We start from the raw sequence: 141,841 nt of genomic DNA, 5'->3' as shown, positions 1-141,841 counted from the left end.
GTATGGACAAAAGAACAAGCTCATTTTTATTTGTCAAATGGCAGCCAAGCATCGATGATCATGTCACCAGAAAAAGACTCTCGATATTTATTGGAAATAAAATAAAATCCATTTGTATTTGTCACATGTGCCGAATACAACAGGTGTAGACCTTACCATGAAATTGTAACACCCTGATCTGTTTCACCTGTCCTTGTGATTGTCTCCACCCCCCTACAGGTGTCGCCCATCTTCCCCATTATCCCTTGTGTATTTATACCTGTGTTCTCTGTTTGTCCGTTGCCAGTTCATCTTGCTTGTCATGTCAACCAGCGTTTTCGTGTCTCAGCTCCTGCTTTTCCCAGTCTCTCTTTTTCTCGCCGTCCTGGGATCCTGACTGATCCCACCTGCCTGACCACTCTGCCTGCCCCTGACCCTGAGCCTGCCTGCCGACCTGTACCTTTGCCCCACCTCTGGAATGTTGACCTCTGCCTACCCTGACCCTGAGCCTGCCTGCCGTCCGGTACCATTGCCCCACCTCTGGTTTACTGACCCCTGCCTGCCTTGACCTGTCTATTGCCTGCCCCTGTTGGAATATCAAACCATTGTCAATTCGACATGTCTGCATCTGGGTCTTACCTTGATTCCTGATAGAAATGCTTACTTACAAGCCCTTAACCAACAATGCAGTTAAGAAAATAGAGTTAAGAAAATATTGACTAAGTAAACTCAAGTAAAAAATCTAAAAAGTAACACAATAATGAGGCTGTATACAGGAGGTACCGGTACCGAGTCAATGTGTGGGAGTACAGGTTAGTCAAAGTAATTTGTACATGTATTGTAGGTAGGGGTAAGTGACAATGCATAAATAATAAACAGTGAGTAGCAGCAGTGTAAAAACAAAGGGGGGGGGGGGGTCACTACAAATAGTCCAGGTGGCCATTTGATTCATTGTTCAGCAGTCTTATGACTTGGGGGTAGTAGCTGTTAAGGAGCCTGTTGGACCTAGACTTGACACTCCGGTACCGCTTGCCGTGCAGTAGCAGAGAGAACAGTCAATGACTTGGGTGTATGGAGTCTTTGACAATTTCTAGGGCCTTTCTCTGGCACCGCCTAGTATATAAGTCCTGGATGGCAGGAACCTTGGCCCTAGTTATGTACTGGGCTGTACGCACTACCCTCTGTAGCGCCTTACGGTCAGATGTAGAGAAGTTGCCATACCTGCGAGGATGCAACCGGTCAGGATGCTTTCAATTGTGCAGCTGTAGAAGTTTTTGAGGATCTGGGGACCCATGCCAAATCCTTTCAGTCTCCTGAGGGGGAAAAGGCGTTGTCGTGCCCTTTTCACGACTTTCTTGGTGTGTTTGGACCATGATAGTTTGTTGGTGATGTAGACACCAAGGAACTTGAAACTCTTGACATGCTCGACTACAGCCCCATCGATGTGAATGGGGGCGTGTTCGGCCCTCCTTTTCCTGTAGTCCACGATCATCTCCTTTGTCTTGCTCACGTTGAGGGAGAGGTTCTTGTTATGGCACCACACTGCCAGGTCTCTGACCTCCCTATAGACTGTCTCATTGTTGTTGATGATCAGGCCTACCACTGTTGTGTCGTCAGCAAACTTAATGATGGTGTTGAAGTCGTGCCTGGCCACGCAGTCGTGGGTGAACAGGGAGTACAGGAGGCGACTAAGCACGCACCCCGAGGGGCCCCCGTGTTGAGGATCAGCGTGGCAGATGTGTTGTTGCCTACCCTTACCACCTGGGGGCGGCACGTCAGGAAGTCCAGGATCCAGTTGCAGAGGGAAGTGTTTAGTCCCAGGGTCCTTGGTTTAGTGATAAACCTTGTGGGCACTATGGTGTTGAACGCTGAGCTGTAGCATTCTCATGTTCCTTTTGTCTCATGTTCCTTTTGTCCAGGTGGGATGGGCAGTGTTGAGTGCGATTGAGATTGCGTCATCTGTGGATCTGTTGGGGTGGTATGCGAATTGGAGTGGGTCTAGTGTTTCCGGGATGATGGTGTTGATGTGAGCCATGACCAGCCTTTCAAAGCACTTCAATGTTGACCTGTTTAAAGGTCTTGCTCACATCAGAGGAGAGCGTGATCACACAGTCGTCCAGAACAACTGGTGCTCTCATGTATGCTTCAGTGTTGCTTGCATTGATGCAACCATAAAAGGCATTTAGCCCGTCTGGTAGGCTTGCGTCACTGGGCAGCTCGTGGCTTTGTTTCCCTTTGTAGTCCATAATAGTTTGCAAGCCCTGCCACATCCGACGAGCTTCAAAGCCGGTGAAGTAGGATTCGATCTTAGTCCTGTATTGATGCTTTGCCTGTTTGATGGTTCATCTGAGGGCAAAGCAGGATTTCGTATAAGCATTGGGATTAGTGTCCTGCTCCTTGAAAGCGGCAGCTGTAACCATTAGCTCGGTGCGGATGTTGCCTGTAATCTATGGCTTCTGTTTGGGATATGTACGTACGGTCACTATGGGGATGATGACGCTGATGCACTTATTGATGAAGCCGGTGACTGAGGTGCCATTGGATGAATTCCGGAACATATTCCAGTCTGTGCTAGCAAAACAGTCCTGTAGCGTAGCATCCGCGTCATCCGACCACTTCTGTATTGAGCGAGTCACTGGTACTTCCTGCTTTAGGTTTTGCTTGTAAGCAGGAATCAGGAGGATAGAATTATGGTCAGATATTTCAAATGGAGGGTGAGTGAGAGCTTTGTATGTGTCTCTGTGTGTGGAGTAAAGGTGGTCTAGAGTTTATTTTCCTCTGGTTGCACATGTGACATCCTGTTAGAAGTGAGGTAAAACTGATTTAGGTTTGCCTGCATTAAAGTCCCCGGCCACTAGGAGCGCCGCTTCTGGATGAGCATTTTCTTGTTTGCTTATGGCCTTATACAGCTCGCTGAGCACGGTCTTAGTGCAAGCGTCGGATTGTGGTGGTAAATAGACGGCTATGAAAAATTATCTTGGTAGATAGTGTGGTCTACAGCTTATCATAAGGTACTCTACATCAGGCGAGCAATACCTCAAGACTACCTTAATATTAGACATTGCTCACTAGCTGTTATTGACAAATAGGCACACACCCCCACCCATTGTCTTACCGGACGTAGCTATTCTGTCTTGTCAATGCAAGAAAAACCCAGCCAACTATATATTATCTGTGTTGTCGTTCAGCCACGACTCGGTGAAACATAAGATATTCCAGTTTTTAATGTCCGGTTGGTAGGATAGTCTCGAACGGAGCTCATCCAGTTTATTCTCCAGTGATTGCTCGTTGACCAATATAATGGATGGTAGAGGTGTGTTACCCACTCGCTGACAAATTCTCACAAGGAAATCTGATCTATCCCTGTAGTTCCTTCTTTTCTTCATGCGAATGACGGGGATTTGGTCCTTGTCCGGGAGCAACATTATATCCTTCGCGTCAGAATCATTAAAGAAAAGATCTTTGTCGAGTTCGAGATGAGTAATCACTGTTCTGATATCCAGAAGCTCTTTTTGGTCATAAGAGACGGTAGCATCAACATTATGTACAAAATAAATTAGAAACAATTTGAAAAAACACCCAAAATAGCACAATTGGTTAGGAGCCCGTAAAATGTCAGCCATTCTTGAAAGGAGCATCACCGTGCACTTTCACCTCCCTGTGAAGTTCATCATAATTTATTTAATCTGTAGCCTAATAACCCAATGTCTATTCCACGTTGGTTTGATGTACTTTCGTTGAAATTACATAGAAACCTCGTTGATTCAAGCAGTGTGTGCCCAATGGGAAACTGCATGCTTTCCCGACGTGTCGTTGTGGGAGGACCACACAGCATGTCATCATGTGACTCCAAGTTTACTTTGATATGATGGTTATTATATCAATATTTGCGCATAAAAGCTTTTCCATTGACATTTATTGCATAATTAATTTTACAGACACAAAAAGATCCCCCCCTTGTCTATCCTATTTTGTTTTATCAACATTTGGAAAGTTTACCCACAAGTTTTCAAGTTTTCCGTCAGGCCTGTCATGACATTTTTTATCCAACATGTACTTTACTCACATAAGAAGGTTAAATGGAAAGCTGGTTAATGTTAAAGCCAGACTGTATTGACATCCACTAACATATATCATCTCAACAAAACAATGGATCTGTAAATATTTGACTACACTTCAAGCCTGCTACTGTACTATTGTTAATCAATGATAGCCGAAGTGAGACATTTGAAAACGTTCCAGAAATATATGTATGAATTTCCAGTCTTGTCGTTTGTTGCTCCTGTCCTGATATTATTAGATTATCATATTACTTAGAAATATTATTGACACATAATTGGATACCATCCAGTCTCCCCTTATTAAAACAAGTCTTATCCTGTTTTTCATCTATCGGGAAAACAAAACAAGGTGATGGAATTCAGACACACCCATACACTTGCTGCAGTCAGCTAGGCCACAATACAAGACTTATCCTTTAAACTTTTCTCTCTCTTTCGCTCTCTCTGCAGAGGGATGAGGGGGTGGATTAGCTTTTTGTCTGTTGAGACACTAATGATACTTACCATGAAGCTTTTCTTTGTTCTGGGTTGAACAAACTAAAGCCTTGTAGTTGTTGGGATAAATAAGCCAAGCGTTTGAGTGATTGTTGGGAGGGAAATGTTGAGTAGATTCTAAATATACCAAATTCCTTTTAGAGACAGATTAGGCCTTTGTGTTTTGACATTTTTGCTCCAGTGCTGGCCATTAACAGTGTTTTGGTAAGGGACAGGTGGAGAGGTTAGAGGAGAGACAACACAGGGGTGAAATCCCTCCAGGGTGTGGATGGAAATGAGTGGGTGAGTACTGATAAAGCTTGTATTACTGGATAAGGATAGCCCATCCTTTTCCACCCTTTACCATACCTTCTCAGAAGCTGTGATTTGCATCAGATTTTAAGGAAGGGGATGCAATGCAATCTATATCCTACAGTAGGCTAAGTACTCATTGACCTTATAGCATTTACACACTGGGGTCACCTACATAACTTCTGAAGTCACACTGTCATCAGTATAAACCATGTAATTGCTGGGCAGATTTCTTATGATGATGTAATTGATGACTTTGCATCAAGGAATGCAGAAAGGTCAGGGTTTAGATGGCAGTTGTGCAATTTAGTTTGTGTGTTTCATTGTTTGAAGTGCAACAGTGTAATAATCAGGTTCTCTTCTATATAAGTGTGTTATTCTATTTGTGTATTTGTGTGATATAGGATTTGTGCAATTTAGTTGTATTTGTGTGTTTTTTGTTAGCAACAGGGTAATAGTGTAATAAGTAGCGCCTAAACAGGAATACTTTCCCACGTACATTATTGTGATGGGAAATCAGGCATATCCATCTTTCCCATGTCCTCATCTATCCTGTGATATTTTTTAACACGTGGAAAAACAAAAGCGCTCCACTCACTGTTGGGGACATTGTCACACGTGAGATAATGAGATGTACAAGCGAGTGTTAGAGCCAATACAAATAAGATTTTGTTCATGGTGTCCACAAGATAAAACTATTTATGCATACTGATGCGGAGTTAGCAAAAAAAATGTTTGCTTGGGATTCTTTAGACTGGGCTTTTGCGAACGGTCTTGTTGGTCTTGGATCTGAATGGGAACTTTCTCTGCAGGCTCGATACTGATCCTTTCCATGTGTTATATAATATAGACTTTTAAGAATTTGCACAGGCTCATCGCATGCTGTTTTGGACAATCTTATGCATTATTTTGAAATGTCATAACTGGGGTTCCTTTTCAGTCAGCAGATGAAGAAAAATACAAACAACATCAACCTGGGGCCTCATTAACACCTCAGAGCCAAGTACAGACCAAGGGCCATGTTCAGTCCACCTACAGTATATTAGACATTATTTTTTTTATTTCACCACTGTTGATACGTGTGCTACTACAGATGTAGAATCTTAATTTGATCACCCTGTTGCAGGAGAACTTGTAGTGTATTTGAGATTTCAAAAGGTTTCTGAAGTTTGTAATTTCCCCTTTGACATTTCAGACTTAATTTCCCCTTATGAAAAATGTATCAACCCCTACAAAAATGTTAATCAATTATAATACACATAGTAACTTCCTGATGCTGCAGGATATTTTTTCTGCTGTAGCAAACCGGCTCAAATGAAGATTTTCCATCTGTAGGCAATCACATGGCATGTTATTGTTTTGATAGCCTACAGTTACTAAATTAGTCATGTGTCGAATTCTGATGGCACATGGTAAAGGAAATTAAGACTAATTCTCCAAAGCAGAGGTTAATAATATTCAGGTTTCAGCAGTGACACATTCAACTGTTGTTTCTTCCTGCCAGTTTCATTCCATGACATCACACGGATCAGGTTGACTCAAGCATGAAAACATATATCTCACTCCATTCCCTCAGACTGTTCTATCCTGAAGAGCTCAGACAGGTCTCTCTGTTACTTTTGGCTAAATGTTGTACCATGTGGGTTTGGTTATCACTGTTACTGTTATGTAACGTTCAAGACACTTGCTTTACGGTATGAAATGGCCTGATTAAAAAATGTAAGGGGGAAGAATTGTCAGATTCACACTTCCAAATTATTCCTGGTGCTGTTTTTAATACAATGACATGAGAAAGGAAGAATAATATACAATTAGAATACAAACACACGTTTCCCGTATTTGCAGACTCAGTTGGAGCCTTTGAGCTTGCCACTCTCCAGACATGACTTATCTGAAGGGCTTGTCAGAGCTACAATGTGGGCCACTGATAAACTACACTGACGGTCAATAGAAGTTGGGGTAACATTGTAGATACTGAGAGTCTATTGAAGAAAGACCTCCTGTTATAAGAGAATTGACTTTACAGGAGAACCTGTTCGTTCACTATATTGGCGCAGGGAATTGATGGGCAACAAAGTACAAAGGTGAAGACAACGTTCTACTTTTGAATTGCATGAGCTTGTCTGGCCAGGTTGTCAGGTTTTGGCCAGGACTGTTTAGGTTTTGTTCACTAGATGTCCCCCTTGCACCTTTTTTGTACCTTTTGTTTTTCTTGCTCCAATTATTGTTTGCACCTGTAAGTCATTCCCTTGTTAGTGTTTAAACCCTGTGTGTTCCTTAGTTCCTTGCTCAGTGTTTGTAAGTTAGCACCCAGCCCCAGTCCAAGCCTTGTTTTATATAGACTTTTCTCTTGTTGGATTTTCCAGAGGTTCTCTGGTTTTGTTCTTGTTTATTATTTGAGTAGTCTTTTGAGGTTTGTTTTTCCCTGCTGTTTTTTACCACTTTGTGGATTTTTTGTTGTATTTTGGAGGATATCCATTTTTCATTAAACCACCATCTCTAGTACTGCTGTGTCTGCCTCATCTTCTGGGTTCTGCCAATTATTAAGTGACTGTTTCTCGCACCGGGTCCTGACAGAAACACTGAGCCATTAATATGAACCCAGAGGCAGCCAGTACCCAGGACTTTTTTCCCATGCTGTCCCACCACGAGGGGACTGTCCAACGTCACGAAGCTGCTCTGGTTCAGCAAGAGGCCTTACTGGCTGGACATTCTCAACTTCTGTCGGAGATGATGACTTCCATAAAGCAGATTTCTGATCGACTTTCTCCTGCAACCGCTTCTGCTCCAGTTCATCAGATTCAAGTGCCCGTGGCAGTTAACCCCCTGGCTGAACCTCGTCTGCCGCCTCCCCAACGGTTCTCAGGTGATCCGAGTGTTTGTAAGGGGTTTTTCACCCAATGTTCTCTCTCCTTCGAGCTGCAACCCTCGTCGTTTCCCACCGACCGGTCCAAGATAGCATATATCATCACCCTGCTGTCGGAAAAAGCCCTAGCCTGGGCTACTGCTGTGTGGGATGCCCAAAGTCCCTGCTGTGCCAGCTACTCTACCTTTGCTGAAGAATTCAAGCGAGTGTTTCAAGGTCCTACCAGCGGTCCTGACTCAGCCAAACAGCTCCTGACTCTCCGCCAAGGTCGGCGCAGCGTGACGGACTATGCCATCCAGTTCCACACGGTGGCAGCAGCGAGTGGCTGGAACGACGAGGCGCTCACAGTGTGCTTTTTGAAGGGTCTTTCCGACACCATCCAAGATGAACTGGCCACTCGGGAACCACCAGACAACCTCGAGTCCCTGATCAAGTTGGCTTCACGCATAGACCAGCGTCTGAGAGAGAGAGAGCTCAACCGTAGATCTCTCACCCTAGCTCCTATCGGTCCCAGCTCCGAGTCTCCACCTTTATCCTCGCTGACTCCACCGGAACCCATGCAGGTTGGACGCATCTCCCAGGCTGAGAGAGACCGCCGGATGAGGGAGCGATGCTGTCTATATTGCGGCAAACCGGGCCATTTCCTCTCCACGTGTTCCGGGCTCCAGGGAAAATGCACTCTCCCGTGCAGGCCTGGGAGGACTGTAACGGGAAACATAACCTCCTCCCATCCATCCAACTCCCGCCTGCTCATTCCAGTTACCCTTTCCTGGGACAACCACGAGCTTCCCCTTCAAGCCTTGGTAGACTCTGGAGCCGCAGGTAACTTCATGGATGGTGTCTGGGCGAAGGAGAATGGCGTTCCCTCTGAACCTCTAAGTGACCCCATAAGGGTTACTACGTTGGATGGAAGCCCTTTGGGATCTGGACTTGTCACTCATGTCACTACCCCCTTGCGACTTTCAGTTTCCCAACACCAGGAAGTGATGAACTTTCATCTGACCTCGTGTTCCGAGTTCCCTCTCGTCCTTGGATACCCCTGGCTTCACAGCCATAACCCTCACATCGACTGGTCTGTGGGCACTATCAAGCAGTGGGGTCCTACGTGCCAAGCCACTTGTATCTTCCCAAGTTCCCCGAGTTCCCCTCCCGAGTCTCTAGAATCCATCGACCTGTCCCGAGTTCCCGAGTGTTACCATGACCTCAAACCGGTATTTAGCAAACAGAGGGCCACCAAACTACCACCCCATAGACCTTACGATTGCCCCATCGACCTGTTTCCGGGCACCTGCCCCCCCAGGGGTCGGATCTTTTCCCTATCTCCTCCCGAACGAGCTGCTATGGATACCTACATCAAGGACTCTCTGGCAGCAGGCCTCATGCGTCCATCCACCTCGCCAGCGGGAGCAGGGTTTTTCTTTGTGGCCAAAAAAGACGGGGGATTACGTCCTTGCATCGACTACCGGGGACTTAATGCCATAACCGTCCGTAACCGCTACCCGCTACCCCTTATGGCCACAGCCTTTGAGCTGCTCCAGGAAGCAGTGGTCTTCACTAAGCTTGACCTGCGGAACGCATACCATCTTGTGCGGATCAAACCCGGTGACGAGTGGAAGACCGCTTTCAACACGCCTACTGGTCACTACGAATACTTGGTGATGCCCTTCGGCCTGACCAACGCCCCGGCTGTGTTCCAAGCGCTCATAAACGATGTGCTTAGGGATGTGCTTAACATTTTCGTGTTTGTTTACTTGGATGACATCCTCATCTTTTCGAGCTCCCTTCAAGAACACACCAAGCATGTCAGACAAGTGCTCAAACGCCTCCTAGACAGCCATTTGTACGTTAAGCCGGAAAAGTGTGAATTCCATTCCTCTCGAGTACAATTCCTGGGATTTATAGTGGAACCCGGTCGAGTCCAGATGGACCCCAAGAAGGTAGGGGCGGTAGCGGATTGGCCCACCCCCAAGTCCGTTAAGGAAGTTCAGCGTTTCCTGGGCTTCACCAACTTTTACCGCAAGTTCATCAAGAACTTCAGCTCGGTGGCAGCCCCTCTCTCAGCTGTAACCAAGGGTGGCAACACAAGGTTTCTGTGGGGAAGAGAAGCTGAGACGGCCTTCCAAGGACTCAAGCAGCGCATCCTCTCTGCTCCCATCCTGACACTACCAACGGCGGATGAACCTTTTGTGGTGGAGGTAGACGCATCAGAGGTTGGGGTTGGAGCTGTCCTGTCTCAGAGGGGTGAAGACAAGAAGCTTCATCCTTGCGCCTTCTTCTCTCACCGGCTTACCCCGGCCGAGAGGAATTACGATGTGGGGGATCGTGAACTCCTAGCAGTTAAGATGGCATTGAAGGAATGGAGACACTGGCTCGAGGGGGCTTCTCAACCGTTTCAAGTGCTTACGGACCACAAAAATCTGGAGTATATCCAGCAGGCGAAGCGGTTGAACTCCAGACAAGCTCGATGGTCTCTTTTCTTCAGCCGATTTCAGTTTATCCTCACCTATAGACCCGGGTCGAAGAATCTCAAACCGGACGCCTTGTCACGAATCTACTCTCCTGCCATTCGAGAAGATACTGACATGACTGTCCTTCCGGCCGCTAAGATCGTGGCTCCGATCTCGTGGCAAGTGGAGGATACCGTGAAACAAGCTCAAGCCATCGAACCGGGCCCTGGAGGAGGTCCTGCTAATCGGTTGTTTGTTCCCAAGGCAGCAAGATCCCAAGTCCTTCTGTGGGGGCACTCCTCTCGCCTCACCTGTCACCCGGGCGTAGGTCGCACCTTGGAGTTCATTCAGCGTAAGTTCTGGTGGCCCACCATAAAAGAAGACGTTGCCACTTTCGTCAAGGCCTGTCCCGTGTGCTGCCAGGGCAAATCTTCTCACCTCCGCCCTCAAGGACTCCTTCACCCTTTATCTATTCCCCACCGACCCTGGTCCCATATCTCGTTGGACTTTATTACTGGCCTTCCTCCGTCCCATGGTAATACTACTATCCTAGTCATCATCGACAGGTTTTCTAAGGCGGCCAGGTTTGTTCCCTTGACCAAATTACCTTCTGCCAAGGAAACAGCTGAGTTGGTGATTAACCATGTGTTCCGAGTCTTTGGTATCCCGCAAGATATGGTTTCCGACAGAGGTCCCCAGTTCGCCTCAAGGTTTTGGAAGGCCTTCTGCCAACTCATAGGGGCCACGGCCAGTTTATCTTCAGGGTACCATCCGGAGTCCAACGGCCAAACTGAGAGGATGAATCAGGAGCTGGAAACCACCCTCAGATGTATGGTTTCCAACAACCCGTCCACATGGTCATCCTTCATTGTTTGGGCCGAGTACGCGCACAACACCTTGTGCTCCTCCTCCACTGGTATGTCTCCGCATGAGTGTCAGTTTGGCTATGCTCCGCTATTGTTCCCGGACCAGGAGGCAGAAGTCAGAGTGCCTTCAGCCTCGAGGTTCATCAGACGCTTACGGCTGACGTGGAAGAAGGCCCGTCTTAATCTTCTGCGTTCCTCACAGCAGTACCAGCGACAAGCCAACAGACGTCGCCGTCCCGGTCCTACCCTGTACCCCGGCCAGAGAGTATGGCTCTCAACAAAAGACTTACCGCTAAGGGTGGAGTCTCGCAAGCTGTCCCAGAGATTCATCGGTCCCTTTAAGATTGCCAGGAGAGTCAATCCCGTTACTTTTCGCCTGCACTTACCCAGATCCCTTAAGATCAATCCCACATTTCACATTTCCTTATTAAAACCTGTTGTTTTTTCTCCCCTTATCCCGGCAGGCAGACCTCCCCCTCCGCCCCGTGTCATCGGAGGCCAGTCGGCTTATACCGTCCACCGGATACTGGATTCCCGCCGGGTGCAGCGGTCCTGGCAGTATCTGGTGGACTGGGAAGGCTACGGTCCCGAGGAGCGCTCCTGGGTTCCTGCCAAGGACATACTGGACCCTGACCTCATTCGTCAGTTCAGGGTCCTCCACCCTGAGAAGGCTGGTAGGAACGTCAGGAGCCGTTCCTAGGGGGGGGATTCTGTCAGGTTTTGCCCAGGACTGTTTAGGTTTTGTTCACTAGATGTCCCCCTTGCACCTTTTTTGTACCTTTTGTTTTTCTTGCTCCAATTATTGTTTGCACCTGTAAGTCATTCCCTTGTTAGTATTTAAACCCTGTGTGTTCCTTAGTTCCTTGCTCAGTGTTTGTAAGTTAGCACCCAGCCCCAGCCCAAGCCTTGTTTTATATAGACTTTTCTCTTGTTGGATTTTCCAGAGGTTCTCTGGTTTTGTTCTTGTTTATTATTTGAGTAGTCTTTTGAGGTTTGTTTTTCCCTGCTGTTTTTTACCACTTTGTGGATTTTTCGTTGTATTTTGGAGGATATCCATTTTTCATTAAACCACCATCTCTAGTACTGCTGTGTCTGCCTCATCTTCTGGGTTCTGCCAATTATTAAGTGACTGTTTCTCGCACCGGGTCCTGACACAGGTATTCTGTAATTAGGTGTTGAACCCCGGGAACTGAAGATGTCTGAGGGGATGCAAAATGTCTGAGAGGATGCCAGATATCTGAGGGGCTCCAACAGAGATGTGATTCCAGGAAAGAGGATTTAAATGAAAGAGGAGAAGAGCGCAGCCCCAAAATGTAGGGTTTTGACGAATCACATTCTCAGAAATGCTACCATTGTGCTTATCTTCATAATGAGCCGCCAAAAATGGTGACATCTCTAAACTGTGTATCTCTATCCTTATTTTGCTGTTTTCCTCCAACTAGTCAGCTTTAACAGTCTGTCCTCTGGTAACACTAGCCCACGAATAAATAGTTTTCATTAAGGTTGGCGTGAGAGAACGACAGGGCAAAGGTAATATCTGTAATATAAGTTCTGTAATATAAATTAATCCGTACTTCTGAGAATCCTACTTCTGAGAAAACACTAGAGACACTAAAGTTTAGAAATGACTTGGAAGCTGTATATCTTGGCGTTTCTATAAAATGATTACAGTCTGAGAAGATTCTTGGATAAATAAAACCACATGGGTCTCTAAATGTGCCCTGTTCTTTTGAATTAATACTTCTTTAGCTGATGAAATAATACAGGCCCATCTGGGTCGGATCAAAAGGGATGATTTATTCAATTCGACCTGTCTCCACCTTTTTTCCAATCTTTTTGTTTCTGTGTTATCCCTGAGTTTGGTGTAGGACTCTGAAGCACACACCATGAAGAGGATACGCAGTGTTCACAGGTGGCATGGTTGAAACTTGTACACATTTAGTCCCACAAGACCCTGCCATTGTTTCACTGTGTTGCTCTTATTGTATAATTTCCCTTTTTCCTCAGATCTTTCCTACATGAGGTCAGAGCGACAGCTACTGCGGAAACGTATGGTGGACAGCACGTTCACTGTTCCAGACCCCCGGCTGCCCTTTTCATCACGAGCAGAGAGCCGTCCTCCCACCTGATCCACAGCTTTTGTCTATATTTCCTTTGATTGAAAGAGTTTGACAAAGACATCAATGGGACAGACACCAAGTGAAAGCATAAGGGCACACTCATCCACCTCCACTCCTGCAGTATGCCAGCGACATGGCCTTCACCACACACATCTAAGCCTTTCGCTTTGTCACTAACATTTTGTTTTTCCCACCCTCGTGTTTGGAGGAGGAGGGAGAGACATCATCTGTGATCATATCTGCTTGTTAGAGTCAGACTGATTTTCTTGGGAGCGCTTTTGGACAATTACTGAATGGACATAAAAGGATCTGAATGCTGACTAACCTAAGAATGACCCATTTTAGGGTAATTTGCTTCTGGTGGTCAGAGGATCAAAGAGAAGGGCCATTGAGTTGTTTTAACGAGCCCCCACCCCATCAACATTTCCACATAAACTCTGTTTATTTGAATTTACTGTCAATCCCTGATTACACTCTTGGATGTACTTTTTTTTTGGTTGTGTTGACTTAACTTACTATGTTTGGCAGAAACTTACCGGAACTGGGTCAAAGAGGGGGGGGGTTTGGGGGAGAGGGAGGGTTGGTTTTATTCCAGATCACGTTCTCTTGAGTAGGGGGATGACCTCAGTAATCTGATTATTGTCTCTGTTATCATAAGGCATTCCGACTACTTTTAATAAATCTGACTGCGTGCCTGCAATGGCTTTGCAGCTAAACAAACGTATTAGGTGTGCATGAACTCTACTAGAGGCTAAAAGCACTGGGGTGCATTGTTGGACAGTGACGCACCTTTAACCTGAAGCAATAGGATAGGGGCTTATTATTGTCAATGTCAGTCTAATATGTGACAATTCATTGTGAGGGTAATGGTATTGGCAAATCATCGCTAAAGAGGTATGACTCATATGTCAATCAAGGCAACAACCTTAATCAGATAATATACTGTGTGTTTGATTCATGATTTTATTAAAATGAGAAATGGTCAAAATAGCGCCCACATATTCTTTAGTGGAAATTAAATAGGTCTATCTTTTTGACAGCATACTTGGAATTGGACACAGTTTTGTATTTAATACCCGCTGATAAAAGTGTGTGTTGATTTGGAATTATAGCCGCCTCTGCCCAAATACCAGTTCAAGTTCTGATCCAGCCCTGTTTTGTCTTGAACTTTACACGGCATTTTGAACTGCATGTGGCCTTTATGAGATTAGGTTATGCACACATGATAAAGATTACAAATGTCAACAAAAAAATGGTTGTACTTGTTAAGGCATGTGTGACTTGTGCTGTGTCTTTCAAAGTACTTATAGTGCAGTGTTTTCCACATGCAGTATGTGGACAGTTGTAATTCATCATTGTCACTGCCATTATCATTATCACTGGGAAATAATTGGTGGTCTGACACTCAAAAAAACGAAAGGCCTCAGCTTTATCAATGAATGATAGGGCAACATTTTGATGTCTGGCCGTCTGTGACCAAGAGATCGTGGTCTTAGTTCAATTCTATGAAATGATTTAGTATTTTGTCATGTTGAGAGCTCTAGAATATCACAGCGAGATGAAACTAGTATTGCTGCATCCGTTAGATTCTGCCATTTCATGAGTTTCACAGACACAGGAAATTGTTTCTTTGTCTAGATAAGCCAGAAAATGTGACAGTGTCATTCCCTATGCAAATTTGGGGTCTGAAACCTGACACTTCAAGTCAGCCCAGCTGGGAGAGTGGGAGTGGAGAGCAGCGAGATGGGGCTTTCTTGTACTATAAGACACGGGACCCTACGATGTTCACAGAGCGCTTTGTACCAAAATGTCAGTCGGCACCGGTCCAGAACCGCTCAATGTCTCCCAAACAGGGAACATAACATCTAAGAGGTTTTAAAAGTCTTTATAAGCATAAATAATTTGACCTAGCTAAACATTTTAATGCTTTAACAGCTAGCACTCTCTTTGATACATTTATTGTTGTATTCAGATTTTGTGAGACATTAACGATATGACCTGAGAAATCCTTCAACATGACATATTTCAGGAGATATCCCATCAGAGAAACAAACAGTGACTAAGGAAGCAATTGTAATAATTTGCCAGTGTACACCAAGGTCAACCCCCATGATTCACACAGTGAGACACTGGCAAGGAGTCCTATGTAATACTGTCATGTATAGATTACAGTGTATGTACTCCTCACACATTGAATACCACATCGCCACATGAACACTCTCCCCTGTAATTTGAGCCTGCTCGACTCTCAGACAGTGTGTAAGTCTATACTTACTGTGGTTGACTCGGTGGAGGAGGCTTGCTTCTTAGCCTCTAGATTTATGATGAGAAGGGATGGCCTTGATGCGTCCACAACAAAGACACAGACAAGTCGTTTCTTGCATGTTGCTCTCTTGGTTGAGTGTACAGCGAGAAAAACAATGTCAAAATGAATGCACAATGAGCCTTTGATGAAAGTCATTGCAACATGGCGGGTTGTAGGAAACTTGGTGTTAACGACATTTGGTTATATTTTTAACAGTAAAGCGGAGAAACAGTAGCTCTATAAAGTCTCAAAGGGTATAGGAACATGTACAGGCCTTTTCTTTATAAAGCACAAAACTTCCCACACTAAGGATCAAAAAGAAAACATAGTTGAGGAGCCTTTTGCTAAACTAACAGATGGGGAGATGAAATGGAGGAAATGGGTTAATGGGTAGTTTCCATATGTTTACAGCTAGCAGAGTCTCATTGATAACCTCACAGATAACCCAGGCATATTTGTGTGGGCCTGAAGCCTACACGTGCTGACCCAAGGTCTGCTCTTTAGCGTGGAGATTGTAGTCTAAAGCTGCCAAGTCATCCTGGGGTTATAGTATTGTTTCACAGTTGACTTCTTATCCTTATCCCACACTGGCATGACTCACCCCGTGATATGAATATAGGCCAGGGTGTGATGTGGGGTATTGTGTATTTTCTGATATCTTACCAAAGGTCTATTTGTGGTTGAATGGGATGCCCATTGTGTCGATAGACCACAAACTACAGTTAATAATGCAGAGCCTGTATAACATTACTAAATATACCCTTCCTTATGTAACAGTATAACTTTAAACCGTCCCCTCGCCCCGACACGGGCGCGAACCAGGGACCCTCTGCACACATCAACAACAGTCACCCACGAAGCGTCGTTACCCATCGCTCCACAAAAGCCGCGGCCCTTGCAGAGCAAGGGGCAACACTACTTCTAGGTTTCAGAGCAAGTGACGTAACTGATTGAAACGCTAGCAGCGCGTACCCGCTAACTAGCTAGCCATTTCAAATCCGTTACACTCACCCCCCTGTCAACCTCCTCCTTTTCCGCAGCAACCAGTGATCTGGGTCAACAGCATCAATGTAACAGTATAACTTTAAACCGTCCCCTCGCCCCGACACGGGCGCGAACCAGGGACCCTCTGCACACATCAACAACAGTCACCCACAAAGCATCGTTACCCATCGCTCCACAAAAGCCGCGGCCCTTGCAGAGCAAGGGGCAACACTACTTCTAGGTTTCAGAGCAAGTGACGTAACTGATTGAAACGCTAGCAGCGCGTACCCGCTAACTAGCTAGCCATTTCAAATCCGTTACACTTATGCACTTTTCTTTCCCTTGGATATCAGATAATCTATGCTTTTTCACCTTTGAAAATCCTCTTAGATTGAGCAACATCAGGGATTGTACAAACATGGGCATACCAAACTCAAACAAAAACAGTTTTGCTCTTGAGGACCTCTTCACTACATATTTTCACAATGTTGTTAGCTAAGCCCTGGGCACAACACCCAGGAACACAGCAGCAGCTAGTTTACACCATTTACAAGTTTCCACAAATGTTCTCCCTGTCAAGTAGCCTATCACCTGAAGTCTAATTGTCAGTGATTGAACAATCAACTGATAAGGTTTACGACCAGAAATAACAATAACTGTAGCGACCCTGTGTTTATAAACGTGAATATTTACTTTGCTTTTGTGGCAGAGCCGGTGCCACCAAGGGCTACGGGCCAGAAGGCTGAGGGTTCACTGACCACCACAGAGGAGCTCACTCTCCTTGCCTGTTTCGTTAGTTCACTGATCAAAGCCGGTTGCAGACAATGATCAGTTAGGGGGAAATCAGATTTTCAACATTTTAATGCCATATTCATAATGATATAAAATATATGCAATGAGTTTTCCACCAACAGGTATCTGTGCCAATGCACCACACAACTAATAAACAAAACATACCGACATGGTTTGCATTTTTAACACCACAATAAATAGACTATGTCAATCTCGACAAACAGAAAATACATTCCTCCCTACAGCTAGCTACCTTGTAGTCTTACCCAGTATTGAAGGCTTGGCTTGACATTCTCTGAATGTCATGAAACTTTGTGGTGTTTTGTAACAGATGTCTCTTTCCATTCATCAAATTTGCCTCTGCACTGATTGATTGATTGATTTTATTTGTCAGTTAAGAAAATACTATACACAAATCATTTTTTAAGTGACCGGGATTGCACAATAAAGTCGGTATCAGGTATGAAGGTAAGACCCAGATGCAGACAACGTTGAATTAACAATGGTTTAATATTCCAACAGGGGCAGGCAAAAGACAGGACAAGGCAGGCAGGGGTCAGTAAACCAGAGGTGGGGCAACGGTACCAGATGGCAGGCAGGCTCAGGGTCAGGCAGAGTGGTCAGGCAGGCGGTCTCAGTCTTGACAGGCAAGGGTCAAAACCAGGAGGGCGAGAAAAAGAGAGACTGGGAAAAGCAGAAGCTGAGACAAAAACGCTGGTTGACTTGACAAACTGGCAACAGACAAACAGAGAACACAGGTATGAATACACAGGGGATAATGGGGAAGATGGGCTACACCTGGAGGGGGGTAGAGACAATCACAAAGACAGGTGATTAGGGTGTGACAGTCAGAGGACGTTTTGGTCCCTACATTTGCTGCAGCATATGCTACAGTAATGTAAGGACTGAATGCACATCTAATTTACACCTTATTTTTGAACATAGCTACATAGCTACATTTTGAACATCTATGGGCTTTTATGTTTTTCTGTTGTGCATAATGTGCTGTAGCCTATATCATAGGCTATGCATTGGATAACGGCACAATCATTTGGGCTTTTTTGGGCTTGGACCCATAAAATGTCTTTGATGTAGGGCTCATAAAATGTATTTAATGCATGGCTCATCAGGCTCAGGTAGCATCAGACTTGAATTTTCATGCCGTTCAAAGCTCTAATCAAATCCAGACATTAATATGTTTTTTATACTGTCTGAGTCAGTTGGAGTGCTGGGGCACACTACCTTCATAAGCTTAATAATAGCCACACCAAACCTTCACAAAGGTTTCTAAACTGTATTAGGGTAATATCAGAAGTAAGTCAAGCCGTTGTTTATAGTGAAAATAGGAGCAGACTATTATATGGCGGCAAACGCAACATTACATTTGTAACTTAATATGGCCAAAGAAAAATGGCTCAACAGAATTAAACAACAATTAAACAACTCGCGAACTGGTTCAAACCTTCACAAAGCATTTGAACAGCCTATATTGCAGAAATTGCCTGCCATTCCCAACAAATGACAGAAGTAGGGTAATGTTATTTATTTTATAACAAACCTACTTATATATGTATATAAATAAGTAGCACACAAATAAAAAGACAGATCAAATTTAATTTTGCCAATGGAAATGCCTTAACAGAATTAAACAAAACAGGTTTTGTATATTTAAAGAACTGGTTTTGACTAATAAGTAGACTTACAATAGTAACAATGATATAAAATAATAATAATAATGATCTAACAAATTACTATAAATGTAAGTTCCAAAATAGCAAACCTACCTGAATAGGGAGAAGCACAGTAGCCTGCATTCTTCTCATCTTAGTCCACTACAATATTACAACTTATATTAAATTCCCCTTGTAGGCTTTTCAATTTAGGCATACTCTTTTTCCTCTAACTTTTGTTTTACTTCAATGAAAAAGGCCTCCATCTTCTCAATCAACAGTAGCCTAGGCCAAGGCTCCTCTGTTGCTCTCTCTGTCCCCAGCAGCAGGCGTACGTGAGCGCAAGGCGTGAGAGAATTGTGCTGAAGCGCGAATTCAGGTTGTAGGTTATGATAGACAGCCTCTCCTGGACAATTTGGCCTGCTGCAATTTCAGTTATTGGCTTTTAATTTTTTTTTGGGCCAAATGTAGGCAATTACCAGCTAAGGAAAGCTCGGCATGTGTTAAGCTTTCCTGAATAATTGGGCCTGCCTGGAGCATATGTGGCCACATTATTATAGGACGACTTGGGAGAATGATGATCTGCAACAGACAGTGCATTCAGTATCAGAAAGAATATACAGCCCGACTGCCTTTTTAGACCTTCTAAACTGTTGAGAGTAGACCCACAACTGATCAAAATCGAATGAAACATTCAAATCACAGGGCTTTTGCGCAGTTATTCAAATGACATGTTCACTGCAGCCTAGTAGGCTAGAATGTTGTCCTCACTTGAAAACAATCATGCAGTTATTCCTTGCATTGTGGTGTTGTAGGTTATTCATTGTATTGTACAATAACACAATCAATAGGGGAGATTTTTGAGTTGTGTGTCTCATGTCTTCACTGTTCTTTTATGCGCAACGATGCACCTGGCCTCTCTGGTGCCTATCAGCTATTTTTATTTTTATTTTACCTTTATTTAACTAGGCAAGTCAGTTAAGAACAAATTCTTATTTTCAATGACGGCCTAGGAACAGTGGGTTAACTGCCTGTTCAGGGGCAGAACGACAGATTTGTACCTTGTCAGCTCAGGGATTTGAACTTGCAACCTTGCGGTTACTAGTCCAACGCTCTAACCACTAGGCTACCCTGCCGCCCTATTCCAATTTGTTCTTGTTGATTCATATAAAAAATAAAAAAAAATGTTTTTATGCTTGGTATGATTGCTAGTTAGCCTATTACAGAACTGGACAAATGATCAACCTACCACTATTGTCACTATGAATGGTGGATGCAGGGCAGAATAGTCCATTAGACTGGTAGACTATACTCACCTCTGGTATAGTAAAAGTTAGCACGTGGAAAAGCGTAGTTCATAAGGGATGTGCCAAAACACCTTGATATATGGGAGGCGCATGCAGGCAGATGGGGAAATTTGGCTAGGATAGAATAAATTAGTAAAACCTGCAAAAGAGCGAATGTACACTACCGTTCATAAGTTTGGGGTCACTTAGAAATGTCCTTGTTTTTGAAAGAAAAGCAAATGTTTTTGTCCATAAAAATAACATCAAATTGATCAGAAATACAGTGTAGACATTGTTGATGTTGTAAATGACTATTGTAGCGGGAAACGGCAGATTTTTAATGGAATATCTACATAGGCGTACAGAGGCCCATTATCAGCAACCATCACTCCTGTGTTCCAATGGCACGTTGTGTTAGCTAATCCAAGTTTATAATTTTAAAAGGCTAATTGATCATTAGAAAACCCTTTTGCAATTATGTTAGCACAGCTGAAAACTGTTGTTCTGATTAAATAAGCAATAAAACTGGCCTTCTTTAGACTAGTTGAGTATCTGGAGCATCAGCATTTGTGGGTTTGATTACAGGCTCAAAATGGCTAGAAACAAATAACTTTCTTCTGAAACTCGTTAGTCTATTATTGTTCTGAGAAATGAAGGCTATTCCATGCGAAAAATTGCCAAGAAACTGAAGATCTCTTACAACACTATGTACTACTCCCTTCACAGAACAGCACAAACTGTCTCTAACCAGAATAGAAAGAGGAGTGGGAGGCCCCGGTGCACAACTGAGCAAGAGGACAAGTACATTAGACTGTATAGTTTGAGAAACAGACATCTCACAAGTCCTCAACTGGCAGCTTCATTAAATAGTACCCGCAAAACACCAGTCTCAACGTCAACAGTGAAGAGGTGACTCTGGCCTTCTAGGCAGAGTTGCAAAGAAAAATCCATATCTCAGACTGACCAATACAAAGAAAAGATGAAGATGGGCAAAAGAACACAGACACTGGACAGAGGAACTCAACGTTGTCTAACATTCTCCAAAAACAAAGAAAATTACATATTTGACACACATGATTACATTGAGCATGTTCATTGTTCCACATGTTCTCATCTGGGATTTGTACAACCTCGTGGTTCACGGTACTCCAATCTTCCCGCTATGCCACCATCTCTGTCTCAGGTGTCAGTTAATACAATAGTTTTTCCTGAGTGTACTTTTAAAATAGGTGATATTTACTTAAAAGTGCATTTACCCTTCTACTTACATCTATCAAGTTGTTTCATCTACATGCCTAAGGAGGAGGGGTTAGGGTTTCTTATGGCCCAAAAAGCACACTCCCTAGATATATCCCTTATTGGGAGAGTGGTTAGAGTGTTTGTCATTGTTGCTGGTAGCCTGGGTTCAAGACCTACTAGTAGAATAACAATACACTTACATTCTTAGCAATATATGTTCCTTTCTTTATTTGGCAACAGTTACATCACACCTATCTGACAACACACCAGAAGAACATGGTGCCACAGAAGAAAATGGCGCTGACGGACAGGGCTGCCATGCTTCTGGCTCTTAGGAAACTTTGCAGTATTTTTTTTTAATGTGTTTTTTAATGTGTGTTTATTTTAAATTTCTTACATTATCAGCCCAGGAAATGTTTGTGTTATTACATACAACCGAGAAGAACTTCTGGATATCAGAGCAGTGGTAACTCACCAGCATTATGACCAGGAATACAACTTTACCGAATCGAATCCTTTGTTCGTACACCTCCAGGGCAATTGAACTTATTCCAGAGGCTGTTCCAAAACACATCGTCGGAAAAGAGGTACTCGAAGTAGACTTTTAGTCCAACTCAGGAGGTGCGCACACCACCCACCACTTCCGAGTATATTACTTGCTAATGTTCAGGATACATTACTCGCTAATGCTCTGGATAATAAAGTTGACGAGCTCAGGGCAAGGATTTCCTTCCAGAGAGGGATTGTAACATACTCTGTTTCACGAAAACATGGCTCTCTCGGGAAATACTACTGAGTCCGTTCAGCCAGTTGGGTTCTCAGTTCATCGCAGACAGGAATAAATCTCTCTCCGGGAAGAAGCAGGGCGGGGGTGTATGTTTCATGATTAACTACTCATGGTGTGATTGTGATAACATACAGGAACTCAAGTCCTTTTGATCACCCAACCTAGAATACCTCACAAATACCGACCGTATTACCTCCCAAGAGAATTCCCTTCCGTGTATATTCCCCCTCAAGCCGATACCACGACGGCCCTCAAAGAACTTCACTGGACACTATGCAAACTGGAAACCACATATCCTGAGGCTGCATTTATTGTAGCTGGAGATTCAAACAAAAGCAAATTTGAGGAAAATGTTACCGAAGTTCTATCAACACATTGACTGTAGTACTCGCACTGCTAAAACACTCGAACACTCCTACTCCAACTTCCGGGATGCCTACAAGGCCCTCCCTTTGGCAAATCTGATCACGACTCCATTTTTCTCCTCCCTTCCTATAGGCAGAAACTCAAACAGGAAGTACCCATGCTAAGGACTATTCAACGCTAGTCTGACCAATCGGAATCCATGCTTCAAGATAGTTTTGATCACGCGGACTGGGATATGTTCCAGGTATCCTCCGAGAACAACAAAGACGAATACACTGATACGGTGATTGAGTTTATAAGGAAGTGTATAGGAGATGTTGTACCCACTATGACTATTAAAACCTACCTTAACCAGAAACCGTGGATAGATGGCAGCATTCGCGCAAAACTGAAAGCACGAACCATCACATTAAACCATGGCAATGTGATTGGGAATATGGCTGAATACAAACAGTGTAGTTATTCCCTCCGTAAGGCAATTAAACAGGTAAACATCAGTATAGAGACAAAGTGGAGTCGCAAATCAACGGCTCAGACATGAGACATATGTGGCAGGGTCTACAGACAACCACGGACTACAAAGAGAAAACCAGCCACGTCGACTTGCTTCCGGACCAGCTAAACACCTTCTTCGCCCAATTTGAGGATAACACAGTGCCACGAATGCGGCCCTCTACCAAAAACTGTGGGCTCTCCTTCTCCATGGCCGACGTGAGTAAGACAATTTAAGCATGTTAACCCTCGCAAGGCTGCTGGCCCAGACGGCATCCCTAGCCGCGTCCACAGAGCATTCGATCTCTCCCTATCCCTGCTTCAAGATGTCCACCATTGTTCCTGTACCCAAGAAAGCAAAGGTAACTGAACTAAATGACTATTGCCCTGTAGCACTCGCTTCTGTCATCATGAAGTGCTTTGAGAGACTAGTCAAGGATCATCACCTCAACCTTACCTGACACCCTAGATACACTTCAATTTGCTTACCGCCCAAATAGATCCACAGACAATGCAATCACCATCGCATCGCACACTGCCCTATCCCATCTGGACAAGAGGAATACGTATGTAAAAATGCTGTTCATTCACTATAGTTCAGCATTCAACACCATAGTACCCTCCAAGCTCATCATTAAGATTGAGGCCCTGGGTCTGAACCCCACCCTGTGCAACTGCGTCCTGGACTTCCTGACGGGCCGCCCCCCAGGTGGTGAAGGTAGGAAACAACACCTCCAGTTCGCTGATCCTCAACATTGGGGCCCCACAAGGATGTGTGCTCAGTCCCCTCCTGTACTCCCTGTTCCCCCTAGACTGCGTGGCCACGCATGCCTCCAACGCAATCATCAAGTTCGCAGATGGCACAACAGTAGTAGGCCTGATTACCAACAATGACGAGACAGCCTACAGGGAGGAGTTGAGGGCCCTGTGAGTGTTGTGCCAGGAAAATAACCTCTCACCCAACGTCAACAAAACAAAGGAGCTGATTGTGGACTTCAGGAAACAGCACCCCCCATCCACATCGGCGTACACATCACTGACAAACTGAAATGGTCCACCCACACAGACAGTGTGGTGAAGAAGGCGCAACATACAGAGTCAATGTGCGGGGGCACCGGTTATTTGAGGTAGTATGTACATGTAGGTAGAGTTATTAAAGTGACTATGCAAAGATGACAACAGAGATTAGCAGTGGTGTAAAGAGGGGGTGAAGGGGGGGGGACTGCAAATAGTCTGGGTAGCCATTTGACTAGATGTTCAGGAGTCTTTTGGCTTGGGGGTAGAAGCTGTTTTGAAGCATCTTGGACCTAGACTTGGTGCTCCGGTACCGCTTGCCGTGCAATAGCAGAGAGAACAGTCTATGACTAGGGTGTCTGGAGACTGACAATTTTTAGGGCCATCCTCTGACACCGCCTGGTATAGAGTTCCAGGATGGCAGGAACTTGGCCCCAGTGATGTACTGGGCCGTTCGCACTACCCTCTGTAGTGCCTTGACATCGGAGGCAGAGCAGTTGCCATACCAGACAGTGATGCAACCAGTCAGGATACTCTCAATGGTGCAGCTGTAGAACCTTTTGAGGATCTGAGGACCCATGCCAAATCTTTTCAGTCTCCTGAGGGGGAATAGGTTTTGTCATGCCCTCTTCACGACTGTCTTGGTGTGATTGGACCATGTTAGTTTGTTGGTGATGTGGACACCAAGGAACTTGAAGCTCTCAACCTGCTCTACTGTAGCCCGGTCGATGAGAATGGGGGCGTGCTCGGTCCTCTTTTTCCTGTAGTCCACAATCATATCCTTTGTCTTGATCACATTGAGGGAGAGGTTGTTGTCCTGGCACCACACGGCCAGGTCTCTGAATTCCTCCCTATAGGCTGTCTCGTCGTTGTCGGTGATCAGACCTACCACTGTTGTGACATCGGCAAATTTAAGGATGGTGTTGGAGTCGTGCCTGGCTGTGCAGTCATGAGTGAACAGGGAGTACAGGAGGGGACTGAGCACGCACCCCCGAGGGGCCCCTGTGTTGAGGATCAGCGTGGCGGATGTGTTTTTACCTATCCTTACCACCTAGGGGCAGCCCGTCAGGAAGTCCAGGATCCAGTTACAGAGGGAAGTGTTTAGTCCCAGGGTTATAGGCTTATTGATTTGAGGGCTCTATGGTGTTGAACACTGAGCTGTAGTCAGTGAATAGCATTCTCACATAGGTGTTTCTTTTGTCCAGGTGGGAAAGGGCAGTGTGGAGTGCAATTGAGATGGCGTCATCTGTGGATCTGTTGCGGCGGTATGCAAATTGGATTGGGTCTAGGGTTTCTGGGATGATGGTGTTTATGTGAGCCATGACCAGCCTTTCAAAGCACTTCATGGCTACAGACGGGAGTGCTATAGGTCGGTAGTCGTTTAGGCAGGTTACCTTAGTGTTCTTGGGCACAGGGACTATGGTGGTCTGCTTAATACATGTTAGTGTTACAGACTCGGACAGGGAGAGTTTGAAAATGTCAGTGAAGACACTTGCCAGTTGGTCAGCGCATGCTCGCAGTACACGTCCTGGTAATCCATCTGGCCCTGCGGCCTTGTGAATGTTGACCTGCTTAAAGGTCTTACTCACATCGGCTGCGGAGAGCGTGATCACACAGTCTTCCGGGAACAGCTGGTACTTTCATGCATGTTTCAGGGTTATTTGCCTCAAAGCGAGCATAGAAGTAGTTTAGCTCGTCTGGTAGGCTCGTGTCACTGGGCAGCTCTTGTCTGTGCTTCCCCTTGTAGTCTGTAATGGTTTGCAAGCCCTGCCACATCCAACGAGCGTCAGAGCCGGTGTAGTATGATTCGATGTTAGTCCTGTGTTGACGCTTTGCCTGTTTGATGGTTCGTCAGAGGGCATAGCGGGATTTCTTATAAGCTTCCGGGTTAGAGTCCCACTCCTTTAAAGCGGCAGCTCTTGCCTTTAGCTCAGTCCAGATGCTGCCTGTAATCCATGGCTTCTGGTTGGGGTTTGTACGTACGGTCACTGTGGGGACGTCATCGATGCACTTATTGATGAAGCCAGTGACTGATGTGGTGTACTCCTCAATTCCATCGGAAGAATCCCGGAACATATTCCAGTATGTGCTAGCAAAATAGTCCTGTAGCTTAGCATCTGCCTCATCTGCCCACTTTTTTACTGATCTAGTCACTGGTGCTTCCTGCTTTAATTTTTGCTTGTAAGCAGGAATCAGGAGGATATAATTATGGTCAGATTTGCCAAATGGAGGGCGAGAGAGAGCTTTGTGTGCATCTCTGTGTGTGGAGTATAGGTGGTTCAGAGTTCTTTTTCCTCTGGTTGCACATTTAACATTTGGTCAAACAGATTTAAGTTTCCCTGCATTCAAGTCCCCGGCTACTAGGAGCGCCGCCTGGGTGAACGTTTTCTTGTTTGCTTATGGTGGAATACAGCTCATTCAATGCTGTCTTAGTGCCAGCCTCTGACTGTGGTGGTATGTAAACAGCTACAAATAATACAGAAACTCTTTCGATAGGTAGTGTGGTCTACAGTCATCAGACGCCGCTGTTCTATCCTGCCGGAACATCGTATAACCAGCCAGCTTTATGTTGATGTTGTCGTTGTTCAACCATGACTCCTTGAAGCATAAGATGTTAAAGTTTTTAATGTCCCGTTGGTAGTTTAATCTTCCGCATAACTCGTCGATTTTATTGTCCAAAGATTGCCCGTTTGCTAGCAGAATGGAGGGAAGTGGGGGTTTATTCGATCGCCTACGAATTCTCAGAAGTTAGCTCGACCTTTGGCCCCTCTTTCTTCGCCTCCTCTTCATGCAGATCACGGGGATCAGGGCCTGTTCTCGAGGAAACAACGTATCCTTCGTGTCGGGCTCGTCAGAGTCGTGAAAGGAAGAAGAGGATTCTGCTAGTCCGTGGTAATCGAAGTCCTGATATCTAGAAGTTATTTTCGGTCATAAGAGACGATAGCGGCAACATTATGTACAAAATAAGTTTAAAGAATAAGTTACAAACAATGCAAATAAAGAAAAAAAAAGAAAAACAATCGGCTGGGGGCACGTAAAACATCTGCCATCTTCTCCGCCGCCATCTTACATTCTATCCTATTCTACTGTATCTTAGTCTATGCCGCTCTGACATTGCTCGTCCAAATAATTATATATTTTTAATTCCTTTACTTTAGATTGTGTGTATTGTTAGATATTACTTGTTAGATATTACTGCACTGTTGGAGCTAGAAACACAAGCATTTCGCTACACCCGCAATAACATCTGCTAAACACGTGTATGTGACAAATGAAATTTGATTTGATCTAACTTAAATGAGTTTCTTAATGACACATTTGCTGTAAATGGTGTATGTGCTGTATTCTTTTTATTTATTTAAAATGTTTATTTCACTGTATGAGGCTACAATAGCCCTGATCTTGAAAAAAAGATAGAGATTCCATGGAGATGTTGTCGTATCGCCCCGTGTCGTTACTCCCTATAGAAAACAAGGTGTTGACAAAGATATTGGCAAACCGATTGAAAAAATATATTTCCGACATCATACACCCTGACCAGACAGGTTTTATCCCGGGCCGACATATATACTACAATTTGAGACGCCTTTTCAACGTAATGTATCATGATCATAAGGTTGAGGCAGTGGTTATAGCTCTTGATGCAGAGAAGGCGTTTGATCGGATTGAGTGGAAGTATATGATGTCGGTTCTGGAGCATTTCGGGTTTGGAAAGGAATTTATTAATTGGATAAGAATTATTTATGCACACCCAATGGCGTCCGTGGTGACCAATCAGGAAATGTCGCAGTCATTCCGCCTGTTCAAGGGGTGCCGACAGGGGTGCCCTATTTCGCCTGCTCTCTTCGCTATAGCCATGGAACCCCTTGCTAATCGCATTCGAGCATGTGCCGATATAGCTTCTGTTAAAATAAAAGACACACAGCACAAAATTTCCCTATATGCAGACGATGTTCTTTTGTTTTTGTCCAAGCCTAAAACTTCTATTCCACCCTTACTTAACTTGATAAACACATTCGGCTCCTTCTCTGGCTACAAGATAAACTGGCAAAAAAGTGAGTTGATGCCAATATCACGGCCTGTGGATATGCAATTTCTGCAATCTACCCCGTTTAGAACAGTGAGGGACAAGTTCACAAGCCTTGGCATTGTAGTGACAAGAGACCTTGATCAGCTATTGAAAGCGAATTGGGACATGAAAATATATCAGCTTAAACAAAATATAGATTTTTGGAAAACTCTGCCTATTTCCTTGGTTGGTCGTATAAACGCTATTAAAATGGTTGTCCTACCCAGGTTTCTTTACCTCTTCCAATGTCTACCCAATTTCATACCACAAAGCTATTTTAAGAAACTGGATTCAATAGTAACTCCATTTTTATGGGATAACAAGGCAGCCAGAATTTCAAAGAAGCATTTATGCAAGTACAAGATAGAGGGGGGCTTTGGCCTTCCTCACTTCAAACTGTATTATTGGGCTGCTAATCTGAACATTGTGTCTTTCTGGAGGGAAAGTTTACCTGCGATGAGACAGAAGGATATGCCTTCATGGCTTTTGATTGAGCAGGCCTCCTGTCAACGTTCCTCACTCCCTGCACTTGTTAATAGCCCATCATATGTGAAAAAAGCCACTTATGACTCCAATCCAGTCATTTGTCATACGCTTAGGATGTGGAAACAGATTAGGGATTTTCTTAACATACCCACTGTTTACATAGACAGCCCGATTAGCCTGAATCATGCTTTCCACCCTGCATTGGATGATGTGGTGTTTTCACAGTGGAGGGAGAAGGGGCTCACAACAATTGGTAATTTATACATAGATGGTCAGTTAGCTTCATTTCAACAATTACAGGCAAAGTTCAACATGCCAACAACACATTTTTTCAGATACCTCCAAATCAGGAATTTCTTAAGGACACATATCCCACAGTATGGCATGAAGCCAAATAGTCCTACATTAGATAGCTTGATCCTTGTCAAACCCCATTCAAAAGGGTCGGTCTCTAGACTGTATGATGTGCTACAGGACCACATAGAGGTATCCACAGATACCATTAAAAGGGCTTGGGAACAAGAACTTGGTTCAGAAATCTCAAATGAGGACTGGATAGAAGCTCTCAGGAATATAAACCACAGTTCAGTGAATGCCAGACACAACCTTGTACAGTTTAAGGTGATACACAGGTTACACTACTCAAAAGTAAAACTGCATAAAATATTCCCGGACACCTCACCACTGTGTGAGAGGTGCAAGCAGGAGGAGGGGACGTTGACCCACTTATTCTGGACATGCCCTAAATTACATGCTTACTGGGCTCTCATTTTTGATTACTTATCTAAGGCCTTTGATAGAGTTCTAGCCCCAGACCCATTGATCGCTCTGTTTGGTACAGTTGATGGGAATAACCAGGAGGGAAAGCTGTCTCTCTTTGTACTCTATTAGCCAAAAGGCTCATATTGCAATTTTGGAAATTGGAGACTGTACCTACCTTTGAAATGTGGTTACGGGATTTAGGGAATGTAATCCATATGGAAAAGATTCGATACAACACCTCCAATAGAAGTCCATTGTTTTACAAAATATGGCAGCCGATACTGGATAAATGGTCTAGTCCCGCTTCATAACTGGGCTGACGATCTGCTGCTACTCTGTGCTGTACTACACTCAATATTGATTTTTGGCTTAACTACACTGCTTGTAATGACTATATGCTGTCTTCTTATACATGTACCACCTAATAGGATTTTGTTTTATTTTGTGCATGTGTGAGTTAACTTTTGTTTTGTCCTCTAAATTGGCCATCCCATTCAACAGTACAATGAATGTCATTGTTTGTATTGCTGTCTTTTTTACTTTATTTTTATTGGAAAATAATAAACATATTATAAAAATAAAAAATAAATGTTTATTTAACCTTAATTTAACTAGGCAAGTCAGTTAAGAACAAATTCTTATTTACAATGACGGCCTACGGTGGTGTAGATTTTAAAAAGACAATAGACTTCTCTTTGAGATGCTCAGCTATATAGAACTAATAACTAATAATAATATGAATAATTAAGTAGGTATTGGATATGTGGTCATAATTCGTGCTCAGGGGAAAATCCTTCAGATTCCCATCTTTCAATGAGAAACTGATTTTAATTATATCTGATAGGTGTGATGTAACTGTTGCCAAATAATTAAATTAACATATTTTGCTAAGACTGTGGTAGTAGGGTGACTGCGCTAGTGGGTCTCAAACACGGGCCACCAGTACCAATGACAAATGTCCTAACCACTGTCCCAGTAAGGGACATCTCTAGGATGTGCTTGTTGGGCCAGTCTAATGGCCCTGCTCTGTCCTGTCCAGAAAAAACCCTACCCCCTTCTCCCTAGGTACTTGTGTAACAATAGGGTGAATGTACTCTGAAATAAATCTCAGCTTATTTAAAAGTGCACTCAAGAAAACCTTCATTAATTATAGTGATTCAGGAGTATCATTAAAATAGGTTAAAATGCCCCACAAACATTAGACAACAATACTGAAAGCCCTTAAATTGTTGAAATAAGTAGACCTAAATCATGTAAATGATAAGAATATTCAGATTAACCTCTACATGACACGGACACGGTGGTGTTGCAGAAACGTCGGAGTACCGTGAACCAAGAAGTTGAGTTTAAATCTCAGGTGAGGACATGTTGAATAATAATTCCTGTATAAACGAATATGAACAATGTAATCATCTATGTCAAACTGTGTGAAATATGTGCTATATGTTGAAAACACTTTATGTTGAAAGCACTGTGTGTGAGTGTCTCTAACCTTACCAACAGACAGAGAACTAAGACTAGATAAGTGGTTCACCAATTAGGGCCTTGATTGACTTGGCAACAGTAACAAGGTGTGATGTGTAATGAAACATACCTTTTTTGGGGAGAACGTTTCTTTGGGACCATCAGGCGACGTCCTGACTGATACACAGAAATGTTCTTGCAACGTTCACATGAAACGTGTCTAGAACATTAATATCTTATTTTCTGAGAACATTACAACCATGTTCTGTGTATGTTTTGTGGGACTTTGATAGAATATTCTCCTAACCCTCAGAAAACTGGACACATGAATGTTCTTGCAACGTCCCATGAAACGTGTCTAGAGCATTAATATTCGATATTCTGAGAACATGGTAACCGCGTTCTGGGTATGTTCTGTTTGACATTAAGGGAATGTTTTCCCAACTCTAACCCCACTCTAACCCTCTAACCCCGCTAAAAAGGGTCTCAGAAGGTTTTTGCTAACATAGATAGAATGTTCCCTTAACTAACGGAATACTGTACACTCAAACATTAGTGGAACATTACAAAAATATTCTCTCTCCTTAGAATTGTTAGCTGGGGCTCCATTACAGCCCCATCGATGTGGATGGGGGAATCGTCTCCCCTCTCCTGTAGTCCACAATCAACTCCTTGGTCTTACTGACGTTGAGGGAGAGGTTGTTGTCCTGGCCTGATTGTTGTCCCGTCGGTGATCAGGCCTACTAACGTTGTGTCGTCAGCAAACTTGATGGTGTTGGAGTCATGTGTGGGAGTAGAGGGACTAAGCACGCACCCCTGAGGGGCCCCCATGTTGAGGGGTCAGTGTTACAGAATCCCCCTGCCGAGGGCGCTGTAGAACTCATTTCCAGTGTGTGTGTTGCTTGTTTACATCTGGCTGGCGCCATGTAGTCTAGCTCTCCCCCTCACGTGAGAGATATCGATCACCCCTAGCTCGTGTTTTCAGCCAATCAGACTCTCCCCAACCCACACTCTGCAGATGCAACTCAATATAAGGAAGGTGTTCTTAATGTCTTGTGCAATCAGTCCTTCCTATTGTGCTATTGTAGTTTTATGCTGTAATGTTTAGACACGACAGTCAGTCAATCACTGAACGTGTGTGTGAGCCATGCAACGCTACTTAATAAACAACCATCAACTCGATCTGTGTCTGAACATTACTTTATAATTCATATTGAACATATGGAATATTACAATGGCGAGATGGATTACAGCAAGGTTAGGTCAGGGTGTGATTAGGGTGGGCATTTTAGGTTCTCTTTCTATGTTGGTGTGTTTGATTCCCAATCGGAGGCAGCTGTCTATTGTTGTCTCTGATTGGGAATCAGATATAAGTTGTCAGTTTCCTTTTGGGTTTTGTGGGATCTTGTCTTTGTTTGTTGCTTTATGCACGACTAGCTTTATGTTCGGTTTGTGTTCATTGTTTTTTCCCGGTGTTACGTTTTCAAATAAAGACAGAATGTACGCCTACCACGCTGCACCTTGTTCCGGTCATTTATCATCCGACGACGAGCGTAACAGTACCACACCAGACTTTGCATGTTGGCAAAGAACTGTGAGTTTGCAGATGAGATCAAAGACCAAAGCACAATTGATACAGAGCTGTACCTCATCTAGTCTGCGCAGGAGAACACAGAGAGAGCCTGAAATGACTTTAATCACCCTTCTCGATCATAGGAGATCACTGGAATTATCTGAAATCCAGGCAACAGGCATAGAACAGGGCTCAGCTGCTGCAGTCAATGTAGTGCATCAGAAGCAATACAACAAGCAGCCAGCTGCCAACAAGCGCATAGAAATGGCTAAATCAAACAACCAATGCAGGGATTGTAGAGGCAAATACCCACATAATGGAGACTGTCCGTCAAAAGGAAAAGAGTGCAAAGCTTGTGGGAAACAAAATCACTTTGCAAAGCAGCGCCACTCAAAACCAAAGCAGGAGCAGCACACGGCTACAATAGACAATGCTAAACAACACAGATCACGCCAGAAAGTTAACCAATTAGGTGCAACACATAGTGAAGGTGCAAGGCCAAACTCATCAAGCGGTGATGATACCAATGTGTTTGTGGTCAACAGTGACAAAAGTGTTAAAACAGCCACAGACACACATTTAGCTAAATGATGTCAAAGTAGCAGTTCTGATAGACGCAGGGGCTGCAGTGAACATTGTCAGTGAGATGGCTTTCAATACAGTGAAGCCACAGCCGCAGCTCAGTCCAGCAAGAATCAAAATCTTCTCATATGGCTCCACAAACCCACTGCCCATCGCTGGTGCATTCACATGCAATGTAGAGGCAACAGACAAGAACACTTAGAACACTTAGAGGACATTCTATTTAATTCAAGGTGATGTCTACTCCCTGTTAAGAAATAGCTGAGGAGCTAGGCCTGATCAAGATAATCAACTCTGTGTCTCCCCCAACAGTCTCCCCCAACAGTCAAGCGCACGGTCACAGATTAACTTGTGGACAGCCATCCAGAGCTGTTCAATGGAATCAAAAGGCTGAAATATTTCCAGGTAAAACATCACATCACACCCACCATGGATGACGTCATCCACGAGCTCATCGTAGCCACAGCGTTTTCCAAGCTGAATCTAAAAGCTGGATATCACCAACTTGAACTGCACCCCAGAAGCAGGTACATCACCACGTTCACCACTTATCTAGGCCTCAGGAGGTATAAATGTTTGAACTTCGGTATCTCTTCTGCTGCAGAGGGGTTCCAGTATGCTATCTGTCAGACACTCCAAGGCATTGCAGGTGTGAAAAACCTCAGCGACAACCTCTTTGTGTATGGAGCAACACAAGCTAACCACGGTAACAGCCTGAGAGCAGTGTTCCAGAGGCTCAAGGAAAGAGGACTGACTCACAACCGCAAGAAGTGTGAATACAATAAATCCAGACTGGAGTTCTTTGGGTTCATCTTCTCTGCTGGCGGCATCTCAGCTGTCCCGAAAAAAAGTCACTGTTATTCAGCAGGCCAGCAATCTCCAAAATGCAAGTCAAATCGAGAGTCTTCTCGGCATGGACAACTCCTGCTCAGGTGTTTCATCCAGGATTATGCCACCATCACTGCACCAGTACGGGAGCTCACAAAGAAGGAAGTTCTGTGGCAGTGGGTTGAGGAGCAGGAAATAGCGCTGAAAAAGCTAAAAGACGGTTTAACCAGCAACACCACCATGTCATACTTTGATCCACAGAAAGAAACAGAGCTCATCGTGAACACCAGCCCGGTCGAACTGGGTGCCACACTCTATCAGAAACACAGGGGAGAGAGACGCGCCATAGTATACGCCAGCCGCACTTTCAGCAACGTGGAGAGATGCTACTCGCAAACACTATCCATTGAATGGAGTTGTGACCACTTCCATCTGTACATATAAGGCAACCCATTCCCTCTGGTAAGGATCACAAACCACTGGAGATGATCTGGAACAACCCGAGGTCAAAGCCACCTGCTCGGATCGAAAGGTGGGGACTACGGCTTTATCCATACAACTACAGAGTTGAGTACAGAAAAGGAGCCGACAACCCACCAGACTACATGTCCTGTCACCCACTCCGAGCAAAGACAGCTGACAGCACACAAGCAGTGAAAGTGGCAGAAGAATGTCAACTTAATGGCACAGCACGCCACACCCAAAGCAATGACACTGGACGAAATCAAAACAAAGACTCAGAAAGACCCTACAAAAGGTCAATGCCCATATCAGAGACAATACATGGCACACAATCACAAATGACACACCGCACGCTGCTATACTGACACAATACAAACAAGTCAGTAGTGAGCTCACTGTCAACCAACGATGACAGCATCCTGCGAGGCAACAGGATCGCCACAAACACAATATTATCATTTGGATAGTGTTATGATAAGGGGTCATATGTCTTGTCCAAACAAAGTACACATTAATTACATTCAGATGTCTTCAGTTACTAATAGGTTATAGTATCATGAACATAGCCTATGATGAACATTTACTATGGAATATTTACAATAATAACCAACAACCTAATATATTTTGCTCGTATATACTGCACCTCAGTAGATCAGGAATTTTTTATACAGAATGCACTCCACAAAGCTCTTTAGATTAGATATTACTTTATGGTCTGTTGTTCAGAGAAATGTGCATTACGTAGAGAAAATACAACGGCGTTAAAAAAAGGATCCATAACAAAAAGAGAGACTTAGAACTAGAACCTCAGAATGGTGAATTAGATGAATGCTGAACCAACTGGTGTTACAGTAAAACCAATATTGAACAGTGTCCACAGCAGGTGAGGTCCCTAGTGGTTCAGCCAAATCAAATGGAACTTTCAACACCCATCTTGTGGTACCATCTTGTGGTAAAGAGAAGACATTACATTTTTAAAAACTGCCTATGTGTATTCAGCACTAGTCCAATCCAATAGTGATTTTGTAAAAACAGTAGGCTACTACTTTGTTGGAATAGTTATTCTGTGTTGGAATAATTATTTCACAAACAATATGCTAATACAGAGTTGACCTGTAGCTACTACATTTTCTTTGAGCTGCAGTGGGCTACACATTATTAGCCAAGTGGTTTGATATGGTGATTGGTATCATCATTGTGGAGTTCTAAGCCCTACGGGAAGTGTGGAACTCTAATGGCTACTTGAAATACACAAATATATACAGTGCCTTCAGAAAGTATTCACACCCCTTGACTTTTTCTATATTTTGTTGTGCTACAGCCTTTAATATTTATTAAATTGAGATGTTGTATCATTGGTCGACACCTAATACCCCATAATGTCAAAGTGGAATCGTTTTTTTCTCAACCTTTTCAAAAATTTTGCAAATTAATAAAAAATTAACAGCTGAAATGTCTTGAGTCAATAAGTATTTGTTATGGCAAGCCTAAATAAGTTCAGAATTAAACAAGTCACATAATAAGTTGGAGGTTTTCCAATGCCTCGCAAAGAAAGGCACCTATTGGTAGATTGGTAAAAATGTGAAAGACAGATATTGAATATCCCTAAAGACAGATATTGAATATACCTTTGAGTATGGTAAAGTTATTCATTACAGTTTGGATGGTGAATCAATACACCCAGTCACTACAAATATACAGGCGTCCTTCCTTCCAAACTCAGTTGCCGGAGAGGAAGGAAACCACTCAGGGATTTCACCATGAGGCCAATGGTGACTTTGAAACAGTTACAGAGTTTAATGACTGTGATAAGCGAAAACTGAGGATGTATCAACAACATTGTAGTTACTCCACAATAATAACCTAAATTACAGAGTGAAAAGAAGAAAGAATATTTTATTTTGTACAAGCTAAAACATACATCCTGTTTGCAATAAAGCACTAAAGTAAAACTGCAAAAAATGTGGAAAAGAAATGAACTTTATGTCCTAAATATAAAGTGTTATGTTCGCGGCAAATCTAACACAACACATCATTGAGTACCACTCTTAATATTTTCAAGCATGGTGGTGGCTTGCTTGTCATCGGGCAAGGACTAAGGAGTTTTTTTTTTAATAACAAGAAACGGAATAGAGCTAAGCACATGTCAATGAGCAGCAGGAGGGACGGAGTCAGGCGCAGGACACCGAGAATGAGTAATAAAGGTCTTTACTCAACAAAACAACAAAATATTCCACGCAGGGAAACTAACTCAGCTCACAAATATACGCGACAGCTTAACACAGAACAAACACGCACAAAACCAATGGGGACACCAGCGGGTTAAATAGGGAACAATAATTATGAAATGGAAATCAGGTGTATACAATGAAGACAAAACAAATGGAAAAAGAAAACGTGGATCGGTGGCAACTAGAAAACCGGTGACGACGACCGTCGAACGCCGCCCGAACAAGGAGAGGGACCAACTTCGGCGGAATTCGTGACATTTACATAATGTAGGCTAGGTAGTTAAGGAATTGCCTCTGGTCTGGTCAGTAGGTCACCCTTAAAATTTTATTCAAGTTTTTTTTTAATGTGTTTATTCTTTTTCATCAGCAGTGGGTTCCATCTTTGTAGTGTTTTTGACTCTTGTGTAAGTCAATTCGGATTTGTTTGTGAACTTTATCCCCTCTTGGTACTTGTTAATTCCAAGTTTCTCGAATGAGATTCTCTTCAACTTTACAGAAGACCTGGAAAAAAACACACAAAGAGACACTCAATATTACACCTGCACTATAAACCAGACCTTATCAAGCGTATCATACTTTGTTTGACTTACCTTCTCTTCTCTGCTCCTAGAAAGATATTTCGTTTCTCTAGAGCCAAAATGAGAATGACCATGGGCCCATCCTCTTGGTTTAGAACAGCTTGGAAGTATTTCCCCCCCGTCTTCCCCTTCTTCACCTCAGAAACGTCTTTGATGGTTCCACACGCAGTGGTACTTCTCCGGTTTTTCTTTTTCACAGGAGTAGTTGGAATGTTTGAACCTAATAAAAACAACAACACATATAATTTTTTCCAGATGCAATATCGGTTTATGATTTAGCTCCATTCCACATAGCAGTTTTAAATTGCAGGTTTTGCCTCAAAGTTTTGTTGCCTGTTCTGCATATTAGGTTCACTTTAAATGGAACATTGAGTCCTCTAGTTTACATTAGGCTATTCATTACTTGATGTGTATTCTCTTCTGGTGGACAGACGCACATAACATAAAAGGTCGACAGACTGGGATGCGACGACTAACAAGCAACTTTGTTCTGCTACTGAATAGAACTTAATCAAGCATCTGACGCAATTATGTGATATTTATAGTTCTGGTTGTCTGAAATTACTTGATCTGTAACCCTTTACAAATTAAAATGAGAAGCTAAAGGTGTATGTATCCATCTTGGGGCTTCCAAGTGCAGAATATTGGTGTCAGACATTTGAACTACAATTCCACTAACGGTGGTGGGGTTGGAGCAGGAACACGAGTGGATAGATAGATAATTAGATAGGATTTATTCATAGAATACATAGACAATGATTCAATCGATCTGTGCAAAAAGAATGGAAATGTATGCTTTAAAATGGTTCTACCTGATGTGGTTGGGCGATGGGTGTGGACTGTGGAGGAGGCAGAGGTTGGGACAGCGTCTGGGGGTGCTGGGCTACTGGGTGCCGGAGCTATGTCGCTGTTGTCATTAGATTAGATTAGCAAACGTTATTATACAAAAAACAGGGCTACATTATATAAAAAGGTGCTTAATAGTGCATAATATTGTGCATAATACATGTGTTTGATTTCTTCCAGTTTGCAGAAGTTTGATCTGATGACTGGCTGCTGCAACAGGGTCAGGAATCTAGTGCATTTCTCATCTCCTCCTTTGAATATGAGTGCATCCAGCAGACTGACGATGGAATCTTCTGGATGTAATTTACTGACATTGTTCAGGTTCCTGTATTCGCGTGGAGTAACCAGGCCATCCTGGTGTACATGCTGAACGATGTAACTGGCTTCCACTGACAAGATTTCTGTCAGATCTGTCTTCATCTTTCTCAATTTATCCATGCTGGACGAGAGAGAAATAGAGAGAGAGAGAGAGAGAGTTTGTTTTAGAATCTCCTGTTTAGTCAACGAAATGGGAAGAAACTAAATTGAAAAATTTTACTTAATAAAACCAACATTTGCTATATGATTGGAATCTGTCCCTGACTGAGTCTGTAATACCAACATGTTTCAAGCAGACCACCATAGTCCCTGTGCCCAAGAACCCTAAGGTAACCTGCCTAAATGACTACCGACCCGTAGCACTCACGTCTGTAGCCATGAAGTGTTTTGAAATGATGGTCATGGTTCACAACACCATTATCCCAGAAACCCAATTTGCAAACAGATCCACAGATGATGCAATCTCTATTGCACTCCCCACTGCCCTTTCCCACCCGGACAAAAGGAACACCTATGTGAGAATGCTATTCTTTGACTACAGCTCAGTGTTCAACACCATAGTGCTCTCAAAGCTCATCACTAAGCTAAGGACCCTGGGAGTAAACACCTCCCTCTGCAACTGGATCCTGGACTTCCTGACGGGCCGCCCCCCAGGTGGTAAGGGTAGGGAACAACACATCCGCCACGCTGATCCTCAACAAGGGGGCCCCTCAGATGTGCGTGGTCAGTCCCCTCCTGTACTCCATGCATGGCCGGCAGGTAGCCTAGTTGTTAGAGCGTTAGGCCAGTTACCAAAAGGTTGCTAGATCGAATCCCGAGCTGACAAGGTAAAAATCTGTCGTTCTGCCCCTGAACAATAATAAAACCATTGTTCCTAGGCCGTCATTGTAAATAAGAATTTGTTCTTAACTGACTTGCCTAGTTAAATAAACGTTAAATAAATAAACAAAATAAAATAAATGGCCAGCCACGACTCCAACACCATCATCAAGTTTGCCGATGACACAACAGTGGTAGGCCTGATCACCGACAAAGATGAGACAGCCTATAGGGAGGAGGTCAGAGACCAGGTCGTGTGGTGCCAGTGATCAAGACAAAGGAGATGATTGTGGACTACAGGATAAGGAGGACCGAGCACGCCCCCATTCTCATCGACAGGGCTCAAGTTCCTTGGTGTCCACATCATCAACAAACTATCATGGTCCATGCACACTAAGACAGTCGTGAAGAGGGCACAACAAAGCCTATTCCCCCTCAGGAGACTGAGAAGATTTGGCATGGGTCCTCAGATCCTCATAAGGTTCTACAGCTGCACCATCGAGAGCATCTTGACTGGTTGCGTCACTGCCTGGTATGGCAACTGCTCGGCCTCCAACCACATGGCACTACAGAGGGTAGTGCGTACGGCCCAGTACATCACTGGGGCCAAGCTTCCTGCCATCCAGGACCTCTATATCAGGCGGTGGCCCTACAAATTGTCGAAGACTACAGCCACCCTAATCATAGACTGTTCTCTCTGCTACTGCACGGCAAGCAGTACCGGAGCGCCAAGTCGAGGTCCAAAAGGCTTCTTAACAGCTTCTACCCCCAAGCCATAAGACTCCTGAACAGCTAATCAAAGGGCTAATCAGACCCCTCTTTTACGCTGCTGCTTCTCTCTGTTTATAATCTATGCATAGTCACTTTAACTCTACCTACATGTACATATTACCTCAATTACCTCAACTAACCGGTGCCCCCGCACAGTCTCTGTACCGGTACCCCCTGTATATAGCCTTGCTTGTTATTTTACTGCTACTGTTAAATTATTTGTTACTTTTACTTATCTATTTTTTACTTAACACTTATTTGTATTTTTTTCTTCTTAACTTCTTAAAGCATTGTTGGTTAAGGGCTTGTAAGTAAGCATTCCACTGTAAGGTGGAACTGTTGTATTCTGCGCATGTGACAAATAAAATTTGATTGTATTTGATTTTTATTACAGCTCAGTTGTTAGCCATCTCTTCGAAAATAACTTGTGGGTGAAACAAAGTTGCATTTAAACTTTAGATCACCGGTTACTTTGTGTGCTAAACGTGAAATGTTTTTTTGCAATGGGAAGTAATAGTTGTACATTTTGATTGGGAAACGCTTTTCTTAATGGTTGTGTTTTTGTATTCTTATGACTGGGACCTACTGGCTTATTATGTCAGAGTGTCACGTTCCTGACCTATTTTTATGTTATTTTGATTATGTTTAGTTGGTCAGGGCGTGAGTTGGGGTGGGCATTGTATGTTGTGTGTGTTTTGGTTAGTCTATGGGTGTTGTATGTGTATGGGATAGAGTATTGTTAGGTTGTCTAGTTATGTCTATGGCTGCCTAGATTGGGTCTCAATCAGAGACAGCTGTCATTCATTTGTCTCTGATTGGGAGCCATATTTAAGGTAGCCATAGGCAGTAGGCTTTTGTGGGTAGTTGTCTTGTTTAACGTTTGTTGCTTGTCTGGGCACTTGCGTTATTTAGCTTCACGATCATTTGTTGTTTTGTTTGTTTGTAATAGTGTTTTCGTTTCATGTTCATCTTCGTTCGTTTAATTAAAAGAAGATGGCTTATTTTCCTCATGCTGCGTTTTGGTCCGTCTCTCCTCCACACGATCGTGACAGAACTACCCACCACAACAGGACCAAGCGGATTGAGGAAGGAGGGAAGGAACTAAAGCAATGGAGAGAAGAGGAATGGAGTTGGGAGCAAATTTTCAATGGAGAAGGACCCTGGGCTAAGGTTGGTGTGAATCGCCGCTTGAGGGAGGAGAAGAAGGCAGCCACAGCCCAGGAGCGCTGGTATGAGGAGGCAGCACGTAAGAGAGGCTGGAAGCCCGAGAGGCTCACCCCAAAATTTCTTGGGGGGGGGGGGGCTAAAGGGGAGTGTGGCGAAGCCGGGTTGGATACCTGAGCCAACTCCCCGGGCTTACCGTGGAGTAAGAGGGCGTCGTACTGGTCAGACACCGTGTTATGCGGTAAAGCGCACGGTGTCCCCAGTACGCGTGCTTAGCCCAGTGCGGGCTATTCCACCTTGCCGCACTGGGAGGGCTAGGTTGGGCATCGAGCCGGATGCCATGAAGCCGGCCCAACGTATCTGGCCTCCAGTACGTCTCCTCGGGCCGGTGTACATGGCACCAGCCTTACAGGTGGTGTCCCCGGTTCGCCTGCATAGCCCAGTGCGGGCTATTCCACCTCGCCGCACTGGCAGGGCTACGGGGACCATTCAACCTGGTAAGGTTGGGGAGGCTCGGTGCTCAAGAGCACGTGTCCTCCTTCACGGTCCGGTATATCCGGCGCCACCTTCCCACCCCAGTCCAGTACCACCAGTGCCTACACCACGCACCAGGCTTCCAGTGCATCTCCAGAGCCCTGTTCCTCTTCCACGCACTCTCCCTATGGTGCGTGTCTCCAGCCCAGTGCCTCCAGTTCCGGCACCACGCACCAAGCCTCCTGTGCGTCTCCAGAGCCCTGGACACACTGTTCCTTCTCCCCGCACTCGCCCTGAGGTGCGTGTCCTTAGCCCGGTACCTCCAGTTCCGGTACCACGCACCAGGCCTACAGTGCGTCTCAGCCGGCCAGAGTCTGCCGTCTGCCCAGCGGCGCCTGAACTGCCCGTCTGCCCAGCGGCGCCTGAACTGCCCGTCTGCCCAGCGGCGCCTGAACTGCCCGTCTGCCCAGCGGCGCCTGAACTGCCCGTCTGCCCAGCGGCGCCTGAACTGCCCGTCTGCCCAGCGGCGCCTGAACTGCCCGTCTGCCCAGCGGCGTCTGAACTGCCCGTCTGCCATACGCCGTCTGAACTGTCCGTCTGCCATGAGCCTGCAAAGCCGCCCGTCTGCCATGAGCCTGCAAAGCCGCCCGTCTGCCATGAGCCTACAGAGCCGTCCGCCAGACAGGAGCCGCTAGAGCCGTCCGCCAGACCGGATCAGCCAGAGCCTTCCGCCAGACCGGATCAGCCAGAGCCTTCCGCCAGACCGGATCAGCCAGAGCCTTCCGCCAGACCGGATCAGCCAGAGCCTTCCGCCAGACCGGATCAGCCAGAGCCTTCCGCCAGACCGGATCAGCCAGAGCCTTCAGCCAGCCATGACCAGCCAGAGCCTTCAGCCAGCCATGACCAGCCAGAGCCGTCAGCCAGCCATGACCAGCCAGAGCCAGCCAGCCAGGATCCGCCAGCCAGTCCGGAGCTGCCGTCCCTCAGCCCGGAGCTGCCGTCCCTCAGCCCGGAGCTGCCGTCCCTCAGCCCGGAGCTGTCGTCCCTCATCCCGGTGTTGCCCCTTATCCCGGTGCTGCCCCTTATCCCGATGCTGCCCCTTCAGTTAGGTGGGTTTAGTTGGAGGGTGGTCATTGGGGGGGGGGATACGGAAGCGGGGAGTGACTATGGTGGTGTGGGGACAGCGTCCAGAGCCGGAGCCACCACCGTGGACAGATGCCCACCCAGACCCTCCCCTAGACTTTTGGTGGTGCGTTCGGAGTACGCACCTTGAGGGGGGGGTTATGTCACGTTCCTGACCTATTTTTATGTTATTTTGATTATGTTTAGTTGGTCAGGGCGTGAGTTGGGGTGGGCATTGTATGTTGTGTGTGTTTTGGTTAGTCTATGGGTGTTGTATGTGTATGGGATAGAGTATTGTTAGGTTGTCTAGTTATGTCTATGGCTGCCTAGATTGGGTCTCAATCAGAGACAGCTGTCATTCATTTGTCTCTGATTGGGAGCCATATTTAAGGTAGCCATAGGCAGTAGGCTTTTGTGGGTAGTTGTCTTGTTTAACGTTTGTTGCTTGTCTGGGCACTTGCGTTATTTAGCTTCACGATCATTTGTTGTTTTGTTTGTTTGTAATAGTGTTTTCGTTTCATGTTCATCTTCGTTCGTTTAATTAAAAGAAGATGGCTTATTTTCCTCATGCTGCGTTTTGGTCCGTCTCTCCTCCACACGATCGTGACACAGAGTGAATGGAATGCTGTCTTTCCATCGGACCTATGCAGTGGTGTAGTGGTGCCTGGAGAAGTGGGTCCTGTGTAAAGAATCCTATATTTTCCTATCGATTTTTCACTCTCAAAATCACACTTTTTAAAATAAAAAGAAACGCAAAAAATGTGATGTTCTAAGTTCACAACAAAACTTAAACCACATCAGGAGACCACTTTTGAGGTTTGGGAAAAATCGTATAGTTGCCCTTTAATTCAATTAAGCAAAACAAATGCACTCCCCACTGATACAAATCAGCATTATATCATTCTGTCAGGTAGGCCTACATTGCCCTTTAGAAATGTTCATGCACACAGCACATGATGACTGGATTGCACATCGCAAAAAGCCTACTTACCAAGACTAAGGACCAAACTTTTTCAATACCTGGTTTGCAGACCCATTGTTACCTTAGTTAGCATTTACTGGTTGATATAATAAGTTGAAACGTCTTTCTTTCATACCTACCGGCTACCGATGTCATTATTCTGTGAGCTTCTCCATGCAACAACCAAATCAAATAAAATGTTATTTGGCACATGCACCGCATACAGATGTAGACCTTACATTGAAATGCTTACTTACTTACAACAATGCAGTTCAAGAAATAGAGTTAAGAAAATATTTACTAAATAAACTAAAGTTAAAAATAAAATCAAAAGTAACACAATAAAATAACAATACCAAGGCTATATACAGGGGGTACTGGTACCAAGTCAACGTGCAGGGGTACAGGTTAGTCGAGGTAATTTGTACAAGTAGGCAGGGTTGGGGAGTAACGGATTAAATGTAATCCAGTAACGGAGTAACGGATTAAATGTAATCCGTTACATATAATTGATTAGGAAAAAAACGGTAACTGTAATCCGTTACATTACCAGCAAAAGATATTGTAATCAGATCTGACCGGTTGCATCACCACCTGGTATGGCAACTGCTCGGTATCTGACCGTAAGGCGCTACAGAAGGTAGTGCGTACGGCCCAGTACATCACTGGGGTCAAGCTTCCTGCCATCCAGCACCTATATACTAGGCGGTGTCAGAGGAAAGCCCAAAAAATTGTCCGACTCCAGTCACCCAAGTCATAGACTGTTTTCTCTGCTACCGCACGGCAAGCGGTACCAGAGTGCCAAGTCTAGGACCAGAGCGCCAAGTCTAGGACACCCCCCTCCATATTTACAGTTGCTTGCGAAAGTATTCACCCCCTTGTCATTTTTCCTATTTTGCATTTGATTTACACAACATGCCTACCACTTTAGAGATGTTAAATATTTTTTATTTTGAAACGAACAAGAAATAAGACAAAAAAACAGAAAACATGAGCTCCATAACTATTCAACCCCCCCCAAAGTCAATACTTTGTAGAGGCACCTTTTGCAGCAATAACAGCTGCAAGTCTCTTGGGGCATGTCTCTATAAGCGTAGCACATCTAGCCACTGGGATTTTTGCCCATTCTTCAAGGCAAAACTACTCCAGCTCCTTCAAGTTGGATGTGTTCCGCTGGTGTCCGGCAATCTTTAAGTCATACCACAGATTCTCAATTGGATTGAGGTCTGTGCTTTCACTAGGCCTTTCCAAGACATTTAGATGTTTCCCCTTAAACCACTCGAGTGTTGCTTTAGCAGTATGCTTAGGGTCATTGTCTTGCTGGAAGGTTTTCTGGCCACTCTTCCGTAAAGCCCAGCTCTGTGGAGTGTCCTATGGACAGATACTCCAATCTCCGCTGTGGAGCTTTGCAGCTCCTTCAGGGTTATCTTTGGTCTCTTTGTTGTGTCTCTGATTAACGCCCTCCTTCCCTGGTCCGTGAGTTTTGGTGGGCGGCCCTCTCTTGGCAGGTTTGTTGTAGTGCCATATTCTTTAAATGTTTTAATAATGGATTTAATGGTGCTCCGTGGGATGTTCAAAGTTTCTGATATTGTTTTATAACCCAACCCTGATCTGTACTTCTCCACAACTTTGTCCCTGACCTGTTTGGAGAGCTCCTTGGTCTTCATGGTGCCGCTTGCTTGGTGGTGACCCTTGCTTAGTGGTGTTGCAGACTCTGGGGCCTTTCAGAACAGGTGTATGTATACTGAGATCATGTGACACTTAGATTGCACACAGGTGGACTTTATTTAACTAATTATGTGACTTCTGAAGGTAATTGTTTGCCCCAGATTAAGGGGCTTCATAGCAAAGGGGTGAATACATATGCACGCACCACTTTTCAGTTTATTTATTTTTTGAATGTTTTGAAACAAGTAATTTTTTTCATTTCACTTCACCAATTTGGAGAATGTCCATTACATGAAATCCAAATAAAAATCAATTTAAATTTAAATTAAAGATTGTAATGCAACAAAATAGGAAAGACGCCAAAGGGGATGAATACTTTTGCAAGGCACTGTACATTGACACCACCCCTCCATTTGTTTTGTACACTGCTGCTACTCGCTGTTTATTATCTATGCATAGTCACTTCACCCCTACCTAATGTACAATTTACCTCGACTAACCTGTACCCCCACACATTGACTCGGTACTGGTACCCCTTGTATATAGCCTCGTTATTGTTATTTTATTGTGTTACTTTTTATAATTTTTTACTTTAGTTTATTTGGTAAATATTTTCTTAACTCTTTCTTGAACTGCACTGTTGGTTAAGGGCTTGTAAGTAAGCATTTCATGGGCCTACAGAGTGGTGCGGTGGTCTAAGGCACTGCAGTGCTAGCTACGCCACTAGAGATCCTGGTTCGAGTCCAGGCTCTGTCGCAGCCGGCCGCGACCGGTAAACTCACGGGGCGGCGCACAATTTGCCCAGCGTCGTCCAGGTTAGGAGGGTTTGGGAGGATTTGGCCGGCAGGGATGTTCTTGCACCTGGGTTAAGCGGGCATTGTGTCAAGAAGCAGTGCGGCTCGGCTGAATTGTGTTTCGGGGGGTGCACGGCTCTCAACCTTCGCCTCTCCCGAGTCCGTACGGGAGTTGCAGCGATGGGACAAGACTGTAACTACCAATTGGATACCACGAAAAAGGGGTAAAAAATAAAATTCTAATAATAAAATGTTGGAAAGTAAGCATTTCATGGTAAGGTCTACACTTGTTGTATTCGGCGCATGTGGCAAATAAAGTTTGATTTGATTACTTCGTGGATAACTTTTAAATTCAGAAAGGATGTGTGCGAGAATTTTTTTGTTGTTGACACTTCTATGTTTTCTCAATGACATTCAAATCAGCATTGAAAAAAGCACAAGTTTAAGTTTGTTCCACCTGAGCGAATCTGACCACAAGTCAGAGACCACTATGATGACACACCAAATGTGTTTGATGGATCGTGGAAAAAGAACAGGAATAGGCTTTTGTAGGCTACAGTTCAAGCTATGGCTTCCAATCGTGCGACTGCTGTCGTTATCCAAAGATTATCCAACATGAATAAACGCTTGGAGGTAAGGATGACAGCAGTGATATCTACGGCAATACAGATATCACTTATTATTTATCAAAGCATGCCTTTATTTTCAACTCGAATCAATGAGCCCAATCAGTCATCCATAACAACAAAATCATAAACAACAGAGTAGGGATGTCTAATAAATCCTTAGTTTTGGGGTCATGCTCAGGTAAAACAATTTAGCTAATCTATACTTCCATATTTCCAAGTCCTGTTTTTGAAGATCAAGGGGTATAACATTTATTGGATTGACTGGAATTCTGATAGACTTTGGTTTTTACTGTAAAGATATAATTTAATCGTATTATTATATGTAGTAGAAAGCGAAGGATTAGAAGAAGCTTACAGTACATAACCAACCCATAAAGTAACATCCATATATGGCCAGCAATGTAAACTTTAACATTGATTTATCCTGCAATAGATGTCGTTCAATTGGTAACATACATGTTTGTCTTCTTCTAATGCCTCTTAAGGGGAAAGTAACTGAATGTAATCAGATTACATTACTGAGTTTGGGTAATCCAAAAGTTACATTACTAATTACAATTTTGGACAGGTAACTATTAACTTTAACGGATTACATTTAGAAAGTAACCTTCCCAACCCTGCATGTAGGTAGGGGTAAAAAAACAACCAGTTGAGAGCTGCGCGCTCTTGCAGCTTGCAGATGATATTCCACTAAAACTAGGCTGTATACTGCTTGCTTTGCGATTGTGTAGGATACTTTGTGCATGATTTCTCTATTGTACTACACAATTAATATGTCGTATACCTCCACCTCACTTGATACACAACAGAAGGGATTATTAAGAAGTGAGTATAGGCAATGCCCATTGAAAAAAAGTGGGCATAGGGCGTATAGCTTCCACTACACCACCGGCCCTTTGTGTTTTACAAAAAGCACTCTCCTCAATGAATGAGTGCACTGTTATTACAGTTGTTCGCCACTGCACAAACATGTCTACAATAGATATAAAGACTGTTACAATTTCCCCGTCTCCCCTTTACTAATAGTGAGCATGCAACTTTCCAACAATTTCCCTCACTCTTCCCTGCCAGCAAGTCAAGGAAATTGGGAGAAAGTTTGAGGATATTTTTCAATGAAAGTAAAGGACAATAATGTTATGACTAAAGTTGGAATCCCATGTCTCAATAAATGTTTCAAGAAAGGAGTGTAGCCTATATATTTGGCCTGACGATGTGCTTTTATGCACTGACTGAATGGAAGCTGATAATTCTGAGTTTTTTACTCTGCTGGTCTCTGGGAGAAATTACAAATCCTCACTAACGCCAAGTAAAAATATATCCGACACCGAGACAAGACCGTGACACTCAATATGTGGCCTTGAGACCGGACTCAAGGAGTACTACAACACTGCCGAGAAATGTATTATGCTATATTGGATTAGATGTTGGTTTATTGGAGAAATATTAGGGGGTCTTACCTTGAAGAAAACGTATAGCGACTGCAGAACAATATGTCGTGTAGGCTAACCTATCTAGCCTATGTGTGACAATACCCTTTCACTTTCATTATCTTTGAAAGGTAGCCTAACCGGAAATAGCCTGCTGTTTTTTTTTTCTCGTGCTCATGAGTAGAATGGTGCACCCCACAGGCTAAGCTGCCTGCCATCCAGGACCTCTACACCAGGCGGTGTCAGAGGAAGGCCCTAAAAATTGTCAAAGACCCCAGCCACCCCAGTCATAGACTGTTCTCTCTACTACCGCATGGCAAGCGGTACCGGAGTGCCAAGTCTAGGACAAAAAGGCTTCTCAACAGTATTACCCCCAAGCCATAAGACTCCTAAACAGGTAATCAAATGGCTACCCGGACTATTTGCATTGTGTTCCCCCCCCCCAACTCCTCTTTTTATGCTGCTGCTACTCTCTGTTTATCATATATGCATAGTCACTTTAACTATACATTCATGTACATACTACCTCAATTGGGCCGGCCGAATATCTGCATTGTGTCCCACCCACCACCTGCCAACCCCTCTTTTACGCTACTGCTACTCTCTGTTCATCATATATGCATAGTCACTTTAACCATATCTACATGTACATACTACCTCAATCAGCCTGACTAACCGGTGTCTGTATGTAGCCTCGCTACTTTTTTATAGCCTCGCTACTGTATATAGCCTGTCTTTATACTGTTGTTTTATTTCTTTACCTGCCTATTGTTCACCTAATACCTTTTTTGCGCTATTGGTTAGTGCCTGAAAGTAAGCATTTCACTGTAAGGTCTACACCTGTTGTATTCGGCGCACGTGACAAATACACTTTGATGTGATTTGATTTATTTAACAGTCTGATGGCCTTGAGATAGAAGCTGTTTTTCAGTCTCTCGGTCCCAGCCTTGATGCACCTGTACTGACCTCGCCTTCTGGATGATAGCGGGTTGAACAGGCAGTGGCTCGGGTTTCCTGTCCTTGATAATCTTTTTGGGCTTCCTGTGACATCGGGTGCTGTAGGTGTCCTGGAGGGCAGGTAGTTTGCCCCCGGTGATGCGTTTTGCAGACCGCACCACCCTCTGGAGAGCCCTGCGGTTGTGGGCGGTGCAGTTGCCGTACCAGGCGGTGATTCAGCCCGACAGAATGCTCTCAATTGTGTATCTGTAAAAGTTTGTGAGGGTTTTAGGTGACAAGCCAAATTTCTTCAGCCTCCTGAGGTTGAAAAGGTGCTGTTGCGCCTTCTTCACCACACTGTCCGTGTGGGTGGACCATTTCAGTTTGTAAGAGACGTGTACGCCGAGGAACTTAAAACTTCCACCTTCTCGTCTGCTGTTTCCTGACGTTCACGATCATCTCCTTTGTTTTGTTGACGTTGAGTGAGAGGTTATTTTCCTGGCATCACACTCCCAGAGCCGTCACCTCCTCCCTGTAGGCTATCCGACGTTGTTGGTAATCAAGCTTACTATTTTTGTGTCGTCTGCAAACTTGATGATTGAGTTGGAGGCGTGCTTGGCCATACAGTCATGGGTGAACAGGGAGTACAGGAGGGGGCTGAGTAGGCACCCTTCTGGGGCTCCAGTGTTGAGGATCAGCGAAGTGGAGGTGTTTCCTATCTTCACCTGGGGGCGGCCCGTCAAGAAGTCCAGGACCCAATTACACAGAGCGGGGTTCAGACCCAGGGCCTTGAGCTTAATGATGAGTTTGGAGGGTACTATGCTGTTGAATGCTGAGCTGTAGTCAATTAACAGCATTCTTACATAGGTATTCCTCTTGTCCAGATGGGATAGGGCAGTATACAGTGTGATGGCGATTGCATTGTCTGTGGACCTATTGGGGCGGTAAGCAAATTGACGTGGGTCTAGGGTGACAGGTAAGATGGAGGTGATATGATCATTGACTAGTCTCTCAAACCACTTCATGATGACAGAGGTGCGTGCTATGGGGAAATAGTCATTTAGTTCAGTTACCTTTGCTTTCTTGGGTACAGGAACAATCGTGGACATCTTGAAGCATGTGGGGACAACAGACAGGGATAGGGATAGATTGAATGCTCTGTGGACGCAGCTAGAGATGCCGTCTGGGCCGGCAGCCTTGCGAGGGTTAACATGCTTAAATTGTCTTACTCACGTCGGCCACGGAGAAGGAGAGCCCACAGTTTTTGGTAGAGGGCCGCATTCGTGGAACTGTGTTATCCTTAAATTGGGCGAAGAAGGTGTTTAGCTGGTCCGGAAGCAAGACGTCGGTGTCCGCGACGTGGCTGGTTTTCCCTTTGTAGTCCGTGATTTTCCCTTTGTAGTTTCCCTTTGTAGTCCGTGATTGTCCACATGTCTCATGTCTGAGCCGTTGATTTGCGACTCCACTTTGTCTCTATACTGATGTTTGCCTGTTTAATTGCCTTACGGAGAGAATAACTACACTGTTTGTATTCAGCCATATTCCTAGTCACATTGCCATGATATAATGGGATGATTCGTGCTTTCAGTTTTGCCCGAATGCTGCCATCTATCCACGATTTCTAGTTATGGTAGATTTTAATAGTCACAGTGGGTACAACATCTCCAATACACTTCCTGATAAACTCAGTTACCGTTTCAGTATATTCGTCAATTTTATTCTCGGAAGCTACCCGGAACATATCCCAGTCCGCGTAATCATGAAGCGTGGATTCCGATTGGTCAGATCAGCGTTGAATAGTGTTTAGCACGGGTACTTCCTTTTTGAGTTTCTGCCTATAGGAAGGGAGGAGGAAAATGGAGTTGTGGTCAGATTTGCTGAAAGGAGGGCGGGGGAGGGATGCATCACGGAAGTTGGAGTACCAGTGGTCTAGTGTTTTAGCATTGAAAATGCTTGCTAGAACTTTAATATGTTCTGCATTTTATTTGGGAGCAGCACAGAGGCACACAGGTGAAAGCGTGTTGGCTTGGCCTCACACTGCCCAAGAAAAGCAAGAGCCTCTTCAAAAAGCCCCAGCTCTTGCTGGCAATACATTCAGTCAATCAATCAAATGTATTTACAAAGCCCTTTTTACATCAGCCGATGTCACAAAGTGCGTTACAGAAACCCAGCCTAAAACCCCAAACAGCAAGCAATGCAGATATAGAAGCATGGTGACTAGGAAAAACTCCCTAGAAAGGCTGAAACCTAGGAATAAACCTAGAGAGGACCAGGCTCTGAGGGGTGGCCAGTCCTCTTCTGGCTGTGCCAGGTGGAGATTATAACATAAAGAGATGGCCAAGATGTTCAAACGTTCATAGATGATCAGCAGGTTCAAATAATTATAATCACAGTGGTTGTAGAGGGTGCAACAGGTCAGCACCTCAGGAGTAAATGTCAGTTGGCTTTTCATAGCCGATCATTCAGAGTTAGAGACAGCAGGTGCGGTAGAGAGAGAGAGTCCTTCCTAATACAAAAGGCCATTGTGTAGATCTGCCTGTATAAGGTGCCTCTCCTCCGCTGCCCTAAGGCACATGTTATGCAGCATCACTGCACACTGCTTTGCCCGGAGCAGACTGTCCCCCATGCTGTTGGACACCTGGGACCAGACTGGAACAAAAAGTGAATACTGAAACAATATTTCTAACATAAGAATGTGGGGAATGGTCAGAGACGATCTATAGAACACTAATGTCATATTGGTTGTTATTTTGTGATGTCATTAAAAACGTTATAGAGGAAATACTTTAACTTGAAAAGTATACACACTATATGTAGAAAGTTTTCATCCAATATGTTGTGCATATAATAGGAATAATTGTGAAAGTATTTTTAAGATAGGGACATCATTTTAGGAGCCATAAGAGAAAATAGTTTTACATAACTTTGTACAAGTAAGTAGCCACACCCCGAGTGAGGTCAGAGAGCATGTCAGCCTGACGGAACGAGCCCCTTTTGACCAGAGTGCATAAAGGCTTGGAAAAGAAATCAACCTCCAGACCAGAACATCGCCAGGCTGCAGCTGCCCGTGTAAAGTGGTTTGAACCCATAATACCAACACTAGGGGGAGAACAAAACTCCCCTCCCAAACAATCACTGGCACAGCTGATTAGCTGTCCTGTGCCAAGTTTTTTTTAAATATATATATACACTGCTCAAAAAAATAAAGGAAACACTTAAACAACACAATGTAACTCCAAGTCAATCACACTTCTGTGAAATCAAACTGTCCACTTAGGAAGCAACACTGATTGACAATACATTTCACATGCTGTTGTGCAAATGGAATAGACAAAAGGTGGAAATTGTAGGCAATTAGCAAGACACCCCCAATAAAGGAGTGATTCTGCAGGTGGTGACCACAGACCACTTCTCAGTTCCTTTGCTTCCTGGCTGATGTTTTGGTCACTTTTGAATGCTGGCGGTGCTCTCACTCTAGTGGTAGCATGAGACGGAGTCTACAACCCACACAAGTGGCTCAGGAAGTCCAGCTCATCCAGGATGGCACATCAATGCGAGCTGTGGCAAGAAGGTTTGCTGTGCAAAAGAGCAGAAAAGTAAATAAAAACAATGTGGGGATGAGGTAGGAAGATTGGGTGGGCTATTTACAGATGGACTATGTACAGGTGCAGCGATCGGTTAGCTGCTCAGATAGCTGATGTTTAAAGTTAGTGAGGGAAATGTAAGTCTCCAGCTTCAGCGATTTTTGCAATTCGTTCCAGTCACTGGCAGCAGAGAACTAGAAGGAAAGGCGGCCAAAGGAGGTGCTGGCTTTGGGGATGACCAGTGAGATATACCTGCTGGAGCACGTGCTACGTGCTCCAGCAGGTATATCTGCTGGGTGTTGTTATCGTGACCAGTGATCGTGACCAGTGAACTGAGGTAAGGCGGAGCTTTTACTAGCATAGATTTATAGATGACCTGGAGCCAGTGAGTCTGGCGACGAATATGTAGCGAGGGCCAGCCGACTAGAGCATACAGGTCGCAGTGGTGGGTGGTATAAGGGGCTTTGGTGACAAAATGGATGGCACTGTGATAGACTGCATCCAGTTTGCTGAGTAGAATACTGGAAGCTATTTTGTAGATGACATCGCCGAAGTCGAGGATCGGTAGGATAGTCAGTTTTACTAGGGTAAGTTTGGCGGCGTGAGTGAAGGAGGCTTTGTTGCAAAATAGAAAGCCGATTCTAGATTTGATTTTGGATTGGAGATGTTTGATATGAGTCTGGAAGGAGAGTTTACAGTCTAGCCAGACACCTAGGTATTTGTAGTTGTCCACATATTCTAAGTCAGAACCGTCCAGAGTAGTGATGCTAGTCGGGCGGGCGGGTGCGGGCAGCGAACGGTTGAAAAGCATGCATTTGGTTTTACTAGCGTTTAAGAGCAGTTGGAGGCCACGGAAGGAGTGATGTATGGCATTGAAGCTTGTTTGGAGGTTAGTTAACTTCTCCAGGGTAGGGGGCAGCATTCGGAATTTTGGATGAAATGCATGCCCAAATTAAACTGCCTGCTTCTCGGGCCCAGAAGATATGATATGCATATAACTGGTAGATTTGGATAGAAAACACTCTAAAGTTTCCAAAACTGTTAAAATAGTGTCTGTGAGTATAACAGAACTGATTTAGCAGGCGAAAACCTGAGAAAAATCCATTCAGGAAGTAGTTATTTTTTTTGGTTTTGTAGTTTTCTATTCAATGCCATTACAGTATCCATTGACTTAGGACTCAAATTGCAGTTTCTATGCCTTCCACTAGATGTCAACAGTCTTTAGAAATTGTTTCAGGCTTGTATTCTGAAAAATGGAAGTAAGAGCAGTCTGAATGAGTGGACCCTAAAGTGTCACAGAGCTTTTTCATGCGCGAGACCGAGAGAGTGTGTTTCTTGTTTACCTTTTAAATTGACGACGTTATTGTCCGGTTGAAATATTATAGATTATTTAGGCTAAAAAGAACCTGAGGATTGAATATAAACATCGTTTGACATGTTTCTATGAACTTTACGGATACAATTTGGATTTTTTTGTCTTCCTGTTTTGATTAAGAATACGGTGATTGACAGAGTCGAAAGCCTTGGCCAGGTCGAGGAAGACGGCTGCACAGTACTGTCTTTTATCGATGGCGGTTATGATATCGTTTAGTACCTTGAGCGTGGCTGAGGTGCACCCATGACCAGCTCGGAAACTGGATTGCACAGCAGAGAAGGTACGTGGGATTTGAAATGGTCAGTGATCTGTTTATTGACTTGGCTTTCGAAGACTTTAGAAAGGCAGAGCATGATGGATATAGGTCTATAACAGTTTGGGTCTAGAGTGTCACCCCCTTTGAAGAGGGGGATGACCGCTGCAGCATTCCAATCTTTAGGGATCTCGGACCATACGAAAGAGAGGTTGAACAGACTGATCATAGAGGTTGCAACAATGGCGGCGGATCATTTTAGAAAGAGAGGGTCCAGATTGTCTAGCCCAGCTGATTTGTTCAGGTCCAGGTTTTGCAGCTCTTTCAGAACATCTGCTATCTGGATTTGGGTGAAGGAGAAGCTGGGGGGGCTCGGGCAAGTAGCTACGGGGGGTGCGGAGCTGTTGGCCGGGGTAGGGGTAGCCAGGAGGAAAGCATGGCCAGCCATAGAGAAATGCTTATTGAAATTTTTGATTATCATGGATTTATCGGTGGTGACCGTGTTACCTAGCCTCAGTGCAGTGGGCAGCTGGGAGGAGGTGCTCTTGTTCTCCATGGACTTTACAGTGTCCAAATTCTTTGGGGAGTTAGAGCTACAGGATGCAAATTTCTGTTTGAAAAAGCTAGCCTTTGCTTTCCTGACTGACTGTGTGTATTGGTTCCTGACTCCCCTGGAGAGTTGCATATCGCGGGAACTATTCGATGCTATTGCAGTCTGCCACAGGATGTTTTTGTGCTGGTCAAGGGCAGTCAGGTCTGGAGTGAACCAAGGGCTATATCTGTTCTTAGTTCTACATTTTCTGAAAGGGGCATGTTTTTTTAAGATGGTGAAGAAATTACTTTTAAAGAACGACCAGGCATCCTCGGCTGACGGGGTGAGGTCAATATCCTTCCAGGATACCCAGGCCAGGTCGATTAGAAAGGCCTGCTCGCAGAAGTGTTTTAGGGAGCGTTTGACAGTGATGAGTGGAGGTCGTTTGACCGCGGACCCATAGCGGATGCAGGCAATGAGTCAGTGATCGCTGAGATCCTGATTGAAAACAGCAGAGGTATATTTGGAGGGCAAGTTGGTCAGGATAATGTCTATGAGGGTGCCCATGTTTACAGATTTAGGGTTGTAACTGGTGGTTTCCTTGATAATTTGTGTGAGATTGAGGGCATCTAGCTTAGATTGTAGGACTGCTGGGGTGTTCAGCATATCCCAGTTTAGGTCACCTAACAAAACAAACTCTGAAGATAGATGGGGGGCAATTAATTCACATATGGTGTCCATGGCACAGCTGGGAGCTGAGGGGGGTCTATAACAGGCGGCAACAGTGAGAGACTTACTTCTGGAGAGATTAATTTTTTAAATTAGAAGCTCGAACTGTTTGGGCATAGACCTGGAAAGTATGACAGAACTTTGCAAGCTATCTCTGCAGTAGATTGCAACTCCTCCCCCTTTGGCAGTTTTATCTTGACGGAAAATTATGTAGTTGGGTATGGAAATCTCAGAATTTTTGGTGGCCTTCCTAAGCCAGGATTCAGACACGGCAAGGACATCAGGGCTGGCAGAGTGTGCTAAAGCAGTGAGTAAAACAAACTTAGGGAGGAAGCTTCTGATGTTAACAAGTATATAGAAAAGCAAATTTATGAGCGATGGGAAGAATAATCTATTCTGTAGTTCTGTTCAAGACTACATGACAAGTCATTGTAGCCACGGGCAACTAAGGAAATGTGACCTCTTGTGGACAATCAGAGCCATACAAGTGGGCCGCGGAAAGGCCCAGCCAACCCCCTTTCCAAGAAGCCTTGGTTCCGACAAGTAAACGGAGAACCAAGGTATTCTCACGTAAATACATTCACGATTTCTTACTCCATGTGGGCAGCGGTTTGTGTACAAAACATATGGTTACTGTGAGAGTAGTTTCTAAATGTACCAAAGTATTGTGTCTCTGTCCCTCTCTGCCCCCCCCCCCCCCTCGCCATATATTTTGTGACAAGCCGTCATATTGTGTTTCTATCATATTAAGTTTCTAGTCAATAACCTATACAGTGTCTCTGTGTTTATCCTGTGTTATTATTGAGTTAGCTAGTAAATAAATAATTTTTACCAATTTGTGTAGTACTGAATCATAAGTAAGGCTGGGGTTTTTGCAGATGCAAGGAGGATACAGCATTCATTGGCGCCGCCAGGGGGAGCCACAGCCATCCTGATACAATCGCTGGCACCCCCTCGCCAGTCGCATATGCATACTATGCTTCTATCTGATATTTTACAAGAGGTACTATTAATTTAAATCAATAATGTATATTTTTCATAATAGTCCAGATGGCAGTCTGCCTCATGGACAGCAGCAGCTGAGCTCAGCTTCGTGTCTCTGGTGGCATCATCGGAAGCTAGCCTAGCTGGCAGCTGCCTGAAGAGTTGAGTTGAGACCGCTAACGGGTAAGTAAGTCATACAATACTACTTATAGTTAAAAAAACGTATGTATTCAGTAAACTGTTTGTTTTTTGACGATGTCGAATTACCTAGCTAGCTAGTATACGTTAGTTAGCTAGTTAGTTTATGCCTGGCTTAAGGTTACTCTGCAGCGTAGTGAGTGTTAGCTAACTATTGTTAGAGTTATCATAGCTTTCTAGAACGATTTTCAAACCACTTGATGAATTTAGGACTGGCAGATCATCTAGCTAGGTGACGTTATGGGCTATAGTGTTGCTATATGTATAGTGTTACTAGCTACGATTAGTCACTGTGGCTATGTCAATTTCCAGACAATGAAGAGAAAGTCCACGGATATCTCTTATTTCTTTTAAGAAGAAAAGTAGTACAGTGGAGACGCAGCAGCAGAGGGTTAACGTTAGTAAGGATGCAGTTGAAGATGATGTGCGGAACAGGCAGCAACAACAGTCACAGAGGTTGACAACCATGTGTAACAGTATAACTTTATGGCGTCCCCTCGCCCCGAGCCGGGCACGAACCAGGGACCCTTTGCACACATCAACAACAGTCACCCACGAAGCGTCGTTACCCATCGCTCCACAAAGGCCACGGCCCTTGCAGAGCAAGGGGAACCACTACTTCAATTCAAGGTCTCAAAGCGAGTGACGTAACCGATTGAAACGCTATTAGCGCGCACCACCGCTAACTAGCTAGCCATTTCACATCCGTTACACATGCGAGGAAGGACTCAGCTTTAGCTATTCAACCCGTTCCTGGACCAACAGGTGACAGTGCCCCTGATAATGAAATGGATGGCTAGAGAATAACGTTATCTGGATAAATGTATGGTTATAGCATGTCTACATTGAGTTATGAGTCATGACATAATCACATAAAGCCTTCTGATTCATGTTTATTAGTAGTTGAGTTTGAATAGTCTGAATAGAATTGTCTATAGGCCGATATTACAAATGTAATCAGTAATTACTATGGAGAGGGGCTAGCTACTCATGTTATTATTATTATTATTATTGTTATAAAATCAGAATAACTGATTTTACCTCTTCTTTCATCCTAGATATATCCCAGTCAAGAGCAGAGGGGCCCAAACAGCCACATCTGAAGTTTTTCCCGCAGACGGTACAGTACGCATAAATGGCTGGAATACTCTCAGAGTAAAGACTCTGTCTACTGCTATGCCTGCTGGCACTTCAGTCTCCCCTCCTCAGGTGATTCTGTGTTTACATCTGAAGAGGGGTTCAAAAATGGGAAAAAAGCAACTTACAAAGATGGGGGATTTGTAGGCCATGCCAAATCAGAATCACATACTAATGCTATGTTAAGTGTAGAGTGAAGACGGGCTAGGGCCATAAATCTTTATGATTTTGTGGATGTGTTTGCCAAAAGACACAGCAACAGGCGAATAAAGCTGTATTGAAAAGAATGTAGCCTAATAAAGCAGGGATATGAGTAGGTTGTGAGTAGGCTATAGTAAAATGTAAATTGTCCATGATAATGCTTTTCTTTTTTTCTTTTTTGGACATAGCCTACAACATATTTGTTTACAAAAAGACACAGCAACAGGTTAATAAAGCTGTATTGAAAAAAATGTAGCCTAATAAAGCAGGGATGTGAATAGGTTGTGAGTAGGCCATAGTCAAATGTATATTGTTGTCCATGATTATGCTTTTTTGCTTTGTTTTTCATTTTTGGACATATATGATATTTTTGTTTACTAAACACCTGAATAAAGCTGTATTGAAAATAATTGGAGGCCTCTGTGTGGTGTTTTTAAACTTTTTAAACATTAACTGTAAAATAAGAAACCAAAGTATATCAGTATGCGATTCCTTAACTCTCATATTGACATAGTTTTCAACTAGCCTATATACTACAACAGCATAATAGAATTGCTGAAATTCATTAATGGCTTTTGGTTTTGGTGTGCCACCCCAAGATTTTCAGTGGCCCCATCTAGCCACCCCTATGAAACATTTCTGGGGGCGCCACTGCAGATAGAACAATGGGTTAGTTATTTAAAAAAAACTTTGACCGTACTCTGCGGAACCGGTATCTTTGGTAAATCGTGTCAGAGTTCGCGGGAAATATTAATGCATTGTATTTTAGATATATGATCCTACGGGGTAGATGTTTCATGAAGCGATTTCATATCTCAATTCTGAACAATTTTATTGCGAGTGAAAATGTAATATGATCTTACTCATGATCATATAATCAAGTCTTCTCTCTTTCGATGTTCTGCAAACCAAAAATAGAAATACTGTTGGGTTTTGCAATATATCAGATCCCCCTGTCTTTAACATTAGTTGAATCCTTTTTGGCGCGAAATCATGAAGCCCCGCCTCCTTAATTCTACAGTCAGTCATCACACACAGACAGACTGCTGCATGCTTGTGTAACTTGTTTGCATAACTTGCTATATCTAGCGAGTTCTTCCTAAAATAAATATCCCAGGGAAATAGTTTATTTTGCTACATATCTAGTTTTCCTGTTTTTCCAATATGAGTTGGTAAGTCCTGTTTTGTTTCAAAACGGTCTTTGTGCAAGCAACTACCGTTAGATTTAACCTAGGGCTAGGTTAAGCCCTAGCTAGCTAAAGTTAAATCGCTATGACGTTGGTAACGTTAGTGTAGCTTCAAGGCTAGCTAGCTGAACTGCTTACTTGCCATACAGTTTACACATGCACGGTTATTTGTCTCACTCTCATTAATTTAATATTTACTCAACAGCGTAAAGGGAGAAACCCGAAGCATGTCTCCTCATTGCCCGAAGCCTAACGAATCTGAAGAACCGCTGGGTACAGCTATGGAGGAGACTTTGCCTGAAAGTGGTAAGTGAAGACACTCATTCATTGGCCATCGGTGGCTTACTAACTTGTAGTAACTACTACCCTTAGAGGTTGCCTCCTAATGACAATTCTTCCCTTCATTTAAATTATCACCATATACGATTTATATAGAAAAGTAAGTGGACACCCCTTCAAATTAGCCAATACGGCTATTTCAGCCGCACCCGTTGCTAACAGGTGTATTAAATCGAGCACACAGCCATGCAATCTCCAGAGACCAACATTGGCAGTAGAATGGCCTTTGTGAATAGCTGTGACTTTCAATGTGGCACCATCATAGGATGTCACCAAGTCAGTTCATCAAATGTTTTGCCCTGGTCAACTGTAAGTGCTGTTATTGGGAAGTGGGAAAGTGTAGGAGCAACAACGTCTCAGCTGTGAAGTGGTAGGCCACACAAGCTTGCAGAACGGAACCACAGAGTGCTGAAGCGTGTAAAAATCACCTGTATTCGGTTGCAACACTCACAACCGAGTTCCAAACTGCCTCTGGAAGCAACGTCAGCATAAGAACTGTTTGTCGGGAGCTTGTCAAAGGAGGCGTTTCCATGGCGAAGGAGGCATGCACAAGCCTAAGATCACCATGCGCAATGCCAAGCTTCGGCTCGAGTGGTGTAAAGCATGCCGCCATTGGACTCTGGAGCAGTGGAGTGATGAATCACTCTTCATCTGGCGGTCTGCCATTCGAATCTGGGTTTGGAAGATGCCAGGAAAATGCTACCTGCCCCAATGGGTAGTGCCAACTGAAGTTTGATGGTGGAGGAATAATGGTCTGGGGCTGTTTTTCATGGTTCGGCCTAGGATCCTTAGTTGCAGTGAAGGGAAATCTGAATGCTATAGCGTAGAATGACATTCCAAATCAAATTTTATTTTCGCACGTGCCGAATACAGTAGGTGTAGACTTTACCGTGAAATGCTTACATACAAGCCCTTAACCAACAATGCAGTTCAAGACAAGAGTTAAGAAAATATTTACTAAATAAAGGTAAAAAGTAATGCAATAAAATAACAAGGCTATATACAGGGGGTACCGGTGCGGTGGGACATTCTAGAAGATTCTGTATTTTGTGCCAACGGTTTGGGAAGGCCCTTTCCTGTTTCAGCATGACAATGCCCCGTGCACAAAGCGAGGTCCATACAGAAATGGTTTATCGATCATGTGGAAGAACTTGACTGGCCTGCACAGAGCCCTGACCTCAACCCCATCGAACACCTTTTGGATTAATTGGAACGCTGACTGCATGCCAGGCTTAATGGGCCAACATCATTGCCAACCTCACTAATGCTCTTGTGGCTGAATGGAAGCAAGTCCCTGCAATTTTACAACATCTAGTGGAAAGTTTTCCCAGGAGAGTGGAGGCTGTTATAACAGCAAAGGGGGGACCAACTCCATATTAATGCCCATGATTTTGGAATGAGATGTTTGACGAGCGGGTGTCCACATACTTTTGGTCATGTAGTGTACGTTAACCATATCACCACTCAGCAGCTGCAAGTGTGAAAGCTGAAGATGTAGTGTCTGCAGTTGTCATCACAAAAGAGATGGAGGAAGAGGAGAAGCAGTTGATGGAGAAAGGAGAGAAACAAGAAGAGGAGATGATGAAAAAGGTTAGTTTTTGTTGTTGTTGATAAACAATGTCTGAATAACTGTAGTGATGTTGGGGGTAATGTTTTCAATGGCCAACATTTGCCCCTTTTTTCCCCAAGGCTCGAGAAGCTCGGGAGAAGGAATCTCATGACATCCGCTTCAAGAGACTGCAACACTTGCTGGAGAAAAGTAACATCTATTCCAAATTCCTTCTTACCAAGATGGAGCAACAGCAGCAGGAGGTAAGTCCTAATACCGGTGGAATATTAGAAGTACCTCTTGCACAGCTTTTATACGACTACTACCTATCCATAGATGTGATTTGATCATGTTACAGCTAATGAGTGACAGGTGAACAAATACGAATGAGAACAGGAATCTAGGCTGTCACTACCTAAGCTCCTTAGCTTTGCTGTTTCCAGGCCTTCTTTGGGGTCCTGTTCATGCATAACTCTGCTGTATCTATCCTTAATTGTGGATAATTGCTTTCCAACTCGTGATTGTCTGAACATGCATAGAAACACATACAGTGCCAGTTAAAAGTTTGAACACACCCACTCATTCAAAGGTTTTTCTTTATTCTTACTATTTTCTACACTGTAGAATAATAGTGAAGACATCAAAACTATGAACTAACACATGGAATCATGTAGTAGCCAAAAAAGTGTTAAACCAAAATATATTTTAAGTCTGAGATTCTTCAAATTAGCCTTGACAGCGTTGCACATTCTCTCAACCAGCTTCACCTGGAATGCTTTTCCAACAGTCTTGAAGGAATTGCTGAGCACTTGTTGGCTGCTTTTCCTTCACTCTGCGGTCCAACTCATCCCAACCCATCTCAATTGGGTTGAGGTCGGGTGATTGTGGAGGCCAGGTCATCTTATGCAGCACTCCATCACTCTCCTTGGTCAAATATCCCTTACACAGCCTGGAGGTGTGTTGGGTCATTGTCCTGTTGAAAAACAAATGATAGTCCCACTAGGCGCAAACCAGATGGGATGGCGTATCGCTGCAGAATGCTGTGGTAGCCATGCTGGTTAAGTGTGCCTTGAATTCTAAATAAATTACTGACAGTGTCACCAGCAAAGCACCATCACACCTCCTCCTACATGCTTCATGGTGGGAACCACACATGTGGAGATCATCCGTTCACCTACACAGCGGTTGGAACCAAAAATCTCATATTTGGGCTCATCAGAACAAAGAACAGATTTCCACCAGTCAAATGTCCACTGCCTGTGTTTTTTGGCCCAAGCCAGTCTCTTCTTCTTATTAGTGTCCTATAGTGGTTTGCAGCAATTTGACCATGAAGGCCTGATTCACCCAGTCTCTGAACAGTTGATGTTGAGATGTGTCTGTTACTTTAACTCTGAAGCATTTATTTGGGCTGCAATCTGAGGTGCAGTTAACTCTAATGAACTTGTCCTCTGCAGCAGAGGTAACTCTGGGTCTTCCTTTCCTGTGGCGGTCCCCGCGAGAGTCAACATAGCGCTTGATGGTTTTTGCGACTGCACTTGAAGAAACTTTCAAAATTCTTGAAATGTTCCGTATTGACTGAATTTCATGTCTTAAAGTAATGATGGACTGTCGTTTCTCTTTGCTTATTTGAGCTGTTCTTGTCATATGTTATTTCATAGTGTTGATGTCTTCACTATTCTACAGTGTAAAAAACAGTAAAAATAAAGAAACCCTGCAATGAGTAGGTGTGTCCAAACTTTTGACTGGTACTATATATCTACCCAAGTAGTCTGAATAGTATTTGAAAAAGCAGTGTTTAACAGTACATTTTCCCTATAAACCCAGGAAATGCTGAAGAAAGAGAGACTGGAAAAGAAGACACAAAAGGTGAGTGAGTTTTCCATTCCAATGAGTGTTTTTTGTTATGTTTCTGTGATTTATTGCTGCCAGCAGCTCCTTAATCATTAAACATATACAATTTTCTTGTCACAGGGCACTGGCAAAAAGACTGGAAGAGGTAGGCAGCACTTGTGTCCTGTTACGTTGCATCATGAACACTGAAATCCTCTAGTTGATGTTGAAACACAATTTTATATTGACGATATCCAACTCCTGAATTTGTCTGTTTTTTTCAGTTGGAAGAAAGAAAAGGGAGAGGGAGGAAGATTACAAAATTGCTGATGTCATGTCTAAAGAGGTAAGGGTGTCCGTCTCTTTTTGAAGTGTAGAAATGCCTATTTCGCGCTTTTTTTTGCATATGTCATAATTTTTTTGCTTTTTGTTTCAGGAAATTATGTCCAAGGCCAAGAAACCTAAAGTGGAGGACGAGGTAAAGGACTTTTGTTTATACACCGCAAGGAGCATTTTTGAACTGATTGTTATTCTTAGACTCAAGAACTTGGGAGAGTGTTGATGAGTCCTAGATGTTCCAGATGCTCTAATGTCAATATATCTGTCTGTGAATAACAGGAGGTCCTTGGGAAGAAGAAGCTAGAAGCGGAGGACATTGAAAAGATGAGTGACTCAAATGCTGACATCAAGGGCCGTCTGTCGGAGGCTGTGAGAGACCATGCCAAACAACTGCTGGACCCAGACAGGAAAGTGAACGGGCAGGCCGTGCTCGCCCAGCAGCCCCTGCTCTTCACTGGGGGAGTCATGAGGTCGTACCAGATAGAGGGCGTGGAGTGGCTCAGGGTAAGTGGGCTGCTGATTATGCCCATTTTGTTTGATCATAGAGATATTTCGTTATAACCTTGATGTGTATTTTGTTTTCTCCAGATGTTGTGGGAGAATGGTATCAATGGGATCCTGGCAGATGAGATGGGTCTGGGGAAGACCATCCAGTGCATTGCCCATGTGGCCATGATGCTGGAGAGAAAGGTGCTGGGACCCTTCTTGGTGGTGGCCCCCCTGTCCACTCTGCCCAACTGGATCAATGAGTTCAAGCGCTTCACTCCAGAGGTTAAAAAAAAAACTATTCAAAGTATTACAGAAGTTGTGCAATTGATACCATTTGAAAGTGAATATGTCATATGCATCACCAATGCCAATCAATTAATGTTGTTTTTTTCCCACTGTTCAATTCCTTGTTCATGTTGAATTGTAAGGTGTCAGTACAGCTGTACCATGGGCCTGCTAAGGAGAGGATGTTGTTGTTAAAGCAGATTCGTAAGCCCCAGGGGCCTCACAACATGTGCCCTGTGGTGGTCACTTCCTTTGAGATTGCTATGATAGACAGGAAGTTTCTGCAGGTAAGCCCAACTCCTCTACTCATATCATGTAAGCTGTAAAAGTTGCATGTATTAAATTTGCCTTCCTCAAGTTGTGCAACCTATTTAACCCATTCAGCATCTCACTGATAACCCCCTCTTGCTGTTCCTCCCCAGCGCTTCCAGTGGAAGTACCTGATCGTGGACGAGGGCCACAGGATCAAGAACCTGAACTGCCGACTGGTGAGGGAGCTGAAGATGCTGCCCACGGACAACAAGCTGCTCCTGACAGGCACACCGCTGCAGAACAACCTGGCTGAGCTCTGGTCACTGCTCAACTTCCTCCTGCCTGAGGTGTTTGATGACCTCAAGAGGTAAGGGACATGTCTGTATGTTTGCCTCTACTGTTGGAATGGGACTACAGAATGTTTTTATTTTGCCTTGTAAACTTAATTGCACTTTACTTATCTCTACAGCTTTGAGTCGTGGTTTGACATCGACACCATCGGATCGAATGCAAAAAAGGTTGTGGCTATCGAACGAGAGCAGAACATCCTGCACATGCTCCACCAGGTAAGCCCTCTGACTGACTAGCTCTGCAATTCACTGGGAAAGGTAAAACGGTTAAACCAGTAGGGAGATTGTCCATAAACTCTCTTTCATCTGCAGATTCTGACGCCGTTCCTGCTAAGAAGACTGAAGTCTGACGTGACGTTGGAGGTGCCGCCCAAGAAAGAGATTGTTGTGTACGCCCCACTCACTGCCAAACAGGAGTCTTTTTACACTGCTGTGGTCAACAAGACCATTGCCAAAATGCTGGGCCAGGAGAAGGTAAGAGCTTCAGTTCACTGCTACACTGTCATATGGGTTAAACTATAGAAAAACAAGGGTATAGAATGGGAATAAAATATTGGCGACTTCTTCTGAGGCCATACTTTGTTTTAAAAGATGTTTGTAAGAGACGTGTCCCCTTTCAGGGGGAGGCCCCAGTGGTGCTGACGACCGACGGCAGGCCTAAGCGCAGGACCAGGAGGCCTGTGGACTACAAAGAGACTGATGGTGACACGTCCTACGACCTGGAGAAGTACCTGGAGAGGGTTCAGAAAGAGGCAGAGCTGAGGTCAGAATCTCCTCTACTATGGTAGTGTTCTGTGTGACGCAAACAATGCTGTGCCCATAAATAGGATGATTCTATTGTTATGGCTGTGCCTTTACATAATAGGTCATATCAATTGTAGTTTATCAAGTCTGTATAATTTCTATGTTTTTGTGAATGTCAACCGCATTTTAATGTCACCTCTTAATATAAATGAACCATAAAGACTAGAGTTTGATATTTGCCCCAGCACTGGTGTAACGTGTGACCGATCTCTCCTCTCCAGCCCCGCGCCGGTGGTGGACGTGCAGATGCCCCTGGACTCCCAGATTAACCTGAAACTGCAGAACATCCTCATGCTGCTGAAGAGGTGCTGTAACCACCCCTACCTCATAGAGTACCCACTGGACCCGGCCACTCAGGAGTTCAAGGTAAAGGCCCGCTGGATTTCAATGGCTACTGCCACAAAATGATGTAGAAATGACACGGCCAATGAATGTTGTGGGTGCATTCATGACTTCTCATCGCAGCTAAGTAGAGGCTTTTGTCAGAGCGTTTAGGGTGTTGGACTGCCATCTGGTGTAGCTCATTTGTAAATGCATTGTCTTGTGTTTCACCCTCAATCTCTTTCCCCTGCAGATTGATGAGCAGCTAGTGCACACCTCTGGGAAGTTCCTTATTCTAGACAGAATGCTGCCAGAGCTGAAGAAGAGGGGACACAAGGTAAACTGACATTCTTTGTCAAGTGTTGGATTTTAATACCCCAGCCTTTTTGCTTGAATATGTATTTATTGAGAGTTGCTTGTGACCACTTCTGACTCGACATTGCGGACAAAAAGGTGCTGATTTTCAGCCAGATGACGTCCATCTTGGATATCCTAATGGACTACTGCTACCTGCGTGGTTACCAGTACAGCCGACTGGACGGGACAATGGCTTATGCCGAGAGAGAGGAGAACGTGAGTAGCGGCAGGGTCTACTCCCCACAAAGGAATTACCCTTAAAGCACTCTGCCATGAAGCAGTCATACAGCTCTTATAATCATGTGGCAGTCTCTCCTTTCTTGTGCTGTGCAATTATCCCTCCATATTTTCTTTGCAGATGACAAAGTTCTCGTCTGACCCAGAGGTGTTCCTCTTCCTACTGAGCACCAGAGCAGGTGGCCTGGGCATCAACCTGACTGCTGCTGACACCGTCATCATCTTTGACAGTGACTGGGTAGGTGTATAACTCTTGCTCTCTGGATGAGTGCAACAAACGTTGCCTACTACTATTTGTTTGGTACTGACTGGTATTGTGCTATACGATAATGAATGGACTCTTCTTCTGTCAGAACCCCCAGGCAGACCTGCAGGCCCAGGATAGGTGCCACCGTATCGGGCAGACCAAACCCGTGGTGGTGTATCGCCTGGTCACGGCCAACACCATCGACCAGAAGATCCTGGAGAGAGCCTCAGCCAAGAGGAAACTGGAGAAGATGGTCATTCACAAGAGTGTGTAGAGTACCACATCCAGGACACCACTATTACATTGAGGGAAATCTAAAACCCACATGAATGGAAGATGTATTAAAGCAGGGATGGGCAACTGGTGGCCTGGCCCATCTTTTGTAGGCCCATGGACCAAGTTAAAATGGTAGAATACACATGGTGCAATTTAGAAATTTGGTTTTGAATCAGCAGTTTCTCTTGTCAGTCACTCACCCTTGTCAGCCAACAGTTTTTAGCTGGCTAGACTAATTTACCAACCTATCTAAACTTATATTAATCATGGTCGAATACCGACTAGGTAGCCCCCGTTGATTTGGTTAGTCACACTCACTCAGATGTCATATTAAAAACTGCAGACAATTCTCCACCCTATGGCAAAATTGCTGCTGTCAAGAGGGACCGCTAAAATGTTTTGCTAACAAGGGGTGGGCGGGCAACAATTTTGCTTTGGGCACCGAAAATGCAAGGGCCGGCTGACTGCACATGTGGGTATGCAGACCCGCGAGCCACTGCTGCCGCTCATGAGGAGTTTCAGATTTTTATTGGCGGCCCCCACCCCCATCAGTTGCCCCTCCCTGCATTAGAGATGCTAAATATTTCAGAACTGAGTATTGTAGCTGGGATTTAAAATTTAAAAAAATAGGTGCATGTGTTCATATTTTGGTACCTTTTTTTATCTTCAGACAAATTCAAAGGAGGAAAAGCTGAGCTCAAACAGACCAAGAGCTGCGTTGACGTGTCCGAGCTGATGGATCTTCTCAACGCAAGAGATTACGAGAAGTACGAGATTGTCGATCAATGTTCATTATGAAACTCACTAGAGGAAATGTCAAATGTATAGTAAGTTGGTCGAAGTCTCTTGTTATTTAATGACGGTCTTTCTCAGGGAGGTGAAAAGCACCACGGGGAAGGTCATTAGTGACAAGGACCTGGAGTTTCTGCTGGACCGCAGTGACCTACTAGGTGAGTTCTATTAAACACCTACTGTCATGGAATGGGATGTCGTGGTGCTTTCTAGAATGTAACGTTGACATACATGCTTCACAATATACTCAGATCCTTTGTCAGCATGCGTTACCACTGTAGAGCTCCGGTGCCGTCCCCTGTAGAATGGCCCCCTGACGAAACCTCAACATCTATTGTCATAAACCTAGCTTTTGTTTGGGCTCCATTGTATGAAATGTAATCATTTGGCTCCTTCCAGACAAGGCCAAGAGGAGCTCAAAACCGGAGAAGGTTGGAGTCTTCAAGGTTATCGAAGCCAAGGAATCATCTGAGATCAACTTGACCAGAGTTTGAAAGAAGACGAGCTACTCCTAAAGGCATAACCAAAAAGATCTTGAGCTAGTTCCTAAGGGTCCACGACGCTGGTTATAATACTGAGACTGAAACCCGAGGACTTAGTCAAGCCGTCCTCCTAAAACAACTGTTTTTATACTAGAAGAAAGTGTATTTCATTGTAAAGTTTATGCGTCTGTTATTAACTGCCTTTGTATTAAAGTTTATTTTTGTCGTAGAGTTTGTCAAATACTGTTGGTTATAGTGGAGACTGAAACCAGTCTTCCAGAAGCTGTTTATATATAACAAAGTATTCTTAAAGCTTTGACATCTTTCTTACCTGCCATTGTTATTATTTTTGTTGTAGAGTTGGATACTGTTTGGACTTTTAAAACCACTTTAGGTGCAGTGATTCATTCACTTGGAAGTCATTTTTTTTGTAAAAGCCCCATTTTTGTGTTGGAACCAATTTACTTTTTCACAATACATGTTAAAGTAAATGCTGTACTCATATCTTGTTCAGTTCACTAAATGGGTTAATTGATACTGTATGTTGTTGGACCAGAACTCCAAGCACTTTTATGTAAGGAAAGGTATTTCTTTACAAGCTGAGACATTCCCTTTTAATTGTTTTGTATGCAAACCCTCTTCTAAAAAATAAACAGTATCTCCTGAATGTGTTATGGTCGTGTGAGTTCTATTCCTTATAATAGTGGAATGTGGTGCTGCTTACATACAGACGAGACGGTCTGTCAGTAGGCATGTGCCAAAAAAGATGAATGTGCCTTTTGAAAAGGTTATGCATGTTTTCACATACACATATAAAACAATGTTTGATACATATGTCATGGTTGGGGATCAATAAGTGACCCACCAAACAGTTCACATACTTAATCAGAGTAAAACAGCTGTAGAAAAGACCAGTGATGGAAAAAGTACTCACTTTTCATACTTGAGTAAAAGTAAACATACCTTAATTGAAAGTGACTCAAGTAAAAGTGATTCATCCATTAAAATGCTACTTTAATAAAAGTATTTGGTTTTAAATATACTTAAGTATCAAAAGTATACATTACAAATTCCTTATATTATCCAAACCAGATGGCATAATTTTCTTATGCCATCGGGTCCACTCCAACACTCAGTCATCTTTACAAATGAAGCATTTGTGTTTAGTGAGGCTGCCAGATCAGACCAGGGATGTTCTCTTGATAAGTGCATGAGTAAAAAGTACATTATTTTCATTAGGAAAGTAGTGAAGTAAACGTCAAATATAAATAGTAAAGTACAGATTTGACTTATAAATAGTGAAATACAGATATGACTTAAGTACTACTTTAAAGTATTTTTACTTAAGTACTTTACAACCCTGGAAAATACTGGACCTGACAAGAGTACAGCAGTCATTAAAAGCACGTTCTGTCATTCAAAGGTCAGTCATTGTTAAACAGTGTTGAATTCGCTTGCACCTGCTCAGTAGGAGCTAGTGAACACACCCTCCATTCTCTCCTAAAGCCTCTGGTGTCAGGGTGCTCAGCCTTGCACACACATTACTGGGGTGTGGTCAAAGAGGACACTAACCTGGCTGGTGCATTTTCAACCTCTCTGCTCGGACTCTTTAGACTACCTCTAAAAAAGCACCAAAAAATACTAGTACGGAAGTGACATTTTGATTCAACACTGGAATTCAGTTGATTCTTTAGTAAGGACTATTTTGTGGTAGGGCAAATCTTACCTACTTGTTTTTAAAATATGGTGTTTACGGTTACTTTCGTACAGTATCTCTGTTCTAGTATCTATTTTGACAGTGTTAACCTAGTTGGACCACTTTACCGGGTCATTGTCATATGTGTCCCATAAGCCTTCGGTCTAACTAAACCATGGAACGTCTGAAGTTAGTTCTGCAGTATTTTCAGTCCAGCTCTGCATCTTACTGGCCCTCATCTGCATCGTACTGGCCCTGATCTGCATCGTACTGGCCCTAATCAGTGTGAACCTCTAAACCAGCTTTGACTTCAACTGCCCCTGTATTCCACAATATAACAAACTCTACGCACTGGGGGTGATGTTTGTCCCACCTTTAATATTCTTCTTCCTGGGAATCTTGGGCAATCGACACACAGGAATCATGATGGAAGAATGGTTGAGACCCATTGGGAAGAGAAGCAAAGATCATGCCATTGTCAAGTGAGTTTTCAAGTGCTGCTGTCAAACCACCTCATGTTCCTGTGTTTACTACCACCATTACCACTACCATCACAGCTTTTAGTCCAACAACTACAACTACTTCCTGTAATTATTGGGATGTTTTAACCCTCTGCAGGTACATGTTCTCTGCCATGATGCATAGGGCTCTACTGGCGCCAATGGTGTGGATTCTGGTCACTCTGCTGGATGGGAAAATCTTCATCTGTGCTTTCAGCATGAGTGTAGACCCCAAACCGTTCTCTGGTAGCTATAACCACAACACCTTTTAATGACAGTATAACCTTAACTAATAGCACTGACTGTATCTCTAACTCTGACTTTGACCCAAGCCCTCACCCAGAGTTAAACTAGTCTTGTCCAGTCTAGTCTTGTAACATTCTAACTTGGACTCAAACACTAACTTTACATTAGTTGTGCTCTATTTTTCCACAGGCATGCCCGACAACACTGGCCTGGACCTGGTCTAGCTCATGGCCAAGGTGCCTTGCGAGGAGGACATGGTCTTCAGGAATATCACATTCCGTAAAGCTGTTTCACACTACGTGCGCTGCTACTCTCAAGTGAGTGTACTCCCATTTTTAAATAACCCTGAAACTCATGTCTTTACTTTGCGTATTTGAGTTGATGTGTTTAATATTCAAATCGGCAAAAATGTGGTTGCACTGTTCAGGTAGGTAGGCTTTTGTTAGTCCCTTGTACACTCAAATCCTACTCCTAAATGCGGGGGTGTCCAAAACAATCGTACTGATGACTAATGTCCTCCATTCTCTATTCCGAATGCCAACGCTTTATACTATACTTCCCTGACAGGCGATTGGATGGTCTATCCTCCTCTTCTTCATTCTTTTGAGTGCACTGGGCCGTCTCATCAAGCCCTGCTTCAATGACCATGCCACCATCCTTCAGACACGCTTACTGGAGCAACTACCTGGACATCGAGCAGAAGCCCTTCGACTAGACGTGCGTGCTGCGGTTTTGCCCGCAAGTGCGTGGTGCAGTTCTTCAAGTGCGTGGTGCAGTTCTTCAAGTGCGTGGTGCAGTTCTTCAAGTGCGTGGTGCAGTTCTTCAAGTGCGTGGTGCAGTTCTTCAAGTGCGTGGTGCAGTTCTTCAAGTGCGTGGTGCAGTTCTTCAAGTGCGTGGGCATGCGGGAAGACGCAGTGCTAAGACTGCCTCTCTCACCCGAAGTCAGGTACAGGAGGAACGAAGATATGTTGGAAGAGGAGGAGGAGAGACTCCATGGGATTACCAAGCAGGAACAGATGGATCAGCTGCTTCAAACATGGTTCCAGTGTAAGCCTGAGCTGGATGTCACTAGAATGACCAACAGGCCTAGTGTGTGTCACCTGGGAGGACGACAATGGAAAAACCCTCTACTCAGACATTTAGATATGTGTGTGTGTGTGTGTGTGTGTGTGTGTGTGTGTGTGTGTGTGTGTGTGTGTGTGTGTGTGCGTGTGCGTGTGCGTGTGAGTGTGAGTGTGAGTGTGTGTGTGTGTGTGTGTGTGTGTGATTGTGTAAATAGTACTTATTCGATTATTACTGTTTTCCATGGGCTGCATACTATACATTCAACACAATTATGTTTAAACTATTCATTAGAGAGTGGACCTAGAAACTATGTGCCTGGGGGTATTGGAATGTGCTGGGATTTAGACTGACTTGTTCTGCATAGTTCATTTTACATACTGCTCAACTCCATGGATATCAGACAGATGCAAATTAGAGATGGACTGAGTTATTCAACACTTTACATTATGCTATTTATTCTTCAAAAGGTACCTGGTACTAATGGTGATAGATTTAATGAAAGTGGGCAACTGTAATTAAAAGTAATTAATTGGTTACTACTGTGTAATTACCATTTTACCATACATGTGTTTTGGTAAACAACTGGTAATTTCTGTACTGTAAAATAAAGTGCAATTTGAATATTGTTTATATTTTATGTGTAGTTCCTTACATGTAGTCAGTTGCTCTGAGATAGTAGTCAGCTTGCAGCCACCATGTTGCTCTGTGATCATTCAACACATGTTTTCAGTTAAAAAAATAAACTTTTTTTCCACTGAGAGAGGAAACCGGAGGGCAGTTCCTGACGATGAGTCACTGAACATGCCCAGACCCCAGACAACACACACGAAGAGGAATGTTTCTCCCCCCGAACCTACCAGCATGGACTCTTTGGTACTTTAGGAAATCATATACCCATTTTTGCTTTTACTCACAGATTTTGTTTTTCAACCGTTCTACACAAAGAATGTACCTCAAATATCCTATCTCCCGGCTATAGAATGTAAGTTTGCATGACTTCATTGATTCCAGATTTTCTTCCCTGTTCTTTTCCTGTGGAATCACATGGCTTGTTTTAAGGCTTTAGCTCTACACAGAATGTGCTAGTATGAACCAATGCTAAAGTTATGCAGTTGATCTGCGTCAGTTTACCAGGAAATACATGTATAAACATAATTTTATGTTCTTCGATAAAATCAAATCCATTAGTCAATGAAGTAGGCATTCCCAGTTGTTGCAGCCTCAATTACCAATGCATAGAATGCTCTCATCACCAGATTATTTTACCGGGCAGCTCAGATTACAAAGATCTCATGTATCTCCCTCACTTTCTATAGCGTGACTCCCCAGTGTGCAAGCTCCAAAATAGGAAAACCCTCCATTGCTCTCCAGTGTCAGACAACACACCAAACATTTCAAAATGGCTGCTCTCATCACAGAGAACTTCAAGTTTGTCTCGCTCTTCTTCAAGAGCAAGGACGTAATGATCTTCAATGGCCTGATAGCCCTGGGCACGGTGGCCAGTCAGACCATGTACAACATATTTGCCTTCGACTGCCCGTGCTCCTCCGGGCGGAACTATCTCTATGGCCTGGCAGCCATCGGGGTGCCCGCCCTGGCATTCTACCTCGTTGGCATCATGCTGAATAAGAGTACCTGGGATCTGGTGTCTGAGTGCCGCCTCAGGAGGTGCCGGAAACTATCGGGGGCAGCTGCCTTCGCCGTCCTGGGCACTATCATTGGCAGAGCGGCCGTGGCTCCCGTGACGTGGGCTGTCATCTCACTGTTACGTGGGGAGGCCTATGTCTGTGCCCTCAGTGAGTTTGTGGACCCTTCAACCTTGGAGGGTTTTCCCTCTGGGCAGGGGTTAGAGGTCATGGCCAGGTTTCCCTGTAAGGCCACGGTCCCACAGGAGATGCAGGGATTTTGGGCGGAGATTGAACGCCGGCTGAAGTATGAGTCTCAGGTATTTAATTTGATCTAAATCCACTATTCCATTTTCTTTTCCTGTGTGTTTGATAACACTATGTTTGTGGCATTATAGTTGGTGGAAAGAGGAAGTACAAATTCAAATGATTTATCCCGGTGTCATTACATTAAAAGGCTTATCATTGCCCTTATGTTTCCTGAATTCGTTTCTTGGCTGTTCGGCTTCTCTTCCTGTGGTGACTTGTCATGGTGTTGTTCCTTTCAGCTGCTAGGGTGGCTGATGGTGGCGGGGATGGCAGTGGTTCTGTTCCTCCTGCTGTGCATGAAGCGCTGCTGCTCTCCCCTGGGCTACCAACAGGAGGCGTACTGGTCCCAGTTCCGCTCCAACGAGCACGACCTCTTCCAGCGCACGGCCGACGTGCACACCCGTATCCTGGCTGTTGAGAGTGTGAAGAGCTACTTTGGCTTCGTGGCCCTGGAAAAAGAGGAGAAACAGCAGCTGGAGGAGCACCAGAGTGCCAACCCCATCTCTAGTACAGAGTGGAACCGGATCACTGGGATCTGCTTGTACAGAGAGAAAAAGGGATTGCCCCTCTATAGCCGCCTCAACAAGTGGGCTCAGTACAGTGTGGAGAACAACATAGACGCCATGGAGAAAGAGATGGACACTCTGAGCTGACTGGCACTGGACACCCCAGTGTTCTTCAGCCATGATCCTGGGAACCCACTGGGAGTGCAGGCTTTTGTTCCAGCCCAGCACTGACACATTCAACTAATTAACTTAATAGTCAAGTCCTTGATTAGTTGAAAGAATCAGGTGTGTAAGCACAGGGCTGGAGCAAAAGCATGCCCACCTGATGTGTCCCCGGGACCAGGGTTGAAGAACACTGACCTAGGTAGATTCCTCTTTTACTTGTATTATCCCACATTTATATTTATAACACCCTTCGGCTAGTGATGGCACATGATAACTATTGGAAGTAAATTGGAATGGACTCAAGTATGGATTGAACTAATGTTCCCAACGTTACACTGTCATTGTTCCCCATTTACTTCTGTTCTCTTCCACTTTTCAAATGGTTGTAATGGTTGATAAAGGACGATAGTATTTTTTCTGAGTTTGTGTTTACATGCTTATTGTGTCTAGTTCAGGGTCCATGTTTAACAGAACATTTTATGCAGGTGTTTTACCCTCCCTCTCAATAAGAGACAAGCTCTCAGACTAGATGGCCTGTTACTGTAAAATCCTGCACTTCCAAACACCAGCTTGTAGACAGAGCACCGTTTTCTCTGTCAGGATTCAGTTCTGTTGCTTTTTATTTCGTAATTTTCCATAAAAACGACCTATTATTCCTGTCGTCCTGAGTATCTCTAAGATGGTCGCTAAATTTGTCTGTCTCTGTCTGTCTGTGTGTGTGTGTTTATCTGCTTGTCTGTCTGACTATCAGATTCACTGGCTGCCTGATTGTCCGACTGTCAAACCTATCTGAATGTCTGCTTATCTGTATAGGACAGTTATCTGAACTCATCATGAGAGGCCTCAGTTGCTCACGGGCTGAGTACCCACATGCCCTCCCCACCCCCCGGCCCATCCCTGGTCTAGAAGCTGTTCATGTGTACCTATCTGTTTGCCTGTTTGTCCTCATGTCTATCTGTCTGTTTATGTTACCATGGTCGAGTTCCTGCCCAACTGCATTGCATCAACCAAAAGTTGCGTGCCACCACTGCCACGTCATTGACTGTGCAGTCAAGCATCAGATTGCTATATCGTATGATGTGGTTAGCTGATATGTTGAATATGTATCCATGCGTTGTAAGCTCTGGCATGGCGTCTGCAATGTAGTCGGCCAGGAACTCAACCCATTTGTCTGCCTGCTGTCTGCCTGCTTGCCTTTCTGCCTGTCTGCCTATATGGCTCCTGCTCTGTTGTCGCCTAGTAATAGCTTATAGCTGGAAAGAGGGCGGGGGGGGGGGGGGGGGGGGGGGGGGGGATGGAGTAAAATGAGAGGGAAAGTGAGCAAGGCAGAGAGAAAGGAGGGGGCGGGTGAAAGCAGAGCTGTGATGCAGACAGCGAATCACATGGGCAGGGATATGTTTACAAACTGAGCTGAGGCGTGCTCACTAGCTCCATTATGAGGAAGCAGGACTGAGAGCCAAGAGAGAAAAAGAGAGACTGGGACCAGAGGAGAGTTGCTGCCTGGGTTAAACTTAGCAGTGTTAGGCTCATTTTCTCTCTCTCTTTTTTTCACCTCCTCTTTGTCTGTTTTGAAGGAGGGGGGGAGCAGATGGCTGGGGCTGACAGAGCAGAGAGCACAACGCCAGTGCGGGCATGAGGAGCTGCTTTCACAGGAACACTGGGCGCTGCAGGGAGCCATTCACGTCTTTCCTTTGTTTCCCATAATTGGCAGAGGCAGGTTTTAACAGCAAGAGAGGAAATCTATGTCGAGAGGAAGGAGGAAGGAGGAGGCAGAGAGAAAGAGAGAGAAGCAGAGTAAAACCGAGGACTTCAGAGGAGCAGGGGAGGTAGGGGTAAGCCTTGTGACAATGTTTCTCTCCTTTTGGACTATTAACAATGACATTGATGTGTCTTTAACCTGCCAGGTTTGGATGTTTATATCCTAATATAAACAACGCTATGATCCGGATATCTTGTTGTTTATTTGAAGAGTGGAGCCATTGCAATACGGCTATATTTGATTCCACAATACCTTTTCACACTTGTTTTGAGCTTGATTTTTGATTGAAAAAAGTAGCTATCAATTCCTGATGACATTGTTGCTTGATTATTCGCATCATGCTTACCTAAATCATCACAAAGGAGAGTGGATTTCAACAATGAGTGACTTGTTTTTGTAATGTTTTACTGGAAAACAGACCATCATCCAGAATAGAGCTTCTTGAGGAACTGAGAGTTTTATCCCAAAGGGATTGACTCATAGTCTACAAACACAACAAGGTTTGAGTAATCAGTCCTTTTCATTGGGGACAGAAGAGTTTGGACTCACGTCATTGTCTGGAAGACAGTGACTTATCTGGGGACAATCTCCTCGATCGGTCTGCACCCCAACAAACAAAGACCTAGGACTGGTTGTGACTGCAGACACAGTGACCCTAGTGGCCGTGAGTGACTTCAGACATTTTGACCCCAATCCACTGATTCCCTGGGTCTCTGGCCATCTGGAAGCTGGTTTCATGCACCCTGTCCGGTGGTGTAACGGTGAGTATGCCCTTCCAATGTTTAGTCGCGTAACAATGACCTTTGTGTTTGTGGTGTAACAATGCATTGTCACATTACAATTGGTTTACATCTGAGTGGATACGACTCTTATGGTCCTGCCTGTTTTGTGTGCCTTTCTTTTAACGCTGAGCCCTAAACACTCTCCCAGATATTATGTGTTCACAGAGTGGCCTACCTCTTAGAGCTTGACTATCAATGATTTACTAACTTCCTCCTAAGATTACAAATGCCCCCCACCCCTCTAACCCAAACCCAGCACTCCACCCCCCTCAGAGACAGAGCCGGTGGAATGGCCCTTCTGGCCTGACCTTCACACAGGCAAAGAGGGACCTTTGACCCAGAAAGTACTCTTCTCATTGTGGGACTATGGGTGGCATTAGACCTTAGGGTTGCTTAACATTCTCTCCCTAGATAGTTCTGATGATGACGGTCTGAAATGGCTGCATGGACTGAAAGTACCCAATTCCCCATCTCCCCTCAGACCCACACAGCACATACACACACACACACACACACGCACGCACGCACGCACGCACGCACGCACGCACGCACGCACGCACACACACACACACACACACGTCTAAACGTCTGAGTAGAGGGTTTTTCCATTGTGGTCCTCCCAGGTGACACACACTCTAGGCCTGTAGGCCATTCTAGTGACATCCAGCTCTCTCTCTCTCACACACACACACACACACACACACACACACACACACACACACACACACACACACACACACACACACACACACACACACACACACACACACACACACACACACACACACACACACACACACACACACACACACACAGACACACACAGACACACACAGACACACACAGGCAGACAGTAAAATGATTCATGCCAAGTGTTGACCAGCATGCACCTGTAAAGAAACTAACTGTGAGAACTGTTAGAACCCCCTGGATTGATGATGAATTGAAGCATTTTATGGTTCAAATAAATTATGCAAAGGAGGTGGCAAACAAATCAGACTGCTCAGTGGATTGGTTGACATACTCTAAATTGAGAAAAGTTGTGACTAAACTTAACAAAAAGAATAATAAATGATATTACCGAACAAAGATAAATGACATAAAACACAATGTAAAAAAACTTTGGAGTACCTTAAATGATATCATGGGCAGAAAACCGAATTCATCTCCATCGTTCATTGAAGTTGATGGGTCATTTATAACAAAACCTTTCGATTTTGCCAATCATTTCGATGCCTATTTTACTAGTAAAGTGGAAAAACTTAGAAGTGAAATGACAACATTGAATAGTGAACTATCATATTAAGATCTAATAATGAAATAGAAGGAATGCTGGTCAAGTTATTGTGGGAGAGGTGGAAAAACTATTGTTATCCATCAATAATGATAAGCCACCAGGTATAGACAACCTTGTTGGGAAACTATTGAGAATGCTAGCAGACTATATTGCCACGCATATTTGCTATGTCTTTAACCAAAGCCTAAAAGGAGTGTGTCTGTCCACAGGCATGGAAGGAAGCTAAATTAATTCCTTTGTCTAAAAATAGTAAAGCACCCTTTGCTGGTGCTAACAGCCACACAATCAGTGTGCTGCCTGATCTGAACTTGTACTGCACTAACTTAGATGTTAGATGATTGATGGATAGTTGGAGCTGTATTGTTAGATTTCAGTGCAACCTTTGATGTTATTGATCATAAACTGTTATTGAAAAAACTCACTTGCTAACAGGAAGTCCCATTGAGACCAAGGTCTCCTTTACAAGGGTGCCCTGCATTTTACAATTTACACATTTTATAGAATACAAGCAACAGTTAAAATACACAAAAATACACAAAAATCTCAAATACAATCATAGATATCATCTACATCTCTCAGCTACCAGGTCTTCAATAACTACCCTAAACTGCCTGAGCTACAAAACATTTAATTTCAACAAGATCTGCAGATTGTTCCAGCAGTGGGGTGCATCAAAACGAAAAGCGGATCTACATCACCTGCCGTCACATGGTTGGAGAGTTATTTATCCAATAGAACCCAGCGAGTGTTCTTCAATGGAAGCTTCTCTAACATCAGATATGTACAGTGAGGTGTCCTTCAGGGCAGTTGCCTTGGGCCATTACTCTTCTCTATTTTTACAAATTATTCCACACTACATGTCAGCAGAACCTCAACTGGAGTTGTATATTAAAGGGTGTGACTATTGAGCAAGTTGAGGAAGCTAAACTCCTAGATATAACATTGGATGGTCAATTATCATGGTCAATGTCAGGTTTTGGCCAGGACTGTTCAGGTTTTGTTCACTAGATGTCCCCCTTGCACCTTTTTTGTACCTTTTGTTTTTTCTTGCCCTAATTATTGTTTGCACCTGTAAGTCATTCCCTTGTTAGTATTTAACCCTGTGTGTTCCTCAGTTCCTTGCTCAGTGTTTGTATGTTAGCACCCAGCCCCAGCCTTTGTGAACATTTTTCTCTTGTTGGATTTTCCAGAGGTTCTCTGGTTTTGTTCTCGTGTATTTTTGGATTGGTCTTTTGAGGTTTGTTTTTTCCCTTGCTGTTTTTACCACTTTGTGGATTTTCTTTTGTATTTTGGAAGATATCTATTTTTTATTAAACCACCATCTCTAGTACTGCTGTGTCTGCCTCATCTTCTGGGTTCTGCCAATTATTAGTGACTGTTTCTCGCACCGGGTCCTGACAGAAACACTGAGCCATTATTATGAACCCAGAGGCAGCCAGTACCCAGGACTTTTTTCCCATGCTGTCCCACCACGAGGGGACTGTCCAACGTCACGAAGCTGCTCTGGTTCAGCAAGAGGCCTTACTGGCTGGACATTCTCAACTTCTGTCGGAGATGATGACTTCCATAAAGCAGATTTCTGATCAACTTTCTCCTGCAACCGCTTCTGCTCCAGTTCATCAGATTCAAGTGCCCGTGGCAGTTAACCCCCTGGCTGAACCTCGTCTGCCGCCTCCCCAACGGTTCTCAGGTGATCCGAGGGTTTGTAAGGGGTTTTTCACCCAATGTTCTCTCTCCTTCGAGCTGCAACCCTCGTCGTTTCCCACCGACCGGTCCAAGATAGCATATATCATCACCCTGCTGTCGGAAAAAGCCCTAGCCTGGGCTACTGCTGTGTGGGATGCCCAAAGTCCCTGCTGTGCCAGCTACTCTACCTTTGCTGAAGAATTCAAGCGAGTGTTTCAAGGTCCTACCAGCGGTCCTGACTCAGCCAAACAGCTCCTGACTCTCCGCCAAGGTCGGCGCAGCGTGACGGACTATGCCATCCAGTTCCACACGGTGGCAGCAGCGAGTGGCTGGAACGACGAGGCGCTCACAGTGTGCTTTTTGAAGGGTCTTTCCGACACCATCCAAGATGAACTGGCCACTCGGGAACCACCAGACAACCTCGAGTCCCTGATCAAGTTGGCTTCACGCATAGACCTGCGTCTGAGAGAGAGAGAGCTCAACCGTAGATCTCTCACCCTAGCTCCTATCGGTCCCAGCTCCGAGTCTCCACCTTTATCCTCGCTGACTCCACCGGAACCCATGCAGGTTGGACGCATCTCCCAGGCTGAGAGAGACCGCCGGATGAGGGAGCGATGCTGTCTATATTGCGGCAAACCGGGCCATTTCCTCTCCACGTGTCCCGGGCTCCAGGGAAAACGCACTCTCCCGTGCAGGCCTGGGAGGACTGTAACGGGAAACATAACCTCCTCCCATCCATCCAACTCCCGCCTGCTCATTCCAGTTACCCTTTCCTGGGACAACCACGAGCTTCCCCTTCAAGCCTTAGTAGACTCTGGAGCCGCAGGTAACTTCATGGATGGTGTCTGGGCGAAGGAAAATGGCGTTCCCTCTGAACCTCTAAGTGATCCCATAAGGGTTACTACGTTGGATGGAAGCCCTTTGGGATCTGGACTTGTCACTCGTGTCACTACCCCCTTGCGACTTTCAGTTTCCCAACACCAGGAAGTGATGAACTTTCATCTGACCTCGTGTTCCGAGTTCCCTCTCGTCCTTGGATACCCCTGGCTTCACAGCCATAACCCTCACATCGACTGGTCTGTGGGCACTATCAAGCAGTGGGGTCCTACGTGCCAAGCCACTTGTATCTTCCCAAGTTCCCCGAGTTCCCCTCCCGAGTCTCTAGAATCCATCGACCTGTCCCGAGTTCCCGAGTGTTACCATGACCTCAAACCGGTATTTAGCAAACAGAGGGCCACCAAACTACCACCCCATAGACCTTACGATTGCCCCATCGACCTGTTTCCGGGCACATGCCCCCCCAGGGGTCGGATCTTTTCCCTATCTCCTCCCGAACGAGCTGCTATGGATACCTACATCAAGGACTCTCTGGCAGCAGGCCTCATGCGTCCATCCACCTCGCCGGCGGGAGCAGGGTTTTTCTTTGTGGCCAAAAAAGACGGGGGATTACGTCCTTGCATCGACTACCGGGGACTTAATGCCATAACCGTCCGTAACCGCTACCCGCTACCCCTTATGGCCACAGCCTTTGAGCTGCTCCAGGAAGCAGTGGTCTTCACTAAGCTTGACCTGCGGAACGCATACCATCTTGTGCGGATCAAACCCGGTGACGAGTGGAAGACCGCTTTCAACACGCCTACTGGTCACTACGAATACTTGGTGATGCCCTTCGGCCTGACCAACGCTCCGGCTGTGTTCCAAGCGCTCATAAACGATGTGCTTAGGGATATGCTTAACATCTTCGTGTTTGTTTACTTGGATGACATCCTCATCTTTTCGAGCTCCCTTCAAGAACACACTAAGCATGTCAGACAAGTACTCAAACGCCTCCTAGACAGCCATTTGTACATTAAGCCGGAAAAATGTGAATTCCATTCCTCCCGAGTACAATTCCTGGGATTTGTAGTGGAACCCGGTCGAGTCCAGATGGACCCCACGAAGGTAGGGGCGGTAGCGGATTGGCCCACCCCCAAGTCCGTTAAGGAAGTTCAGTGTTTCCTGGGCTTCACCAACTTTTACCGCAAGTTCATCAAGAACTTCAGCTCGGTGGCAGCCCCTCTCTCAGCTGTAACCAAGGGTGGCAACACAAGGTTTTTGTGGGGAAGAGAAGCTGAGACGGCCTTCCAAGGACTCAAGCAGCGCATCCTCTCTGCTCCCATTCTGACACTACCAACGGCGGATGAACCTTTTGTGGTGGAGGTAGACGCATCAGAGGTTGGGGTTGGAGCTGTCCTGTCTCAGAGGGGTGAAGACAAGAAGCTTCATCCTTGCGCCTTCTTCTCTCACCGGCTTACCCCGGCCGAGAGGAATTACGATGTGGGGGATCGTGAACTCCTAGCGGTTAAGATGGCATTGAAGGAATGGAGACACTGGCTCGAGGGGGCTTCTCAACCGTTTCAAGTGCTTACGGACCACAAAAATCTGGAGTATATCCAGCAGGCGAAGCGGTTGAACTCCAGACAAGCTCGATGGTCTCTTTTCTTCAGCCGATTTCAGTTTATCCTCACCTATAGACCCGGGTCGAAGAATCTCAAACCGGACGCCTTGTCACGAATCTACTCTCCTGCCATTCGAGAAGATACTGACATGACTGTCCTTCCGGCCGCTAAGATCGTGGCTCCGATCTCGTGGCAAGTGGAGGATACCGTGAAACAAGCCCAAGCCATCGAACCGGGCCCTGGAGGAGGTCCTGCCAATCGGTTGTTTGTTCCCAAGGCAGCAAGGTCCCAAGTCCTTCTGTGGGGGCACTCCTCTCGCCTCACCTGTCACCCGGGCGTAGGTCGCACCTTGGAGTTCATCCAGCGTAAGTTCTGGTGGCCCACCATAAAAGAAGACGTTGCCACTTTCGTCAAGGCCTGTTCCGTGTGCTGCCAGGGCAAATCTTCTCACCTCCGCCCTCAAGGACTCCTTCACCCTCTATCTATTCCCCACCGACCCTGGTCCCATATCTCATTGGACTTTATTACTGGCCTTCCTCCGTCCCATGGTAATACAACTATCCTAGTCATCATCGACAGGTTTTCTAAGGCGGCCAGGTTCGTTCCCTTGACTAAGTTACCTTCTGCCAAGGAAACGGCTGAGTTGGTGATTAACCATGTGTTCCGAGTCTTCGGCATTCCGCAAGATATGGTTTCCGACAGAGGTCCCCAGTTCGCCTCAAGGTTTTGGAAGGCCTTCTGCCAACTCATAGGGGCCACTGCCAGTCTATCTTCAGGGTACCATCCGGAGTCCAATGGCCAAACCGAGAGGATGAATCAAGAGCTGGAAACCACCCTCAGATGTATGGTCTCCAACAACCCGTCCACATGGTCGTCCTTCATGGTTTGGGCCGAGTACGCGCACAACACCTTGTGCTCCTCCTCCACTGGTATGTCCCCGCACGAGTGTCAGTTTGGCTATGCTCCTCCATTGTTCCCGGACCAGGAGGCAGAAGTCAGTGTGCCTTCAGCCTCGAGGTTCATCAGACGCTGTCGGCTTACGTGGAAGAAGGCCCGTCTTAATCTTCTGCGTTCCTCACAGAGGTACCAACAACAAGCCAACAGACGTCGCCGTCCCGGGCCTACCCTGCGCCTCGGCCAGAGAGTATGGCTCTCAACCAAGAATTTACCGCTACGGGTGGAGTCTCGCAAACTGTCCCAGAAATTCATCGGTCCCTTTAAGGTTGCCAGAAAAGTGAACCCCGTTACTTTTCGCCTGCACTTACCCAGATCCCTTAAAATTAATCCCACGTTTCACATTTCTTTATTAAAACCTGTTGTTTTTTCTCCCCTTATCCCGGCAGGCAGACCTCCCCCTCCGCCCCGTATCATCGGAGGCCAGTCGGCTTATACCGTCCATCGGATACTGGATTCCCGCCGGGTGCAGCGGTCCTGGCAGTATCTGGTGGACTGGGAAGGCTACGGTCCCGAGGAGCGCTCCTGGGTTCCTGCCAAGGACATACTGGACCCTGACCTCATTCGTCAGTTCAGGGTCCTCCACCCTGAGAAGGCTGGTAGGAACGTCAGGAGCCGTTCCTAGGGGGGGGGTTCTGTCAGGTTTTGGCCAGGACTGTTCAGGTTTTGTTCACTAGATGTCCCCCTTGCACCTTTTTTGTACCTTTTGTTTTTTCTTGCCCTAATTATTGTTTGCACCTGTAAGTCATTCCCTTGTTAGTATTTAACCCTGTGTGTTCCTCAGTTCCTTGCTCAGTGTTTGTATGTTAGCACCCAGCCCCAGCCTTTGTGAACATTTTTCTCTTGTTGGATTTTCCAGAGGTTCTCTGGTTTTGTTCTCGTGTATTTTTGGATTGGTCTTTTGAGGTTTGTTTTTTCCCTTGCTGTTTTTACCACTTTGTGGATTTTCTTTTGTATTTTGGGAGATATCTATTTTTTATTAAACCACCATCTCTAGTACTGCTGTGTCTGCCTCATCTTCTGGGTTCTGCCAATTATTAGTGACTGTTTCTCGCACCGGGTCCTGACAGTCAAGACATATTGACATACAGTTCTAGTCAGAAGTTTACATACACTTAGGTTGGAGTCATTACGACTAGTTTTTCAACCACTCGACACATTTCTTGTTAACAAACTATAGCTTTGGCAAACTATAGTTTTGGCAAATCTACTTTGTGCATGACACAAGTAATTTTTCCAACAATCGTTTACAGACAGATTATTTCACGTATAATTCACTGTATCACAATTTCAGTGGGTCAGAAGTTTACATACACTAAGTTGACTGTGCCTTTAAACAGCCTGGAAAATTCCAGAATATGATGTCATGGCTTTCGAAGCTTCTGATATGCTATTTGACATAATGTGAGTCAATTGGAGGTGTACCTGTGGATGTATTTCAAGGCCTACCTTCAAACTCAGTGCCTCTTTGCTTGACATCATGGGAAAATCAAAAGATATCAGCAATTTCCAAACGCCTGAAGGTACCACATTCATCTGTACAAACAATAGTACGCAAGTATAAACACCATTGGACCACGCAGCCGCCATACCGCTCAGGAAGGAGACGCTTTCTGTCTCCCTTTCTGTCTCCCAAAGTGCAAATCAATCCCAGAACAACAGCAAAAGACCTTGTGAAGATGCTGGAGGAAACATGTACAAAAGAATCTATATCCACAGTAAAACGAGTCCTATATCGACATAACCTGAAAGGCCGCTCAGCAAAGAAGAAGCCACTGCTCCAAAACCGCCACAAAGATCATACTTTTTGGAGAAATGTCCTTCGGTCTGATGAAACAAAAATAGAACTGTTTGGCCATAATGTCCATTGTTATGTTTGGAAGAAAAAGGGGGATGCTTGCAAGCCGAAGAACACCATCCCAACCATAAGGCATGGGGTTGGCAGCATCATGTTGTGAGGGTGCTTTGTTGCAGGAGGGACTGGTGCACTTCACAAAATAGATGTCATCATGAGGATGGACAATTATGTGGATATATTTAAGCAACATCTCCAGACATCAGTCAGGAAGTTAAAGCTTGGGCAGAAATGGGTCTTCCAAATGGACAATGAACCCAAGCATACTTCCAAAGTTGTGGCAAAATGGCTTAAGGACAACAAAGTCAAGGTATTGGAGTGGCCATCACAAAGCCCTGACCTCAATCCTATAATAATTTCTGGGCAGAACTGAAAAAGCGTGTGCGAGCAAGGAGGCCTACAAACCTGACTCAGTTACACCAGCTCTGCCAGGAGGAATGGGCCAAAATTCACCCAACTTATTGTGGGAAGCTTGTGGAAGGCTACCCGAAACGTTTGAACCAAGTTCAACAATTTAAAAGCAATGCTACCAATTACTAATTGAGTGTATGTAAACTTCAGACCCACTGGGAATGTGATGAAAGAAATAAAAGCTGAAATAAATCATTCTCTCTACTATTATTCTGACATTTCACATTCTTAAAATAAAGTGGTGATCCTAACTGACCTAAGACAGGGAATTTTTACTAGGATTAAATGTCAGGGATTGTGAAAAACTGAGTTTAAATGTATTTGGCTAAGGTGTATGTAAACTTCCAACTTCAACTGTAGTTGTTGTGAAGATGGGGGAGAGGTATGTACTGTATGTTATAAAAAATATGTTATGTGTTTTTGACACAAACATCAACTTTACTAGTTGTTCAGGCTCTGGTCTTGTCCCATCTTGATTACTGTCCAGTAATATGGTCAAGTGCAGCACAGACAGACCTAGCAAAGCTGCAGCTGGCTCAAAACAGAGCAGCACGCCTTGCTCTTAAAGGAAAACTCCACCCAAAAACGATATTTTGGTATTTGTTTCATTAGTCCATTGTTGATATATTCCCAAACTGTTTTGCATGTCAGCAATGAAGCATTCAAGATGCATAGCCCACAAGACATGCCACCAGGGGTCTCCTCAAAGTTCCCAAGCAAAAATTTCTAAAAACATGTTTTTACTTTTCATTATGGGGTATTGTGCGTTGAAGGGTTAGAGAAAAAAAATCTATTTAATCCATTTTGAATTCAGACTGTAACAACAAAATGTGGATTAAGGAAAGAGGTATGAATACTTTCTGAATGCACTATACACACACTCACATCCCTTGGCCAACGAACAATCCACATGAAAAAAGACTATAGTATAATATGGTATAAAGACTGTAGTGTTGCTATCTTTATATATGATAATATTCACTGTAGTGTTTTGGTGGACTTTACTGCACTGTAGTGTTTTTACAGACGTGACTGTAGTATTTACTATAGTGTTTTCGCAGACATGACTGTAGTATACTGTAGTATTTACTATAGTGTTTCTGTTTTACTATATTTGACATAGAAGTGGGGGCTTTCTCCTTAATGAAACCTACTGGACAAATACTACAAGAGCAAATGTACCATAACCTGTTGGGAACATAATTTATGGTCTATACTTGGCATGTAGGTTTCTTACTAATGGGTGGCACAAATTGGGATATGGGGGCGGGGATTGGGAGCGGTATATGCAAATCAAATACTGTAGTATTACTATAATTTAAACATTTTTGTGTTTTTGTGGACACTAGTGCTTTTGCAGACATTACTGTAGTATTTACTATAGTATTCTACAGTATACTATAAAATGAGTTAGTAAGTACTACACATGATCTATGGATACTATAGTGTGTAGTATAGTATTCTACAGTATACTACAAAATTATATAGTAAGTACTACACATGATTGAGGGATACTACAGTGTGGAGTATAGTATTCTACAGTATACTACAGTTTACAAACATCAACTGTACTAGTAAGTTCTATAGTATTCTATAATAAACTGTAGTATTTTTGTTTGTGGGATGTGTATCACATTCCAGTCCAACAAAAAGAAGGTTGTTATTCCTATGTAATTGCTTTTAGATGTTTAATTATAGGGATAGAGTTTGTGTTTAAAGGACCATGAAGGGAGAGAATATGTGCTTGTGTAATATTTCTGTGCTGGAGACATTGGTTATGGAAATGTTTCGTAACAGATTAGCCTCCAAGGAATGTTACTAAAGTGTTTTTCTTGTTGTCATTATGGAGTGCCTGGCTGCTGGGGTGGCCTTCAGACATGGGACACACACACACACATCACACACACAGGCCTTAATGGGGGAGCTGGTCCAACACACACCCCACTCCCACTGACAGTGCACTTTTCAGTTGAAGTAACTTAGTACTTTGTGTAAAGTTTGTGCAACTCAATGAAGTTCAACAATGGAAGTAGTGTTACATTGATATTTGAAACAAGAAGCTGCTGAGTGGCTAACAGTATGCAATATGCATGCCCAGCCTTGGGAGCACACATGCAATGAGATTAACCAGGAGTCCAATGCTGGCCAGACAGACAATGTGCAGCTTACTTCACAGTATAAAATAATACAAAACATTTATGCTAATAAGACATTCCAAATTCCACATTTCATTTGATTCAGTCTGTTTCAGATGTAAAACATCCTCTGTGCACTTAGTAGATGAACACACCAACACACACACACCACTTACTGTTTTGAAATGCCACATGTAAAACATACTAATTCCTCCAATGTAAAACCTCCTCTCTACATTTGAAATGAAACACACAAGTCACTGAAACGTGCTTCAGAATCCATTATTGAGAATGACGCACGCACTGAACTCCTCTTGTCTTTTGTGTGTGAGGACAGAGGGGCCTGTAGAGTTTGGTCAAGTAGACTCAAGGCTCTCTGTCTTCTTCCTCTCTCTGTCTTCCTCCTCTCAGGATGTCTGTGCGGTTTAAGATCGCAGATCTCAGACCCTTACGGCAAGATGCCATCGGAAGACATCTACAACCTGCCCCTCAACGTGTACGTCATCATCCTGGGCATCGGCCTCTTCATCTTCATGCTCAGCCTGATCTTCTGCTGCTACATGTTCAGGTGAGGCTTACTGCACGGCAGTGATCACCTACACTCTTGGGAAAAAAGGGTTCAATAAAGGTTCTACGGTTGTCCCCAGATGAGAACCGCTTTTGTTTCCAGGTAAAACCCCTTTTTGGTTCCAGGTAGAACCATTTGGGTTCCATGTAGACCCTCTGTGGAAAGGGCTCTACAGGGAACCCAAACAGTTCTACCTGGAACCAAAATAGTTCCAGCTGGAGCCAACAAGGGTTCTCCTATGGGGACAGCCGGAGAACCCGTGTAGGTTTTAGATAACACCTTTTTTCTAAGACTGTAGGGGCAATATCATTAAGCAAGGTCAATGACTTATGGGTTTGGTACTCTCATTTTACATTTACATTTAAGTCATTTAGCAGACGCTCTTATCCAGAGCAACTTACAAATTGGAAAGTTCATACATATTCATCCTGGTCCCCCCGTGGGGAATGAACCCACAACCCTGGTGTTGCAAGCGCCATGCTCTACCAACTGAGCCACACAGGACCTCTCAGTAACCCATAGTCAGCTGTAGCTTTCTTTATAGACCACAACGTAAAATAACTTCTTTGGGAAGTACAACCCTGAGGCTGACACAATTATTATTATTTTATTTTACCTTTATTTAACTAGGCAAGTCAGTTAAGAACAAATTCTTATTTTCAATGACGGCCTAGGAACAGTGGGTTAACTGCCTTGTTCAGGGGCAGAACGACAGATTTTTACCTTGTCCGCTCGGGGATTCAATTTTGCAACCTTTCGGTTACTAGTCCAACGCTCAAACTACTAGGCTACCTGCCGCCCCAATCAGGTAGTACAATAGGTTTTAAACGACAATGTGATCAATACTAGGTGTTGAACAACCTCATGACATCATCAGCTGCCAGGATTTTTGCTAAGACTGTGTTTCCACCTGGAGCAAAATGTGTTTTTTGGCCAAATCTGAGGCAATGTTTTCTACACTTTCTTGTTGTCCAGATAAAGAACCAAGAAGACATACGGAAATTTGCTCCTGATCAAGTGCTTTGCAGCTGTAGCACAGCTAAGTGTAGACACATTGTGACTTGCATTTGACATTCATGTGAATACTATAGGGAAAACTGGTCTCCATGCTGACACATTGGGCAAGATGAGACATGATATGATAGAGAGATGAGATACCCTGAAGAAAAATATAAAAGCAACATGCAACAATTTCTAATATTTTACTGAGTTACAGTTTATAGAAGGAAATCAATCAATTGAAATCTAATTTATGGATGTCACAACTATGAATACAGATATGCATCTGTTGGTCACAGATACGTTAAAAAAGGTAGGAGCGTGGATCAGAAAACCAGTCAGTATCTGGTGTGACCACCATTTGCATCATGCAGAGCGACACATCTCCTTCACACAGGCTGTCGATTGTGGCCTGTGGAATATTGTCCCACTCCTCTTCAATATTGGTGGAAACTGGAATATACTGTCGTACACGTCGATCCAGAGCATTCCTAACATGCTCAATGGGTGACATGTCTGGTGAGTATGCAGGCCATGGAAGAACTGGGATATTTTCAGATCCTTGCGATATGGGGCTGTGCATTATCATGTTGAAACATGAGGTGATGGTGGCGGATGAAAGGCACGACAATGGTCTTCAGGATCTCCTCACAGTATCTCTGTGCATTCAAATTGGCATTGGTAAAATACAATTGTGTTCATTGTCCGTAGCTTATGCCTGCCCATACCATAACCCCACCACCACCATGGGGCACTGTTCACAACGTTGACATCAGCAAACTGCTCACCCCCACGACGCCATACACGTGGTCTGCAGTTGTGAGGCCAGTTGGACGTACTGCCAAACTCTCTAAAACGATGCTGCATGTGGCTTATGGTAGAGAAATAAATGTAAAATTATCTCGTAACAGCTCTGTTAGACATTCCTGCAGTCAGCATGCCAATTGCACACTCCCTCAACTTGAGACATCTATAGCATTGTGTTGTGTGACAAAAGTGCACATTTTAGAGTGGCCTTTTATTGTCCCCAGCACAAGCTGCACCTGTTTAATGATCATCCTGTTTAATCAGCTTCTTGATATGCCACACCTGTCAGGTAGATGGATTATATTGGCAAAGGAGAAATGCTCACTAACAGGGATGTAAACAAATTTGTGCACAAAATTGGATGGAACATATGGAACATTTCAGCTCATGTAACATGGGACCTACGCTTTACATGTTGCATTTATATTTTCATACCAGATCAATCTAATATGGAATTATGTCAAAAATAATTTTAGAAAATCCCTTTTTATAATTATGTTTCAGGTTAAGGCGACAAGGCACAAGGGAGCAATACGGATATAATGAGGTAATTTCATCTTGTTACAATAAAAACCTTTTTTGTAAAAATGTTTTTTATTTAACCTTTATTTAACTAGGCAAGTCAGTTAAGAACAAATTCTTATTTACAATGACGGCCTAACCCGGCCAAACCCGGACGACTCTGGGCTAATTGTGCGCCACCCTATGGGACTCCCAAACACGGCTGGATGTGATACAGCCTGGATTTGTTTTGTAGTGTCAGACATACAGACACTAAATAAAACTTTTCAAAAAACATGGCTTTGATCTTTTGCTTCTTGGCATCTTTGGATCGGCAGATGTTGTATTTATATTCATTTATAAAGCTGTTCTTTTGTTTTTCTTTTATTGTATAAAATAGTTTCCTCTGACATATATATGCATCTTTGTTTCTAGGTTGTTTTGAAAGGAGCAGGAAAGAAACTGAGTCTTCTTGGAGTAAGTTGATTTCATTGGTCCAGCTATGCACTTTACAAATAAGAACATTTTGTTTCAGCAGGGGGATAGAATATTGGCCTTGGCATTAGAGGGTTATGGTGGGGAGTGAAGAGAGTTGTTTTTTGAAGGAGTGTTGACGTGATCTCTTTCCCATCCCACAGCAGACATGTGCAGTGTGCTTAGAAGAGTTCAAAAGCAGAGACGAACTTGGAGTGTGTCCCTGCTCACATGCCTTCCACAAGAAGTAAGTCCCTTCCCACAGTCTTGGCTTTGATGGCATGAAGTGAACAGCTGAATGTATACTCAGAAGGAAGACATCAAAAGCAATGAAACAATAAAATTGTAATGTAAAAAAACAGAGATGAAAACCATGATAAAGTGTCAAAGTGACAGGCATTTACTGTCTGTGTGACTTTGTCATTTGAATATATAAGCCTGTTTACCCCTAACGCAAGCCATCTGCCTCTCCTGAGTCCAGGGGTGTCAAACATAAGCAAGCCCATTCAATTTGGCCCGCGTGTGTTTTGAGATTAACATTTTTTATTGAGTGTGTAACAATTGCCCGAAATGAGCATAAAAAAATCCCAAAACAATTTCTTTCAAATTTCGACGCTGATCAAATCAAATCAAATTTATTTATATAGCCCTTCTTACATCAGCTGATATCTCAAAGTGCTGTACAGAAACCCAGCCTAAAACCCCAAACAGCAAGCAATGCAGGTGTAGAAGCACGGTGGCTAGGAAAAACTCCCTAGAAAGGCCAAAACCTAGGAAGAAACCTAGAGAGGAACCAGGCTATGAGGGGTGGCCAGTCCTCTTCTGGCTGTGCCGGGTGGAGATTATAACAGAACATGGCCAAGATGTTCAAATGTTCATAAATGACCAGCATGGTCAAATAATAATAATCACAGTAGTTGTCGAGGGTGCAGCAAGTCAGCACCTCGGGAGTAAATGTCAGTTGGCTTTTCATAGCCGATCATTAAGAGTATCTCTACCGCTCCTGCGGTCTCGAGAGAGAGTTGAAAACAGCAGGTCTGGGACAGGTAGCACATCCGGTGAACAGGTCAGGGTTCCATAGCCGCAGGCAGAACAGTTGAAACTGGAGCAGCAGCACGGCCAGGTGGACTGGGGACAGCAAGGAGTCATCATGCCAGGTAGTCCTGAGGCATGGTCCTAGGGCTCAAGTCCTCCGAGAGAGAGAAAGAAAGAGAGAAAGAGAGAATTAGAGAGAGCATACTTAAATTCACACAGGACACCGGATAAGACAGGAGAAGTACTCCAGATATAACAAACTGACCCTAGCCCCCCGACACATAAACTACTGCAGCATAAATACTGGAGGCTGAGACAGGAGGGGTCAGGAGACACTGTGGCCCCATCCGATGATACCTCCGGACAGGGCCAAACAGGAAGGATATAACCCCACCCACTTTGCCAAAGCACAGCCCCCACACCACTAGAGGGATATCTTCAACCACCAACTTACCATCCTGAGACAAGGCCGAGTATAGCCCGATGAAATATAACAAATTTTCAGTGCCGCCTCATTGAAAAATGAATGTGGCCCCCGGGGCAAAATGAGTTTGACACCCCTGCCCTAGTCTAATGACTTCTCTCAGAGGATTGTTTGACATGTTAGTAGCCAATGGCCTATATAGTAATTTGCAGGGTGGTGTGTACAGTTTAACCTTCACTGAATTGTTATATTATTAACTGTCTACAGTGTTGTTACAATGTGCAAATAGTAGAAGTACAGATGGCAAGGGGAAATAAGTAACCAGATAAATATAGGTTTTATTTACTTTGGTGTTTGTGCTCCATCGGTTGCCCTTTTCTTATCGCAACAGGTCACAGGTCACACATATTGCTGCGATGATCGCACACTGCGGTATTTCACCCAACAGATAAGGGAGCTTATCAATATTTGATTTGTTTTCAAATTCTTTTTGGATCCTAGAAATCTGAGGGAAATATGTGTGTCTCATATCCTCATACATTTGTCCGAAGGTGCAGCTCAGTTTCCACCACGTTTTGTGGGCATTGGGCACACATTTCTTCTCTTGAGAACCAGGTCTGCCGATGGCGGCCTCTCCCAATAGCAAGGCTATGCTCACTGTTTGTACATTGTAAATATTTTCCTCTGTTTTCTGTCAGTCTCTTTCTCTTTCTCTCTCTCTCTGTATGTCTATAATATAATACCTTCCCCGCTCTGCCCCCACGCAGGTGTCTGTTAAAATGGCTGGAGATCCGCAGTGTCTGCCCTATGTGCAACAAACCTATCTGCCGTTTACAGCCAGACCCCCCACAGGGCACAGAGGGGCCCCAGAGCCCAATGGAGGTGTGAGAGGAGAGAAGGACCCCACCACAGCACCTCAACACCACTAACTACAGTCCCAACCTGCCTCTCCCAGACCGCCCGACCCCTAAAAATCACACCCTGGTCCAGGTGAAGGGAATCAGGCATTCCATCCTGACCTCTCCCATATATCCCTATCCTAGTTCTGACAGACTATTTAAATCAACTCCACTCTTTAAAGGTGTTAGAGCCCTGCATGTGTGTGTGAGATAAGACTTTAAAGTGGAACTCATAGAACAATATTGGGGGACAAACTGACAAACTGTGAATACCCTCCATCCCATGTTGCCAATTGAAGATAGGGTGTCCACTCTGATTGGTCGATGAGTAACATAGGACCTGGATGGAGGTGACACCCACATACTACGCCCATAGCTGCCAATATGGGCCTATGAAGTATCCAGCTATGACATAGGGTACAGTGACCCTGTCTCGAAATAACACATCAGGGTCATTCTTGATTTGCAGTGCCTTTTGGGCATGGCATTTTGGAAGACATTTGCTTAATTTTTGTTTAATTGTTTTTATTTAAATGTATTTGGGTACATCCCATTCTAAATAAATGAATATGGCCGATTAATGACTTTAAATAATTTTGACGATAACCTTGTGCCACCACTAGGAGTAGTAACACCAATGATGCCATTATCGTATGTCAGAAAGTGCAACCATTCTGCCTGCACTGTCGGTTGAGGGATGAGCATCGCGTAGGAGTGACCCACCTGTCGGAAGACAATGCAATGTTGGTAATACAAATGACACATTTTTTGTAATTGAGGATTTTCTTAAATGGAGACCACAGCTGCTCAAATCTAATGTCATTAACCCTTAATTTACTCAAGTTATATGATTAATCGCTCATAATGTAATTTCTCTTCATTTAAATTGATTAGCCTAACACTAATGCCACTTTATTTAGACACACCATATTATAACACTCTAAAAGGGTGTGAATAGCTAACAACTTTCTTTAATATAGACTACTCCTCAGAGAAGAGTTTTTCCTGGAGGGAATGCTCAAGGTCCTTGTATATCTTTTGTGTAATGAGTAATCTCAGAAACCCAGAACTAAAATCTTACGTAATTGCGTCAGATGCTCGATTAGATTCTGGAGGAGAGGTATGAGGAAAGATACTAACACGACTAGCGAAGTCTCTTTAAACAATGCATTAAAGATACAGTTTTGCAGTAGAAAGGACTGGCATTATGTTTTATCATTAATAAACAGTTCAATGTAAACAAAAAATGTGTATGATGTGTAACTACTTGTCATAAAGTGTTTTTCATGGTTGAAAAGCCGAGGGACGCAAATGCCATCGCAATTCAATTAAATATATAGTCTTTAAGTTATTTCTAAGGAATTGTTTTGTATTATAACTGACTTTCAATAAAGTGTAGTGTTTCCGTGATATTGAGAACTCTGATGTCATTCATTCTTTAGCATTAAGCATGCAAATGTTGTATATTCAGCTGACCCTGCATGGCCTTAGCTGTGCTCCACTGAATCCACTGAACTACACTGAACAAAAATATAAATGCAACATAAAGTGTTGGTCCCATGTTTCATGAGCTGAAATAAAAGATGCCAGAAATGTCCCATACTCACAAAAAGTATTATTTCTAAAAACAATCTATGCACAAATGTTTTTTTACCTCCCTGTTAGTGAGCATGTTATCCTTTGTCAAGATAATCCATCCATCTGACAGGTGTAGCACATCAAGAAGCTGATTAAACAGCATGATCATTACACAGACACAGCTTGTGCGGGGGACAATAAAGGCCACTCTAAAATGTGCTGTTTTGTCACACAACACAATGCCACAGATGTCTCAAGTTTTGAGGGAGCATGAAATTGGCATTTTGACTGCAGGAATGTCCACCAGAGCTGGTGCCAGAAAATGTTATGTTAATTTCTCTACCATAAGCCGCCTCCAACATCGTTTTAGAGAATTTGCAAGTATGTCCAATAAAGCCCTTTTGTAGGGAAAATCGAATTCTGATTGGCTGGGCCTGGTTCCCCAGTGGGTGGACCTGGCTCCCAAGTGGGTAGGCCTATGCCCTCCCAGGCCCACCCATGGCTGCGCCCCTGCCCAGTCATGTGAAATCCATAGATTAGGGCCTAATGACTTTATTTCAGTTGACTGATTTTGCTTATATGAACTGTAATCTTTGAATTTGTTGCATGTTGCGTTTATATTTTTGTTCAGTATAAGTACTGCTTGACTATCGTGAACTACTGTGAACAGAAAATAGATTAATGCTAAATATCCACAGCCAAGATGGGCTGGATTTATAATATTTTGTCCTTGTCTTCAAGTTTGTCTTCACCTTCATCTTCAAATATTCAGTGTAATGGTCAGTGGATACAAACTCTGACCCAAGATTGAACCATGATTTTGTAGTGAATTCAATTTTTGAATATTTTTTCCTTCCTGACTTGACTGTTCTAAGCGTTTTCCAGTATCCAATCATACATAATCAGTGCAGCTGGATCCTAACCTACTCCAACCAATTATTATTTAATTTTTTATTTCACCTTTATTTAACCAGGTAAGCCATTTGAGAACAAGGTCTCATTTACAACTGCGACCTGGCTAAGATAAAGCAAAGCAGTGTGACAAAAACAACACAGAGTTACACATGGGATAAACAATCGTACAGTCAATAACACAATAGAAAAATCGGTATACATTGTGTGCAAATGACATAAGGAGGTAAGGCAGTAAATAGGCCAATAGTGGCGAAGTAATTACAATTTACACTGGAGTGATATATGTGCAGATAAGGATGTGCAGGTAGATATACTGGTGTGCAAAGGAACAGAAAAACAAAAACAAATATGGGGATGAGGTAGGTAGTTGGTTGGATGGGCTATTTACAGATGGGCTGTGTGCAGCTGCAGCGATCGGTAAGCTGCTCTAACAGCTGACGCTTAAAGATAGTGAGGGAGATATAAGTCTCCAATTTCAGTGATTTTTGCAATTCGTTCCAGTCATTAGCAGCAGACAACTGGAATATACCTGCTGGAGCATGTGCTACGGGTGGGTATTGCTATGGTGACCAGTGAGCTGAGATAAGGCAGAGCTTTATCTAGCAAAGACTTATAGATGACCTGGAGCCAGTGGGTTTGGCGACGAATAGGTTGCAAGGACCAGCCAACGAGAGCATACAGGTCGCAGTGGTGGGTAGTATATGGGGCTTTGGTGACAAAACGGATGGCACTGTGATAGACTGTATCCAATTTGCTGAGTAGAGTGTTGGAGGCTATTTTGTAAATTACATCGCCGAAGTCAAGGATCGGTAGGATATTCAGTTTTAAAAGGGTATGTTTAGCAGCATGAGTGAAGGAGGCTTTGTTGCGAAATAGGAAGCCAATTCTAGATTTAACTTTGGATTGGAGATGCTTAATGTGAGTCTGGAAGGATAGTTTACGGTCTAGCCAGACACCTAGGTATTTATAGTTGTCCACATATTCTAAGTCAGAACCGTCCAGTGTAGTGATGCTAGTCGGGCGGGCGGGTGCGGGCAGCGATCGGTTGAAGAGCAGGCATTTCGTTTTGCTAGCATTTAAGAGCAGTTGGAGGCCACGGAAGGAGTGTTGTATGGCGTTGAAGCTTGTTTGTAGATTTATTAACACAGTGTCCAAAGAAGGGCCAGAAGTATACAGAGTGGTGTCATCTGGGTAGAGGTGGATCAAAGAATCATCCGCAGCAAGAGCGACATCATTGATATATACAGAGAAAAGAGTCGGCCCGAGAATTGAACCCTGTGACACCCCCATAGAGACTGCCGGACAGCAGGCCCTTCGATTTGACACACTGAACTCTATCTGAGAAGTAGTTAGTGAACCAGGCAGGGCAAGTAATTAGAGATACGAAGGCTGTTGAGTCTGCCGATAAGAATACGGTGATTGACAAATCAGGAGCGCCAAGGGGTGATGGATGATAATTAAATATGGTACTTGAATAGTGGACAGGAATGCAGAATTGAGAAGGCAGGAATGAGAAGGGAGATGAATGCCTGTGCTGCTCAGACTTGCTGCTGTCAGATTCAGAGATGTCCCACTCAACATGCTCCAGCACAACGCTCCCTGAACACTCACACAGTAACTGTGATCTCAAAGCAGACAAGGTAGAGGTAGGAGTTGACACACAGTATGTTAAGTGTACATAAACCAGTTTGCATATGATTTGAAGGCTTTAATTGTTGAACCACAATCCAAATGGTACCACACACCATAAGGAATAATTACTGTATACATTGAGTCACTGAATCCCTGTTTTAAAATATGAGAGATGCAACAACCAAGTGAAATACTGAATAACTTCTATCTGATGGCATATGATATGAAACCATGAGGACTTTTCTGCTTGCAGGGCTGGGTTCTGTGCTCCCTGCTGGTCAGGGTATATTACTGCCATGCAACCATTCCTCATGTTTCCCTGTATCTTGCATGGCCAAATTAATAGTTAGAGATTTTAAAGACCATTGCCTGACGGCACCCGATCCATACATTTAGATCCATGTATAGCTACCAATAGTAAACCTATAGGAGATTACGTTTGATAAAACTTAAATAAACCAAAAATTAAAAAATAAACATATTATTAAGTATGTTCTAATCCAGGGCTCTCCAACTCTATTCCTAGAGAGCTACCCTCCTGTAGGTTTTCACTCCAACCATAATCTAGCACACCTAATACTAATAGCTAGTTGATAAACTGAACCAGGTTAGTTACAACTGGGGTTGGAGCGAAAATATACAGGAACAGGGTTGGAGACCTCTGTTCTAATGATGAATTTATGTAATATTCATGAATATTCCTTAATTTGATGCACGATAAGAGAAAGCAACTGTGCTCCAATCTATACGTTCTATTTCTAGGGGACTCTGCTCAGCTTGGATTTCATTGGCTAGTTTCACCACCATGGCGCCAACCCGGAAGTTGCTGAAAGTCGAAGGACAACAAAAGTAGCTAGCTAGCTAGCAACTGTTACATTTGGTTTCGTTAGTTTAATTTGTGCAAACGTTAATGGTTAAAATACGTATGTGGTTAGTAGGTAGTCCGTTAAGGTAAAGATAGGACTGTTATCGTTGTGTATTCATTGAACTTGCAACCGTAGCCAGCACGCTTGCTAACGTTAGCAACACTGCCCCTCAACGGACAGACCAGGGTCAGGTGAATATCAATTTATTGATTAATTGAAACATTTATTGGCGTAGAAATCAACCCAAATTGCAGTAACATGGAGGACAGGACCAAGGAACTCGAAAGACCAGGTTGCTTGAATGTCGGTCAGAATTCAGAAGAGGCGACACCAACCGATGGTAGCCGCCAGAACAGTGTCGACAACGATGGCTCGGAAGACCACGATGGGACATCCAATAATGTTGACTCCGAGGATGAGGTACAGTACTGGAGACTTGGGCAATATCTAACGTTAGCGTTTCTTATATTGCTAGAGTGGCGAGTCATAATATACTGTTATGAATATGGTAACGTTAGTTACATGGCAGTTACAATGGTTTGTACTCTGTAAATGTGATGCACTGTAATGTAGAATGACATTATGCATGTTTTTGCATCTTTTCACAGCCCGAACTTCCTCTTAATCAATTCTACCCATATATCCGCTGTGCTCTCTGCTGTGGATTCCTCATCGATGCCACCACCATAACAGAGTGTCTGCACACTTGTGAGATACAATGATTGAGATGAAAATTCCTGAAATATGAATTCAGTCTCATCACATTAGTCATAACTGCTTTGTTATGCGTTTTCCCTTTCCCAGTTTGTAAAAGCTGCATCGTGAAGCACTTCTTCTACAGCAACAGGTGTCCCAATTGCAGCATTGTGGTCCACCAGACACAACCACTGTACAATATAAGGTAAGCGTGCCTGCCTCTGATGTCTAAGAGCACACATGCTCTTGTTTTGTTCAATTGTATCAGAGGTTTTGAATTTGAAGACATCGGTTCATGTTGTTTATGAGAGTTGTTCAAAAAGAGCGATCAAAGGTTGTTTTTTCTGCTTGTCCTCATTAGTGTTCTTTTTAAGGTGACGTTTCTATGGTTACCCTCCCTGCAGGGGAGTTACCTGGTACACAATGTCCTGGTGTGACGCACAGGTACTGATGTGTCTATCAGTAGATGCCACTTTTATCCATTCCAAGCACACACGCTTATCTACTGAACCGCTCTGCACAACTCTGCCTTCTGCACAGTCCAAAGGGACACAAATGTACAGATGACTAACTAGCCAAGAATCGTCTGTTCTTTCAACCAATCGATTGGTGGAAATTTTAAAACATGTATTTTTACATATATAGACATACCCTATGTTTGAATAAAATCAGCTATATCTAGGCTACTGAGCTTGTCTGATGCTTTAAGCACTGTGATTTAAAAATGAAGACACAAATTACTAAAGAGGGAGCCAGAGATCAATCATGTTGCCCCCTGCTACTGGCCTTCGCAGATTCTGCATTATGCTCCTAAGTTGCCGGTAATAGGCTACACCAGCGGTCGGCAACCTTTACCATTTGAAGTGCCATTTCTACCGATCTGCGTGCTGGTTATGATTTTCACATGCACATTTTCGTGGAACAGTTTAATTTAGTTTATAATAGTCTTCATATCTCAAAATGTAATGTGGTTAATCAAATTCTATCATAATGAAAATGATACAAATCTAAAAGTAACTTCTATTGCCATTGCCAATATGTAAAAATAGCCTACATAAGCCAACAAAACTTTGCAGCCCGCAGGTAGAAAATATCCTGATTTAAAAATAAGTATCCTATAAATCACATTGGCTACACATGGCCTGTCTGCAAGGAACTTGAAACATTGTATTAACATGGTCAGGCCTGAAGCTCCTGCTAGCAAACTTGCAACGTATAAAATTTTCTGGGCCCTCAGTTTCCCAGGCAAGTGAGCTCCAGACAGACACAGGTGTAGGCTATTTTGCACAAGGGATAAGAATTAATCAGGTAGGCCTATTTTATTATGTTTCCACCGGATCAGAGCATAACATTTTGGTATGCTGAGTGGTACTCGAAAGGGAGATAGCTGGAAAGATTTTAAAAAATAGGCTACGTTGAGGAACTATTGTCATTCTCAATGGATGTAAAAACAGACTTTGTTTACCTGCTGTTTGAGGCGAGAAAAAAAGAGGTGGTTTGAGGAGCTCTGCAGTCATGGTGAGTTAAGGCAATCAGAAATAGTATCAGATCCCCAAATGGGCACACTTTTATAGGTCTACATTACGCGCAGAACAAGTAGACTAGTCTACTTTTATATGCGGAATCAGGTGCGTGTCCACTCCTACAATGACAACGGTAGGACTGTAATAATAATAATATATTGAATGCATTAACAGAAATTACCGTAACCAAACAAACATTGTAGATTAGAAATTATGGGAATTAATGGTAAATGTACTACTGGTGATACTGGTGTGCCATCCTGCCTCCACAATGGATTAGTCCCCTCTGACAGGTGTGAATCAGACAGGTGTTTCGTGTGCCATAATTTGTTTGTATATATTTGCCACTGCTCAACTAAAAAAATCTTGGTCGACCAACAGCCTATCGACCAAACAATCGACCAGTTGACTAAATGGGTGCAGCCCTAGTGCAAACTCATTTTAAATGAAAACGTGGCCACAATAAACTGACATTTTCACTGAAACAACGTGTACAGAAGTCCGCTTTGCAGCAGATAACTATAACTCTCCCATTGGCCCATTATCAAGGAATATAGTGATCTATAGGCTAATACTCAGTTATACACAGGTATGTAAATACTTACTGTATGGTGGGTATTTTTACCTCCACAGACCTGACAGACAGTTGCAAGATATTGTTTACAAGATGCTGCCACATCTAGAAGAATGTAAGTATCCACAAGCCTTCCATTTTTCACATTTTCCCATGTCAATCTTTTGTTTGGCAGTTTAAATGAATATTGTTCTTACTCTATTTTCTTTGCAGTGGAGAGAGCAAGGATGATAGATTTTTACAAACAGAGAGGACTGGAGGTGCCTAAACCAGGTATAAAATACTTATTTGTTGTTGATGTTAATTGTTTTTGGCAGATATGTGCTGGAGCTTTGTTTATATGAAGGGTTTGCGTATTTGAAGACTGAAGACAGCCTCTACCTCTGGTGTTAGCCATGTGTCAGTCTCTGTCTGTCTCCTTGCTGTGTGTGGAACATTCCCCTAGTGCTACTGTTTCTCTGTGACCTCAGTGGTGGCGTCCCCCGCGGTCCCTGTGCTGAAGAACCAGAAACAGAGGAGGGAGTTGCTGCCCCAGTCTATCTTCACCATCCCTCCTGAACTGGATGTGTCTCTGCAGCTGGAGTTTGTGGGGTGAGTCTCTCCCTAGCATTAGTATCTTCTATTTGAGGGATGGGGGATATTCAGTAAGAGATTTTGAAACGTTATTGTTTATGTTTGTCTCTGGTCATTCTTGTCTCCCCAGTAGATGGTGCTGGTGTGCTACAGTTCTTCCATTGAGTGAATAGGCACTAGGGCGAACATTTCAAGTTATGAGATTGATGGTTAACTTTACATAATTGGTTGCAGGGATTAAAAAAATTCTATGTAATGTTGTGTTTTTGTTTTGATCCAGAGCGGAAGAAGGCATTAACAACTATAAGGTAATTACTGCTGACAAGCTCTTTTCTCGAGTTTTAATGACAGTTGTACGAGACTGTTAAAATAAATAACAGTATCAGCGATAATGCTGCTATCCACTATATAGGAATGGTCATACATAAACTAATGTTGTGAAATGTAGTTGTTTTAGTTATATTGATATAATGCTCAAATGAATAAGGGATTGAAATCTGTAACACTGGTGTACCTGGCCAGCCTTTGGAGAGGCGGTACGTGCGAGTGTCGGGAGAGGCCACTGTCCGCCATGTGGAACTTTTCATCAGGAGGAAGATGGAGCTGAGTCCCACCTGCCAGGTCAGTGGGAGGAGTTTCACATTGACTTTACCAGGATGTCTGATGAGGTTATGAACTATTTCTGAAAGGGAAACCTGGCAAGATGCCAGAAAGAGAAAGGCATAAATATGTCCATGCGGTATATCTGCTCGTTATGTGAGAGGGCTCTCTGCTTCAAGAAAGAGGCATGTTTAAATGTCATTGTGTGTATACCTGTGTGTGAGGAACCCATATCAATCGCATCCCCTGAAATATACCTTAGTGGCCTGCATTGTTGCAATTCCCAGGCAATCTAGGGCATCCGGGCTAAGCAGCTAAGTGAGAGGTCAATGCACTTTAAGCTCACCCAAGGACAGAGAGAGAAGAGTGTTATTTTGTCTAATATGAAAGTGCAGAGTGTAACAACACAACCAGGGAGCAGAGCTACCTGTACATAGCGTGTTCAGCAGTAACACACTTGGACAGGGATTATAGGCTTAGGGTGATTTCTTGGCACTCACTGGCCTCGTCTGGGGAAACATGGGGAGTAAGAGTTGCAGAGGACAGAGGAAGGGTAACTAACCCAGAGCTCAGCAGTGGTCCGAGTAGCAGGAGAACAGATTGTAAGCACTGTCACAAAAGCATTGACGTTGTCCAGAGTTCTGTTCATTTTTATTGAGGTCAGTTCTAAACCAGGGTGGAAATGTGATTATTCAGAAATACTATTTCTATGTCTTATTGAAATTGATCAGTAGCCTTTTTTCTGTTTTCATTTGCACATCCCAAACTGCAGCTACCAGTTTCCCCTCAGATATGCCCCCCATTACATTGGAGTCATTTAGCAGATGCAGTGTTCTAGAGTGACTTACAGGAGCAATTAGGGTTACTTGCCTTGCTCGAGGGCACATCGGAGGATTGTTCACATAGTCTGCTCGGGGATTCGAAACAGTAACATTTCGGTTACTGGTCCAACGCTCGTAACTGCTAGGCTACCTGCTGACGACTCCCATGTACAGTTGAAGTCGGAAGTTTACATACACTTAGGTTGGAGTCATTAAAACTCGTTTGGCAACTACTCCAAAAATGTCTTGTTAAAAACTAACGTTTTGGCAAGTCAGTTAGGACATCTACTTTGTGCATGACACAAGTCATTTTTCCAACAATTGTTTACAGACAGATTATTTAACTTATAATTCACTGTATCACAATTCCAGTAGGTCAGAAGTTTACATACATTAAGTTGACTGTGCCTTTAAACAGCTTGGAAAATTCCAGAAAATGATGTCATTGCTTTAGAAGCTTCTGATAGGCTAATTGACATCATTTGAGTCAATTGGAGGTGTACCTGTGGATGTATTTCAAGGCCGACCTTCAAACTCTGTGTCTCTTTGCTTGACATCATGGGAAAATCAAAAGAAATCAGCCAAGACCTCCACAAGTCTGGTTCATCATTGGGAGCAATTTCCAAATGCCTGAATGTACCACGTTCATCTGTACAAACAATAGTATGCAAGTATAAACACCATGGGACCACGCAGCCGTCATACCGCTCAGGAAGGAGGCGTATTCTGTCTCCTAGAGATGAACGTACTTTGATGCGAAAAGTGCAAATCAATCCCAGAACAACAGCAAAGGACCTTGTGAAGATGCTGGAGGAAACCGGTACAAAAGTATCTATATCCACAGTAAAACAAGTCCTATATCGACATAACCTGAAAGGCCGCTCAGCAAGGAAGAAGCCACTGCTCCAAAACAGCCATAAAAAGCCAGACTACGGTTTGCAATTGCACATGGGGACAAAGATAATACTTTTTGGAGAAATGTCCTCTGGTCTGATGAAACAAGAATAGAACTGTTTGGCCATAATGACCATCGTTATGTTTGGAGGAAAAAGGGGGAGGCTTGCAAGCCGAAGAACACCATCCCAACCATGAAGCATGGGGGTGGCAGCATCATGTTGTGAGGGTGCTTTGCTGCAGGAGGGACTGGTGCACTTCACAAAATAGATGGTATCATGAGGTAGGAAAATTATGTGGATATTTTGAAGCAACATCTCAAGACATCAGTCAGGAAGTTAAAGCTTGGTCGCAAATGGGTCTTCCAAACGGACAATGACCCCAAGCATACTTCCAAAGTTGTGGCAAACTGGCTTAAGGACAAGAAAGTCAAGGTATTGGAGTGGCCATCACAAAGCCCTGACCTCAGTCCTATAGAACATTTGTGGGCAGAACTGAAAAAGCGTGTGCGAGCAAGGTGGCCTACAAACCTGACTCGGTTACACCAGCTCTGTCAGGAGGAATGGGCCAAAATTCACCCAATTTATTGTGGGAAGCTTGTGGAAGGCTACCTGAAACGTTTGACCCAAGTTCAACAATTTAAAGGCAATGCTACCAAATACTAATTGAGTGTGTGTAAACTTCTGACCCACTGGGAATGTGATGAAAGAAATAAAAGCTGAAATAAATCATTCTCTCTACTATTATTCTGACATTTCACATTCTTAAAATAAAGTGGTGATCCTATCTGACCTAAAACAGGGACTTTTTACTAGGATTAAATGTCAGGAATTGTGAAAAACTTAGTTTAAATGTATTTGGCTAAGGTGTATGTAAACCTCCGACTTCAACTGTATGTTATCGCTCAGTGTATCACTCTCATATGATGTCATGCAGTCTTTTGAAATGATATGATGTTGTGGTGCAGGTGGATGTTGTGTGTGGAGACCACCTCCTGGACCGTTATCAGTCGCTGCGAGAGGTTCAGGGCTCCGTGGGAGACGATGCTCTACAGGTGGGTCCACTCAAGACCCTATGTACTCCTAGTCACTCTCTCTGGAAGTAGCCCTCATATCGTTAGCATCCATTTATGAGTTTGTGTGCTTATTTTCTTGTATGTGTTTTTATTCCCAGGATGGTATTTTGGTTCTCCACTTTGGACTGGTGCTACCTGCTCACATGTGAGCAGGGGAAAGTGGGAAAGTGGGATGGATGTGATCCTGATATTAATGCTGACCTTCAGGGAACCACGGTCTTCATTCTTGTTACTAATGCCTTACAGAATCAAGTCTTCTCCTCTCTGCCTACTTGCCTGACTATTTTCCAGATGCCTTCTTCTGTAAATTGTTATGGTTATGTTAGGTTATAGTTTTCAGTCTGAGAGACTGAAGTGATTTCAGAGGGCTCAAAGAGAAAAAGGACCCGTCATGCTACTACTACCAAAATCTCATGTTTTTGAAACACTAGTTATGAGTTAAATGTACACTGTATCTGTAATCTGTACTGTTTCCTTATTTTACATCATACATCATTTTAGAGCTTTGAACGTTTGTACAGACTGTCTGTACACTCTTAGTGTCACTTCATGTCATTGTTTTGAATATTGATTAACCATTCAAGTTTTTCCTGACCAGAGTTTAGAGACACACAGCTGTTACTTGAAGATAATTCAAACAGGTCTTTTTGATACAACCAATACAACAAGTTGGGATTTGATACATGCCGTTTCTCAATATTAACACTAATAAAATACTATGCAATATTATATACCCATTGCTTTTTATTGGGCTACATTTTGCATTAGCTGGTGTGGATATGGTAATTATGTGATTCTGATTTCTGGTCACATGTGGATATGCTAAGGATGTTTATGTTTTGACCTGTAATGTGGCTCTGAAGAAGGAACGTGACTAGGGCTGAGGCTTGATCTGTTCAGTGCAGTGTCATACTCTTAGTCACTGAGCTAGGACTATCCCTGAGCTCATGCAGTAGCCAGACCCTTTCAGAGGGACAGGGAGGTTATGGGAAGTCTTCACTCTACAGTAACTAAAATGAGAATAACGATGTGTTTGTCTTTAGCAGGTTGTCGGCATTGAAAGGATGATTTTCAAGTTGATCCAAATGCCAAGCCAATTAGCTGTGGAGAGTTAATATCCTCTCTCAGCTCAGTGTGTGGCCTGGATCTATATCAAACCTATTTGCATCCTTCCTGCTCTACTCGACTCGGTGGGGGATCTGAGAGAGCAGTGAAAATACTTCTGTCATTTATTGACAATGTTCAATAAATAGGGACAAAATGGTTACGGTACATTTTTAATGGCTTCATCAACAGAGCCCCAACTCACAAAAGTATTAGCCATGTACTGTATTTACATGGCATGACAACGAACGACAGAAGAGTTGGCTAAAACACAAACAGATCTGGCAACCAGGCTACAAAAATATATACATTTTGTTAAAATATTCTATTTGTTTAAATTACAAAATTATCACTCCTTTCAACTACCTACCTACCTTCCATATATCATATTACTAACAAAGACGATCTCGAATTCCACTATTTAAATTGAAACTGGAGAGTGTAGCAGTGCTCAGCTGCACATAATGCATCACAGTAATAATTTAAGATATACAGTACATTTGCTCTTTGCCTGTAGATAACTGGCTCGCAAGCTCTGAATTTATGTTGTCTCTAGTTGTTTGAGTTGATATCTGCTTCATCGCTCTTCTCCACTTTTTCCTCAGTGATCTCCTTGAAGCCATCTTTCTGAGCAGCCTCTTTCTCCTTATTGGTACTCCGTGCATAGCTTGAGGCACGTGGCTGGTATCCAAAGTGACTGGTGCCATGGTTCGAGGCGCCGAATAATATTCCTGTGCTAAAGTGAGTTTCCTCTCCCTCCAGCAGTTTTCTGAGGGCCAAACACCGGTCAAAAAGTATTTTGTCAATACATTTATAGCTGAGAGTGATTAGTGACTAACATATTGTAACATTATTTTTGAATGGTAATCACTAAGACTTTGCTAACAGACCCTGGTCACAGGTCCTGGTAGATGTAAATTACCTGTAGGCAGCTATTTCAATGTCCAGAGCCATTTTTACATTGAGCAGATCCTGGTACTCTCGAAGATGCTGAGCCATGTCATTCTTGATGTTCCGCAAATCATTGTCCAGGTGCCCAATGGTATCCTGTTTAGGTGAAAGGCAGAAACAAATTAGACCTTAAAATCTCCTTTGCAGAAGGCCTTTCAGTACTGAATGTCATTACATGGACAAAGGAAAAAACTTAGTCCAGATGGGAATACTTCATCTATATCCTTTCCTTGAGCCCTACTCTTTGTTTAATCTGAATTTCCAGGTAACCATATGCATTGAATTATCTATAAGGACATAGTAGCCTAGTAGCCAATTTGTAAGTCGCTCTGGATAAGAGCGTCTGCTAAATGACTTAAATATAAATGTAAAGTGTTCGCTTGTGGGTGGCAAGAAAGAGGATTTGAACGCTTGCGCAAGAGGTCAAAAACGGATGACAACTAATCCGATTTAGGGTAGTATAAATACACGGGGTTCATTCAGTATAATGAACTGCATTTGGTGAGTACTCTACGGGGTTGAAGCTAGGTTCGTAGACTACTCTGACGCAGACGTGCCGTTATGTTTCCTGTCATGTCAAGCAGCGTGATAGTGATACACTGAACAAAAATATAAATGCAAAACGTAGTGTTGGTTTCATGAGCTGAAATACAAAATCCCAGACATTTTCGGGGGGTGGGCACCTGCACCCCTGCCCAGTCATGAAATCCATAGATTTGGGCCTAATACATTTATTTAAATTGACTGATTTACTTATATGAACTGTAACTCATTAAAATCTTTGAAATTGTTGCATGTTGCGTTTATATTGTTGTTCAGTATATATGATGAACACATGACATCACGTCACACGAGCCCCCGCGGGCTCTCATGGTCAGTCGTATAAGACTTTCTCAGCTGGACAGGACACGACATACAGCTGTGATGATTCAAGCAGAAGGTTGCTGATATCTGCTAGAAATCCTCTTTATTTAGAGAGCTCGTGGGCGATCCTGCCACTTCGTGCGGTTGCAAATTTAGAGCATTTCAGAACCATGGACAGGGAAGGTTGACTTCCAGATGTGTCATCCCAGAACATACAACAGTCTCAAAATAATAACAATGTTTTAAGATGCAAAGATGGCTACCCATTGCAATATAAATCATGCATTGAAATGTGTTTATTTACAAATAATTTGCGTAATCTTACTTTTACATCATGCATACACATGATGTTCTCACTTCCCCAACACAGGTTCATCTGTTCATCTTTCTCTCTCTCGGAGGACCTGAGCCCTAGGACCATACGTCAGGACTACCGGGCATGATGACTCCTTGCTGTCCCCAGTCCGCCTGGCCTTGCTGCTATTCCAGTTTCAGCTGTTCTGCCTGCGGTTATGGAACCGCCACCTGTCCCAGACCTGCTATTTTCAACTCTTAATGATCGGCTATGAAAAGCCAACTGAAAATTATTCATGATTATTTTTTGACCATGCTTGTCACTTATGAATATTTTGAACATCTTGGCATAGTTCTGTTATAATCTCCACCCGGCACAGCCAGAAGAGGACTGGCCACCCCTCATAGCCTGGTTCCTCTCTAGGTTTCTTCCTAGGTTTTGGCCTTTCTAGGGAGTTTTTCCTAGCCACCGTGCTTCTACACCTGCATTGCTTGCGGTTTTAGGCTGGGTTTCTGTACAGCACTTCGAGATATTAGCTGATGTACGAAGGGCTATATAAAATAAACTTGATTTGATTTGATCTGTGCAAGGAGGGGTGCGTGTATGTGTGAGAAAAAGAGCTGTCAAGTGCAAACAAAGTATTTTACCTGCAAACCTGCGATTTCAAGATTGTGTCCATCTTCTGTCTCTCGAATCTGCCGTTCCAAAGACTCGTTGATGCCACGTAGGGTCTCCAACTCAATTGTCTTGGACTGCAGTTGTCTCCTGAATTCGTTGATCTCCTCCCTGCTGGCCCGCATTGCCTCATTGCTCCTGGTGGCCTGCTCGTTGAGATTGGCAAACTTGGATTTATACCACTCTTCCGCGGAGTGCAGGTTCTTAAAAGCCAGAGTCTCGTACTGATTGCGGATCTCTTTCAGAGCCGAGGTGAGGTCGGGTTTGGCCAGCTCTACCTCGACTGACACATGAGCTGCCTGGACCATACAGCTCAGTTCGGCCACCTCCTCGTCGTGGACCTTCCTCAGGAAGGATATCTCATCCAGGAGGCCCTCCACTTTGCGCTCTAGATCCAGCCGCGCCATGGTGGCGTCATCCACGTCTTTTTTGAACGACCGCAGGGTCTGCTCAGCCTCCTCGCGCGCCCTTATCTCCTCCTCATATTTGGCCCTAAGCTTGTGCAGGTCTTCTTCTAAGTTGTCCCTATCGATGAGAATGTGGGCTTTCTCGCTGCCGATCTCCTCCACTTGCGCGCGAAGCTCGCGCATCTCCTGGTGGTATAGGTCCGCGATGCGGGATGGCTCGTGCTGCCTCTGGCGCAGAGTCACCAGCTCCGTCTCCAAGACTTTGTTCTGCTGCTCCAGGGTACGCACTTTCTCGATGAACATGGCGAAGCGGTCATTGAGACCCTGCAGTTGTTCTTTCTCATTGGTTCGGGTGACTTTCAACTCATTGCTGAGGACGGAGGATTGAGTCAATTCGAGGCTGTCACCTGGAACCGTCGAAAAGGAAGAAGACTGACCGGTCCTTCTGTAGTAGCCCAGCGATGACGCATTGCTGCGGGGTAGAGACACCGCAGACCTGTAACTGGTGGAGGACACAGAACTGCGGGAGGAGGCGGAGGGACTGCTCATACGAGAGGTTGAGGGTGAGAAACGAGGGGCGTCCCCGAAGATCTTTCGGTAGGACGACGAGGTATAGTGGTCAGATCCGTAGTTCATCTTTGCGGTTGGCAAGAGAGACTTTGGAAAGCTTTGGCTGCAGTACTTATATAGGTTTAGGCAGACCGACCCAATACACACGGAGTTTTACATTATCACCATAACATAAGCGCATGATAGACGATTTTCTAAAACGAATCTATTTTAATAAAACGTTAATAGGCCTAGACTAACATATATATATTTTAAATACATTGATATTTTCTACTATTGTGAGGTGGAGGCTATGTTCCTTTCCCCAAGCATCGATGGAACTGTCCACTTGGTGCAGTGCTGATGTCAGAGGATTTGTAACTAATCGTGCAGGTGTGAGCTGCTGCAGCCTGCGAAACTAGACATATGTCTCTGGGCTCTATAAACTATATGGACAACTCGTTCGGCTTAGCTATGTTTTACATCACTGATTCTGGTCGTGCGTAATGACGCTTGAACACAATTGAATTGCCCCACAAATATGAATTCCCCGGTTTATCACCATGCATGCACCTCATGACACCGGCAGATGGAGACGTAGCCTTATATTTGACCTTTTCAATGGGATTATAAACGTGATATGTTTACCTTGGAAGGGAAAGAGTTGTGCTGCAGCCTAATAGCAGTGTTTTTACGCACAGTCTGCCCACTTTCCCTCTTTTTTGCACAGACTGCTCATATCTTATGCAACCGTGAGATCCTGTCATTGGCATCAAAGTCGATCTGTCAACTCTGATCTGAATGGGGAGAGGTCAGATAGACATTCAATGACGCCTACAAATAAGAATGTTCCAGTAGGCCTATTATTATAACATCTGTAATATGGACTGTTCATTCTATGTATTCCATTTCTATCTACATATTCTGCACCAGGCTTCGCGCATGCTCTGTGAATCATTAGCTACCCACTCAATATTGCAACAAGACTGGTGAGTAGCTTGTCTCATCCTGTGATTCTAGCATAAATAGTAGCCTAACAACGTGGTATATAAACGAAGCATACACGACATGCAAATATGTATTGATTATTCTCGAGAGTGTGGACTAAAAGAGCCGGCTGCACTAAGCTGACTTGCTTGCTTTTAGCTTAGCTAGCAGCTGTCGTAGTTGATGGGGGGGGGACAGAAAGTCTTTCTTGGTCCCGCAACGAGATATTATTGAACAATGGTTCGTTGCTGGACGAAGCAAATAAAGTAATGTTCCGCTAGCTGTCAAAATATCTCTACCTAGCAAACTTTAGCTGACTTGCTATTGTTGCCTGTTAGCTAGCTCTAGAAAGAGTGACTGTTCTCATGTGACAAGGAGTTGTCATGATTGAACAAAAAGATCTGGGACTGAGTCGGACTCAGAACAGGCTAGCCCTAGAAAGCTCCTCCCTATGTCCCTCTATCCATTAGCTAGCAACTTAGCTAGCTAGCTGTTGCAGATTTGCTTGTTTTATCGTGTAGAGTCTGAAGATCATACCTCAGACGCTGTGAGACATGCAAGCTGAGGGCCGGATGTCGAATGGTGCCTGAGTGGATGCTGCGTGATCTCCACGCCACCAACAACACAGGTGGTGAAATTCGATTTTCGAATTAGAAAAACAAATTGTCCGCCCAATGTGGAAAGTTGTCTAAGGCTTCACATACAAACATATATTAAATACTGGGCTCGAGTTAGTTTTGTTTATTTTAAAGGGCGAGCGAGAAATAACCTGTAATATTGGTCGCCAATTGGTTAACGTTAGTCTTCGGGAAGCATGAAAGTTGTTATAGTAATTTATTACAGAACATTTATAAGTATGCCATTAACATTATCCAAAAATAATAACTTAGCGAACTCTGCCAACTTCGACCACAACGATTGTTGCTAAAATAGTAGCCTATGTTGCGCGCTAACGCTTCGAACACACCGACAGTATATTGCATTTTGGTACACCAGAATTACATTTATTTCCAATGAAACACTGTGTTTGCCTTGCGTTGCAGAGGCAGTTGCAGTGTGGTGCATATGTTGGATTTATCGAAATTATGTGTTGACGGCTTGACAGAAATGGTAGCAGAAGGTGAATGTTGAACTTTTGTTGTATGCATCACACTTTTTTTTTGTATTTAACTTTATTTAACTAGGCAAGTCAGTTAAGAACAAATTCTTATTTACAATGACGGCCTACCGGGGAACAGTGGGTTAACTGCCTTGTTTAGGGGCAGAACAACAGATTTTTACCTTGTCAGCTCAGCGATTCGATCTAGCAACCTTTCAGTTACTGGCCCAACCACTAGGCTACCTGCCACCCGGATACATATCCAGATGATGCTGCCTACTATTGTGTGCAATGACAGTCGGTGTATTCGAAGCATTAGCAAACGTTCTCTCTGCGTGGTGTTTTGGGAAACATGTTATCTTCGGTCGTGGTAGAAAAGATGCATGGTTAAAACTCATAAGCCTAAATTCCATCGTTATCGGGAAACCAGGCCCTGGTCCAGAGCTAGTGACAGATTAAAGCTCTGGTCCAATGCATTAGTGCAGTGGGCACATACCATTTGAGACGCATGCGCTTTGAGATTCACTTTCAGTGCGCACCAGGTGCAGCTGCATGCTTCTCGTTTTATCAGCCGATCATTTGATTTTAACACTGCATGACCCAGATTCCATTATCTTTCCAACTAGGCTACTGTGGTCGTACACCAGTAGTTAGTTCCACAGCTGTTCTCGTAAGTTTGTACACTTGGTTGATGAACCTTGTTGAAGGAGCTTGCTGCATGTTCTTGCATTGTTATGTTCAGCTGCCCTTATTTGAGGATGTCTGTGTTTAGACTTGCACAGAGGGATTAACTGCGATTCCACTGTAGTGAGCCTTATTTTTGTTAGAAACTAGTTTACTCCAAGGCTCAGAGTACAAACAAGCCTGCCTCGTGATTTTCAGAAGGCCATGATTTCCCCGAAGGCCATGTTATAAAAAAAAAAAATCCACAGTCAATAATAAGTATAATTTTTTAAATGATTGAGTTCAGCCTCAAACTCTTGAAATACTTATCATCTGAGCATGGGAGGAGCTTAATTGAGGTCCCTTCAACCTAGACAAGAGGGCTACACCATTTTACTGCTGCCATAGTTCCAGTGACAACATACCGGTCCTTAAAGCCTATTCACTTTGATTCACAGAAATAATTCAAACGGTTCAAGATGACGTCATGGAGCGACCGCTTACAGAACTTTGCAGACCTCCCAGCCAACATGGACGGCTTGGCCATGAAGAAGTATCGGCGTGAGGCCTACCACAGGTACAGAATGAAGATGCATAATGTGTCACCGAAATGTATGCTTTGAGAGCAAGTTTCCGTCAGGTTAAGGTCATGGCAATTAGCCTGAGTGCTAGTCTGTTTCTGCTCTCTTGCCAACTCCTTCTCACTCATTGTCATGCCAAACATGACAATGAGTGACAAGGGGTAGGCGTGATAGCACAAACAGATCTGGGACCAGGCTACATGGATATATCATTGCTCCTTTATTATTGCTTATGTGCAATGTAGGCTAATTTATCTTCATAGTTTTCATGTGTTATCGAAGGTGTGTGAAACACACATACTCCCGATTCCATACAACATTTAATGTTTAATAAATTGATGTATAACTATGTAGTGTAATAAACATGTAAGAAAGGTCTTTTGGGTGTCGATATCGTGTGGCCGGCAACCATTTCCGGGTAAAAAGTCTGGTGGTGTTGTCATGGTGTCGTGTCTTCCTTCCTCATTCTGTGGTTGAAAATCTACATACCCTTTCCAAATAAGAAAACAGGGGCACTGTCAATGCAACAAGTCTAAAAGCAGTGTAAGAACCACCTGATTTATGTGGTGTGCATCACTGGAGCGCAGGCTACGACACATTCACATTCAGTGGTAATGCTATCGCACATGTATTCTCTATTACAAAGCTTTCCAAGGGAACTGGCCCAATACCATCCTGCAATGAGGTACGCCAAACTTTTGTTGAACCTCAATACTGACTGAATGACCCTTTTGTACATGTGTATTTATTCTCCATTCAAACTCTATGTATCCCATGTTCATACTGACACTAGCCCTCTGTGTGCTGGGTAGGTCCCTGAGGGTGGGTGGTAGTAGGTGGTCATGAGTTCTTGGTGTGATCTCTCTTCCCCCTCAATCTGTCCTTCATTCCCCCTCTCTTACTGCATCACCCCTCACCCGCTCCTAACGCCACCTCCCCATCGCCATCAGTCTGAAGTCTTATCCCATAACATCTGAATAGAAACTTCAGGCCAGAATAGTGTTGGAGGAGGGCAATTCCACAATAAAAATGAATTACGCTGAGACTACGATTTTTCACTTTAAAATGTATGCCAAACAAAAACCATTGATTTTCAAAGTTTAAAAACCATTAAACTCTATGCACAATGACTACTTTGAACAATTTACACAGTGAAAAAAACATTTAAAGATGAAAAGTTTGGTAACAGAATTACGGTAAAATCTCCCTCAGTTTTATTCTGTTACTGCATAGTTCTTCCTCTAAATGTGTGTTTGTAAAATTTTCTCTAGAACTTGTTAAAAGCAGTCCTTGTGCATAGAGTTCTATGGTTTGTTAAACTTTGAAAGCAATGGTTTTTGTTTGGTATACATTTTAAAGTGAAAAATCTGAGTGAGTGAAATTCTGTTACAATGGAATTGCCCAGGAACAGTATGGCTTTGTTGGTGCGAGGGAGTATCTAGAATGTTATTGCCTACTTTGCTTCCTATTAGATATATTCAACTGATCATCTGCATCATTTCCCTTGGTGCATTTTCAAGCTTCTTTTGTTTTAAAATGGTTTTCACATTTTCATTGTGTCTGAAATGTAAACTTCACTACAGGTGTTTCCTGTTGGTCCGTACGATGTAGGCTTCTCATAGTGAAAATACCTAGTGTCCGAATAAATACAAGACGAGCCGAAAGTGTCTCTTAAATGGCATCAAAAAGGCCAGTGAACTTCAATGTGTTGCTTTGTTGCATATTCACACTAGCCCAGCACTTAAAATGCATGTCCAACACATTGCTCCATTCTAAGTGATGTGCTAGTGGAGGCCTAGATATTGGAGTCACTGTGTCCTTCGGTTGGTGTGCTACCTTCTGTTCTCTTTTGAATCAAAATTAGCCGTAGTGCTGTGAAATGATTCCTTCTTCCTCTGTTGCTTTTTTTGGAATAGATGTCAGGCAAGAGTTGACTGCACAGACTCTGGAGTGGTTGCCAAGGCCTTTCAGTATGCCCATGGGCACCAGCAGCAGACAAAGCACTTGCCTAATTCACTTTCACTGGAAAAGAGGATTACCTGAGCGCTTCATTGTATCGTGGATTGCTTATGTTATAACGGAATTGACTCAACGTAGCAGTGTGTAAGCACATTTGTGGACATATAATTCAATACAATGATGCCAGGTTTCAGGGGAAATCTGAGGAAGGCTTAATGAAGTTTGAAGTTCAGATGTGTGTAGCAGACTACGTAACAAATGTCGAAACGGATTTGCATGCCATTGATGTTGTGATTTCTTTTTGAGTTTGAGTGATACTTGGTTGTTTCTTTCAATCTAGACATTAGGCTAGTCTCCCAACAAACCAAAGCTGTGTTCGAAAACTCATACTAACTGTACTATTTGTGACGTAGATTGAGTATGTAGTATGCTTATTGGTCATAGCATGGATATAGTTAGTATGCCAAAGGTTCCCGGATGTCATACTGAATTCGCCAAAATACGAAGTATACAAGCAGTGGGCACTATTTCCGTGCTTTTAGGGCCCATAATGCAATTCTTCAGAAAATGGGCGAGGATTCACAACGTTTTCAGATTTGAAGAAAATGGCGGAAAATATGCTGCTGATGTCCGACGAGAGCGGATACAAATTCATTGCTTTAATTAATTATGGCAAATGTTGAGCAATGTAATTAAGTAATGACTTTTCAAATAAATTACGTTACACGTTATGTTGGCTAATAATTCTTTAGCTACGAACCACATAGCATGACAGTAGTATGTGCCAGTATGTTAGCTAGTTACCGTCCTAACGTTAGTTGGCTACTAATATATCAAACTTGCCAGGCAGTATATTAACTATAATCTAACTAATTACCCAACATTTATTGACTTGATTATTAACATCATTCTTAGCTAAGTGGTATAGTCGGTTTGTTTTCTCAATGGACATTGTTTATTCTGTCTATCTACTCCGATTTCAGAGCACTCGTCTTGAGTGTGCCAGAGCGCATTTACGAACGCTCAACACCCGTTGAATATATGGCCGGTGTCAGTAAACGTCGGCAAAAAAAAGCGTCATTAAATTGTTGCCAGGAAAACAGTCACGAGGGCGAGTAAAATGGTCAGAGTGAGGTGTTCTCTAATTTGTGTCTGGAAATGGCTAGCAAGATAGTTAATGTTAGCCAGTTAGTTATATGTGTCTGGAGATAAACTCAGCAAAAAAAGAAACGTCCTCTCACTGTCAACTGCGTTTATTTTCAGCAAACTTAACATGTGTAAATATTTGTATTTACATAACAAGATTCAACAACTGAGACATAAACTGAACAAGATCCACAGATGTGATTAACAGAAATGGAATAATGTGTCCCTGAACAAAGGGGAAGGGGGGTCAAAATCAAAAGTAACAGTCAGTATCTGGTGTGGCCACCAGCTGCATTAAGTACTGCAGTGCATCTTCTCCTCATGGACTGCACCAGATTTGCCAGTTCTTGCTGTGAGATGTTACCCCACTCTTCCACCAAGGCACCTGCAAGTTCCCAGACGTTTCTGGGGGGAATGGCCCTAGCCCTCACCCTCCGATCCAACAGGTCCCAGACGTGCTCAATGGGATTGCGATCCGGGCTCTTCGCTGGCCATGGCTGAACACTGACATTCCTGTCTTGCAGGAAATGACTCACAGAACGAGCAGTATGGCTGGTGGCATTGTCATGCTGGAGGGTCATGTCAGGATGAGCCTGCAGGAAGGGTACCACATGAGGGAGGAGGATGTCTTCCCAGTAACGTACAGCGTTGAGATTGCCTGCAATGACAACAAGCTCAGTCCGATGATGCTGTGACACACCGCTGCAGACCATGACGGACCCTCCACCTTCAAATCACTCCCGCTCCAGAGTACAGGCCTCGGTGTAACGCTCATTCCTTCGACGATAAACGCGAATCCGACCATCACCCCTGGTGAGACAAAACCGCGACTCGTCAGTGAAGAGCACTTTTTGCCAGTTCTGTCTGGTCCAGCGACGGTGGGTTTGTGCCCATAGGCGACGTTGTTGCCGGTGTTGTCTGCTGAGGACCTGCCTTACAACAGGCCTACAAGCCCTCAGTCCAGCCTCTCTCAGCCTATTGCAGACAGTCTGAGCACTGATGGAGGGATTGTGCGTTCCTGGTGTACCTCGGGAGGTTGTTGTTGCCATCCTGTACCTGTTCCGCAGGTGTGATGTTCGGATGTACCGATCCTGTGTAGGTGTTGTTACACGTGATCTGCCACTGCTAGGATGATCAGCTGTCCGTCCTGTCTCCCTGTAGCACTGTCTTAGGCGTCTCATAGTACGGACATTGCAATTTATTGCCCTGGCCACATATGCAGTCCTCATGCCTCCTTGCAGCATGCCTAAGGCACGTTCACGCAGATGAGCAGGTACCCTGGGCATATTTCTTTTGGTGTTTTTCAGAGTCAGTAGAAAGGCCTCTTTAGTGTCCTAAGTTTTCATAACTGTGACCTTAATTGCCTACCATCTGTAAGCTGTTAGTGTCTTAATGACCGGTCCACAGGTGCATGTTCATTAATTGTTTATGGTTCATTGAACAAGCATGGGAAACAGTGTTTCAAACCACTTACAGTGAAGATCTGCAAAGTTATTTTGGTTTTTACGATGATCTTTCCAGGAACCTGTAAAAGGGACATTTCTTTTTGTGCTGAGTTTAGCTAGCATGATAGCTAATGTTAGCCAGTTAGCTTGGGTGATTGACTGCCGCTGTGAGGTCAGAATGCTCGGATCAACCCTACTCCTCAGCCAGAGCGTCCAGTGACACTCTCCTAGAGCGAAACGCTCTGAATTTACGAATGGACAATCTGACAACGCTCTGGAGCACACTCTGGAACTCCAGACTGAATTTCCGACCACAGCCAAAATCGTAAAAATGTCTAGCTAGTTATTTGTTATGCTAACAAGCTAGCAAGAGGTTGCATAGCAACAGTATCCACTTCCGTTAGTCCGGCGAAGCGCTAGTACGCTAAACTGAAAAGATACCATTTGTTTACAGTATACCTAAATGAACTAGTAGTATACAGTATTTTAGTATGGGTATTCGAACACAGCTCAAGTCTTTTCAGGAAGTGGGTTAATGCTGACACTGACACAGCAGTGATGCAAGACTACGGGTCCTTTTTGTACAGTGGTTCTTCCATTCTGTGTGGATTTCTGCTAATTTCCTTCAAATTATTTTCAAGCAAACACCAATTATTGTTCATGTATAAGCCTACATGTAAACAATGCTAAAAATTGTCAAAAGTAAAAAATCTTACTACAGTGCCGTGAAAAAGTTTGTCCCCTTTCTGATTTTCTCTATTTTTGCATATTTCTGATACCGAATGTTATCAGCTCTTCAACCTAATATTAGATAAAGGGAACCTGAGTGTACAAATAACACAAAAATATGATACTTATTTAATTTATTTAATAAACATTATGCAACACCCAATGCCCTGTGTGAAAAATAATTTGCCCCCTTACACCCAATAACTGGTACTGTCACCCTGAGCATTTTTTGGTTTTCGAGCATGAACTGCTCGTTGCAGGTCCTGCTACAACATCTCAATCTGGTTTAGGTCTGGGTGACTAGGCCATTCCAAAACTTTTACGTGTGTTGCTTTTCAGCCATTCTGACGTAGACTGACTTGTGTGTTTTGGATCATTGTCTTGCTGCATGATACAGCTGCGCTTCAGCTTCAGCTCACAGACAGATGGCCTGACATTCTCCTGTAGAATTCTCTGATACAGAGCACAATTCAAGGTTCCGTCAATAATGGCAAGTCGTCCAGGTCCTGATGGAGAAATGCATCCCCAAACCATCACACTACCACCACCGTTCTTGACCGTTGGTAGGATGTTCTTATTGTGGAATGCAGTGTTTGGTTTTTGCCAGACATAGTGGACCCATGTCATTCAAAAAGTAAACTCAAGTTTGCCAAAAATACCCTGGATGCACCTGGATGGCCATAAAGACTCTGGAAGATTGTTCTATGGACAGATGAGTCAAAAGTATAACTTTCTGGGCGACATGGGTCCTGTTATGGACAGGGATTTTTCTGCCATTGAAATCCTTGGGTGGGCTGCCTAAAAAAACAACAACTTGTGAACAACTAAAACCAGATAGAAAGTATGTAAAAAAAAAAGATAATGGACCTGTACACAAAACATTAAGAACACCTGTTCTTTCCATGTCCTAGACTGACCAGGTGAATCCAGGTGAAAGCTATTATCCCTTATTGATGTCACTTGTTAAATCCACTTCAATCAGTGTAGATGAAGGGGAGGAGACAGGTTAAAGATTTTTTTAAAGCGTTGAGATAATTGAGACATGGATTGTGAATGTGTGCCATTCAGAGGGTGATTGGGCAAGACAAAAGATTGAACTGCCTTTGAACGGGGTATGGTAGTAGGTGCCAGGTGCACCGGTTTGTGTCAAGAACTGCAACGCTGCTGGGTTTTTCACTCTAAATAGTTTCCTGTGTGTATCAAGAATGGTCCACCACCAAAGGACATCCAGCCAACTTGACACAACTGTGGGAAGCATTGGAGTCAACGTGGGCGGCATCCCTGTGGAACACTTTCGACACCTTGTAGGGTCCATGCCCCGATGAATTGAGGCTGTACTGAGGGCCAAATGGGAAGGTGCAACTCAATATTATGAAGGTGTTCCTAATGTTTGGTATACTCAATGTATATTTTTTAATAATATATTATTTGAGAATTAACAATCACCAAAATAAAAGCTAGGTAGTCAGGGAGAATGGAATTTTCCATTGTCACGTTGTCACGCCCCCCACCTAATCCTCTTTTTGATCCAGAAAAAAACCTTGATGTCTGGCGAAAACCAAACGCTGCATTCCACAGTAAGAACCGCATACCAGCGGTCAAGCATGATAGTGGTAGTGCGATGCTTTGCTGCCTCAGGACCTGGATGACTTGCCATCCTTGAAGGAACCATGAATTGTGCTCTGTATCAGAGAATTCTACAGGAGAATGTCAGGCCATCTGTCTGTGAGCTGAAGCTGAACTGCAGCTGGGTCATTTAGTAAGACAATGATCCAAAATACACAAGCAAGTCTACATCAGAATGGCTGAAAAGCAACACATTTGAAGTTTTGGAATGGCCTAGTCAAAGTCCAGATGTAAACCTGATTTGAGTTGTTGTGGCTGGACCTGAAACGAGCAGTTCATGTTTGAAAACCTAATAATGTCGCTGAGTTAAAGCAGTTCTGCATGGAAGAGTTGGGAAAAAATCCTCCACAGCGATGTGAGAGACTGATCAACACCTACAGGAAGTGTTTGGTTGCAGTCATTGCAGTTAAAGGTGGCACAACCAGTTATTGAGTGTAAGAGGGCAATTTGTTCTTCACCAGGGGCATTGGGTGTTTCATAGTGTAAAAAATATGCAACAATTGAGAAAATCTAAAAAGGGGCAAATACTTTTTCACGATACTGTATATGAAATATGGCCTTTGAGTTGGACTAATTTTTTTCTCAGACTTTGTAAAGATCTGCGTAATCCTCGCTGTGAATGCATATTTTGTATGGACACATTTAGAGTTGCTACTGCAGTGCTCCACTTCTGTACTGTTGAACGCAGGACCCTGTCCTTTACTATCATCTGTTTTCATGCAAAGTATCCTCTTTAGGATATGTTCATCATCAGAACCTCTGACTGACTAGATACTCTACTTCCTTTTCAGAGTTTTTGTGAACAGAAGCTTGGCAATGGAGAAGATTAAGTGCTTTGGTTTTGATATGGACTACACTCTGGCAGGTAGGTGTACACTGAGTGTACAAAACATTAGGAACATCTTCCTAATATTGAGTTTCAGCCCTTTTTAACATCAGAACAGCCTCAATTCGTCAGGGCATGGACTCTACAAGGTGTTGAAAGCGTTCCACAGGGATGCTGGCCCATGTTGACTCCAATGCTTTCCACAGTTGTCAAGTTGGCTAGATGTCCTTTGGGTGGTGGACCATTCTCGATACACACGGGAAACTGTTGAGCGTGAAAAACCCAGCAGCGTTGCAGTTCTTGACACAATTTAAACACATGCAACTGGGACCTACTACCATACCCTGTTGAAAGGCACTTAAATATTTTGTCTTGACCATTCACCCTCTAAATGGCACACATACACAATCCATGTCTCAATTGTCTCAGGGCTTAAAAATCCTTATCTAACCTGTCTCCTCCCCTTCATCTACACTGACTGAAGTGGCATCAATAAGGGATCATAGCTTTCACCTGGTCAGTCTACGTCATGGAAAGAGCAGGTGTTCCTAATGTTTTGTACACTCAGTGTGTGTGTGTGTGTGTGTGTGTGTGTGTGTGTGTGTCCATGTTTTATGTGTACTGACAATGCCTGCATGTTTAGAATGCCATGTGTACAGTCGCCTGCTCAAATCAAATCAAAGTTTATTGGTTGCGAACACAGATTTGCAGCTGTAGTCGCAGGTGCAGTGAAATGCTTGTGTTGATACAGCAGCTTACTCCCTTGCATGTAGGAGGTCTCGATATAGCCTAGAACCTCAAGTGGGCCAGCTCTGCTTTTTGTGACACGTGTAGCCTGGATGACATTGTTTGTACCTTACGCATACGTCACCCTCTCAACCAGTAACCCCCCCCACTCCACTGCCCTCCTTTGGGTCTCTGAAGGATAACTGTAACCCAAGCGGCTCACATCCGCCTGTTTATAGAGCCCCGTCACCGTCCCATAAACAAGTGCTGCTAAGGGGTTGTGTTTCCACACAGTAAGTGGGGAGAAACAACCGTTGGGGGAGGGGGGATAGGGCTGTGGGAGTAGCGCCAGGAACTAAAGGGTTTTTGACATGCCAACCGCTACAGGTCATCTGCTTCCATAGCCACTATCTGCAGTGCAGTCGAAGCACTCTTAGTGTGTTAGTGGGTCGTGTGTGTCGTGCATGTGCTTACATGTGTTCTGGATGTGCACGTTATTCACTTAACATACCCATACCAGATTCATTTCAACTGTCCACAGAGGACACATATAAATCCCTCCCTATGTTCCAGTGTGTAGGCCCTATCGTGCTTTGTCAGTCTCGCCACATAAATCTGTCTCCCTCTCTATGAACACGGAGAGACCGCATTGTAGCTCTCTCCCAGTGAGTATATCACCCTGTATTACAGTAGCTGTATCCCTCTCCCTGCTTACTGCAGTGTATAAATCACCTGAGTACGAGTCGCTGGGATTTGACCTGACCGTGGAACGTCTCATCCACATCGGTTACCCACAGGAGCTGCTCAACTTTGTCTACGACCCCGCTTTCCCCACCAGGTCCGTCTGACATCACACGTTCACATCAGTTAGTTATTAGTAAGGCCAGACTGAATTCTTATGAATACCATTATAGAGTTGTCTTTGATTTGGTCAATTATAATTATTTATTTGTTTTCTAACAGTACTTGGTTTGAGCCGATTTCATTTCACAAATATATGATTTAAAAATAACTTAGGGTCTTGAGGAAAATACTCCCTTTCAGTCTGGCCCAGGTTAAAAGTTACACATCTCAGTTAGTAAGCCTCTTTAGAGATGATGGCTCCCATCTCACACACATATAAACGGTTCTGACAAGTTGTCCTACCACCCTCTGGTTCCAGAGGCCTGTTGTTTGACACAATGCACGGGAATCTGCTCAAGGTCGACGCATACGGCAACATCCTGGTCTGTGCCCACGGCTTCAACTTCATGAGGGGGTGAGTTCTGCTGCTCGTAATGATATTACCCTCACACCAAACATTTACCATGTGCTCATGCCAAATACCATCATATTGCACATACACACACCGTATAGTCATATCATACTCATTTAATCACTCTGTTCCTTTAGGCCTGAGATCAGGGAGATGTACCCCAACAAGTTTATCCAGCGTGGAGACACTGACCGCTTCTACATTCTGAACACACTGTTCAACCTCCCTGGTGAGAGAGCAGTCTTCACCCCATTTCACCCCACTCCAAATCTAATGACACAACCTTTAAAAAATGTCAATTGCAATTAACCTTAAATTCATAACATTTTCTAAATGAAAAGAAACCAATAAATACAATTACTCAACATCAAAAAATCGAATTATCTTTCTCAAAAATGTTTGTGCTCTTATTTTTTTGTTCTTATATTATAAAAAAAAAACAAAAAAAAACGTAAAAACAATTGGTGACCCCACTGACCCTGACTTTGAATACCACTGCCTGAGTGACATTCACTGAACTGTGTTCACAGTCTCTCTGATACTGCCCACATTACTGCTCCAGAGTACTGCTCAAATACTCCACTGGTTGTTGTTCCATAAGTTAGTGTTGTTTTTTTATTTTCTGAGGAATGTCCTTTTTGCTGATGTCACATTGGTGTTTCAAATGGCCTTACCTTGCTCCCTCTTCAGAAACCTACCTCTTTGCTTGTCTGGTTGATTTCTTCACCAACTGCCCCAAATACACAAGGTGAGTGTGTTGCTCTCCCTCTGAAAACAGAATCATTTTGAATGATTATCAGATAGTTTGGGATTTCTAATTCAAGTACTTGTGGTCCCAGCTGCGAGACTGGCTTTAAGAATGGAGACCTCTTCATGTCCTACAAGAGCATGTTCCAGGATGTCCGTGATGCTGTGGACTGGGTCCACTTGAAGGTAAAACAACCTCCCTCCCTCACTTCCTCTTCAAAATCCATTAAAGTATTTTTCACTGAATATGGTTATATGCACACAGTAATACGATTTATTGTGAATAGTCAGATTAATATAATAGTTTGATTAAAACATTTACATGCTTTGCAAGAACGATTTCCCTAATAATCCTGTTTCCATAGACACTAATGGAACTTTGAGAAATGCAGAAAATCGGCACTCGAAGTAAACGTTGTAAAACAGCGACCATGTTATTTTTGGGAAGCTTATTTTATTCTGAGTTCGGACATACAAAGTTTACGTGAAAAGTATTTCTAAGATGTATACTTCACTCGCGCGTAAGAGGAAGGCTTGCACTGCTGGTGCTGCCACATGCACAGATCAAATACACTGCCGGACCTCCGATTAAGGGGTTTACATGTGCTAATAATTGGAAAGATTGCTCAGAAAACCAGGTGTTTTAATGGGCGTATGCTTACTTCGTTTAAGATAAGCAGAGTAAGGTCTGTACATGACTATTGCCATACTCGGCCTACTGCCATAATCTGTTTTTAATATCGGGTTATTTGTGTTTATGTAAACATACTTCTTGTATCTGTTATTCCTTCTATTCCCTGTCTAAATGTTTTGTCGCCTGTTTTCATCAGGGATCTTTGAAAGAAAAAACGGTGGAAAACCTGGAAAAGTATGTGGTCAAGGATGTAAGTAAACCTCACATTCATTTAATTGCATCTGACACATTTTCAGTGACCTTGTCTTTTTTAACACCTGTAAACGTATCACTTAAAATGGAATTTGCTTAATTAATTTTTTCTTCATTAAAGGGGAAGCTCCCTCTACTCCTGAGTCGGATGAATGAAGTGGCCAAGGTGTTCCTGGCCACCAACAGTGACTACAAATACACAGAGGTGAGGCCTAGCGACTGCACTGTACATAACCCCATACACAATCAATGAACATCACGTATAACGTCTCTCTGTTTATCATTTCAGAAAATAATGACATACCTGTTTGACTTCCCCCATGGTCCGAAGGTAAGAGACTGAATTGTCTTGTTTAGATTCTTGTTGCTTCCTTTCCGACCTAAGAACTCTAAGAGAAGAGGGGTTTAGGGGAGGCGGCAAGCTGCTGAACTGGAACAGAGGTTCAGTGTGTATGTTTGTGCTGCAGGTGGGAATGCCCCATCGGCCCTGGCAGTCCTACTTTGACCTGATCTTAGTAGATGCCCGCAAACCCGTGTTCTTCGGAGAGGGGACAGTGCTACGGCAGGTCGACACAGTGAGTGTTTGTGTTTGGGCTCGAGTATGCGTTAAACCGTCTAGCAGTGTGGTACCTGTGTGTGTGCACGTTTTTGTGTGTTCATGTTGGCATTGCCACGATGACCTTACCAGAGTGCTTGCTGTTGCAGACCACAGGCCGGCTGAAGATTGGCACATACACAGGACCGCTGCAGCACGGCATCGTGTACTCTGGAGGTAACGCACTCCTGACACATATCATTTATACAGTGCATTCTGAAAGTATTCAGACCCCTTGACTTTTTCCACATTTTGTTACGTTACAGCCTTATTCTGAAATTGATTAAATTGTTTTTTCCCCCTCACCAATCTACACACAATACCCCATAATGGCAGACATTTTTGCAAATTTATTAGAAATAAAAAACTATCACATTTACATAAATATTGAGACGTTTACTCAGTACTTTGTTGAAGCACCTTTGGCAGCGATTACAGCCTTGAGTCTTCTTGGGTATGAGGCTACAAGCTTGGCACACCTGTATTTGGGGAGTTTCTCCCACTCTTCTCTGCAGATCCTCTCAAGCTCTGTCGGGTTGGATGGGGAGCGTCGCTGCACAGCTATTTTCAGGTCTCTCCAGAGATGTTCGATCGGTTTCAAGTCTGTGCTCTGGCTGGACCACTCAAGGACATTCAGAGACGTCCTGAATCCACTCCTGCGTTGTCTTGGCTGTGTGCTTAGGGTCGTTGTCCTGTAGGAAGGTGAACCGTCTCCCCAGGTCCTGAGCACTCTGGAGCAGGTTTTCATCAAGGATCTCTCTGTACTTTGCTCCGTTCATCTTTCCCTCGATCCTGACTAGTCTCCCAGTCCCTGCCGCTGAAAAACATCCCCACAGCATGATGCTGCCACCACCATGCTTCACCGTAAGGATGGTGCCAGGTTTTCTCCAGACATGACGCTTGACATTCAGGACAAAGAGTTCAATCTTGGTTTCATCAGACCAGAGAATTTTGTTTCTAATGGTCTGAGAGTCCTTTCGGTGCCTTTTGGCAAACTCCAAGCCGGCTGCATGTGCCTTTTACTGAGGAGTAGCTTCCGTCTGGCCACTCTACCATAAAGGCCCTTTTGGTGAAGTGCTGCAGAGATGGTTGCCCTTCTGGAAGCTTCTTCCATCTCCACAGAGGCACTCCTGAGTTCTGTCAGTGACCATTGGGTTCTTGGTCACCTCCCTGACCAAGGCCCTTCTCCCCCGATTGCTCAGTTTGGCCGGGGAGGCAGCTTTAGGAAGAGTCTTGGTGGTTCCAAACTTCTTCCATTTAAGTGATGGAGGCCACTGTGTTCTTGGGGACCTCCAATGCTGCAGACATTTTTTGGTACTCTTCCCCAGATTTGTTTCTCGACACAATCCTGTCTTGGAGCTCTAGGACAATTCCTTTAACCTCATGGCTTGGTTTTTGCTCTGACATCCACTGTCAACTGTGGGACCTTATATAGACAGGTGTGTGCCTTTCCAAATCATGTACAATTTAATTTACCACAGATGGACTCCAATCAAGTTGTAGTAACATCTCAAGGATGATCAGTGGAAACAGGATGCACCTGAGCTCAATTTCAAGTCTCATAGCGAAGGGTCTGAATACTTATGTAAATAAGATATTTCTGTTTTTAAAAAACTGTTTTCACTTTGTCATTCTGGGTTTGTGTTTAGTTTGATGAGCATAATTTTTTTATTTAATCCATTTTAGAATAAGGCGGTTCAAATTGTGGGAAAAGTCAAGGGGTCTGAATAATTTCTGAATGCACTGTATATACAAATATCGTTCATAAATTAGAAATGTATTGTTGACCCAAACATGTAAGTAGAGCTTCCATACTGTCTCATTTCCCACAGCCTGTAAGGATACACTCTTTAGGGGCCAGGGAATTTACAAGGAGCCAAACATCAACAGCCCTGTTCGAATACTTTGGAAAAGCATTCTAATCACTGATATGACATGACTAACCCTTTTCACCTATCACTATCGTGTGGTAGTTGAACCTCTAGTGATTACTCAGAGGAAGGAATCGGTCCAATGCAAAGGTATTCCAACAAGGCCTTAGTTTTCAGTTTTCTCTCTCCTCACAGGTTCCTCTGACATAGTGTGTGACCTGCTGGGGGCCAAAGGGAAGGACATAGTATACATTGGGGACCACATCTTTGGGGACATCCTCAAGTCCAAAAAACGCCAGGGATGGAGGACCTTCTTGGTGATCCCTGAACTGGCTCAGGAGCTGCACGTGTGGACTGACAAGAGCTGTGAGCTTAACACACCCATGTCATAGATACTGATGCTTGACAACAGTATTTGGGTATATTTGTGCGTCTTTGTACACTGTTGTGCATCTCTTACAACTGTGTGTGTTTCTGTGTTCCAGCTCTGTTTGAGGAGCTCCAGTCTCTGGACATCTTCCTGGCAGAGCTCTATAAGTGAGTGTCTCTGCCTCGTCTACACAGTAAACTGAACCACATCCTGATAAAACTTAAGCTCAATGTTGACAAACTAAATTAGGCATTGTTTTATTGACCGAATGTGCTCTATCAAAATCAAATAACATTTTATTTGTCACATGCTTCGTAAACAACAGGTGTGGACTAACAGTGAAATGCTTACTTACGGGTCCTTCCCAACAATGCAGAGAGAAAGAAAATAGAGAAATAAAGGAAAGTAAAACACGTAATAATAGATACACAATGAGTAACGATAACTTGGCAATATACAAGGGCTACTGAGTCGATGTGCAGTGTATGAGATAATTGAGGTAGATATGTACATATAACTATGAATAAAAGTGACGGATAGTAAACAGTAACAGTCGCGTATGAGATGAGTCAAAAAAAGTTAGTGCAATTAGGGTCCATGCAGATAGTCTGGGTAGCTGTTTGGTTGGCTTGTGGGTATAAGCTGTTCAGGGTCCTGCTGGTTCCAGACTTGGTGCATTGGTACTATGACTTGGGTGGCTGGAGTCTGATAATTTTTAGGGCCTTCCTCTGACACCGCCTGGTATAGAGGTCCTGGACAGCAGGGAGCTCGGCTCCAGTGATGTACTGGGCCGTACGCACAACCCTCTGTAGTGCCTTGCGTTTGGATGCCCACAGTTGCCGTACCAAGCGGTGATGCAGCCAGTCAAGATGCTCTCAATGGTGCAGTTGTAGAACTTTCTGAGGATCTGAGGACCCATGCCAAATCTTTTCAGCCAACTGAGGGTGAAGAGGCATTGTCGTGCCCTCTTCACGACTGTGTTGGTGTGTTTGGACCATGATAGATCCTTATGGATGTAGACACTGAGAAACTTGAACCTCTCAACCCACTCCACTACAGCCCCCTCAATTTAAATAGGGGTGTGCTCAGCTCTCCTTTTCCTGTAGTTCACGATCAGCTCCTTTTGTCTTGCTGACGTTGAGGGAGAGGTTGTCATAGCATCACACTGCCAGGTCTCTTACATCCTCCCTATAGGTCGTCTCATTGTTGTCGGTGATCAGGCCTACCACTGTTGTGTCATCTGCAAACTTAATGATGGTGTTGGAGTTGTGCGCGGCCACACAGTCGTGGGTGAACAGGGAGTACAGGAGGGGATTAAGAACACACCCCTGAGGGGGCCCCGTGTTGAGGGTCAGTGTGGCTGATGTGTTGTTGTCTACCCTCCCCACTTGTGGGGTGGCCCATCAGGAAATCCAGGAACCAGTTGCAGAGAGAGGTGTTCAGTCCCAGGAATCCTTAGCTTAGTGATGAGCTTGGAGGGCACTATGGTGTTTAACGCTGAGCTGTAGTCAGTTAACAGCATTCTCACGTAGGTGTTCTTTTTGTACAAGTTGGAAAGGGCATTGTGGAGTGCAATTGAGATTGTGTCATCTATGGATCAATTGGGGCGGTAGGCAAATTAGAGTGGGTCCAGGGTGTCTGCGATCATAGTGTTGATGTGAGCCATGACCAGCATTTCAAAGCATTTCATGGCTACAGATGTGAGTGCTACGGGGCGATAGTCATTTAGACAGGTTACCGTGAGGTTCTTGGGCACAGAGGCTATGGTGGTCTGCTTGAAACATGTAGGTATTACAGACTGCGTCAGGGAGAGGTCAGCGCATGCTCTGAGTACGCGTGCTGGTGATCCGTCTGGCCCTGCGGCCAAGTGAATGTTAACCTGTTTAGCCCCTAAGGAAAGATGAGACTGGATGGAGACTGTTTTACGTAACAAAATGAGGAAAAGGACAAACTTCCTTCAGATTTTGGGGGGGGAACTCTGTTATTCAATGCGTTTGTATGGGCTAATAGCAGTAAGGCCAAATACATGTTTTATTTATTTTTGATACTTCAAGGGGTCTTAAAATCCAAAATCAAATAGCCAAATAATCCTTACGGGTTAAAGGTCTTACTCGCATTGGCTAAGGAGAGCTGATTAAACAGTCGTCCGGAACAGCTTGTGCTTTCATGATTGGTTCAGTGTTGCTTGCCTCGAAGCGAGTATAGAAGGCATTTTGCTCGCCTGGTAGGCTTGTTTCATTAGGCAGCTTGCGGCTGGGTTTCCCTTTGTAAATCCGTGATAGTTTACAAGCCCTGCCACATCCGATGAGTGTCAGAGCCGGTGTAAGGGATTTGATCTTAGTCCTGTATTGATGCTTTGCGTGTTTGATGGTTCGTCTGAGGGCGTAGCGGGATTTCTTATCAGCGTCCGGGCCCTTGAAAGAAGCAGCTCTAGCCCTTAGCTCAGTGCTGATGTTGCCTGTGACCTATGGCTTCTGGTTGGGATATGTGTACGTACGGTCACTGTGGGGATGTCGTCGTCGATGCACTTATTAATGAAGCCGGTGACTGATGTGGTAAACTCCTCAATGCCATCGGATGAGTACCAGAACATATTCCAGTTTGTGTTAGTGAAACAGTTCTGTAGCTTAGCATCCGCTTCATTCGACCACTTCTGTATTGATCGCTGGCACTGTATCTCCTGTTTTGAGTTTTTGCTTGTAAGCAGGTATCAGGAGGATAGAGTTATGATCTGATTTGCCAAATGGAGGGTGAGCTTTGTATGTGTCTGTGTGTGGAGTAAAGTTATTTCGCCTCTAGTTGCACAGGTGACATGCTGGTAGAAATTAGGTATGACTGATTTCAGTTTTCCTGCATTAAAATCACCTTCCACTAGGAGCGCTGGCTCTGGATGAGCATTTTCTTGTTTGCTTATGGCCCTATACAGCTCGTTGAGTGCGGTCTTAGTGTCAGCATCAGTTTGTGGTGGTAAATAGACAGCTACGGAAACTCAGGCGAGCACAACCACAAGCCTTCCTTAATATTAGAAATTGCACACCAGCTGTTTATAACAAAGATAAACAGTTCTTCAGGTCCCGTTGATGGGATAGTTAAAAAAAATATATATATATATATTTTGTTTTGCTTTTACCCCTTTTTTCTCCCCAATTTCGTGGTATCCAATCTTGTCTCATCGCTGCATCTCCCGTACGAAACACAAACCAAACAAGCCGCAATGCTTCTTGACACAATGCCCACTTAACTCGGAAGCCAGCCCCACCAATATGTCAGAGGAAACACCGTACACCTGGCCACCGTGTTAGTGTGCATGCGCCCGGCCCACCACAGGAGGCGCGATGGGACAAGGACATCACTGCCGGCCAAACCCTCCCGGACGACGCTGGGACAATTGTGCGCCACCCCATGGGTCTCCCGGCTGCGACAGAGCCTGGACTCGAACCAGGATCTCTAGTGGCACAGCTAGCGACTGCGATGCAGTGCCTTAGACCACTGCGCCACTCGGGAGGCCGATAGGATAGTTTTGAACGGAGCTCATAAAGGTTTTTCTCCAGTGATTTTATTTACTCGTCGCCGTAGCTTCATCAGGGTGCCCGCACGTCGGCCTCTATATCGCAGTCTCTTTCTTTTCCCGAGTGTCGGGGCCTGGTCTAGGGGTGAGCAGCATGTCCTGTGCAGCTGAATCAAGGTTAGTGATGTCCAGAAGCTTGTTTCCTATGACCGGAAAAATGGCGAAAACATTATGTACAAAAAAAGTTAAAAGAATCGCAACAAAACACACAAAATAGCAGAATTGGTCAGGAACCCGTAAATCAGCCGCTATACATTTCGGCGCCATTCCTATTCTACCATAGAATGGCGAGACAAGTACAAATGAATATAGCTTGACTCCACCAAAGCCCAATTCAATAGAACTGTTTCTCTGTCCACAGAAATCTTGACAGCAGCAGCAACGAGAGACCTGATATCAGTTCCCTCCAGCGCAGGATCAAGGTACACACACACATACTGTACACCCTGCAAACTGGCACCATGCACATATGCATACCCAACCGTACACATAGCATACAGTGCACTCAACCTCTAAATCTTCTAACTTTCTTTCTTCTCTTACCCTGTCCGCGACAGAAAGTGACCCATGACATGGACATGTGCTATGGGATGATGGGCAGTCTGTTCCGCAGTGGCTCCAGACAGACTCTGTTTGCGTCACAGGTGATGCGCTATGCTGACCTGTACGCTGCCTCCTTCATCAACCTCCTCTACTACCCATTCAGCTACCTGTTCAGAGCAGCACATGTACTGGTGAGTTCAGCTAATGTTGTCTCATAGGACATCCGGATGTAAATTCCCTCGTTGGATACAATAGTTAGGACAAAACGAAGGAACGTTGTTTGTCTGTATGAAGACAATACATTGAGAGCAGCACTACTATGGGTTGCTTTTTGTTCTCTGTGTGGATTTGTATGACACTTCCTCCCTCGTGCCCTTCTCTCCCAGATGCCCCATGAGTCGACGGTTGAGCACGCCCACGTGGACATCAACGATACCGAGTCGCCCCTGGCAACGCGTAACCGCCACTCCGTGGACCTGTTGGAGTTAGACTGTAAGAGGCACCAGCTGACCCGCTCCATAAGTGAGATCCAGCCCCCAAACCTGTTCCCACAGACCCCCCAGGAGATCACCCACTGCCACGATGAGGATGATGACGAGGAAGAAGAAGAGGAGGAAGAGTAAGCAGGGAGAGGAGGCTCGCCAAAGGGTAGACTTTTACTTTAGGGACAGATCTAGGATCAGTTTAGTGTCTAGTGGCAAATTCCTACTACTCCAGGAGGTGTATAGCGCGTAGTGTTGTGTAGCTAGCTAGGTAACTGAATATTCCCAGCAAAGGGATTGGAGAGGCTCAGTAAGTGTCAGGATTAGGGTAAGGGTTACACAGATTTTAGTTGTACCGTTTGTATATATTTCTCAGCACAGGCTATGTAAATGTTGTTTGTTTTGTTCTTTTTGCTTGGTGAAGTTTCCAGAGAAGTTTCCAGATGGAGCTCTTCGGACCACACCTAAGAGACTGATGGTGACTTGGCCCCCTATAGCATGCCTGCACTGACCTGGCATCATTATGCAGTCAGTATCACATACATGAGCCGTGCACGCATAGTCTTGACAACCCCACCCTAGGCAACACAGTGACTAGGGTCTGGTTTCAATGGTGGACTCTTTTGGCATAGAGCAGGGATGGGCCACTTTGATTGGTGTGGGGGCCACATGAGTTTCCGTTTTTCGCAGGTCTGCATACTCACATGTGCATAGCCCTTTTCCCACCACATTGCAAGCAAAACATTTTTTGCAGCCCCTCTCTTGACACCAAAGAGTTCGTTTTGTGCAATTCTACACATTTTGCCATGGGGTGTAGAGAAAATGTTGCAGTTTTAAAGCAACTTTGCTGCAATTCTACACATTTTGCGGGGGAGGTAAATTGATCCAAAGGACTTCAAAAGGGAGCGGCCCGCCAATTGCCAATCCCTGGCATAGAGGAGCTACGTCACTGCCTATGTCGATAATAAGGGAGGGAAAAATCTGGGGCTTTCCCAACAAATCACGCGGCAGACATGCCGGAATGTCACGATTCAAAACCAAGGTTTGCTGGCAAAAACATTGCAGTGCTTTTAGTTAAGGATGCAAACGGGCCATGTGAAATTCACTCATTTAAAAAGAACCTCTATGATCGTCATCTTGCTAGCTACTATTTTGTATTTTATTCAAGTTGATAAAGTTGTGACGTAGGCAATGATGTAGTTCCTCTATGCCAAAAGAGTCTTGAAAGCAGACCCTAGCCTAGGGTCGGGTTTTCCAGACTAATGCACTGACGCTGCCCTGCTACTGTCCCCTAGCTGTGAGTGGTGTGCCTTTTAGTTTGTTTTACTGAATGAAACTGTTCCCTTGGTTAAAGATGCACTATGCAGAAATCGCTCTGCCATTTCCTGGTTGCTCAAATTCTAATAGTTTGCCTAATGTCAGTATATGTGACGAAACAAGCAAGTTTAATGTATAGAATCATTGTACCATGTAAACCGCACTGAGATATATTTTCCATAACCAAAAATAGTATATTCAGCTGTTTGAAGCTGGTATACAAAACACAAGTAAAAGACACAAGCAAAACTTCAGCACGGTAAGCATAGAAATAGGGCACATAGAACAGATCTACCGCTTCTTAGACTTGCTTTCAATGTGAACGACAGATCTATAATTCACATTTCTATGTGAATTTGGTTGGGGTCGCCCAAAAAGTTACATATTGCAGCTTTAATGTTTGAACCACCTAAGGAACAATAGTATAATTTATATGGAGTCCTATTTGCACCAGACTTTGTGGTTATAGAAATGCTTTTCTATAAACTGTTATAGAATAGTATTTTTATGGAAACAGAGAGCATGTGATGGCTGCTGTGGAACAGTATAAAAGTTTGTGATCATACGCACATTCTTAAAAAACGTAGGTGCTGGGCTAATAAAGAATACTTCTGAAGAACAGGAAGGCCTGTTTATGCTCCCAAAAAAGCTCTGAATTGGGTGCATAAACTGTGTGTGGGCCTTCCTGTTCTTTGCTGTGGTACAGTACACATCTGTCTGAGGAATGTGACAAATAAAAGTATCACGTTACGTGACGTTACACAGCAACTGCAGATCCAGAGCAGCCGGCAGAAGCCGCAATTCTCCTTTTGGCATCTGGTTACCTGCTCTAGTTACCAGATTTCTCCTAGTAATTTACCATCCCCCACTGAATGATAGACTACATTTCCCAGAATTCAGTTGTATTCCATAGCTCAGCCAATCAGAGTCCCAGTCTCTACTAAGTGCCCTACACATTATAAAGATTATGGCAATAATATACCCTGTATTATCATTTTAATTCAGACCATTTCTGTATCATGAAATACTGTGTATATCAGCCCTATGAAACTGTTATTGCCTTAGTCTGGTCTGGATTTGTGAGACAATGTATATACAAGATAAGTATATTTTTGTGTGTTTTGAATAATGTTTGAAAGGGAAGACAGTCCTGGTAAAAGCTGCTTGTGTTATTTACTGTAAAAGTGTTCTGAAGGGCTTTGATGTTGTAGGCCTCTTCTATGCGCATTTCAAATGGCTATAGTTCAATGACACTGCCTCAGTTCACAGCAGGCTCCCGGAGTATCTATATCCAGAGACATGCTTAAAACTCATCAAATTGCAGGCATTTTGTTGAAAGCCTGAAAAACATGGTATTGAAATGCATCTGCGCTTCCGCAGAAAACAGGCTTAACAACTGTAAGTATTCAGCTGCATGAATATCTTTTTATAAGAGGTGAAATTCTGTACTGCAAGAATCATTTTCTTATTTCTGCAATAGTATAGGCTAACCGAGTGTCTCTGGGCGTACGGTTATGTATGAGTGTTTATGGTTTATTATGGTGCGTAGCATGACCCATAAACTGGTCCAAGTTGCCCTCACGTTTATCTCTAACCCTCCCTAATGTGGGTCAAAGATCTTACTATGTGCTATAAGATATGTGCTCATATGATTGGCTGTTTGTTTGTTTTAATAACTGTTACTGTACAGTCTTGTCCTACTGTATGGAACTGGACTGACTCCCTCTACTGGAAGTTTGAAAACTACCATTAACTCAAATGTTTAAATTCAGAAGTCCCTTTACCTTGTGGCGGATTTACCTACTGTATAAAAGCAACGCTAACTGTACCAATGAATGTCATGCTGTTATTTTTTTAAATATGTTTTCCAACTTTTTAAGATGTATCATTTTTGTGCATGATCTGAATCTGTTGAGTTTGGAGCTGCTTTTTGAATTCACTGTGGAATGTGAGACTACTTACAAAAGTACACCGTGCAAATGGATTTAAAGCAATTTATAAAAATGTATTTTCTTGAAAACATTTTGTGCATGTTCTGCAGTTGCTGTTTAAGTGTGGAATTTGTTTCCGAGAATGTTACTTGGGGTAATATCCATTTTGATGTTAAATAAAATGTAATGCGCTGTCGCAATAGATTGGAATTACTGTGTTATGTCAAACCTTTTACTCCATTGAGTAGTTTACAATATCGTACCAACAGGGGGAGACAAACATCTGAGAAAGAGCAGGGATAGTCTGTGGACTATTCGGGTGCTGAGGTGACAGCAATTTCTAGGGTTATTGATTGCAATTGAGGTATATGACATAGAAATAAGCAGGTCATTATACAATTATTTGTACTTTGCTTTACATTTCTCATGTCTAGTTTAATCAAAAATAGTGTCTGCACATTTGCTTCAGAAAACCTTTATATAATAGAGGTAGGTGACAGGAGGTCGCTGTGCATATTAATCATTGCAGCCTGACAGGCCTTGGGGCTGATAAAGTGGCATTGTTCTTCCCTCAGCAAGAACATTCTCAAGGTTCCAGATCTTGGCTGGAGTAGTTGCATGGAGCTCAAATGGAGTGCTCGTCCCCAACACGCCAACCTCTCTAGAGCCCTCGAGTCGCACCACTTCTTTCCTAGTGTGCATGATATAGCACATGCACAATACACGAGACTTGCAACACTTTACTTGGCCCTTGTGAGAGTAGTTCATTGAGATGCAAACCTCCCCTTGACGACGCTCAGGGTCACGGTCTAGGACAGCCAGCTGCTTAGCCTTCGAAGGTTGCTGATACTGTCGCCATGGCAGCCTCTTTTATGCCAAGTTTGAGGAAGTTTAAGGACCACTCACATTTCAATGTACCTAATGTACCCTAACTGCTAGCTCTAATACCACTATTAGCAGGCTAATCAAGGTTAAATACAATATGCTTCCTTATTGAAATTGAATGACTTCTCATCCCTTATCCAAACTATCTACTACTCTGTGTACTCTCTAAAGCCCTATTTATACCTGGTTCTAACATGCATCCTTTGTCCTGATCTTGTCCACATTGTGATTGTACCAACATTTGTACAGGTGTAGATTAGGAGATGGAGCTTGTCTGGATATCGAAGAGGTCTGAACAGTAAAAGCATTTAAATCATTATCCAGCTCTTTAAAATCATCAACAGGTGATGCAATTGATTTATGGCTTCAATGTGTCTTAAAATAAATATTATTTTGAAAGAATGAAATAATTTGCATACAAGGAGGGACCAGGATATCTGGTCACAATGCAGACACAGTGGACAGGTAAGACACATTTTACTACCATGTGTCGATGCAATGGCTAAAATGTGGACATATGGATTTCAAAATGTATAGGTAAAATATCTACTTCAATATTTTCACAATAAGTAGGCTAACGTCAATCAATATTAAGTATGTTATAGATCCAGTGTGAAAAAACAATTCATATTGAAATGACATTATTCCAACCCTTTGGTACTGTGAAGGAAAATATTCTGATGTATACAATTTTTGAACTTTTCCTGTTGAAAAACAATATCCCACATATAAATATAATAATGTACACACACAAGGGTAAAAAATATGTGCAAACTTCATGGGCCTTTTCTCAATTAGATGTCCTCTCACCTCCTTTTGAAAAAGGTCAAAGGTAATCGAGGAGCGTTGGCGTGGAAAATAAATGTGGATGGAAAACCACTTGCTTGAAATTTTATTTAACTAGGCAAGTCAGTTAAGAACAAATTCTTATTTACAATGACAGCCAAACCTGGATGACGCTGGGCCAATTGTGCGCCACCCTATGGGACTCCCAATCACGGCCGGATGTTGATTCAGCCTGGATTCGAACCAGGGACTGTAGTGTTGCCTCTTGCACTGAGATTCAGTGCTTTAGACCGCTGCGCCACTCGGGAGACGAACCTTCTCCCCTCGCGCATCCTTAGGCAATGATGTTTACGGGGTTGATCCCAAAATAAGTATGTTAAGTGATTAAAACAAATTCAGTTGTGCAAGACATTTTATACATAAAACAATGAGTAGCATATAGATATATTTTTGTGTGTGCATCTTTCTCCTCTGCCAAAACAAAAGCTGATTCAAAGGTGTGGCAGATTTTCTAAACTCTTCTGTTGTAGGAGACACGAGTATCCTCAATGAAAGGTAGGCGGGGGAGGACACTATTCTGTTTGCCTACTAATGAAATGACACACTCCTCAACCACTTATTGGTTTCCGGGTCACAGAGGGGAGGACGGTATTTTGCCCAAACAAGAATCTCCAATGGAGTAGGTCATTGGTCTGATGGTGCCTTCTGATGTCATTGGCCTCCCCCTTGGTTGCAAGAATAAAGACCAAAAGAGGAAAGGCCACCAATTGAGATGTGCCTTTTGTTAAGTAAATCAGGTGATAAATGAGCTAAAATGGAGACTGGAGTAGGACTTTAATAAATAAGAGTCACTAATATGCAGGATAAGAGCACCATATGCTTATATGCATATTCTTAAGAACAGCATGTACCTGGGGAGACTTCCAGGCAGCATCCAGTCCAAAAGGCCAGGGGCTACATCAGGAAGGTGCAACGTTAGAGAACATTCTGATAGAATTTACCCTTCGCCAAGCACCGCCCCAGAGTTTTGGCCAACCAATCTCAGTGCTCCAATGGAAAGCAACTGCTGTGGAGTAGGACACACACACCTCATTCAAGCTCTCGTTTCAAACACATGAAAGCAGTGGGAAAATTAGATTTTTCTTCAAAAAACAGATTAAATGGCTAAATAAATTAACAGTGCCCCAGGGGGTACTGTGATTCTTCTAATGTGGAGCCTGTTGGATTATTTTATACAAAATTATACATTTGTTACATTGTTAGCTCAGCTGGTTTGCTAGCTCAGCTGGTTAGGTTCCTGTGAAACAATTGTAATGACAGTCCACCACAACATACCTGAGAGTTTTCTGATTAGCAAGGAGTAGTCTGTGTTTAATTTCATTGTGTATTAAAAACACAGTTTGAGATCATAGTGAGGGGGGGTTCTCCACTAGTTTCAATGAGGAATTGGGTTTTCCCAAGGTTGCAACAGGGGGGGTCTGCACATATTTTCTCCCAAGAAGCAACATGGTAACACAGACAGGAACAGCTCATAGTCTTTAATTTAAGTGTCTCAGTGCAGACACTTCACTTCAGTAAATGCCTCAGTTGATCCTGGAGGTTTTTGGAGTGTTCCACACTGTGGAGAAAGCAAGGGGAGATATGGTTGACTGCGTCATCAAGTAGTGTTATGACTTCGCATTTGGACAGTGATGCAGATTGACTAACAAACAAAGTTCATATTTTGACTTACTTCTTCTGGATGGCCTCTTGTCTGGAAGATAAAACAAAGAGTCATTTAAAATATGATATTGTCATCTCCCTAGTCAATGTTTATTATCCAAGCATAGCAATCCCCACAAATGGCACATGAGAATCAATTCTGAACTATCGTGTTTACCGGATGCACATTGGTCTATCTTGTCCAAAATATACTGGGGATACTTACTGATATTGCAAATGGGTGGTGATGATGGACATTTTTCTCAAACTCTGTAAAACAAACAAATTGTGTTTTTGTAGTCCGACAATATCAGTGCTAGATCAGGGTGAACACGGTTAGTTTCTGTTAGTTGAGCTACTGTAGTGTGGACCTGGATCCCAGTACTACTTACATCCTCTGAGTGCAGAATGGCGTCCTCCTGAATGACCATGTTTCTGGCAGCCTGTCCCAGGAGCTGAAAGAGACATTGAGTAAATAGTTTAAAGTGGCTTCCTTTCCTCACCTCCCTTCCCTTCATAAAGATATAGTAAGAAACTGGACCAGTGAGAATGGTAGCCATAGTTCCAGACATAAATGAAAGAGGCAAGTGAAGGAGTTAAGAAAATGACATAAGGAATTTAGATAGTGGTTCGAGCATATTGAGATGCACCCATCAAGTGATGTAGCTGCTATGCAAATGAGCTCGCTAGCTTTGTCCAGCCTAACTTTAGCTAGATACCCCTGACGCTTCATTAAAAACTGACAACCAGACAATGTTCATTTGATACGCCATTTGTAACTTCAAACAGATGTAACAATGTTAATCTCGCAAACACAAGAACCTTAGCTAGTTAACATCAGTTGGTCAGAGATTCTATGGCTTTTCTTTCTAGCTAACATTAGTTAACGTTAGCTGTCGTTGTGGGGCAACCAGCTAGCTAACCAAATGCAGCAAGGTCTCACAATAAGGTGCAAATCGATTTCCAGCTTTACCTCTTGACTCCGTGATCCCTTTAGCACCTGGCGAGTCAGGGCGATCACATCCCCGCTGCAGGAGCCCACTTTATCGGACAATAATCCTTTGACAGATTGACCAAACCGTGGTTGCGACTCCGCAGCAGCCATTGCAGCAAAGATTTTTTATAAACAAACAAGATAGACCACACAGTGTCGTTTCCAATCGCAGCAAATTAATCATAGTGGGCAGGACAAGCTTGGGGTTGGGCAGAGCCAAGCACTAGCTAGCAAGATCCTATTGGCGCATTCTATGGATGTATTTGCATTTTCCAATAGGAAACGCCTACTTTGAAACTTTGGTAAAGTCTACAAAACTTAGTCCACTCTGTTCGTAACAAATTCTAGTTTTGAGAACGCCATCTTCTCCCACTGCCACTGGGCTTCTTCTTGGAAACGCCAACCGGATGCTTCAGATTTATACATCCGGTGAACATCTGGCTCATTGTTCTATCGGTGATTGCAGTGTTATGAGTACGGAATTGCAGCTTGTCATGAAAACGCCTACTCTTAAACAGCCAAAACATCTTTGAAACCCCAGAAAATAATTTTCAAAAGTCCATTGCCATTATAAGGTTAGGCTGTTGGCGTCTCTTGCCTAAAATAGGGATTCCTTTATGCATAAAACATTAGTTAAATCAATCATAAATTGTTGTATTTCGTTAGCCTATTATAGTCTATTTGCAACAAAATATATTATTTTATCAAACATCTTTAGTGGGATTAATCAAAGTTAAACAAGCTTATCTTGTTTAAATTGGCATGAGCTGTTAAAGATATCTAAGCTTAAAATATGCAGGGTCAAGGTATGGCATTGAAGGAGCCGTATAAAACCCCTCTGCTCCTCAGTGCTGTTGCTATCGAAGTTCAGTGACGCTCTGAGTCTCGGATAACGATGCCAGCCCCTCTCGGCCCAACATACAGCATGGCGTGGTTTTTGTGCATGTGTGTATTCTCTGTGGTCGGGCTGGGTCTACTGCTCTTGCAGGCGAAACTTCGAAGGTCCCTGGAGACCAGAGGGCCCCCCCCGAGCCTGCCCGCGTTCCCACTCATCGGGAGCCTGTTGAGCCTGCGAAGCAATCAGGCACCGCATGTCCTCTTCCAGAAGCTGCAGCAGAAGTATGGACAGACCTATTCTCTCATGATGGGCGCACACACAGTCATCCTTGTCAACCACCACCAGCACGCCAAAGAGGTCCTCCTTAAAAAGGGGAAAATCTTTGCAGGGAGACCCAGAACAGTGAGTGGTTATATTTTCTTGAACTTGTTTTATTCTATTCTATATGACAGAGACAATTTAAAGTCAGCCTGATCATTTATTTGCAGATTATTTGCTTGTCTTTGATGCATTATAACATTGATATAATTGTGTCTGAAATGTACATTAAAATAAATGTAATGTGTAATGCAGTGAATTTTTACAGTTAACGTTACATTACTCACTCCTTATGCTCTACTAGCCTTCAAAATGCAATCTTTGTTCTTAACAAGGTAACCACAGACATGTTGACGAGGGACGGTAAAGATATTGCCTTTGCAGACTACGGTGCCACTTGGAGATTTCATCGTAAAACAGTGCATGGAGCCTTGTGTATGTTTGGTGAGGGCTCTGCCTCCATCGAGAAGATTAGTGAGTACCAAACAATGTTTATATCCTTTATAACAATTTGTTATTGAAAATGAATCAATCTGAACACTCTGATTCAGGTGTACTGAAAACTAACACACTAACACTAACAATCTCTCTCTCTCTCTCTCTCTCTCTCTCTCTCTCTCTCTCTCTCTCTCTCTCTCTCTCTCTCTCTCTCTCTCTCTCCCTCTCTCTCTCTCTCTCTCTCTCTCTCTCTCTCTCTCTCTCTCTCTCTCTCTCTCTCTCTCTCTCTGCAGTATGTAGGGAAGCCCTCTCCCTGTGTGACACTCTGCGAGAGTCAGGGAGTGCATCGTTGGACTTGTCCCCAGAGCTGACAAGAGCTGTCACCAACGTGGTCTGCTCTCTCTGCTTCAGCTCCTCCTATTGCCGCGGCGACCCCGAGTTTGAGGCCATGCTGGAGTTCAACCAGGGCATTGTGGATACGGTCGCTAAGGACAGTCTGGTGGACATCTTCCCATGGCTACAGGTACAGTGCAACTTGTTGTTTATAGCCCCCTGGATGGAATGCACCAGCACATCTCTCAGGTTTCCTCAGTGCCTCTATACACGTCTTCTTTTCTCCCTCCTAGGTCTTCCCCAACGCAGACCTGC

General features: G+C 43.8%; 9 protein-coding genes and 2 pseudogenes across 21 annotated transcripts in view; 7 read left to right on the top strand and 4 right to left on the bottom strand.

Annotated features, from left to right (window-relative positions):
* Window positions 1–36,723: 36,723 nt before the first annotated feature.
* Window positions 36,724–48,285, bottom strand: LOC139562465 (uncharacterized). Its single transcript, XM_071380184.1, has 5 exons — window positions 48,119–48,285; window positions 38,102–38,380; window positions 37,908–38,002; window positions 37,108–37,315; window positions 36,724–37,018 (listed from the first exon to the last, which is right to left on the bottom strand). Exons 2-5 carry the CDS (start codon window positions 38,377–38,379, stop codon window positions 36,868–36,870), a joined length of 732 nt encoding a protein of 243 aa, XP_071236285.1. The 5' UTR covers window position 38,380; window positions 48,119–48,285; the 3' UTR covers window positions 36,724–36,867.
* Window positions 48,286–54,054: 5,769 nt separating this feature from the next.
* On the top strand, window positions 54,055–68,820 carry LOC139562371 (lymphocyte-specific helicase-like). Of its 6 annotated transcripts, none has more exons than XM_071380062.1 (24): window positions 56,466–56,664; window positions 57,738–57,888; window positions 59,410–59,510; window positions 61,015–61,133; window positions 61,233–61,355; window positions 62,917–62,958; window positions 63,064–63,088; window positions 63,207–63,268; window positions 63,359–63,400; window positions 63,541–63,765; window positions 63,850–64,032; window positions 64,179–64,322; window positions 64,458–64,654; window positions 64,757–64,853; window positions 64,950–65,111; window positions 65,258–65,400; window positions 65,663–65,807; window positions 66,016–66,099; window positions 66,216–66,335; window positions 66,478–66,594; window positions 66,710–66,869; window positions 67,550–67,646; window positions 67,753–67,829; window positions 68,071–68,820. In XM_071380062.1, exons 3-24 carry the CDS (start codon window positions 59,432–59,434, stop codon window positions 68,163–68,165), a joined length of 2,538 nt encoding a protein of 845 aa, XP_071236163.1. In that variant the 5' UTR covers window positions 56,466–56,664; window positions 57,738–57,888; window positions 59,410–59,431; the 3' UTR covers window positions 68,166–68,820. The 6 variants fall into 6 exon arrangements, with proteins under 6 accessions (XP_071236162.1, XP_071236163.1, XP_071236160.1 ...); XM_071380059.1 differs by having other exon boundaries at window positions 61,012–61,133; XM_071380061.1 differs by lacking the exons at window positions 56,466–56,664; window positions 57,738–57,888 and adding an exon at window positions 54,055–54,263 and having other exon boundaries at window positions 61,012–61,133.
* A 1,113-nt stretch (window positions 68,821–69,933) lies between these two features.
* On the top strand, window positions 69,934–72,180 carry LOC139562172 (calcium homeostasis modulator protein 3-like; annotated as a pseudogene).
* Window positions 72,181–72,497: 317 nt separating this feature from the next.
* On the top strand, window positions 72,498–74,686 carry LOC139562484 (calcium homeostasis modulator protein 2-like). Its single transcript, XM_071380207.1, has 3 exons — window positions 72,498–72,642; window positions 72,977–73,605; window positions 73,834–74,686. The coding sequence occupies exons 2-3, from the start codon at window positions 73,060–73,062 to the stop codon at window positions 74,245–74,247; spliced, it is 960 nt and encodes a 319-aa protein (XP_071236308.1). The 5' UTR covers window positions 72,498–72,642; window positions 72,977–73,059; the 3' UTR covers window positions 74,248–74,686.
* A 1,046-nt stretch (window positions 74,687–75,732) lies between these two features.
* On the top strand, window positions 75,733–94,699 carry LOC139562098 (RING finger protein 122-like). 2 transcript variants are annotated; one of them, XM_071379436.1, is made up of 6 exons: window positions 75,733–76,785; window positions 87,994–88,150; window positions 90,461–90,503; window positions 90,893–90,934; window positions 91,096–91,178; window positions 93,158–94,699. In XM_071379436.1, exons 1-6 carry the CDS (start codon window positions 76,761–76,763, stop codon window positions 93,276–93,278), a joined length of 471 nt encoding a protein of 156 aa, XP_071235537.1. In that variant the 5' UTR covers window positions 75,733–76,760; the 3' UTR covers window positions 93,279–94,699. The 2 variants fall into 2 exon arrangements, with proteins under 2 accessions (XP_071235537.1, XP_071235538.1); XM_071379437.1 differs by having other exon boundaries at window positions 76,005–76,097.
* LOC139562734 (U7 small nuclear RNA) lies at window positions 86,575–86,631 on the bottom strand (annotated as a pseudogene).
* A 3,502-nt stretch (window positions 94,700–98,201) lies between the features above and the next one.
* pcgf6 (polycomb group ring finger 6) lies at window positions 98,202–105,765 on the top strand. Its single transcript, XM_071380020.1, has 10 exons — window positions 98,202–98,700; window positions 98,889–98,988; window positions 99,085–99,181; window positions 101,133–101,188; window positions 101,287–101,346; window positions 101,544–101,664; window positions 101,927–101,954; window positions 102,169–102,267; window positions 104,929–105,015; window positions 105,135–105,765. The coding sequence occupies exons 1-10, from the start codon at window positions 98,539–98,541 to the stop codon at window positions 105,183–105,185; spliced, it is 861 nt and encodes a 286-aa protein (XP_071236121.1). The 5' UTR covers window positions 98,202–98,538; the 3' UTR covers window positions 105,186–105,765.
* Window positions 105,766–106,300: 535 nt separating this feature from the next.
* On the bottom strand, window positions 106,301–110,631 carry inaa (internexin neuronal intermediate filament protein, alpha a). Its single transcript, XM_071380019.1, has 3 exons — window positions 108,898–110,631; window positions 107,063–107,187; window positions 106,301–106,909 (listed from the first exon to the last, which is right to left on the bottom strand). Exons 1-3 carry the CDS (start codon window positions 109,966–109,968, stop codon window positions 106,693–106,695), a joined length of 1,413 nt encoding a protein of 470 aa, XP_071236120.1. The 5' UTR covers window positions 109,969–110,631; the 3' UTR covers window positions 106,301–106,692.
* nt5c2a (5'-nucleotidase, cytosolic IIa) lies at window positions 109,847–135,435 on the top strand. Of its 7 annotated transcripts, none has more exons than XM_071380013.1 (20): window positions 109,847–109,942; window positions 113,089–113,207; window positions 113,858–113,896; window positions 120,908–120,981; window positions 122,389–122,506; window positions 122,831–122,926; window positions 123,061–123,152; window positions 123,614–123,671; window positions 123,763–123,856; window positions 124,501–124,554; window positions 124,678–124,761; window positions 124,846–124,887; window positions 125,024–125,131; window positions 125,262–125,328; window positions 127,218–127,388; window positions 127,508–127,559; window positions 131,322–131,382; window positions 131,518–131,694; window positions 131,890–132,122; window positions 132,410–135,435. In XM_071380013.1, the coding sequence occupies exons 2-20, from the start codon at window positions 113,110–113,112 to the stop codon at window positions 132,459–132,461; spliced, it is 1,770 nt and encodes a 589-aa protein (XP_071236114.1). In that variant the 5' UTR covers window positions 109,847–109,942; window positions 113,089–113,109; the 3' UTR covers window positions 132,462–135,435. The 7 variants fall into 7 exon arrangements, with proteins under 7 accessions (XP_071236114.1, XP_071236112.1, XP_071236116.1 ...); XM_071380011.1 differs by lacking the exon at window positions 109,847–109,942 and adding an exon at window positions 110,758–110,870; XM_071380014.1 differs by lacking the exon at window positions 109,847–109,942 and adding an exon at window positions 111,394–111,496.
* Window positions 135,436–138,246: 2,811 nt separating this feature from the next.
* On the bottom strand, window positions 138,247–139,991 carry borcs7 (BLOC-1 related complex subunit 7). Its single transcript, XM_071380022.1, has 5 exons — window positions 139,579–139,991; window positions 138,998–139,060; window positions 138,832–138,875; window positions 138,637–138,657; window positions 138,247–138,522 (listed from the first exon to the last, which is right to left on the bottom strand). Exons 1-5 carry the CDS (start codon window positions 139,708–139,710, stop codon window positions 138,471–138,473), a joined length of 312 nt encoding a protein of 103 aa, XP_071236123.1. The 5' UTR covers window positions 139,711–139,991; the 3' UTR covers window positions 138,247–138,470.
* Window positions 139,992–140,000: 9 nt separating this feature from the next.
* The window catches only part of cyp17a1 (cytochrome P450, family 17, subfamily A, polypeptide 1), a 3,780-nt gene continuing 1,939 nt past the window's right edge, over window positions 140,001–141,841 (top strand). Inside the window, exons 1-4 of the mRNA XM_071380018.1 lie at window positions 140,001–140,839; window positions 141,091–141,229; window positions 141,487–141,716; window positions 141,820–141,841. The exon at window positions 141,820–141,841 is cut by the window's right edge and continues 65 nt beyond it. Coding sequence (XP_071236119.1) covers window positions 140,495–140,839; window positions 141,091–141,229; window positions 141,487–141,716; window positions 141,820–141,841 — 736 coding nt within the window. The 5' untranslated portion in view covers window positions 140,001–140,494. The remainder of the gene's footprint in view (window positions 140,840–141,090; window positions 141,230–141,486; window positions 141,717–141,819) is intronic.

Source organism: Salvelinus alpinus, chromosome 32, assembly GCF_045679555.1.
Source record: "Salvelinus alpinus chromosome 32, SLU_Salpinus.1, whole genome shotgun sequence".
Classification (NCBI taxonomy): domain Eukaryota; kingdom Metazoa; phylum Chordata; class Actinopteri; order Salmoniformes; family Salmonidae; genus Salvelinus; species Salvelinus alpinus.
Note: the sequence above shows the minus strand (reverse complement) of the source record. Positions and strands in the feature narration are given on the sequence as shown.

Bases quoted from the DNA above. Each gene is read 5' to 3' on its own strand.
- LOC139562465 (XM_071380184.1), bottom strand. From the start codon at position 38,379: ATGGATAAATTGAGAAAGATGAAGACAGATCTGACAGAAATCTTGTCA. The intron at 38,003-38,101 runs GTATTATGCACA...TAATGACAACAG, and splicing joins CTGGAAGAAATCAAACACAT to CGACATAGCTCCGGCACCCA. The intron at 37,316-37,907 runs GTAGAACCATTT...TGTTTTTATTAG, and splicing joins CCATCGCCCAACCACATCAG to GTTCAAACATTCCAACTACT.
- LOC139562371 (XM_071380057.1), top strand. The intron at 61,134-61,232 runs GTTAGTTTTTGT...TTTTTCCCCAAG, and splicing joins AAGAGGAGATGATGAAAAAG to GCTCGAGAAGCTCGGGAGAA. The intron at 63,401-63,540 runs GTAAAGGACTTT...TGTGAATAACAG, and splicing joins AACCTAAAGTGGAGGACGAG to GAGGTCCTTGGGAAGAAGAA.
- LOC139562484 (XM_071380207.1), top strand. From the start codon at position 73,060: ATGGCTGCTCTCATCACAGAGAACTTCAAGTTTGTCTCGCTCTTCTTC. The intron at 73,606-73,833 runs GTATTTAATTTG...TGTTCCTTTCAG, and splicing joins GGCTGAAGTATGAGTCTCAG to CTGCTAGGGTGGCTGATGGT.
- LOC139562098 (XM_071379436.1), top strand. From the start codon at position 76,761: ATGCACCCTGTCCGGTGGTGTAACG. The intron at 76,786-87,993 runs GTGAGTATGCCC...TCCTCCTCTCAG, and splicing joins CCCTGTCCGGTGGTGTAACG to GATGTCTGTGCGGTTTAAGA. The intron at 88,151-90,460 runs GTGAGGCTTACT...ATTATGTTTCAG, and splicing joins TTCTGCTGCTACATGTTCAG to GTTAAGGCGACAAGGCACAA.
- pcgf6 (XM_071380020.1), top strand. From the start codon at position 98,539: ATGGAGGACAGGACCAAGGAACTCGAAAGACCAGGTTGCTTGAATGTC. The intron at 101,189-101,286 runs GTAAGTATCCAC...TTTTCTTTGCAG, and splicing joins GCTGCCACATCTAGAAGAAT to TGGAGAGAGCAAGGATGATA. The intron at 102,268-104,928 runs GTCAGTGGGAGG...GTTGTGGTGCAG, and splicing joins AGCTGAGTCCCACCTGCCAG to GTGGATGTTGTGTGTGGAGA.
- inaa (XM_071380019.1), bottom strand. From the start codon at position 109,968: ATGAACTACGGATCTGACCACTATACCTCGTCGTCCTACCGAAAGATC. The intron at 107,188-108,897 runs GTAAAATACTTT...TCACCTAAACAG, and splicing joins TTGAAATCGCAGGTTTGCAG to GATACCATTGGGCACCTGGA. The intron at 106,910-107,062 runs GTAATTTACATC...TTTGGCCCTCAG, and splicing joins ATTGAAATAGCTGCCTACAG to AAAACTGCTGGAGGGAGAGG.
- nt5c2a (XM_071380013.1), top strand. From the start codon at position 113,110: ATGACGTCATGGAGCGACCGCTTACAGAACTTTGCAGACCTCCCAGCC. The intron at 122,927-123,060 runs GTGAGTTCTGCT...CTGTTCCTTTAG, and splicing joins GGCTTCAACTTCATGAGGGG to GCCTGAGATCAGGGAGATGT. The intron at 125,329-127,217 runs GTAACGCACTCC...CTCTCCTCACAG, and splicing joins CGGCATCGTGTACTCTGGAG to GTTCCTCTGACATAGTGTGT.
- borcs7 (XM_071380022.1), bottom strand. From the start codon at position 139,710: ATGGCTGCTGCGGAGTCGCAACCACGGTTTGGTCAATCTGTCAAAGGA. The intron at 139,061-139,578 runs GTAAAGCTGGAA...TGTCTCTTTCAG, and splicing joins AGGGATCACGGAGTCAAGAG to CTCCTGGGACAGGCTGCCAG. The intron at 138,523-138,636 runs GTAAGTCAAAAT...CTTTCTCCACAG, and splicing joins CAAGAGGCCATCCAGAAGAA to TGTGGAACACTCCAAAAACC.